The following is a 140,951-nucleotide window of genomic DNA, read 5'->3' on the forward strand; positions in this document are numbered from 1 at the left end:
AGTTAACTCACATTTTCCCTATTCTGACTGTTGAGAGACCTCAGTACAAGAGGGACGTGCATTTTCAGATCCCGTTTGATTCGATCCTGTGCCTACTCATCTTCAAAAGTATGGGCGCGTTGTTAGAGGCGCGGATGAACCAGACACGAATGAACCGCCGTAGAGCCTGAGAAGATGGTGGCAAGACTGCAAAAGGGTTTGAAAAGACTGATTTGGGAACACATGACTAAACCGCACCAGTTCCGAAGTCCAATTTCTTCCCTGATTTGACTCGGATCATCTCGGAAGATTGGGGAGATGGCCTAAAAGTTAAGGGTGGTGAGCGGGAAGTTACAAGCGCCGTTTGTCTCCCCTTAACTGACCACAAAACCACGGCCATAACACAGGATGCCGGCACGCTTGCACGTGTGATGCACGTTCATTGCGCCTTTCCTGGCGCCTTCGCTACGGGCGTGCCTGCTCATGATTGGCATTCCTCGGGCAGTATCTAGTCGGATCGCGCGGTCGGATTTGTTGGTTATACCCGATCGATCCGGCATCCGACCGGAAAGCAAAACTCAGCACCGGCTGCATCTTTCTTTTACACACGCTTTCTCAAAATACCAGTTTGGCAGTGGCTTTTCAGAGCGCTATACCGTTGTAAAGACATCGTTTCTGACTGTGGATAACGTTTTACCCGTCCGTTGTGAAAATTGACGTAGACTTTGAGACTCCATGAATTGATAAATACACCTCCTAGCGAGGAATCGCTATATCCGCAAGAGGTTTAAGTCCATCGAAACACAGGAGCGTCTGAATCGAACCGTTAATCTATCATATTATTCAAACACTCAACAGTACAAACCGTTTAGTTACAATGTTTTTTCCTCTCTGTCCGACAGTGTTATCGTTTCAAAACCAATAAATGCAAAATTCAAAAACTCGTGCGCTCGGGCATATGCACCTATCCCAGCGCGTCAGTTAAGATATTAATGCGTGTAACATCTGCACAGAAAATTGTGTGATCTCCTAAGTCAAAACGATTCCTCATGTGCTGAAAGCTGAAATACAAATTCACCACGTGAAAAAGGAGTTTGTGGGAGCTCTTTTGTTAAGAGCAGTAGCTGCTATCTGTGTGTGAACACAAGATCGGTACAAGCATATAATGGCCACCTCCTCGGACAGCCCGTGTAATAAAAGATATTAATTTGCCGACAAGCAACATTTCTCATTGCCATAAATCATTCGAAGAACTACTTCTAACGTTATGGATGTAGCCGACGCAGGGCAAAGTGCTCATCGGCTGAGTGCATCGCATTATGTCTCACCCGACTGGACCGAGCAGCCTCTGCCCAGCTGCCAAATTTGGTGAGAAACTACACCGGACGCAACTGCATATCAGTAAGATGATCCCTGAGAGCCCGGGATCAATACCGTCCTGCCTAGCTCCTCCTGTTCTTTGGTGTTTTCTTGATGCACGTCCCGCAGTTTTGTCTGGTCTTTTCCGAGAGCCTCTGCACATCAGCAGGTTTCCTTCTACAAATAACCCAACGGGCCCTCGCCCGCCTTTTTCCCCTTTTGATGTCCCCTCCTCACTGACAAACTCGGGCAGGAGACGGGCGCCGCTGGGTCTGTTCTGATGTGTCATCAGCTGGTCCTCTTTAGCCCCCCTCCCCCTCCCCTAGCCTCGGACTGCCCGAGCCGTCACCCGCAGGCGCGGAGGCGAGGCGCCGCCGCCACCGCGCCAGAATAGCCTCCGACACCGCCCTCTCCACGACGAAATTACCGACGTCGTCCCTGCGCCGCCTCGCTGAAATCTGTGCCCGCGCTGCCTCCGTTATTAATTTTATCGATTGTCTAATGGCGGATCACGCGGCGGCTGGGCCGCGTGCCTGCGTTTCTTTCCGCGGGTGCCGTCCTCGTCGTCGGCGGAGCGGCGCTGCGGCGGTATCGATTGAGATGGCAGGGCGTCGACGCAGTCGACGCGGCGTCAGTCGCCGAGCGCGCGTCGGGGACGACGGGACGGTGCCGGAGTCGGAACGGCCGCTCGGAGACGATCCGCGCCGCTGCGGCCGGCCGTCGGCGACGACGCACGAGCGGCGGTGAGTGGCGGTGAGCGGCGGTAACCGGCGGTGACGGGCAGGTGAGTGGCGGCGGCTGGAGGCGGCCGGGAGTGTCCGTGGCGACCCGGGCAGCCGGCGGGAGGCCGTCGAGCCGAGGGGTCTGCGCGACGGACGCGGCCGCTGCATGCCGTTGCCGCCGGTTCGCGGCGCGCGCCGCGGCTGCGGCCGTCGCGCCGGGCGCCGTTGAGTCGATGCAGCGCGGCTGAGCTCGCGCTAGCGATGCGGGCGTGGCGCTGCGTGCTGGCGGCGGCCGTGCTCGGCCTGACCGCCGGCATCGTGCTGGACGGTTCGAAGCACTCGTTCGCCCAGTACCCCAAGTGGCGGCCGGGGCTGAACGGCTCGCTGCAGTTCGAGTTCCGGACGACGCAGCCGAACGGCCTACTCGTGTTCACGGACGACGGCGGCCGCAACGACTTCTTCGAGGTCAAGCTGGTCGAGGGCTCGCTGCGGCTACGGTACAATCTCGGCGACGGCGCCCAGATGCTCGGTTTGGGCCGCGGACTCAACGACGGCCGCTGGCACCGCGTGACGGTGACGCGTCGCCACGCGCGCACCACCCTCACTGTCGACCACATCTCGGAGGACAAAGTGGCCGGGCCCGGCGGCGAGTACCGGTTCGGCACGCTCGACACCAACTCGCACGTGTTCGTGGGCGGCCTGCCGCACTCGTTCCGCGTCACCCAGGTGGCGCTGCCCGGTGTCGTGTTCGAGCCGCGCCTGGCCGGCGAGGTGCGCAACCTCGTCTACACCAGCGTCGACGGCGTGGAGCGCCGGCAGGACATGACTGCGTTCAAGGTAAGTCCCGCGGGCAGGGGAGGGGGGGACGCGGGGAGGGGGCTCGGTGGAGGACGGGGCGCTCAAAACGCGTCGGTTCGTATCAACGTGACGCCTGTCCAGGACACTCGCAGGATGTAGGGTTGTGTTTCTGCGTGCAGCGTCACGCCAGATGCTGCGCCGCACCGGAGCTGCGCTGAAGGTTGGCTCCCCCGGCTTTCGGCAAAAGCCATCCTGAGTCGTCAGGGCCGTACCTGCGTACGCCTTCAAGCGACCGACCACTGGCGGTATGGAAAGGTTATCTTGTATCAACATCCCAAGCCCTACTGAGCTGTGGCTGCGAATGATTGGAAATGATTAAACAAGCTTCGGACTCACCCTTATCAAAACAGATTAACCGGTAATTACCCTCCTGCGAAGGACAACAGATGTGACCAACCGCCCTATCAATGATGTTTCTTATTCGAGATGATTGCGCGACGACCCGCACCACCAACCCAGAACTTTTGGGAAAGTTTCGTTTCATGAAAAGATTTTTCCAACGTCGTTCAAACTTGTCTTTGACGCTTACCCCTCCAGAATGTTGATCATTGCCATTCAGGGTGGCATGATATTATCTAAAATCCCAATTTTATGGGCTGCGCGATTTATCGCCGTGGCGAATCGTCTATGGGTCGAAAGGTCATTACTCCGTGAGAAATGAATTCGGATCGCATTCGGTATGCCATTCCACATCTCGCATCCCAGGGCAGGGTATTGGATAGAACCTCATATCTGTTCTGCATGATCGATTGATGCCATGCTCGTGATTTATAGTTAAACTTTAACGCGCTATCAATGAGGGTGTTTTCGTACAAACCTTCAGTGCTACCTTCTAAAAACAGGCATGCAACAACAAACCAGCTGTACTCTGTTCACGTCGTCTGACTTTTGCTTCCGGTACAGTTCAGACTCACCTGCTCCCCTGTGGCTACCTCTGCCCTTTCGCCCACCATTCCATTGTGGCACGGCCCGGGTGGACACAGTTCAGCCCAACTTCGGCTCACACAAGTTGGCTCCAAAAGCCAACCCAACTCTCCGGCCGGCAGCGGCCGGTCGGTCGTCCGCGTTAGCGCGGCCGGGGCGCCGGCAAAGTTGGCACCGAGGCTCTGTGAACCCAGGCCGCTCGCACCAAAGGGACCTCCCGAATTAGCTCTGGCTGCGCTTGCGGACGCCGCGCGCATTGTGAGCCTGATTGCCGGGCCCGGCTCGCACGAGCGCATCGCGAGAGCTGTCTGACGCAGACGGCTGAGAGCGGAGTGCCGCGCTGTGGAGTCTGGGAGTGACGGCGGGCCAACGCCCGGTAACAGACTCCCTCTGTCGGCCGAGGCCGCGACCCCGCCCGCGTGTCCGCCGCTGCAGCGCGGCCAGGCTTCGCAGTGTTCGCCTCGCATAATGAGCCCTCAACCGACGGCACTTACGTGGCGCATGGAAGGCATATAAGCAGTCTGCTCCGGCCAGAATACGGCCCGTGCGTCGTTTGCCCTGAGGATGCATGCAAGCCTGCTGTTAATGGCCAGCCGGCGGGACAGCCGGCTTCCTTCATGAATGGCCCCCCTTCCGCCGCGTGGTCGCGTGCCTCGTGTCGGACAGGCAGCCCGTGCCGCCACCATTTAGCCGTACCCCTTTCAGCACAGCGACAATGCGGTGCAAATGAGCCCGACTGCCATCAACCACCTCGTCGATAAATTACCGACGATGTCGACTTACCAAGTATCAGCATCAATAGCGGCTTTGTTCCGCGAAGCTCTAGACGCCCGGGACATTTCGGCAAATAATTAGGGGATTTCTGGGCAGGGCTCTGCTTTGTCGTCGCTTTGCGAGCCGAATAATGCACTGCCAAGCGACTGTCACCGGTGCAGTGCCAGGCACCGCGCTGGTGAGGGCTCACGGTGGAGCTGCCTCGTGTCCCACTTCAGTTCGTGTGAGCACCTTGGCCTTGACGCGGTTGTATCTGCGTTGACAACGCAGATCAGGGGGAAGGGGGCGAGGGTCGGGCGACGAGGCTTAAGCGCTTAGAGCTTAGCGTTTAGCGTAAAATCCTGACGAAGGGTTGGGTAAGAAATGCTAGCTAAGGGTTTGGTAGCAACTGACTTTGCAATATGAGCTGTTGGTGGTGGTGGAATATGTCCGAGAAAATACTGCACACAGAAGACGTAAAGAAGAAATATGTCGAAGAAGATATTAACATGAAGAGGAGAGCATTTTTCCTCCGTCCTTAGAATGCTTTTGGCCGCCATTTCCAATGTATTTGCTACAGATCCATGAAATTGCGACTTCGCTTAAATATGCATTTTACGTGAGCCAAACTTTCGGAAAGACGGCACTTGTTTTCGAGCGACAGCCCTGCTGAAATTCGTCGCCGTGAACCTTGGTCGGGGCCACTGCGCGTCAGCTGACGTATTCTGGCGGCCCGCAACGATCCCAGGTTAGCCGGAACGGGGTTTCCAAACAATGCGAGAGGATGCGAAGGGCAGTAGTATATGCACTTGACGTTGGCAAGAAAGGCCTTCAGCTCTTAGGTTTTTCGTCATTGCGAGGTCAGAGATTTTATGCTGAGTTGGCCTGATCAACATTATTTAGGTTATATACTTTCAGAAATAGCTCTATGTTCTTTAATACAGACACCGATATCCGCCTTCGAATGCGTTTTTTATATCCTGATATAATCGTTCAAGATTAAAGCTTTCGACTTCGTCCTCTGTGTTTCGGGTAGCCCGTAGCAGTACCATGTATTGGATGTTAGGGCGTGAGAACCTGAATTCCCGAGGTGTTCGTAATATTTGTGCAATGGCCATGCGCCCGATGATTGCAGTAAGTCATTATCTTACCCAACACTTGTTATGGGTAATCGCGACTTCCGGTGCAGACGCCTGCGTTTCGTGCTCGCCTCATCGTAGAAGCATGTAACGGGTGTTGTGACGTTGGAACTCCGGTGGTTTATTATCCTTGGCATATTTTAGTGGCAGTGTTTGCACAGGCTCGGAACATTTTCTGGATTTAAGCGTCTTGATATTCAAGCGCATTTCTAGCTTAACGCTGCTCGGATCTTTTTTCATTCGTGATGATAAGCACAGCTTGAATTGTCGAGCGATGTCAACATAAGAAATAGTTGATCTCCAACATCGTTCAGCATGTACCGTTTGGTTTATTAAAGATCGACGAATCAGGATAGTAACTCTGAACACATGGTGACAGTAAATGCAGGCGTATGAAGGCTACACCAAGGTTCTTAAAACTTGCACGCAATTTTTTCTATGCAAATTTCGACACGTTGACCAGGTAATGTGCCGGAGGCGAGCTCAGTCATAACAAATGGAAGTGAGAGGCATACATTGGTCCCGAATGAAGGGTGGCGCCAGCAGGGAGGGAGGAGGCAAATGATCCCCCCCCCCCCTCTCCTCCGTACGGTTCGTCAATGGGAGTTAACATCGATTTTACTCCTTGAAATTTCTGGAGGCCCAATATGCTGACAGAAGACTCCAGATTACAGAGACAAAACTTTCGATACAAAATCGAAGAGAATACTCCAAAGGCACGAAGGAGATTTACCATGGGAGTCCTAGATGGCCAACACCAGACCCTGTTGGTCGGCAGAAGGCTCCAGACGACGCAGAGGAGGTCCACCAGATGCGTAGGAGGTCTCATCAAAAATACAGGAGCCCGCCAGTCAAAGTGGAAGCCCGATTAGAAAGACCGGAGACTCATCAGGCTCTTATCCAAGAGATCCTGCCGTAAAAGTGGGCAAAATTCGAGAGAAGAATTTAAGATGAGGAATGGGTTAGGTGACCTTAGATTTGCCACTCCCCCCCCCCCCACACTTTTTGAAGGCAAGTCAGGTATGCGTATGGGGTACGTGGAATTCGTAAGCGATAGTTTTGTCCGTCGTGCGGTTCTTGGTTGAGGTAGGAATGGATGTAAAACAGCTTAACTGCCTTGCGTGAAGGCAAAATTAGTTGCTTCTAACACTCTGAGTACTCCTCAGGTCCTTATTGTAATGCCCTGGGTACATCTCTGATGCCCACGCTTGAACAAATGACAGTAATTATGCTATGCACACTTCATTTTAGCAGTGAAAGAACATCCGGAAGTTATATGTTGTGATTGTGGCTGCCGGAAACGCGTGCCTGGATCCGTATTTTTCTTGATGAATAAACTTTGAATGATGCCAAAAGGTAACAACAGAATTAATCGTACTGCCAGTCAGCATAAGGTGGGCGGGACCATGCGGTTTATAAAAATGCGGTGGTGCAGGCCTCCACATTTGTCATGCTCGTACTCGCCCTTCTTTGTCCCTCTGACTTGGCTCATGTGGCAGCTTTTATGTAAGCGAGAGTTTCTTAAGCACATTTACTAGACGCAAATTATACACGCATGTAAATATGTATGGACCATCAGCCAAAAAGTTAAACAAATGCTCTTTTTAATAGACCGTTGCACAGCTTGGGTGTACCCATGATTTTTATGCTTTCAAATCGATCACAATGTACATAACAGGCGTGCAGCAGGAACAGCACAGATGAGCAGTAGCACCCATAGTAGGCGTGCATGCGTAGCTATCTACTGAACCACGTTAGTCGCATTAACAGCTGATTGAAAACACGCCATCAGTGACTGTCGAAATTCGCCTGGGGAGTTTCAAATGCGTTTTATTGCTTAAACCGATCGTTACTTTCCTGGAAAAAATTACGCCAGTGACTCCCGAGGTGTCATTACGCGCAGAATCTGTCGCCCACATTATACGTCACCGCACCGCACGACATCGATCGGGTAATTTATTGCTAAATTGCACGAACACAATGTAAAGCATGAAGCCTTCAAAGGGCTGAAGAGCTGAGAGGTCCGGCAGTCTGTACTGTCGTCAGGAATTCTGTTCGGAGCCGCACAGGGTCTACTGGCGTGCTCTGGCGGCCCGGGCCGGCCCGACCCGACCTCTCGCCGGCTCCTCGTACACCGTGGCTCGGGAGTGCGGGAGCACGCCCAGCGGTGGTGGTGGGGCGGGGTTGAAGCCAGTAAGGGGCCAGCAGAACAGACAAGCTGCTCACAAAATCCTTTGGACAACAGGCATTGTGAGTTTTGGCAAGACATCGCGATGCCGGGCTGCTCTTCGACCATGACTATTTTCAAAATGAAGTTATCATCCTACGTCATAGGAAAAATGGTGTCACGGGGTCACGAAAGCTAACCTTGTTAGCTTATTTAATTTGCTTAGCGCCTACCAAAGGGCGCTAGGCGCTAAGCTGCGGGCCCCGCCTAGACCGTCTTTCCGATGCAAGCGCGGCACATGGCGCGCGCGCAGGGCAGAGAGCCGCCCAGCGAGCAGCGCAACGGACCGTTGTCGCTGAGGCGCCGTCTCCTGGCCAGGGAGCCTGCGGTGGTCAGACCCGCCTACCGGACGGGGTCCCCTGGTCACAGCCGCCGACCGAACGGGGTCCTGTGGACCGAAACGCTGACCGGACGGGGTCCTCTGGTCAGAGCCGCCCGCCGGACGGGAGCCTCCGGTCAGAGCCGCCGGCCGGACGGGGTCCCCTAACCAGAGCCGCCGACCGGCGGGGTCTGTTTGGGCGACCTGTCGCCGTCGGCATAAGCTTCAGCTGCAGGTCACCGTTTGCGCTAATGAAAACAGCGGCATCGGCGCCGACGTGTGCGGGAGCGCCGCCTCACGTCCAGACAGGTTTACGCCGTCCGCTATTTATACCCGCCCCCGTGCGGTCGGCGGCTCGGACCAGGGGCTAAGGTCAAACGCGTGAGCTGTAAATCACGAGGAGGATCGTCTCATCTGATGCCGGGGTAGTGTGGTGAAAAGCCAAACACCAGCGCGCGTGAACTGGTGGTTTCTTGGTGCAGCGAGTTTAGGAAAAATGCTCTGGGTGTTCTCAGCGATTATCTTCATAGATAAGACGCTGTAAATATTACATTTAGCGCATCAGCTTCATAAGCAGCATTTTTGAAGCTCTAAGGTCGAAGAGAGGTCAGTACTCCTGGATAGGCATTTTCTCTTGGCATCGTGCGTTGTCTAAAAGGTTGTTTAAAGAGGATGTTTCAAATTTAAAGATACTGAAGCAAGGATCAGACGTGAGGAAATAAGCTCACTCATAGCTATTCATTATTTTAGGTCATCGTACATGGTATAACATTGATTAAGAGCCAATTGACAACCGTTATATCTGGAAATCGTGCTCACGAACGCCAGATTTGAACTACTCGACAATTACATTTGTCTTGTCTTTCATCTCCGCATGACTAATAGAGTGACAAGATTTGAATGACGATATTATGACGTTATGGATGGCTGCGTGACCTTGAAATAGTCTCCCCGAGAAAGTGCGTATTTTTGCAACCATATAGATCAGAAACTAGTGCGGCTTAGGTCTTTAGAAAGAAGTTAACCCCCTCTGAACAGATATCCTGTTATTTACAGCTCACTCTGTCATTTATTCCTCCAAAATTGAATATTCACAATAGAGAACGGTGTTTCCATGAATGATTCCTTTATTACTGAATTACTCGTATATTACATGACCGATTCGTGCAACTGATACGTGGTACGTCAACGTCCAACAAAATCTTGTGGGCCACTGCCACCAACGGACGAGTCATAACCATTAAATAGGAAAATGTCGCCGCCGACTGCCCTAACTTTCCATCGCCGCGAGGCGGCCGGATCTTTATCGTGTCGTGCAGACCCACGACAGGCCGTTGGAGCCGTCGGGGTCGGTTCTCGGTCGTTGGAGCCGTCGGGGTCGGTTGGCGCCGGGTCCGGCTCGGACGAGACTCCTCCCACCCGACAGCTTGGCCGTCCAGAGCGGCGACGCCTAACGCACCGGTCGGAAGACTGGAGGCTGGCGGGGTCAGGCCGCGGCGAGCCAGCTGGTTAACCTCCGTCGGCTTTCGTCGAACACGGTACATGTCTTTAAGCGGCAGTTCGATCCCCTCCGTCGATGAGGGAAGTCATTGACTGTCCGAAGGTAAGCCATTGACTGAAGGTGTTTGACAAGCGTTTGAACGCGTTGCCAATCGTTTGGGTTTATGCTTCATCGCATCGTTAAGGAAATTGGTTGGACAGCGTCTCTCGATAACTGTTCCGTCTGGTGTTCGGTATGCTCATTGGAAACAAAGATGTGCAGGTAAGAAATGATACCAAGCATTAAATCGCAATATGGCCCTCTTAATATTGGGATCTGTGGAGTCATTCGGCTGACATAGATCGCCAAATGTGAAAACTTTTGCACCGGCTATAATTACTCATCCAAACACATGCAATTTAAACTGTGTGGAGTCCATCACATATTTAGGAGGCACAGGTAATGATGTCGTAACTTAACTGTGGAAACATACTGTAGCATATGATATACTGTATTAGACAATCGTCGACGCTGAATATACAAATGCTCTACTGACTATGCTAAATGTGAGGAGTGCATTTGTTCAGGTGTTCCGTATGTCGGCCTTCGATGGGACCGGACGTGTAAGGTGCTCGACAGCAGTCCGGATATGCGATGGGTCACGTGACCGTCGGGTGAATGTTGTCTGCGATCGCCGCTACAGGGCTCACGGTGGCTCGAGGCTCGCTCGCTCGCTCGCTCGAGGCTCGCGCCGGACGCCTGATCGCGATAGCATAACGCATGACGACACACGCAACACCCCTACGCCCTGATATGTTCGTCAGCGCCCGCCCTGCTGCCCACCAGGTCTTACATGACGACACACGCAACACCCCTACGCCCTGATATGTTCGTCAGCGCCCGCCCTGCTGCCCACCAGGTCTTACATGACGACACACGCAACACCCCTACGCCCTGATATGTTCGTCAGCGCCCGCCCTGCTGCCCACCAGGTCTTACATGACGACACACGCAACACCCCTACGCCCTGATATGTTCGTCAGCGCCCGCCCTGCTGCCCACCAGGTCTTACACGACAGTCTCGTAACCTCGCACCAGGCGCCGTTCTGAACACCTCCACATGACGAGCACGCCGTGACGCCCAGCGATGTATCGCCGCTCTCACAGGCGGGCGCGGCGCCGTCTCGTGCCGGCCGGCGAGGGACTCACTCGAGCTCGGTGGTAATGCCTTGATCTGCCGCCGGTGCGTCGCATCTGTCGCATGGTCTCGGCCTCGGGACAGCTCCAGGGACCGCAGCCGGCCGGCCGACCCCTCCGTGTTGAATCGATGGTGGAATCAGAGCGTGAAGAACCCGTCAGACGGGCGCTAAAAACGCCGCTGCATAGGAACGTGGCTATGATGATTAAACTTCAGAACAAACAATTTGACAAGACAAAGACGGCGAACGGGGAGAGGTCGTCGCATTTTTTGCGCCTGATGAGGATGTATGTGTGCGCTGAGGCGTGTACGTATTTGGACTATTTATCACAATTACATTCCCGCCATTTGGGTAATGCTTGGGGAATTGGCACGCTCTTGGGTTTCAGCCAAGACACTGTTCTAACGATCAATAGCGCTCTGCACTTTTAATTTCTCTCGTTGGAGCAGCCTGAGCTGCATTTTTAAGATGTTTGAAGCTGTGAACAGCAAAACCTTGAAAATTTCTGGTGAAATGAAAGTTTTAAACTCCGTATGGTTCGCCCAATTTCCGGTGGTATGTTTGATTAAGCAGGAAAGACCTCGAGCTCCTGCTTTTGTCGAGGACTGGCGTGTCTGGTCCCGGATTAGCGTCCTGAGGACCGGCGCGAGGGGCAACTGATCGCCAATGGGCGGCGCCTCATCCCTCAGGACTTCCGATCATCTGTGTTGTCCAAAACCTGCCGCAGTCTGTGCGTTGGAAGGTTATAACCCTCTGCGGTTTGCCTGGTGCGGTTCACAAACTGAGGCTTTGAATGAAAGTCTGCACACAAATGTTTGCGTCTCAAAACCACGAACTGGTCGAAGCACACGTTGATTTCCTTCCTCACGGAGACACTGACTCACCATTTTATACGCCCAAAAATGTTTACTTTTTCTCTGCTGATCGTCCGATCGACATCTGTGTAATTACAACGGGTCACGTTTATATCCTGGATCAGTGATCGGCGAATGTCGTGGATCCCCCAACTATTCAGGCATGCACGCATTGTACGTGCAGGTGACTCAGTCGCACAAACGCGTGAACTGAAGATGGGGACGGTGCATCGGCCGACATCTACCAAACTTATCAATGGGTCTATTATGAAAAGGAACTAATCAAAATTATTACCCCCTCCCCCCCTCCCTCCCTCATCGCTTGAATACTTCCCTCGCTTATGATCTGTCTTGTCACGTTGGGCTGTTTCGCTCTGGCACGCATAGATCAAAGCGATCGTGTCATGTCACGTACGCCATTTCCCTTTTTACCTCACCTTTTTGCGCCGATCTGGCGACATGACGGAAAGCAGGCCAAGGATGGGTTTGGTTGCGTTTGAAGGGCATGGTACAATTTACCACTCTTTGTTGAATGCGTACGTGATGCCGTATGTTGTCGGCTTGCGCTGTTCCGAGCTTATATCTCGCACGCGGTCGGGTGAGCCGAGACACCGGCGTTTCTCGTGCGGCGTCTCGTTTATCCATTGCTTTGATCAAGCGCCGCCCGAGTCTCCTCCGCATCATGCAACCATCACGTAGTCACCGGACAGGCGGTCCCCGCGCTGCCGAACGGGACCGTCACGTTGTCACCGGACGGGCGGTCCCCGCGCTGCCGAACGGGACCGCCACGTTGTCACCGGACGGGCGGTCCTCGCGCCGCCGAACGGGACCGTCACGTTGTCACCGGACGGGCAGTCCTCGCGCCGCCGAACGGGACCGTCACGTTGTCACCGGACGGGCAGTCCTCGCGCCGCCGAACGGGACCGTCACGTTGTCACCGGACGGGCGGTCCTCGCGCTGCCGAATACTGTACTTCTCGAGAGCTGCAGTGCGCAATGTTGCGTGGGCTGAGACCAAGTGCACGAGTTGTGCTCGCGAGCAAAGCATTTCGTTTCGGAGAAGCACTGTGAGGTTACTGTCAGGTCAAAGAAGTGGAGTGCTGAACTGGCACGTACTTGCCGTTCCCTCCGCGGATGCGCTGTATGTTGGGCTGGGGATGTACGGTAGATCACGCTCTGAACTTTGCGTAGAACAGCGTCCTGATGTATCCCCTGGCAACATGGGATGGGCGAGATACTCTCCGGCCTGCATTGACCTTTGGCCTACCATTCAAACGTATCTCGTGGCCGATGACCCCTCTGTGACCCGTAACCTTTTTATACATGTTGTGCGCCGTAGCGTGTGCAAGCTTGCGTCTTGACCCCCCAGTAACTCGTGACCTTTCCATACAGGGTGTGCGCTGGAACGGGGTGGACGCGTGCGCCCAGCACGACCCGTGCCAGCACGGCGGTATATGCATCAGCACGGACACGGGCGCCGCGTGCGAGTGTCGCAACCTCGACTTCCGCGGCGCGTTCTGCGAGAAAGGTCAGTGCACGCGCCGCCTGCGACACCGGTCTGTCTTCTCCCGCGTGCCGTGTTGGGGTAGGGTAGCTCGGGCGGGTGGAGAGTGACTCAGAACATCTCCACCCCCTCGGTTTCGGGGTCCATCCCCCAGGGCCTTCCCTCGCCCCCGCCGCCGTCTCCGCTCTCTTTGATCCAGCTCCGCCGTGGGCCGGGGCGCCATGGAAGCAGAGTGTTACCGAGAAGGACCTGGTCGCCGTGCTTTCCAGTAACGTGCTCTCATTTGGTTAAGGGCCCGGGACCTTTGCTATAGATAAATGAACATCTAAATATGTCTTTAATATGAATGACGCATTGGCTCGGTCCTTTCACGTAGCCCAGAGTCGTTCTCCTTAGCGCTATTAGCAGTAATTCCTGCGCCGGTGGCGGGGCGAGAAGACTAGTTCATTAGATATGACACTTCTGTAAAAAAAGGATAAGCATCGTGTCCCCAGCTGACCGTCAAGCTTGCACTTCTGATGGCCTGTCCTGACCCTGCATCTTCTGCATTTTTCGCTTCGCAAACCGCAGCCTTTAAACAGGGCTATCGCGACAATGCAGGGCAGCAGGGCAAAGCCGGATGAGAAGCGGTTTTGACTGTGATGGTATGTGGAAATCTGTGCTCCAGTATCAATGGTTTCTCCAGCTCCGCCGAGGACACTCAGTGCTTATGTACCTAAAAATGTGTGAAATGGTGCAATCCTCTTCTGTGTCACATGTTGGCGTCAGCATGCACGCATAGTGCCGGCCTTTGGTTCAAATGACTGTCGAACAGCCAAGGCATGACTGCATTCCACTTCAAACAACACTTTCATTGTAATGTTTCAAAAATGGACCTTGCTTGTACTGACAGCGATAAAAACTAATGACGCCCTTGCCGTGAGGCATAAGGCGTGTGTACCCGGTGCAGAATATGCAATATTCACCGGAATAGCGCGTTGTTTTTGCCTGGAACGCCCACTTATGAAGCGCGAATGGATGCGTTGATTAAATCATACCCGGGATGTGCATGCCATATAAAAGATAGAGCAACGTGGAACTCAGAGTTGACAAACCGCACAGAGGCATGCGAGAACATGACACGCTAGCAGGCCTACACGTGTTAGGGCCCACATATTATGACAGCCTTCATTTAAATGCCATACTACAAACGTATTTGGTTCAAAGAGCAGTGAACCACGGGCTTTTGTGTAATGCTCGCAAGGGCATGTCAGTTAGCAACGGTTCAGCGATAACTCCAGCCCAGAGGTTTTCAGTTCAAGTCGCTGCATTATCATGTTCCGTCGTTTCCATTACCGCAAGCCTGCTGCCCACGAAACGTTAGTTCTGTTCCATCTCAAATCTGGAAAGAAGTTAACGATTCCGCCTATCCTAAAACCTTATTAGGATGAGCACATTTTCGGTAGGAGACCCCGGAGGGGCAAATGTGCCTGCTGCTGGCTTAATATCTCGCGTATTTCTCTCCCGAGCATGGCAGCTTGTCTCGCAAGTCAATGAAGAATGTGACTACGCCACTGGCGATGTCGGCTCCTACACATCAGCAACAGATTCGACACCGCGCACATGTTACACGGCCTCGTACGTCGGAGGACGCCAGAGATGACACTGACGTCTCTCGACGGGTGTCGGAGCGCCGTGTCCGCCAGCCACCGCGCCGGCTGTGCAGGCGGCAGCGGGACAGCCTGCTCCCCACCCCTGGGACCCCCTCATCGGCTGCTCGGCCTCCAGCCCAGACGGCGCCATTACCGGAGAGAATGCCAGCCGGCCGGGACGACGTCGACGGCGCCATTTCCTGACGTCGCTTGCGGGACGCATCTGCGCGCGAGCGAGATCATATCGCGCCGGCTAATGATGCGGATCCGTCAGCGGAGCCGAGACGTGACGCGTTGGTGACGCGCTGGTGACGTGTGGTGACTCGCTGGCGACGCACTGCTCGGCTGCGCAGATACTCGCCACAAGAGACGGTACTTGTAGTGACCTTGAGAGCAAAACGAGGTTTTGCCGACGTGAAATGCCTCTGCCCGCTGACCGGGATATCCTCACCTGTGATGCGACTCCTGGAGACCTGGAAGACCCGAAGCCCTCGGTTTTTTTGCATTTTGAGGCAGAGATTTTATTAAGATTATAACCGATGCTGTTTAATAGGAAGCATTGGTCGAACGACGTCATCGAGGAAGGACTGGATGCGTCGACAAAACCCGATGTATTAGGGTGTGCCCAAGGCCACGAGTGAAGAAGGTACAGCAAACAAGGACATAAAACATCAGGGCATGTGAATTTAGAAAGTGGCCCGAGTACGTGCAGACATTGCTACTAAAAAATATTTAAAAATGATAAAACATCCGAGCTCTCACATCCTGGCACTCGACACACGCTACTTTGCTAAGGGCTGCAGCATCAACAGCTTTGTTTGGCATGAACAGTTTTGTCAATATATCCAACGATTCCTCAATAACGTCGGCCAGTTAGTACCTCCTGTCTATTGAAGGCCACCTGAAGGCCATCTATCGCCCGAATGAGATCTCCCACCTGAGATCTCACCAATGAGATCTCTCCTACCAATAAGATATCACACTTAGTGGCAGGTGTGCGCCCGCAAGCCCACCGCGGCCGCACTATTGCCAGGAGCCCCGGCCGGCACGAGCTTCGGACTCGTGCCACGCTCTTTCAATATGCACGTGACTGTCTTACCTCCCGGTGTCCGCCAACTCCATCCCGTGTCGCCAGACGGTCGTAGCTCGTAATTGCTGAGCAAACCGTGAGCAAATTCGCAACCGCGTTGATTGGTCTGCACGCCGCCCGCACCGCCGCCAGCGCACCTGGGGTGAGCCTAAAGCCAGAGCCGGTCTGCCGTTCTCCACCATCGCCGGCTCAGGGGGGTGATCGCCCGCATTTGGTGAACGATCGACCGGATCACCGAAATTGGCCAAAGGCTACGCCGCGTGGCGGGGGCCCAGGCGATTAAATAAGACGATTGACTCCAGCGCGCGCTCCGCCTGACTGCAATCGCCGCAGGGCGGAGATTGCAGTGGGGTGATGGCCCGCCATGGAACGTCCCATATCCGCCCTCAGCCAATCAGCGCGCGTGAGCACCGCTAACGGTCAATTTTCGCGTGCAATCGCGCCGCGGGCGCCTCCGCCGCGACGGAACGTCGTGTGGCTCAACGTGCCGCACCGGAACGACCGCGCCTCGGCGGCCGGTGCGTCGGCGACGTTTGCGGCGTGCTCGCCGTCGGCGGCGTTCGCGGCGCGACGGAGCGTGGCCGGCCGTCGGCGCCCATCAGACCTGCGCGCCTCCGGCCGCCGGCAAACAAGCAGTGACGTCAGGCGACGGGGCCGCCGCAGCGGCTGCGGCTGCTGTCACCGGCCACAGCAACTTGGAGCGTCGTTCGGAATGGGCGGGGCTGACACGGGAGGGGGGGGGGGGGGAGTAGGGTGTAGGCCGGCGGTGCGTGACGGTCACACGGTAAGGGGAGCCGTCGTCGCCGACGGCTGCCGCGTGTGCTCGGCTGTTTGGCTGGTGGCTCGGGTTTCGCTGCGCCGTTTGGAGGCCTGCTGTGATGGTTTGTTTGCGCGGCCCGTGGGCGGCGCGGCAGGTCGTCGTGAGCGCGCTGGGGGTTGGCAGCAGGTGATTGCAGCTCGGGGTGGCGTGGTGGTGTGCGGCATCACCGCTGCAGCGCTGTTGCAGCACACTGGCTCGTGCTAATCCACAGGATGAGGAACTGCCTAAAGCCGAAACCATTGATGTATTTTTGAAATATTAAAAGGCGTGAAATCTTTATTGATCAAACCGCATGCGGGGAAGGCAAAATCTATTGAATATGGACGAAATGAGATTGTGTTATACATAAATGCAATAATTGACTAATGATGGACAGTGCATTATCGAAAGCTCAATAGCAAATAATAGTCGTCATCCTTGTCACAGGTTTAACTAATATATTTTCGATGAAATTGATGTTTTCCAATTCAAAAATACAAACTTGATCAGTGGCACAGAATTTTAGGAGGCAGGAGTGCAAATACCAAGGACATGTCTATATATGTTATATATATATGTATATATATATATATATATATATATATATAAATTCACTGATGCAATATCAAACATACTGAGATCATGATCCTGAGATCACACGAATTCAAAGACAAAGACACAGGTAGCTGCTAGAAACGAAATTATCCTTGCAATATCGGCAAGTTAGTCCACTGTTCAGTCCTCAATGGTACCCATTAATGATTAAGAAGTGGACATAAAAAAGTAAGCTGGATCTTCGAATCAGCTTCGGTCTTTTTTAAGATTGATAAGACGTTATCTTAAGACGTACTGGAAAAAACTGAAGTCATTTCTGGTCGATAGAAATGATGATGTGCCCATAGACCTTTACACCCGTTGCAGATTCCTGTTCACCATTCTTGTCTCTTTCACGTTTCATCGTCATGCTTTGTTGTGATGGTCGTTGATGACATCTTCATTGGTCGTCGGCGCGAGAGTTTTTTCTCAATCGCATTAAAATGTTGTTGTTCTTTATTTTGCGCAATAGGCAGAATAATACATATAGTTTGAGCATATAGTTTCCATTCATTATGGAAGCACTCAGCGCATATGGTGCATTTACGAAATCAAGGCCAGATCCTGCAAGGCGAACGGCAAGCTGTCACATGGCGCAAGCCATGATCTCAGTATCAGTTCATAGTCAATGTCTACAGCTGAATTAGCGGCTAATCTAGGGAGGTTTCCATCTGACGCGTCACGAGACAATGGTGATCCACAGTTTGAAATGTAGCTTCGGTTCCAAGCGTTTCAACTATGCCTATCAGGAGCGATGTTGTCCATACCTGGAAGAGAAGCCTCGTGTATGAGCCGATGATACCTCAAGTTGCACAAGAAGTAAAATGCATGGGGAACTTTATTAAACATAAAGTTTCAGTTTGCTTATACGCAAGTTTTTGTTTGTAAGCAATACGGTTGCTTAGATCAAACCATATATTTATGGTCTGTATGAAGGTGCGGCCTGATTTCCAAGTCTGAGGCTGGCTTAAATTGCAGTGTACATTTTTGTGTGATTAAAGCACGTGTATGCCACATGATGAGTGTGCTTTTCTGGCGATTCCTATTTAACTGTTGATTAAAATGTGCTAATGTATGATGAATTAGTTCATGCATGCGGTTGAAGATTCGGGAAAACGAAACTGAAACTTGCACGTGTGCATGGTTCAGGACATTTTGTGGAGGGGTGGTCTTTCGAATTTGGGCTGTGAGAGGCACAGCTTTTCAAACTGTCAAAAGGCAATAGCTCTGCTAGCAGGACATGAGGCAGCAACGCATTGCAGTCCGCACTTAGCTGTTAGAGTTGCCTAGACGGTAATCGTTCGTGACCTACATGCGATTTCGCTGCATCGGAATTCCCCTGAGATTTTCGGAAGGCCCTAGGGGATTCTCCCCTCCCCTCCGTTTGAGAAGACCTGTTTCAAGTGGATGGCTCCTGCCTCTGAAACCACCTCTGGAACACCAAACTTCCCCGCCATTTTCCGGAGAGAGCCTGCTGCTCCGTCGCGGCTTATGACGTCACGCACCCGGCGTGACGTCACTGGAGCTCGTCAGCGACAGCCGTCGCAGCTGACGCAGCGCCGCCGCCGCGCGTGGGCGGCTCGGCCCGCGGCTGGGTCGGCTCGCGCGCCGCCACACAATCTGGCGCGACTCTGATGGCGGCCTGCCTGTTTTGCCGACGCGCTGCGGGCGCGATTGGCACGCCTCGACTGGCGGCTGCGGGATCCGGCGCTCACCTAGCCGGCTTGTTTTCGCGGTCTTCCTCCTGATTGCCCGATAAAGTTTGCCGTCTGCCAGAGAACGCGAGCAGATTTGCTGTGCAAATAGCCTCGGACGGATGGGCGGTCGGCACGCACGCGCGCCCGGCCTGGGCATCGTTTCACGCACGGCAGGGGACGGAGGGACGAATCCATGCAAATGCACGCCAGGGGGCGCGGCTGGCGCGAGGAGCCAAGCGGAAGTACGGAGGAGCGCCTCGTCATCAGCTTCAGGAAATCGATGCGGAGCTGGGAGGGAGCTCGGCCGGACGGCGTTTGGCTTCCGTTGCACGCACCAGCGCGCAGAATGCCCCCATTTGCTTTCAAAATATTTGGCTGGATGGATGCGGTCAAACCCGTTCTGTTTGCAGTATGGTCTAGCGTGGGGAATGTACGTTTTCAACATAACGTGCTGAGTTAGTTCTAGAAGCAGGTAGATTAAGGTAGTAGAAGTCCAATAGCTGCAGCACGCTTCTGGAAATAGGCTCATCTGCGCGAAGTAATGGTTTTAAATCCGGGATGATATCACTGTGTCGTTTGTGGAATCAGCTGAAGCAAAACTGCCTAGCTCGAAGATGTCAGTACATATAGCTCATTCCATAGTATCTAACGTACACGAATACGAATGCTTTTACTATCGCATCAAATATGTATTCCGTTCCATTAGACCGTTTGGCATGTAAAATACACACGTTGCTCTCAAACTAATGGGGAAACCAAAGTGGTTTACATTGTAATCCTTCACAATGGCCTTGATTTTCCTCTCATTACGTTTGACAAGTACTAATGTTCTTCGACTAGCATAAGAAACTGTTCGTTTTCGTTTCGACACTAATGATTGCCAAATCAGCTGATTCCGTGAGCAGCGTAGCTCTAATGATGCTTTAGCTGACTTGCAGTTTAAATAAGTCCACAAGACGCCATTCTATTTCAGAAAGGAAAACCAGACAATTCCTTTAAGGATGTGGACAGCTTTAAGGCCCTGTGTTTTGTTTTGTTCGTTAGGCATGCTGTTAGCCGAGCAAATGTTGATGTCCCACGCGGCGTCTCCAGACGCTCACTTGCTGCGCTCTTAAGTTAGTGCTCGGCGCGTCGCAGTGCAGATGGGCAGATAATTACCCTAATGTGCATCGCATTTGCCAAAAAAGATGACCGCGGCAATGTCTTGCCGACGAGGCGTATGTGATGTCTCGCCTTCCCACTGGGATCAGCACGCATGTAAATACACTTCAATGTGTTCACACGATAAATTGAGTGGGATTCTACACCTCTCCGTATTGCGGCACCGATCTGGGATAGCACGTGGAGCCAGGCTTCGAGCTTTGGAACCAACTTATTTGTTCCAACCTCTTTCACTGGGATCCTGTGATGTGCAAGGAACAGATCGACTTCTTTTAAGGCAGACGGGCCCGTTTTTAGTGGAAAATGTAGAGATCTACAGACAAGCTGATGATCGAAAAATTAATCCAGCTAGAAGAGCAGCAGGTATAGCTCGACCGTATGGGTTTGCCTCCGACTTCCTTCTGGATCAGGTCAATTCGCACGTGAGGAAAATTCCTGCATTCAAAATATAATGTTACTGCACAGCACACCCATGTTACCACGTTGAAAACTCTTCTTCCATTTCTCTCCTTCACCTCCAATATTGGCTCAAAGGAAATGCTCCACAGTTGCAGATATTGAAGCAAGCATCAGAAATGATTGAATAAACCCACCTATAACTAGTGGTGTATTTTTAAGTGTGATGGGCTGCTTTAGATAACACAATTTTCCTGTTTAGTAAGCATGCTCCTCGATAAGTCATTGTTTTATTACGTAATTGCACCTTGCACAGCATGGATTGGGAGCCAACTGACGGCCGTTATATTTGGAAATTGTGTTCACGAACGCCACGCATGAAAGACCCGGCAATTATACTTTCCTTGGCCTTTATCGCCGCGTGGCCAGTAGAGTGGCAGGATTTGAATGACGTTATTATGGCGTCATGGAACGGGGTGACCTTGAAATAGTCTCTCCGACATATTTTGCACATCTTCGCTGGCGTGTTAGCTCAGAAATTAGAAGAGTTAGGTCGTAAGAAGCGTAGGGCTGTTAACTTGCACCAAATGATTTTCAATGTCATTATTTCAGTTCAAAATCCCTTACGAATATTGGGGCACTCCCTTACAAATATAAAAACAAACCTTTTCACTGGGATTAAGTTGAGGTCTTAGGGTCAGGCTAAGGCTCCGGAGTCAGACTGAGGTCCCGGGTTAGGTCCCGGGGTCAGGCTGAGGTCCCGGAGTCAGACTGAGGTCCCGGGTTAGGTCTCGGTGTCAGGCTGAGGTCCCGGAGTCGGACTGAGGTCCCGGGTTAGGTCACGGGGTTAGGTTCTGGGGTCAGGCTGAGGTCCCGGGGTACGTCCCGGGGTCAGGCTGAGGTCCCGGAGTCAGGCTGAGGTCCCGGGGTAGGTCCCGGGGTCAGGCTGAGGCCCCGGAGTCAGACTGAGGTCCCGGGGTAGGTCACGGGGTCAGGCTGAGGTCCCGGAGTCAGACTGAGGTCCCGGGTTAGGTCCCGGCGTCAGGCTGAGGTCCCGGAGTCAGACTGAGGTCCCGGGTTAGGTTCTGGGGTCAGGCTGAGGTCCCGGGGTACGTCCCGGGGTCAGGCTGAGGTCCCGGAGTCAGGCTGAGGTCCCGGGGTAGGTCCCGGGGTCAGGCTGAGGTCCCGGAGTCAGACTGAGACCACGGGTTAGGTCTCGGCGTCAGGCTGAGGTCCCGGGGTAGGTCCCGGCTTCAGGCTGCGGTTGCGGCCGCGGCGTCAGGTGAGGGTCAGGATCTCCCGGCCCGCCAGCGCCGGAGCAGGACCGCATCTGGGCGGCCGGCACCGCGCCACCGGCCACTCCATCTTTACCCGCGGCTAAATATACAGTCCGTGTCGCTGCCGGCCGCACGGGTCCGTCACGTGACATCCAGGGAGCTAATGGGGCGGGGCGGGGTGGAGCGGCACGGGGTCACGACCTCCGCGCCCGCGGCCCTCGAAGCGGTGCCCGAGGCGGCGGTCGGACCGCGCCCGGCTCGCGCTGGCGCCTCGGGCGCCGCGGCGGCGTGCGGGCAGCGCCGCTGCCAAGCCAGATCATTCATCCCCGGGGGACGTGCCAGTGTATCAGACGGCCGGCAGGAGTGATGGAGCGGATTCGCCCGTCACTCGTCGCCTGAAATGCGCAGCGGGTGTCACAATCAACTAGAGGTGGAGGGGGGGGGGGGGTTCGACCCATGCACGGGGGCATGGGCTTCTGATCGCGGGTGTGATCTTTGCTGGCTACGTTTTATTTATTAGGCAAACACCTCCGCGGTAGGTTTTTCTTCGCACTTAGGTTGAATGCTGAAAATGCCAATTCGCGATTATTAGGATTTTTGTGGTGCGTCTTGGTATGATGACGGAGCAGACGTGCATATCCGCGGAGTGCGCCTTATAAAGCAAAGTTACGACCCGGTGTGCCCACCATATGAGCTATCTCAAAGTCTGGAATAGCCTATATCCCTTTATGAAGCTCCAGCCATAGCGAGATATGCTGGCTGCGTGAGACATTAACATTCTGAAACCGCAGCAGCTGACGCGCGACGGTCGTATAATCTTCATAAGGCCCTGTCTAGCCGTCACTCTCTGGCGTGCATGATCTGTCGGCATTCGACAACCAGTCAGCCTCACCAACAGCGGCCATGACTCAGCGCGGGGTCGTCACACCACTGCATTCGTTCACCCCGTGTTTGGAAGCAAGCGGTCGCCCGGCCGCACAGCCTGCCCGCCGCCCAGGTGTCAGAAGCTCACGCCGTCGCGAGACGTCCACCCGCGCCAGCGGCAGCAGGGGTCATCACCCCGCTGGCGTCGCGCTCCCGAGGCGCGCTGGGACTGGCCGCGACGTTCGGGTCAGTTTGCGTCGCCGCGCGGGCAGCGGGGGACTGATGGTCTCGCGCCGCGCCTCATAAACCGAGCGACGGCCTGGACCGCGGCCCCGGGCTGACGGGGCTCGCAGCAAAAGGTCGGGGTCGCATACCGCCGTCGGCAGCCAGGTGTCACGCGCTGGGTGCCGGCGGGAGCGGCGCCGGCGGCGGAGGGATGAAAGGAACGAGGGGAGCAGAAGGATGGTGAAAATGCTGACGGTGGAAGAATGCGTCCCTGGTGGTTCTCTCCCAGAATATGTTGGCATGTAGCTGGCTTTATATGTTGGCGTCACCGACATTCCGTTGGTAAACGGAACCTTGAAAAAGTATGTGAGTGCGAAACTCCAAGCTCGATACGCTTGCCAAGAGCAGGGCTCTTTTGAAGGTCGACAAGCCGCTGATGCTTTCCTCGCTCATCATAAGGCCTCAGTCCGTTATAGCGATACCAGCTGTGATGTCTGTTTTGGCCCTCCGAGTTCCCCGTCGTCAGCAATTGGCTTCACTGTCAGTGGCAGGCCAGGCTGAATCAAACCTGATTGGGTTTCAAAGCCATTCGAGCTCTGCCAGAATGGAAGTCTAGATAGCAATGCTGGCAAGATTCCGTCGCCATTTTGAGCTCGTCGCCTGCCATATATTGGTTGAAATGTTCCATGGACACCCTCCTCAGAGAAGGAAAAGTATCACACGCTTTCGATGTCGTCGGCGACTCCGAAATCATTCTCGAACCTGACAAACTTGTCAGGTCTTAAAAACACGGCAAGCATCTATGCCAGTGTTTCCCTATCTGTTTAGGATCCACCCCCTGGGACGCATGTAATTGTTAGTCCCCTTATTATACAACAAAACTGCATTAAATACTTAAAAAATAAAATAATGAAAAACAGGATCGAATGTACAGATGATGTGTTGCATAGTGCTACGGTTATATATGTATATATATATATATATATATATATATATATATATATATATATATATATTCGTCTGCGAAGACAATCGTTGTGAATAATATTTCATTGGACCCACGAGGCAGATTGGACAATAATCAGTCTAGCAGGTCCAGCGAATTGTTTTGCGCAACGGTTCTTTTCGGGATTTTTTCGGGAACACAAAGCATCAGATAACTGCAAAATCAATAGCTCGATTGGGCTTGAATACCCTACTACCGTGGAAATGCTTTCTTTTTTGCTACCATAGCACATATTTTTGCCTCACTCCACGCGTCGCATGGCAGCGCATGCGGCAACACCACCTTCCAATCAGCGGATACCCGTTGGCGGTACCAAGGCGGCTGTCATTCTTGACTCGACACGATCTGGCTTCATCGTGATCCCCCCCCCCCCCCTAAACCCTTGCATTCCGCCCGCAAGAGAACTCCCCGTCCCTCTTCCTCGGTTGGGAATGCCTGATCTACGCGACCAAATACCTGAGTGCGCTGTACAGGGCATTGAGTGTTTGCAGAATCAGGTTCAAGATTGCTATCGGCTCTCAGGGTACTTCACTGAAAGGAAACCCTGCACGGGGCACGACCAGCCGGTCTGCGGTCAACGGACTGAAGTACTGACAAAACTTCTCGTTTCGTGATTTTCTTCATAGCAACATTCGCCTCGGGTCAAAGTGTTGAGTTTGACTGAATTGAAACGTGCGCATTTATATGGGCATTTGACCGACCCGATGCTGATTGCCTATCATGATCGGCCTGCGAGCAGTCAGTGCAGCAGTGACGCCACGTCCGTGTGGTCAGTGGCCGGGCAGAGAGGACATCGATCCCAGTGTCAACGCGCCACGCTGACGCCAAACGTCGCCTCACACGGTGTCTCGTACACCTGCCGCCGGAGATACTGCTGCGGTTTACAAAAATCTGGAACAGGTGAAACTTGTTCCCGTGAATCATCTACGGAGGAACGGTAAATCTCAGTTGCCACACCGAGGCGCGCGCGCGCGTCGGCTCGTTTTCCGCATTGAGGCACGGCGGCAGGTGTGTCATCGACTTCTGTCTGGTCTTTTTTCGAAGGAAGATGATGGTGAACTGAACCTTGTGCAAGAAGCCGGTAGAGAGCCTGTTCATCCGTTACGACTTATGAGAGATTGAAAGTTCTTTCAACCTTTAAACCCTCAACTAGCCGGTTATTCTCATGAACTAGAAAGTGAAGCAAGAGTATAAAAAGTGTAAGGTGGATTCAAAAAGTTGATGCAGAGGTGTGCGCAAGAAAACCGTCGTAATTCAACAACGAGGGTTGCAAGGAAATTCTTCCAAGAACACTTTGTCACATGCTCTGATCGAAATCTTATTGCGCTCAGACACCTTAACATAGCGAAATGCTTTACTGTATCGATCTGCCCGCAACGCTCTGGCGTTGAGACCTGGACAGCTTTATCCAAATTTCAACCTTGCAAATATTTGCTCAGACAGCTTGGACAGGTGTCGGCGTCCAGTGACCTTTCTCGTAGAAACTTCGGCAAAGTCTGCAGTAATGTATCACTTTTCGGAGGCATGTGTCGGAGGGTCCATGAGTTTTCTAAAGTTCAATCCATTCCCGGACACGTTGCGCCATGAAGAATAAAGTCGAGAGTTGGACTCGACTCTATCGATGAATATCTGACATCGAAAGTGTTAAATGCTATGTCCATTATGTGAGACAAGTTTGCATTACTTGAAAGCGCTTCAACTCAGGCACGCAAAGCCTACTCAGAAGGCTTTCCAGCCGACCTCCTTCCCTGTGTCATGCTCGGCAATGCGACCTGGAGCCGACTGCAGCAGAGCAGCCCCTGTCATCAGCGTATTTGGGCTCCCAAAACACGTGTCTAAAAGATTCGTAATGCACATGCGTGCATTGTGTGTACCTAACTGGATTTATGGGACAGTTTCATATGCATTGGTATGTCAAGGTAAAATACCTTGGACGTTGAGCGCCAGCAAACACTTAACACCTGAGCAATGTAAGGCTGTTGACCAACGCTTCAGTTTTCACAGTCCCACGCAATCCTTTGGTCTTCGCGCAAGCCGCAAACCTTTGATCTTTTCTAGTAGGATCGTTTAAACGTAACACGTAGCTGCCAACCATGGCTCCGTGCAACTGGCCCATCGCGCACAGACAGACGCCCTTGTTCCGGATGGGCCCTGTCGCCTCGACGCGAGGGCCTCCGGACTCGCGAGGTCCTCCGGACTCGCGCCGCTCGACCGCCGCGAGCGCCTCCGGACTCGCGCCGCTCGGACCGCGCTCGAGCCCGATCGCCTGGCGCGCCGGTGGGCTGGTCTCCGTCTCCGTTGTTTGCGGGCTCAGCCGGCCGACCAGCCGGAGGCCGCAGGCCGGCGGGAATACCGAGCCGCCAGCGTGCCACGGTCACTTCATTTAGCCCGACTTCCAAGGAGATGTTGAAGACTCTGCATGTTGGTGCGAGCAGCCGAAGGAGACTAATTGAGCTGTGGCCGCCGACGTCCCTTCTATGAATAAATAATGAATGGAGTGCTGATTGGCTGCCTATTGATGGGCTTCGAGAGAAAAATAAACTTTGCTCTGCATCATCCGCGGGAACTACACAAACTGCCGGTCGGCGCGACGCCCAGGCCGGGCCGGCAGGGGTAGCAGCTGGGCGTGATAAAGCCGCCGGGGCCGGAGAATAGAATAGTGGGCACAGCTGGTGCGAACGGTGTCAGCGATGTGCTATTCCCGTTTGGCGTTTCAGCCACCGGAGACCGAGAAATATACTGCACATCATCTGTCTCGGCTCAGCGCGTAAAACTCTGCCTCGCTTTATTGCGCCGTGAATATTCCGACCCAGCGTCCTTTCGAATAAAGCTGTGTGATATCCTGTGCATCGATCAGCGCCTCCTTAGATGTTTAACATTGGCGCTCGGGTGCTTTGCTTGTTGTTGTTTCGATCCCTTATTGCGTATTTGCCTTTATTCTAATTAACATCATTGTCTGCGTTTTTGTCATAATTATCGAAGAGCGAGGAATTCAACTCTCACCACCATTGTGCTTCCATCGGTTCCCATCGGTTCGCCATCGGGCTGATAACTCACGGTTAAACGTACATGTTGAGCTTAGTTGGTGGCAAACGGTTGATTACAAAATTCGCGTGTTGTCTAATGCATCCATAATGGTGTACTACACTTATCGTGCTGGTTGGCTCATTTTCTTTCAATTGAATCTGCTGAGCATCAGAGCTGTCCCATCAGGGCGCCTCGCGCGCCAGGCACATCCTCTATTATTAGACAAACCCGGCGCCAAAGTTTTCCATTTGAACACCTATTCCTCACCACAATCCATCGCTTCTCATGTTTGTGTGTTCCTCGCTCATACATCCATGATAAGTCCAGAGTCTATGCAATACGAATATATGATAGCCATGTATCTGTTTAACATGTTCAGACACGGAGATGTTTGTTGATTCTCTCCAGTACAGTCTATGAGATCGGCTCACCTTTGATTTGTGCACACTCGCCCCAGTTTTGTAGCAATCCAAGATGCTTCTCTCTTTATAGCATGACTAAATGCCACTAGAAAGACGTTTTGTCTCGTGGACTTTTGGCACACAAGAAAAGCTCGTTCATGCATGCTTCAACTTTGAAGTTGTATTCCTTCCTGTACCTGGTTCACCGCACTTTCCGTTTTGTGCCGAACCTATCAACGTATTCTGGCCGCTGAGCTACGCTACCTTATAGTTTCGGCCTGAGTTTACAGCTCAGTATAACACAACACAAGCGTGGCACATTTTCTCTAGCACAGCGCCTTCAAGCTCCCTGCTGCGTCCGCCAAGTGTTCGCGCCCGTGTACTCAGGACAGTCACTGGCGGCACCGCCCGCTCGCTGCCAAGGCCCGCGTGATCACTATCGCAGGGCCTGGCTCGGCGCGGCTCTGACCGGCTCATCTCCGGGTTACAGAGAAGCCGCCGTCGGAGGCGACGTTCCGCGGCAATGAGTACATGACGTACGACCTGACGAAGACGGGCGGCGAGGCCATCGCCAGCACCAGTGACAACCTCTCCATGTTCTTCAAGACCCGAGAGCCCAACGGCCTGCTCTTCTACACAGGTGCGGCGGCTTTGGAGCTGAGGGGGGCGTCCTGTTCAGTTTCGGCCTTGCACCTCCGGACCTTGACCTATTTCGACCTTTTCGACCCGTGCGCCTGTCAACGGCACGGGGCTTGTTTTCACTATGGTGGTCATATAGGTTTTGTTGTCAAATGTGTGAATGTTACCAGCATGAGTTTACACTTCTTGGCAATTTAGTCGTATATATATATATATATATATATATATATATATATATATATATATATATATATATACATGTGTGTGTGTGTGTGTGTGTGTGTGTGTGTGTGTGTGTGTGTGTGTGTGTGTGTGTGTGTGTGTGTGTGTGTGTGTGTGTGTGTGTGTGTGTGTGTGTGTGTGTGTGTGTGTGTGTGTGTGTGTCTTCAGCGAGGCGCCACATGTCTGCTGTAGACGTTTCCGTCGCAGTCTGCGGCTGTCTGTATGGGCCACGGGTCCTGAGATGCGTTGGACGCCTCTTGATATCAGTTTGTGATTAAATGCAATGTACTTTTGATATCTGCATAGCTGATATCCCTGCATCGGAACTGGCGCCCGATGTGCCAGATAGCCGATTGCCCGCGCGGAATAATGATATGCCCCGTCGCGCCGTCTACGGAATAGTAAACCCCCGGCTTCCTCACGAGAAGGCGCGGGCACGCGCTGCGCCTGCCGCGTTTTCCCGCGTCGTTTATTATGCAATTGCATTGCGGTCAAGAGTGAGTGCGGACGATCACGCGCCCTGACTTTCACGTCTCACTAACGCGCACAGCGCGTGCACTAATAGCCCACAACGGGTGCTAAAGCCGCCACACAACTGGCCGCGCCCCGCTTGTACAATGGTCTGTTGGCACGCGCCCCTGTCAGGCCCATGAGCCGAACGCCTGTTCGGGCGGTCGGGGGCATCCGGCCCATAATCCTGGCGCCCCGCCCCCGTCCCTCACACGGCTGGAGGGTACCGCCTACCGCGCGCACCTCCAGTTCCGGTGACGACGGAGCACGAATACTGGGAATCGATACATGCTTTGACCTATAGAGATGGTGACGCACGTGGTTTCATTTAGCGATAATCCATTAATTAGCTATGACCTATGCTTGTACAAAAATGAATATTTAACTAAGTGGGATTATGTGTGACGGCGCCATGACAGAACAAACGTAATTTATGGAGTCCGAATGCCTGAAGCTTCGATGCTATGAACGCTTACGTATCATATGATTTCATGAATTTTTAATAACAGAAATCCGGTTTCTTAATTCGGGCCAATATTACCTACATCTAGTTGTTCCGTCTCAAGATCCAATCAACTTGTCTAACCGACCCAAAGCAGCTCGAAAGCCCTGGCGGCGCCGAACAAGAGTAACACAGGTCACTCTCTTAAATTAAGTCAAGATCATCAACTCAACTCATCACTCATTGATTTGGAGATTCAGGACTGCGGCGGTGAATAAATCGCGGAAAATTGTATTTATTTGAGAGTAGCATAGTGTGTTACGCCAAGGGTGAATCGTTTGTATTTCAGGTGGTATGTGGCCGTTCGCGGGTTCAATCAAGGAGGACACTGACGGTAGGCCCTGCTATACCGGTCGGAATTAATTTCTCAGCCCGCGGGTCCCTGAAGCCGTTTTGGGGGGCTATATGGGGTCTAAGGTGATGCAGACGTTCTAGTTTAGATTCATGACATTCCGCAATTAATGCGAGAATAATTACGATGTCGAGGTAAAAGTGTGACACCACACATGGTGCTGGATTTTTTAAACGTTGCATCGATTATTAACTAGTATTTGTTATTGATAAACGATGAAGGAAACAAAAACAATGATAACTAAAACGTCTTGATATTCCCAACCGTACCGAGCTTGACACAGCTGGCGAAAGGATGTCGATTATCCCGCTAGGTGGCTCACCATCGCAGCCTCCCCGCCCACACGCCGCGTCGTTACATCACTGCGCACCCGGCGCGCGCCGCCGGCGGCTACGGGCACCGATAGTCCTCCCCGCGGGTCAGCGGTCCTCCCGTGGGTCACCGCCTCCCCGCGGGCCCGGCCGTGCCCCCGCCCGGGGGACGGGCTGCGGAGATGGTGCGCCGCGGCTGTCAGCGGCGGGGAGGAGCCCGCCCGACGTATTGATTCGGCCGTAATCGGGCAGCCGGGCCGGCGACCCGGCCGCCGGGCCCGCACCCGTGGGGGCCACCGGGGACAGCCGACTAGAGCAGGCGACGACCGACGCGTGAGGGTGAAGGAGTGTGAAGAGAGGGGTCATTTGCGCCTGACGGCAGTGGAACCTTTCTTCAGAGAGGCAAGCGAGCTCGGGCAGGAGCGGGCAGAAAAACGAATGCTGGAACAAACACTCGGATGTTACAGCACGTGCAATGGACGCTGATGAGCCGCGTCGACTCGATAGGCTGTACAGCTAGTGAGCCGACGGGAGGCTGCTTCTCAGGTGGTCCGGCAGGCCTGCAGCGGACCACCGGACCACGGGACCACGGGAGCGGCAGCAGCCGGCGCGCTCGCTCGTCCTCGCGCCGTCCCCTGACCCATACATACATCACCCGCGCCTGACACCCGCACGCACACAATCCTGCAGCGCGGCGGACTCTGGCGGGTGCCGCGGGGCTGGACGGACGGCGGTGGGCTCTGTCAGACCGCCTGTATGGGCGCTCTGATCGATATGGGAATGTCGTGTGCGGGCCCCTCAGGCCACCGGGCTACTCTGCGCTCGGAAAGCGGCGGATCCTGCGGCCGCTGCGGGCCGAGCTGGGCTTCAATGCCCCGCGGCATTTTCCTGGGAGGTGGTGGGCATTACCAGCGGATGCCATCGATGAAGCTGTGATGAATGCCCCCAGGATAGGCATCCTCGGCGTGTGTGAGTAGTTGCTGTGCGGGCAAAGAGATGAATAGGTGTACTGCTGGCAAGGAATATACCTAACCTAATCAGCAGTAAAAGAAGCAAGTTAATAACGTAGATAAAGGAAAGCGAAATCATTCCACGCAAATTATTAGAGGAGATAATCATCATGAGACAAGATGCAGCACGCGATAATCATCGGAAGGCTGTTCCATGAGTATAGTAACATCTTAGTCGGCGAGGTGGGGGTGTTGCCGAAAAAATCAAATGATTCGTTTTATGCATCGCCACAGGGTTATTGATAGACTTTCTCAGAGTGTGGGCGCCATAACACTCTTGGAGCGAAACACATTTACGGTCCCCATGAAACAGCCTGGAAAAAATTTCCAAACAAGCGGTTTGGAGAAAATCGTAGTGTGCGTACGTGTAGGTTGGGCATGGGGCGCACTTCCGAGACGGATTTTACCTGAAGTAAAGCAAGTGAGTGAAGTTGTCATGTGATTGTAGAGATTGTGTGTGTTCAGTTCAGTTTTAAAGCGCGTGCAGCACATCCAGTCGGGACAGGGGCTGATTCCTTGCACAGGCCATGTCCCATGGGCCGCTTGAAAAATGCTCCAAAGAATGCGTGAAGCGCATTTTTCAGTACGCCTGACCAAGTCGTGTCGGTTAGCAGATCAGCTCATGGCTGCAGTTGAGATCGTCGCCGATTTCTGAAGGTTGTAAACGAAACCCAAACCAAATCAGGCGGCCGCCAATGCGGCGAAAAACGTCCGCTGAAGGTTGAATCACGCAAAAATATCCAAAATACTAAAAATCTCTAAATCCAAGAAGAAATTCTGGAGGACGGCATCACAAGTTAGCCTACCAGCGACACAACTGTACTGCATGCTCATCTGTTTGGACTTGCATAAACGGTACCGTTTGCTGCGGTAGCCTTGTTGCTTGGGTTACAAAGTTTGCCCAGCATGCCAAAATAAGATATGATTGTGTTTAATTCACGTTGAGCGAATCCCCTTGCATGATCAACTCGACCTGCCGACATCTGACTCGTTCCCTGATCCCGCCCAGCGAATCAGCCGCGCGCTACAAAACACTTCCAGAGGGAGACATCCCTGGTAGAGCGCTCAATCAACGGCTTGTTTAATGATCTGTAACAACTTTTTAGAACAGGGTATATGCGTTTTGAACATGGAGTGAAATGTTTGTTGTCATACTACGAGCAGGTGTTCTCCTGCCACGAATCGGAGCAGTCGCTTAGCGTGAACACCACGTGCTATCAGCCCGTCGCCACGCCATGACAATCTGATGGTCGACACCCGTGCTGTTCTCAGGAGACGGAGACGACTACATGACGCTGGGCCTGAAGGACGGCTGGATCAGCCTGGCAGTCAGTCTGGGCAGCGGAGCTCTGCGCTCCCAGGTAGGTGAAGCGCCCTGGAGCTGACCCAGTCGGTGTAGGTGAAACGCCCTCGAGCTGACCCAGTCGGCGTAGGTGAAGCACTCTGAAGCTGACCCAGCCGGCGTAGGTGAAGCGTCCTGAAGCTGACCCAGCCGGCGTAGGTGAGGCACCTTCGAGCTGACCTAGCCGGCGTAGGTGAGGCACCCTCGAGCAGACCCAGCCGGCGTAGGTGAGGCACGATCGAGCTGACCCAGCCGGCGTAGGTGAGGCACCTCGAGCTGACCCAGCGGCGTAGGTGTGGCACCCTCGAGCTGACCCAGCCGGCGTAGGTGAGGCACCTTCGAGCTGACCCAGCGGCGTAGGTGAGGCACCCTCGAGCTGACCCAGCCGGCGTAGGTGAGGCACCCTCGAGCTGACCCAGCCGGCGTAGGTGAGGCACCCTCGAGCTGACCCAGCCGGCGTAGGTGAGGCACCCTCGAGCTGACCCAGCCGGCGTAGGTGAGGCACCCTCGAGCTGACCCAGTCGGCGTAGGTGAGGCACCTTCGAGCTGACCCAGCCGGCGTAGGTGAGGCACCTTCGAGCTGACCCAGCCGGCGTAGGTGAGGCACGATCGAGCTGACCCAGCCGGCGTAGGTGCGGCACCTTCGAGCTGACCCAGTCGGCGTAGGTGCGGCACCCTTGAGCTGACCCAGCCGGCGTAGGTGAGGCACCCTGGAGCTGACCCAGCCGGCGTAGGTGCGGCACCCTGGAGCTGACCCTCGGCGTAGGTGAGGCGCTCTCGAGCAGACCCAGTCGGCGTCGGTGAGGCACCCTGAGCTGACCCAGCCGGCGTAGGTGAGGCGCTCTCGAGCTGACCCCCGCGTAGGTGAGGCACCCTGGAGCTGACCCAGTCGGCGTAGGTGAGGCACCCTCGAGCTGACCCAGCGCGTAGGTGAGGCACCTTCGAGCTGACCCAGCCGGCGTAGGTGAGGTGCCCTCGAGCTGACCCAGTCGGCGTAGGTGAGGCACCCTCGAGCTGACCCACGCGTCGTGAGGCACCTTCGAGCTGACCCAGTCGGCGTAGGTGCGGCACCCTCGAGCTGACCCAGCCGGCCGTAGGTGAGGCACCCTCGGCTGACCCAGCCGGCGTCGGTGAGGCACCCTCGAGCTGACCCAGTCGGCGTCGGTGAAGCGTCCTGAAGCTGACCCAGCCGGCGTGGGTGAGGCACCCTCGAGCTGACCCAGCGGCGTGGGTGAGCACCCTCGAGCTGACCCAGCCGGCGTGGGTGAGGCACCCTCTAGCTGACCCAGCCGCGTAGGTGAGGCACCCTCGAGCTGACCAGCCGGCGTAGGTGAGGCACCCTCGAGCTGACCCGCCGGCGTAGGTGAGGTCACCTTCGAGCTGACCCGCCGGCGTAGGTGAGTGCCCTCGAGCTGACCCAGCCGGCGTAGGTAGGCACCCTCGAGCTGACCCAGCCGGCGTAGGTGCACCCCTCGAGCTGACCCAGCCGCGTAGTGAGGTGCCCTCGAGCTGACCCAGCGGCGTAGGTGAGGCACCCTCGAGCTGACCCAGCCGGCGTAGGTGAGGCACCCTCGAGCTGACCCAGCCGGCGTAGGTGAGGCACCCTCGAGCTGACCAGCGGCGTAGTGAGTGCCCTCGAGCTGACCCAAGTCGGCGTAGGTGAGGCACCCTCGAGCTGACCCAGCCGGCGTAGGTAGGTGCCCTCGAGCTGACCCAGCCGGCGTAGGTGAGGCCACCCTCGAGCTGACCCACGTCGGTAGTGCGGCACCTTCGAGCTGACCCAGCCGGCGTAGGTGCGGCACCCTGGAGCTGACCCAGCCGGCGTAGGTGAGGCACCCTCGAGCTGACCCAGCCGGCGTAGGTGAGGCACCCTCGAGCTGACCCAGCCGGCGTAGGTGAGGCACCCTCGAGCTGACCCAGCCGGCGTAGGTGAGGCACCTGAGGCACCTCGAGCTGACCCAGTCGCGTAGGTGAGGCACCCCGAGCTGACCCAGCCGGCGTCGGTGAGGCACCCTCGAGCTGACCCCAGCGGCGTAGGTGAGGCGCCCTCGAGCTGACCCAGCCGGCGTAGGTGAGGCACCCTCGAGCTGACCCAGCCGGCGTAGGTGAGGCACCCTCGAGCTGACCCAGCCGGCGTAGGTGAGGCACCCTCGAGCTGACCCAGCCGGCGCCCTCGCCTGACCGGTGACGCTCTTCAGCGCGAGCTGCATTTGTGAGATGTGGCGAAGGCTTGGTGTGTGAGGCCTGCTGTCTGGATTTGCGTTGGGTCATGCAAGCGTTGCCCCGCCAGCATGTGTGTGGGAGTGTGAGATAACGTGTTGCTGCTGGGACACTGCTCACACGCTGTTCCAACGCGACTCGTGGTGGTCTGCTGAGCCAGAGACTATCGAGCTCTGCTGAGCCAGAGACTACCGAACTCTGCTGAGCCAGAGACCACCGAACTCTGCTGAGCCAGAGACTACCGAGCTCTGCTGAGCCAGAGACCACCGAACTCTGCTGGGCCAGAGACTACCGAGCTCTGCTGAGCCAGAGACCACCGAGCTCTGCTGAGCCAGAGACCACCGAGCTCTGCTGAGCCAGACCACCGACTCTGCTGAGCCAGAGACTACCGAGCTCTGCTGAGCCAGAGACCACCGAGCTCTGCTGAGCCAGATACCACCGAGCTCTGCTGAGTCAGAGACCACCGAGCTCTGCTGAGCCAGAAACCACCGAGCTCTGCTGAGCCAGAGACTACCGAGCTCTGCTGAGCCAGAGACCACCGAACTCTGCTGAGCCAGAGACTACCGAGCTCTGCTGAGCCAGAGACCACCGAGCTCTGCTGAGCCAGAGACCACCGAACTCCGCTGAGCCAGAGACTACCGAGCTCTGCTGAGCCAGAGACTACCGAGCTCTGCTGAGCCAGAGACTACCGAGCTCTGCTGAATCAGAGACCACCGAGCTCTGCTTCGGTGTGACCGGTGGCAAAGACATATCCCTGCAGCTGCTGAAGGCGGAGCGTTGATGCAGCAGCATTGGCTCGTGGCGGTGGAGCTGCGAGAGACTGGTGCGAGCTCTGTGTAGCGGGTCATGCGGGAGGCCCGGTCCTGCTGGTGTCTCTCTGAACGCCCCGCCGTTCAGTATGGAGCACCGTCCGGGTCTCCTGCACAGCTAAAGTTTGTCGCGTGATGAACGGGCGGACAAGATCAGTGGTAGTCATCAGTTGCGTGCACCGCTAAGACAGGACCCAAGAGCCCTTCCCGGCGGTCGCCGCTGCTGATAAGGCCGTCTCCCATGGATAGCACGAACGCGGCTGGATCAGACCAGAAATAGAAGCAAATCGTGCCGCACGTCCCAGGAGCCTTCCTCCTCGGCCAAATCGATGGTCGTCTTGCCCGGCCGCTCCACAGGGCCGGCCGCGTCAGGCGGCGCGCGGCCCGTCGCGGCCCGTGCCGCGCCGGCGCTGGAGGACCGGTTCCCGATCCGGCCGGCGCGGTGACGCGCGCGCCACGCGTCTGCCGACGGACGGGGCTGATCCGCCGCGCCGAGCCCGGCTGTGACGGCCACTGGCAGCTCATCCCCGTTGACAGTCAGTGGCGAGATGCGTAGAGCGGCTCTCAAGGCCGGCTCGGCCGTCCGTCGCTGTCGGCTCCTCGCCGCTGGTGCTGCCGGCCTGCCAGAGTCAACACGCACGGGCGCGTCGCATGCTTTATGAGTGGTGGCAGGGCAGCACCCGCGCCCCTGGCGGCGCGCGTGATGTTGCGCTGAGCTTCGACAGCGCCTCTGCTGTGAAGATCCGCTTGGGCTGGTCTCGCCGACTGAAGTACGCGGCGTAGCTGCCTGCTTGAGTGGCCGTCTTTCAGATGCAATTTGCGTAGCAAAGGCGACATACCAGGTGTCACCGTTCGGAGATGTTGAGCTCGTGCACAGAAAGGTTGACCAAGGTCAATATCAAAGGGAGCGCAGGAAACTCCGAAAAACAGAATGAGTTACGTGCTGTATATCTTGATAGCGAGATTCTAGCGGCTGCCTGTATGTTTCAGGATGTCGAAACGTCACCATTCACTATGTCTGCTTGGACTGGAATCTTCCAGAAGGCTTAACATTCCGGATTTTTATGACATTGTGATCTGTCACCACTCTGATTAGGACCGCAAACATTTCAAGGAGCTTAAACGGCTTTCGACCTGATCTCGGTTCCGGGCACAGTGACATGGCATGTCTTACATCCAACGCGGGAAAAAATCCCCAGAGCCTCCGTCTTTCCTCCCCATTTTTTAGAATCCAACTTTATATGGAAAATGAATGTGGCACGTGGTGTCGGTGTCTTGCGCTAGGAAGAAATGGGACCCAGATCGAGTCCTTGGAAGCACGCTATTTCTGGCAAGGATGATTCGTTGGTCAATTAACGAGGAAGACACGTTTGTGGTTAACATGGGAAAAACTTTCTGCAAATACGCTGTATTTGGTACAAATTGACATGCTTATAACCGCCGATGCCAGGAATCCGACCAACGTAGTGAGTTGGTGCAGCAGCGTTTAACCTTGTCCAGTTACAAGTCAGAAAGTGGGCAGCTTTGGGGCTACCGATAGGGCACTATCCACTACCCATCCATACAGGAGTGATGGATGACTGGGCTTGGCATCCAGGACTGGGTACCAGAGGCTTGCCCATCGTACTCAATTAAAATGCATTGAAGTGGTGCGAATTGCTTCAGTCCACCGTCGACCTTTTAGCTTGATGTTTCCATGAAGCGTTGCTGGCCGGAAGATTGTTTAGCCATCCATAAGAAAACATATATGTTTTCTGACGGTTTCTTTAGGCCGAGCTGCCTCCCGTCAGGGAAGGGATCATTCCTCACTCCTTTGTCCATCACTTCACAGCCAAACAGGACCTGCCGGGCGCATTTCTGGACGACATGCGACGGGGCCGATGTCACCGCTCGATCGCATGCGGTCCGACTTGTTTTCGATTTGGACGGTTCGATTAGGCCAGACGTGGCGAGAAGTTGGCGGCCCGTTGCGTGTCACGGTGCGCCACGACCGCTGCCGAGCTTTTCTGATGCACCGTGTACACCGCCAAACCCCTTCAGATGCGCCAGTCCACCGCCCAAGCTCTCAGATGCGCCGCGTCCGCCGCCCAATCCCTCATGCGCCGCGTCTGCCGCCCAATCCCTCTAATGCGCCACGTCCGCCGCTTTCTCTTTCTGATGCGCCAGTCCGCCGCCCAATCTCTCCGATGCGCCACGTCCGCCGCCCAATCCCTCTGATGCGCCGCGTCTGCCGCCCAATCCCTCTGATGCGCCATGTCGGCCGCATTCTCTTTCTGATGCGCCAGTCCGCCGCCCAATCCCTCTGGTGCGCCACGTTCGCCGACGAGTCCCTCTGACCCGCTTCGTCTGCCGCAGGTTCGTCCGGGACGTGTCCGCTTCCACGACGACCAGTGGCACAAAGTGACCGTCAACAGGAGGGTCAAGGAGGTGAGGGATCTCGTGCCATGCTGGGAGCTTTGGTGGTGGAGAAAACGGTCGGATGCTTTATGCTGACTGGTCTGATGCCGGTAGCCGATGAAAGCTTTCTTGATGGCTTTTGAGTTCATCCCATCTGTTCAGTCCATTTGTTCAGTTCGACCCGTCTGCTCAGTCGGTCGTTCAGCACGCCTGTTCAGTCCGACTGTTCAGTCCATCTGCGAGACCCTTCCGTTCAGTTTATCCGTTCATTCCCTCTGTTCAGTCCGTCCGACTTAGCCTTCCATCCAGTCCTTCCGTCCAGTCCTCCCGTCCAGCCTTCCGTCTAGTTCGTCCAGTTCGTTCGTTCAGTTCATCCGTTCAGTCTGTCCGCGTATTACGCCGTAGTTGCGCCACGAGTGTCGCAGCTGCGCCGCGAGTGTCGTGGCGCTGCCGCCCCGCTGCGGACAGGCTAAACGCTCGCGTTTGGCTCTGACGGCCAAGCCCCTCATATATAATGCCTTGTCAAATAAACGAGCCCGCGCTGCTCATACCTCGTCACTAAATCACCGGCTAAAATATCGGCTCCATTCACTGGCCGTCACCACCTCGGAGCAGAGCGATCGCTTGCGGTGATGGCGGCCGCCGGCAAGAACGTGGGCTAGCTGTCATGCCGCCCGAGAATGGTCCGCCGCTGGTCAGGGGGGGGAGGGGAGGGGGTGCTGGGTTCGTTCGAGATAACGCTCTAGCTGTTAGCGGTTTGGTGACAGTAAGTGTGGGATGAAATTTGCATGCGTGGTGACGTGGACCCATCCTGGTCGCCGTTCGAGTCGTCAACGCTTTGCAGACCTTTCGTGGCAAACGTGACCCCGGTATGGTCATGTTTATGTCAGCTTCACCTGAGGGGCAGGACGGTTTGTGTGAATACTCCCATTTAACCATCACACTGCTGGGAGTTTTGGTTTAGTGCGTGTCTCGGCTGTGGGGCGTGCTACGCTTTGCTGTACATCGTGCACTTGCGTGTGGGCTGTCGTCTTGTGCCAAAGCCACGCAGCTTGGATTCGTCCAAACGGCATACACCTATCAGTGACGGTTGAATTTTGTAACCGGTAAGAATGTTTAGTAAATATGTTCCAGTCGCCAGTGTCTCACAAAACTGCATGCTTTCGGCGGCAGTTCCCTATTAACTCATCTGGTGATCCACCTTGAGTGGAGTGTCACTTTGTGACGAGGCTTAACTGTACATGCAGACATCCAGGTTAGGCATGCCCTCCCCGGGCCAGAAATGTTTCCTCAATACTGCCTTTAAGTATCTGGGCAAGTTAAGTAAAATTAAAATAAAGCAAAGTAAAGTTAAGTTAAATTATCGATGTTATCTGCAGAGCGATGTGTGTTGAAGGAATGCTTTCATCTAACTTCGTCCTCATCACTATAAAAAACGTTATTAACAAACTAGATTTCCTTTACCTTTAACCTTAATATAACTGAAAAAGCATTGAACTTCTTTTTTGTCCACTTCTGTTTTCGGGGTTTCTATGTGGCAGCAATCGGCCCTCATCACACCAGCAGGAATTGGTTAAACGACGTTTTCAAGCAAGCACTGGTTCCCTTGTCAAAACTCGCTGAATCACTCGTTTCAGGGGGCGTGTCAAGTCGTGCTCATGGACACGAGTGACCTTCGACCCGTGGCCGTGACCACAGTTGAAAACGTCGAGTTTTGACAAGATGACCAGTTTCTTTGGATATCGTCGGTCAACCAGGGCCTCCTGCGTATACTGAAAGTCGATCATTGTCAGCATACGAAGTACGCACCAACATTGGTTGTATTCCCCGTGGCCAATTTTTTGCGATAGACGATGTGGTCAAATTGCATTAACATTTAATCATCCTGCTATATGTAAACGTGAGCCTCAGTATTGTGATATTAATATGCTAATTTGTGAATTGCTCGCCAGCACAGGCTCAACATTTTCCACCAGCAAGCCAATTGAAACTGGCGGCCATAGTTATAATGAGGTAGCGCTGTTTGAAGCTTTGACAAACTTTGACGTTTAACTAGGTCGGAACAATTTACCTATGTTTGCGTCAGATGGAAACAGATGTACTTACCAGCGTCATTCACAGTGATTATTAGTCCTACGCGTTCATTGAGGAAGGTTTGTTGTGCTGTCCGAGAGCGGCACTCTTCTTTTAAAGCACTGGCAATACTTATTTGTCTGTTGACAGGACTCCGCCAAGATATGCAGCCTTGTTTGTGCAACCCCTATGATCATTAAGTGGCACATATGTGTCTGAAGGCAGCACCTACGGCTGGAATATGAGTGGTGTCGTCTGATAAAGTTAAATGCAGCATTAACGCACAGTCCCCGTGCGCTTGCGATTTAAGTTCTCACCGCATTTCACACTGAAATATGTCCCACAGATGTGTGCGTTTCTTTCATTTGGACTCGCTGCATGGACTTTGAATTGGTGTGGGCATTGGATGAACATTGTCGCCTCTGCCCACTGCGCCAGTTTGCTTCGCATTTTTCTGCGCGACCGCCAATTGGCACCCTTGCGCGTGCTTGTGTGCGCGTCGGTGCTTCGCAGCTGGTTGACATGTTGGCTTCTCCCGTGCCGCGGCAGCTGGTTGACTCTGGGCACAGCGTTTGCTATGTGAGTACGGCCCAACAGCCAGCCCCACCGCTTGAGCATGTGCTGTTCTGGCTGGGCGGTGCGGGGGCGGGGGGTGCGTCAGGCGACGCCCCGTTGAGGTCGCTATTGTCTTGTTTGTCATCAGCGTGTTCGTACGAGGACAGTGACATGAATGGGCGCTGCCCAGGGGTTAGTTTAGATTGGCCCCCGGCTGGTTGATGTGTTGATGTGGTGCGGTCCGCTGGCGTCGCCTCGTCAGGAATAGCACATGACTTGTGATTGGGTGTCGTTGGAGGGTGCGCCGCGGTTGTTCACCGATCTCCTAACGGGAAAAGGCATTTTCATCCAGGAAATCAAGTAGGGAACTCCACGGGATGAGTAAACCCATGGGTACTCATGCAAAGTGAGTAAGGGGCTGGATTGTGTGCAGATTTTGGCAAACTTTCGTGTATGGCTATCGGTATGAGTATGGATGCGACGTTTACAAAATGTCGGATAAATATTTCAGCAGATATTACACCAGGTCTTTTCCTGTGCCACTCTTAGTCCAAATTAGCTCCATTTGCATTACTTAAAGAGCACTCAGCCCAAAGAACAAGTTTGGGTGAAAACTTCGCAAAACCCTTCCAATAATTCAGAACTCGAGTTCTGGAAAAATGCAAACGCGTGGGTAACGGATGGGAAAAGCTTGTTAGGAATTGGTAGCGGATGGATAGGGGCATAGCCTTGTGGGTGGCGAATGGATTATGTAAAGGAAATCATACCTGTGAAGATCTCTTTCATCCATGGTGTTGAGGGCTTTCTTGTCCGGTGCCATCTTCAACTTGCAATGCTTGCAAACCTCAATGCCCGAAGATACGATACTCTTGTCTTCTCTAGAAGGAAATGTGAGGTATGCTTGAGCGTAACTAAAGCAATAAATTGGTTATTGCCTGATGACCACATAAATTGAAAGGCCTGAAAGGTACACGCATACACCCACGTATCTGGTCCCGGTACGTCCTCAGCAGGGTCTCTCTGTCCCACCAGTTCCCCGTGGCCGCACCCATTTTCGGAGGGCTCGCTGCCAAGCCCGAGTCTCGCGGGAATGGCTCTTCGCTGTCCCGTTGTTGGCGCGCCCTCAGGCCTCCCCCGCCGCGTACGTCCGCCCGCAGCGTGACGCCACGACGGGAGACAGCACCAGCGAAGGGACTGGTGGAATGGGATTGCAAGCCGAAGAGAATAGGCAAAAAGCAACGTGCATGAAAATTATTCCCAAGCGTACTCGCAGGTCTCAAGGGTTTTGGAGCTTATCGGCTTCAAATGATGATATCATCTTACTTTCGTTAATTAATATATAATCGTCACATTCATAAGGAAAAACGATTTCTTTACAGAGAAAATATGATCAGCTGTAGGTCCCCTGCATGTTGAAGCCCCATTATCCTCGGTGTTCTTGACCTATTGCAGCACTTGCCATTGACATTTCATACACACGGCAATATGTGTTCATTCAACACGGATTATAAGCAGCGTCGTCTGCCGACCGATAGCGTGAGCCTCGGATGTCCTTACTCGGACTCCGGCGCCATGTTTGTTTGGTCCTTGCAGGTGATTCACAAGCCGCGCCACATCTGTTCTATTGCACACGCTAATGACGTCCGAGCGGTCGCTGTGACCGATTCTTCTAAAGACGACTATTGCTACGATTGACTCCACCACACACGACATTCGCAACGACAGGCTCCACCACAGACGACAGTCGCTACGACAGACTCCACCACAGACGACAGTCGCTACGACAGACTTCACCACAGACGACAGTCGCTACGATTGACTCCACCACAGACGACAGTCGCTACGACAGACTCCACCACAGGCGACAGTCGCTACGACAGACTCCACCACAGACGACAGTCGCTACGACAGACTCCATCACAGACGACAGTCGCTACGACAGACTCCACCACAGGCGACAGTCGCTACGATTGACTCCACCACAGACGACAGTCGCTACGACAGACTCCACCACAGACGACATTCGCAGCGACAGACTCCACCACAGACGACAGTCGCTACGACAGACTCCACCACAGGCGACAGTCGCTACGATTGACTCCACCACAGACGACAGTCGCTACGACAGACTCCACCACAGACGACATTCGCAGCGACAGACTCCACCACAGACGACAGTCGCTACGACAGGCTCCACCACACACGACAGTCGTCGTGACCGACTCCACCACAGGCGAGTGCCCTCCGCCCGACCGCGTGACGCACGTCCGTCCGCATCCGCCGCCGGTCCCTCGGCAGACAGCGCGGTCTGCAGCCGGAGCGGGCGACCGCCGCCGCCACCGGCGTCGCCGCCGCGACCGATCACCGGCTAACGAGGCCGCGGCGACCCCGCTGACACGGCCCTGAGGGATGGCGGCGCTCGGGGCGGGCCGACGGCGCCCGATGACGCCGCGACACGGCTAAACGCGCCCGTGTCGACGCCAGCCGGCCGGCGACGAGCGATGGTCCAGTCAAGTGGCCGCGGAAGGACCGACGGCCGGCGGCCGACAGTGAGCGCTCGTCTGAGAGCGGCCCACTGGCAGGACCTGATGACCCGTGTGAGGGCGGCGTCCCCCGGCCCTGCCACGCGGTCGGACGTGGGGCACTGCAGCTAATTAGAGCGAAGCGCCTTGCATTTTGCTGTATTTTATTAGCTACATTTTATTTGACGACGTAGTTTGACTACATTGCACTTTAATTTCTTCACTGTTATATAGGCACCTTGCATTTTAATGACTTTCTTTTGTAACGTTGTCGAAGGTTTAATTGTATATTAACGTTGTTGAAGGATTGGAGCGAAATGGTGTTGAATTAATGGTGGTTAATATGAAGCCACACGACTTCACAGCGAAGGCGACCGTGCGTCACAGGAACCCTTAGCGAATGGTGTAACAATCTCGATATGGCCCGATGCCTTTCCAATGGCAAAAATGCCAATGCCTCATGCAAATGGAACCTTTCAGTTGGGCTTGGTCGTAGTAGTAAAAGTACCGGCTAAATCTCTCTAATCTCTTAATGTTGACCAGCCAGAACACCAGATGAGCCAAAACGCAATGCCGTGCCGGCTAGTAGTGACGGCGGAGCCGACTACGGCCAAAGCCAAACACGTAATATTCTAGCAGCGGCACGGCAAGACACGAAAGCGTGATTTGTGTCTTGAACTGTCTGCCACAGCTAGTTAGTTCCCTTGGAAACCACTTTTGTTATCTTCTTGACCATCGTCGTGGCCGAGAGCCTGGACCGAGCGCTTGTTTACCGCTGGCATCAGGCTCTGAGTCAAAGAGAGAGCGATTTGTTTGGCCGGACCATATACACAATGGTCAGGCCAAAGGGGGGGGGGTCAAACCGACTTAAGAGGGCCGCGCCACAGCATTGTTTGGCACGAAACAGATCCCTCAGTGGATCAGTTTGGCAAAAACAAGGGCGGAGGCGAATTTAGTCGTTGGATTGGGATAGATAACACTATCTGAATAGAGAGATCGGGGCATACAAGCAGGCAGCTCTGCTCGTCATGCACTCCGAGCTCAACTCTACGAATGCAAGAGCATTGAATGCTCAGCACTCTGAATAACTACCCAAGAAGTAAATGTTTCGTAAGCAGCACACAACGTGCATGATGTTCCAAACCTTTCAGAAATATTCATCAGCCTGACTGACTCATGCCACTGGTCTTTTTGGATGAGGTCGCCGCGAAATTGAGCACGAAATCGGCCCCACTTAAATTAAGCGGATGACTTAATATCGCGTAACCGAACAGAACTGAGACCGCCAGGTGCATTAGCTCCCAGATGCGATTTATGGGCATTGCTTCCACCTCAGAGAAGGTCAGTCATACATCAAATATATCGCCCGCTCAAGTCTGATCAGGGTCGATATGACCAATGTGCGGCGTTGGCCGGGATATCCAATAGAAAGATAGAGCACGTGGCGTGGCGTGGGGAACACGGCCCACTGCGCTCCCCTCCCTCGGGTGCATTCCTGTTTCTATGATGATGTCTGGCCACGCACTCACTGACCCTGTCTGGATGTTGGCATCAATACCCGCTCGGCAAAGCCATGCCCCATGGTGCTGTGAGCACGACATCCCCACCAGCTTTGCTTCCGTATGCATGGCCATTTAACTCATTAAAATTGATGAGGTCGAAAATTTCAGTGTCGGTTCTGGATGGCACGCATTAGGGCCCGAAATGAAACCCTCTGGCTGCAGTGCCAAATGGCGGCGTTTCTCGGCCATAATTCTGTCTTCGCCCGCTCGAGCCAATTCGAATCAGTCACTGGCGCCCGAGTGGCTGCCGCTTCAAAGGCGCGCCGACCGTGACAAAGCCGCCGCGAGATAGGCGTCGCGGGGTGTCGGCGGCGCCGGGCGCCGGGTTGGCGGAGCACGGCGCGGCGCTGGGAGCCGTTGCGTGCGAGGTGTGAATGGGAGCAGGAGCTTCATCCCGCGTCGGTAGTCGCGCCTTGTTCCGCTCTCGAGTGTGCCGCGTTCGTGTCGGCGATGGCGGGGAGGGCTTGCAGTATGGAGTCTGGTGATGATGTCGGATGTGGGACATCTGCCAGGGAATGGTAAAACGTGCTGATTTTTGCATTGAGCCGCCGGTATTGTCGCGGTGTCTCATCTTTGTTTTATTGCGCCTCGTTCGTCCCGTAATGATGTTGACTCCATTCCAACTCGTAGGACACACCCAACCCAGACGGTTTACCCCCCGCCCTGGATCGTTCTCTCCGTGAATGTTTCGTAAGAGATCCGGCCAAAACCCGTTGACCGTCCGTGACGCTCGTCTCTGCGACTGACACCCGACACTCGAAGCGCCCCAGGACCGGCGCGGTGTTCGCCGCCGCTCAGGCCGCCCCCGTCCCGGGCGCGGGGTCGGCGGCAGCTGACCCGCGTCTCCCCCAGGTGTCCATCAACGTGGACGGCGTGTACACGGAGCGGGGCACCACGTCCGGGCCCTTCACGCTGCTTACCTCGTCCCGGCTGTTCGTGGCCGGCAGCGACGACACCTCACAGCTACCCGGCAGTCAGACCAGCCACAACTTCGTCGGCTGCCTCAGGAAGGTGGGTCGTCGCCTCGCAGGTCGGCCACGTCCCCGCAGCTCGAAGGCGATCTGACCGGGCGCGAACTGTCCACATCGCTCTTCGGACCAATTCTCCCTCTATGGCTCAGGGCAGCCGTGCGTAACTTCGTCGGCGAGAGCTAAGCAAGTTGGGATGACGTCATGTTCGTTCCGCCCGTCCCCGTTGGGAAGTTAAACCCACCTCTTGGAGTGATTTGCCAGTAGCTCGTGCGTCACGTTCACACTCTCAATTACTGCCGGGCACCAACTTGACCTTTTTCTACGGAGGGTGAGGTATGGTGTTCCATAGGGCGTGGGTGTCAGGGCGTCAGCGGTCACACATATAGATGGATGGCAAAACTAATTGTCAGACCGGATGGTCTCCGCAGGGTGTGTCGTGCGCTCTTTGTGGAAGGACCATTTTCTTTACCGCAAAATAATCTGCTGACCATTATGTCCTTGCGTGGTGGCGTAATGCACCCACAGTCACGAACACGCGGACACACGGACCATTAGCTAATGAAATGAGCGGTGGCGAAAGGTAAAGATGCCCTTTCCATGAACCATCCGCGCGCGGGAAAAACACGCTGAATGTATATCCAAGCTTTAGAAACACAAGCTGCATTTCCAAAAAGATAACGAAAGAGTTTTCCGTTATTGGTCCGTCTTGCCGCTCGGACACAGTGCTGATGGCTGACTGGCAGGCACTGGGTTGAAAGTGCAATTATACCCTGCCAATCTTCCTAACGCTTTGCCTTTATGAGCCTGAAGATGCCGTAATCAAGTTTGCAAACTTATGTCAAAAGTTTGGCTGATGTGTTTCGTTGTTATTTTAACATACATTTATAATGTGCTCCGAGTTGGCCAATAGTGCAGTGATCAGGAGTCAACAAAAATATGTGTGCATTGCCCACGACACACATTCTTTCTTCACTTTCTCGTAACTGCTTATTCGACTCTACGTCTTTTTCTTTGTTCCTGAAAAGGTGTGCAGACATTTTGACGTGCGTTATGTGCAGACATTCCATGAATATACAGATGACGGCGTTTATTTCCAGAGTACTTCAACCTATCTTGCCGCATGTGCTGCTCTCATTCCACACACCTCCGACTGTCGCTCTTTCTGGTCCTCTTGAAAGGCGCTCACGTTCTCTCTGACCAACTGAGAGGAGTGCCAATGCCCCTTCTGATCCGCTGGGATTGGCCATGGCGTCCGTCCTGACCCGCTCGAGGAGGCCTGCTGCTTCCTCTGGCCCGCCAGGCGGTACCTCGGCCGTTCTGACCCGCTGGAATGCCGCCCATGTATATCCCGCCCCGCTAGAAGAGCCGCTGACACTCTGGCCCTCTCGAGAGGCTCTGAAGCTGTCCTGCGGCCTGGCAGGTGGAGTACACGGCTGACTCGCTGCACCTGGACCTGATCGAGCTGAGCCGGACCGGTAACAAGCTGATGGCCGTGCGGGGCAGGGTGCAGTACATGTGCCAGACGATCGAGGCCGCCGACCCCGTCTCCTTCGCCTCACGTGGCTCCTACCTGGTGAGTGGGGAGGCAGAGGTGGGCACGGTGCGGCAGAGCCACCCGAGCCTCATCGGTTGGAGCTCAGCGAGATCTGTCTTGCTAGAGGATGGGAGTGAGTACTAATCCTGGTCTTTTTAGCGGCTCCAGGACTTTTGTCGAGGATCGGTGTGGTTGTGGTTTTACTAGAGCGTGCCGTTGCATTTCCTGTGGAGTACCATTCGCCTGTTGGGACTGAGGTGTGACTACGACTAATTGTCGCACAGCAAGGACGTCCCTCACAGACGTTAAGTGTGAACTAACGGTGCCAGCCGGGCCACGAGCGATGTATGACAAGCCAACGAATGAACCACCAGTGAACGAAATAGTCGTCACCATCAATTCCTTGAACAATCCGCTGCAAGCGATCCATCCTGTGTGCACCTATCACGGTGTTGTGTTTGGAAGGTCCTGACTGTTATCGCTAACGGTTGCGATTTGTTCTGTGGTTACGGCAATTTTAGTGCAATGTATGCCAGTGATTTTCCTTGAGGACAGCAAACTTTCCCGTGTCTCCCTGAATTCCTCTAAATATGTGACTTAGCTTGGTGTCAAGCTGGGATACAGGAGGCACATGGTGGCTATAATGACGTCACGTTGTAAAATATCGCCCGCGTGGGAACTTTGACGCTTGATATATGTGACTCCTATGCCATTCATGCTTTAGGGGACTCCCGGGCTAGATTACACAGAACTTATTTCCGAGAATGGGCATGGCCTCACCCGGACAAGACAAGCCGGAAAATATTCGGTGGGAGCGTGTCAACTTGGTTTAGAGGGTGCTGCGGGGATGTGTTCCAGAGAAAGGCGACGGATCGCCGACGGCCCAGTTGTACCGGTACGCGAAACAACAGAATGACATGACGCGTACAGTGACGCATTTTAAACATCTACCGTGTGGCCTATAGCTCTGTCTCTCCGCTAATCTTCAATATGAGTGCCGTTGCCAAGCTGGGATTGGCCTACCTCCATTGTTGCATCCAGTTGCTGTTGTGATATATTTATGTTCATCGGTTTTTGCTCGTTTTGTTCCTTTCCAGAGGGAACGTGAGCGACATAGTTGATGATTCACCTACCGTCCACAGCTCAGGAGTTACTCTTTGTCACTTAAACACGCCTGAAACTCAATATTTGAATATTATTTCTGAAAATCTATGTAAACACACACACACACACACACACACACACACACACACACACACACACACACACACACACACACACACACACACACACACACACACACACACACACATTATATATATATATATATATATATGTATATATATATATATATATATATATATATATACAATTTACTTATCTTATTTGAAACTAATAACTTGAGGCGTGCAGTGGCAGGAATGTACTTCCCTCGTCAGTTGGAGGGGGAGGGAGGAACTGCAGCCCGCCCCGTCCCAATTTTGAAAAGAAAGTGAGCCGAATCCGGAAGAAACCTGTTTGCTTGTTTTGCGTGTAGTTTCCATTATGTTGTGCCCTAGGTTTTACGAAACTACACATATCTGCAGCAGTTTCCCAGCCGCGCTGATTTCATGGCAATCGGTTTGGCGCGAATATATACATACATGCATATATATATATATATATATATATATATATATATATATATATATAATAAACATCAGCCACAGCTCCGGCGCTAACCCCTTGTCGCCGGTGTGAACTGAGTCAGCCACCCGAGCGGAGTCGAGCCAACTTCCCACGCCCGATCGAGGTCCGGCAAGAAAGCCGGAATCAGCGCGTCGGCTGAGGGCGTCGGCGGCGCGGGGGCGCCGCCAGACGTGCCGGGGCCGGGGGCCAGCGGCGGCGGTGGACACGTCGCTATCGATCAGTCGTGCGGCGGCTCGGTTATGGTCCCTTTCAACAGCAGGGGTCTGCAACTCAGCCGATGCGTCACCGGAGACGGTCACTGCCGAGCCGCAGGGCAGGGTGGCCTTGACCGGCCGGGGCGGTCCGTCACCTCAGCGGGGCGGGGGGGGGGGACGCTGCACGCCTCGCTGCCCGCGGCTGGACGGGGAGGGACCAGGTCGGCTGTGGGCCCGCTGCTGATGGGGGCCAGCCACGGCACGGGTGCAAGGGTGCAGGCGGGGGCTGCGACTCGCGCTGGGCCAATGTCTCCAAGTCTGTTCACGCGCTGCCGTCCGGATGCACCTCGGAATTCGTTCGCTCCTCCACAGCTGGGGCGAGTCCGAGTGTGCTGGAGACCGATATGTTGCTTCTCCGGGTGGTCCGGCTGTGGGCGACGCAGGCCAGTCGCAGAGACCGAGGTGGGGTGGCGACTGCTGAAGAGCTAGGGCCGGAAGCAGTCCGGCATCACTTGCTCACCACTACTCACCAGCCTGGTCATCAGGAGGCCACGTCACCGCTAGCACGGTGCCCTGCTTGCTCCTCAAGATTCCGTGCCCGGTGGGTGCCGGATGTCCCCGATGCAGTATTAATCGTATCCAGGGCATTGTCCACAAGTGTGAGCGTTATTCCCAGCGCATCGCGATCTGGCGCTGATGAAACAAACTTGATGCGCGTATTTTTAGCGAATTTCGTGCTGTACTTATAAGTATATGAACCGAATGTGTCCGTCGTCTGCGAATTCCCTTAGTTTGCCCTTTGCTGCTTTCGTGCAGTGAGCGACCAAAGTCCGGCGAATGAATCAACAATGTGGGTGCTGTGATGGCAATTAGGTTTCCATACGTCACATTCCTCCCCCGTCAAACGGGCGGGCTGCATAATTGATGGCCCAAAAGCCCTTGGTTATAATTGGGTGCCAGTGGACATGCAGGGCTGTGCAGTGCTTGAATGTGGAGCGACCCAGTGTGTCCATTAAAAAGGCCTTGATGCGTCATGAACGGTGCGCAAAATCTGACAATAGGTGAGAACAGTATTGAGTTTTTAAGCAGTGGGCAGGTGCGATGACCACGCGTCATGGGTAGGCCATTAGCTGGCTCTTTTACTGGAGAGGCAAGTGCTGTTTTCGCTGCAGGAAACAGACCCGCATTACCGAATTTGCAGACGATGGCTTGACGCGCGCCGTTTATGATCACTTAAATATATTTTGGCTCAGTAGTTCCCGGAATGTCGGCAACCTTCCACTTCCCGGCGGGCGTTGCTGTGTTTACGTTTATCGGTAACGAGATCAACGGCCGGCTCGCCCTTTTGTAGGCGCAGTTAAGGTGTCAAAACAAGTGACAGCCATAATAAAATGTTATCACAGTGGACCGATTCACTCAAATATCCGCGTGTGTGAGACCACTGGGGTAGAAATGCGTCGCAGTACTTTAAAAATGGCAGACACAACATATAGCACAGTCTTTGCGGTCCCCGGGAGCCACATAATGGATAGAGCTAGAGTGAGTGTTTCTACCAAAAGATGTGGCATCTCCTCTGGTTTCATATGTGTCTTTCTTTTTGCCAGGGACTAGCAGTTCAAGTTCCAATACTTCTGCAAAATCCTCATTCTACATGAACCTTCTGGAAGGTGGCAACGCTGCCTCACTGGGCGTTCTTCAAAGACTAAATGTTGACATCGTTCCCTTCTTGAGGAAGGGTAGTGCGGCTGCTGTCATGTCCGCATTGCCACAGACTTCACAAATGCAAGCTTAAGTCGCGCAGTGGTCCAAGCACTACACAAGTTGGTAAGGCCAAATGGCTGCGTTCATGCCAACTGAACAAAAATGAAGATAGTAATATTTCCGTTGTTCGGTGTCGTTTGGGCTGACCAGCTTTTTTATGATCATCGTTGTCGCCAAGGTCTGAAAATCTTGTCAGGTTTTTGGGTGGAAGGGATTCGGTAGGGGTACATGGCAAATCCAGATTCCTGGACTGGAGTCAGCCGGAACACTGTCACAGGCCGGCTGTTCTGCTCTTCCAATTTGGAAAGCATATGGTTTCGGATTTACATGCATGCCGATCAGAGGCACAGCCAGCATTTTCTGGGGGGGGGGGGGGGTTAAAGCTGGGTGGGTGCGCACCACGTCGATTTTGACTTTCCGCTAGGAGCTGCCTATGGTGAAAAACGAAAAATCCGTGCCTAAGGGACGCTCTCATCTTGACTGCGCCCCTGATGCCGGTGCGCAAGAAGAGGCGCATATTATTTAATTCATCGCAAAATAGGAATCTTCTTCTCGTGGGAAGTAATCGTGCCAAATGGAAGGCATATTTAGGGGGTAAATATACGTGTCACTGCGAGTAGCTCTGTGGGTTGCTTAGCATATTTCACAACAGAGCCCTGGGAGTCCACCGGACAGCTGGACAGGGCTGCAGAAGCTGGGAATCCCCTTGAAGACCGCTGCAGGCCTGCGAAGGTCGTCACTACCGCGCCGTCTGTGCTAGGCCTGAGAGTCCTCGGAGACAATGTCGACAGATCTGGTGACCTCCTCCGACTGCTGGGCGGCCCGGTTCGCTGAGTACGATCGATCGGGCTCAAGTACGGCAGTGGGGTCTGCTGACCTCACCGATCCACCCCTCGTACTGCCGTCCGAGTTCCCTGAAGTCGCGTCCCGGCCGTCCCCCCTCCCCCCCCCCCCCCCGTTGAGGGTCGGCACCAGTGTCGACCTTCGGCGGGGCGCCGCCGGTGCCGATTGGACGATTGATCGTTGCCGCGGACGACTCTGCTGCCGGGCCGACCCGGAAGCGGGTCAGGTGCTTTACGGAAGGCTGGTGTCAAAGCTAGAGGAGACCTGTCTGGCTCCAGATATCAGATGTGATATGGGAATGAGTCAAGCTGCTGTGAAATCTAATATAAGAAGGCTTGCACAAGACCTAACCCGCAGCCGGCGGCCGTTATTCCGGCCATTATCAGGTGCGATTAAAGCGAAGTGGCAAATAAAGAAACAAATCACAAAGGAGCTCCGTGCAACTGTCATCATATACAAAAATCAAAGTTATCTTCGCAATCACTGCAGCCCAGCTGTTGTGGTGTAAAACTGAATTTAACGAACTCCTGCTAATCATCTCTAATTCTCGTGCAGACGGGCGTTCGGTTCATAGGCAGCGAAAGACGTAGGTCGGCGATACAGCTGTTCCAATGAGGTGGTCGCAGTAGCAGCTGACGTAAGTAACTTGCGAAGTGTTCGAGATGGAAGGTTGTTAAGGCTACATTACAGTTTGTTTTTTTTTTGCTGGATCCTCGTAATAGTTTTTGATAGCAACTGTTCGCATCGACCTGCGCGCTAATGTCGACCTCTCAAATCCGCGTGGATTTATCGGATCGATGTATTGACTCGTTCGCTTCATAGGCCGCGCGGTGAGACCGACAAGAGATGTCATTGGTGAGGCCTCATGTGATCGATCCCCCACTGTCAAAGTTTCTTTGAGTGCGATTCGTATAATTGACTGGATTATGATTTAGACGGGACGTAACAATTTGGTCTCAAGCAGCTACCAGATGCCAACTTGCGAACCGGAATTACGCCATGAAACCCTAGCCTGTCTATCGCCCGTCGCTAGAGACTGGAGCGGGCGGGAGGAGGGTGGGGGAGGCCGCTGGGGAGAGACACCTCCACCCCGCAGCGTCACGGCACCGGCCTGCACGCGGCCGCGGACATTAGTATGCGGAGCGGGCCCGCCGGCCGTCGGGGAGTGCGGGGTAAAGCCCACAGCGGACCCGTCACAAGTGGGCCGGGGTCGTAAGGATGGCATGGCGCGGTGCATGCTCGGAAGTATCCTCCGTGGGCGACCGTGTAAGCTCTTTAAACGCTGCGCCACCGAAGGCGAGGCACAGGGGCTGGGCGGATTTCCCGGTGGATATGTCCCTCCGATTACTAAACCCCGCTGTGACGGTTTGCCCAGGATGCGACTAGTGGCGCGGCAAACGACTCAGCAAAGGAAACGATCGAGCGTGACATCCCTCCGGGATGGCAGCTGGCAGAGTCACCCAGAAGGCCGCTGGGGGCCATGGACCATTGAGCCCAGTTCAGCCACACGCCATTCCCTGGTGACCCGACCTCAGCCCTGCACACCGTACAACCGCCGGTTAGCCGCGCCCTGCTCTGCCCAGGCCGGTGCGGTGGTCCACGCTCTCTCCCCGCCGCCGCCGGATCCGCGCCCGTGTTTGCGCCGCTCCCGGGGGAGTCCGGCGGAGGCGGCGCGCGCCAAGTGCCGACTCCCGCGCGCCGACGCCGGCGGCGGCACGCCAGGGCACTGACGAGACGTAAACCGAGCGTGGAAAATAGAGGCGCGCCCGGCGCGGTGCCCTGCCGTGCTGTCAGTCAGCGGCGAGTAAAGCGTATCGTTCTCTCACTCAGGAGGACAGTAAGTCGGTGCCAATCAGTCTGCTCACGTCCGAGGCGAACCTGGTAAGGAGGCGGCCAGGCGCCGCCTGCTCTCGGTGTCATCGCACCCTCCCTCTCTCTCTCTCTCTCTCTCTCTCTCTCTCTCTCTCTCTCTCTCTCTCTCTCTCTCTCTCTCTCTCTCCTCTCTCTCTCTCTCTCTCTCTCTCTCTCTCTCTCTCTCTCTCTCTCTCTCTCTCTCTCTCTCTCTCTCTCTCTCTCTCTTCTCTCTCTCTCTCTCTCTCTCTCTCTCTCTCTCTCTCTCTCTCTTCTCTCTCTCTCTCTCTCTCTCTCTCTTCTCTTCTCTCTCTCTCTCTCCTCCTCTCTCCTCCTCTCTCTCTCTCTCTACTCTCTCTCTCCTCTCTCTCTCTCTCTCTCTCTCTCTCTCTCTCTCTCTCTCTCCCTCTCTCTCTAAGTTCCCTGAACGCTCTTTTCAGTTCGCACAGATCGATGCGAGCACCTGTTTTTGCCGATGGATGTTGTTCGCTGCTGAGCTTCCGTTATTGGAGCTGTACAAAAAGGCGGCTGTGTTCGGTGTTCACCTGCAGTTCGACAAAGCCTGCCTGCCATCAACCTCAATAGAGGGCCTGCCTGGGCGTATGACCGCACCTTTGCTTCCATCAAAGGTGTGGCACCCTGCACCCGCATATGGCCGCACCCCACCAACGCGCGGGAAAAATAGCAAGGCTTGACAAACCTCAACAAAATGAACTGCTCGCCATGCTGCGAGCGCAGCTTACAGCCATTGCAAACGTGCGTGGATCATACCGGGCCTGATTTCTGGCGCTGTTAGCGGAACGTCTGGCTTCTGCATGGCCTCCTGCACAGCCCCGTCTTTGGCAGGCGCGACAGTCGTGCTGTCTTCTGACGCACTCGCCCGGGGGCCGGAATCGATTGCAGTCTTAAACTGTTGTCCCCAGCGGCAGTCCGTCTCTGGCTGTCCTCCACCCGCCCAGTTTTAAGCAGTGGGCATGGGCGTTGTAAGCCGCATTCCACCCGGACGGCCCGGCTCCAGCCGTCGAAGGTTACCGCCAGACATCATCTGCTGAGGGTCTGAAGACAGACGCGAGTTGGTGCCGAGGTGGGCACCCCAAGCCTTTCGTGGCCTTCTGGACCACCCGACCGTTTTCAGCTGTCCCTAGACGCCTGCAGAAACACCAGCCCTCCCCGTCTGCTCCAACGCTCCTGTCTACCCCCAGCCACCCCCAGCCGTCTCTAGCCGTCCCTAGCCCTCCCGTGGCGCCCCAGAGCGCCCCAGCCGTCGCCAGCCCTCCTCAGCAGTCACCAGCCACCTCCAACCGTCCCTAGCCCTCCCGTGGCGCACCAGAGCACCTCAGCCGTCCCTGGCCCTCCCGTGGCGCACCAGAGCGCCTCGGCCGTCACCAGCCCTCCCCACTTCTCCACCGTGTCGGTCCCGTCAGTCGCGAACCTCGTCGTCGCCCGGCCGCTGGGACGGCCTTAATGAAGTCTCCAATCGATGCCGCTCTACGGCGCACCACCGCCGCCCGGAAGTCGGCAGGAAGCCGCACCGGAAGCACCACCGTCTGCACGTGGACGGCCAACAGGCGGACGCAGCCGCCACCGCCGCCTTCGTCGTCGTTGGCGGCGGCGGCGACGGCCCGGAACATCGCCGATTTGTGACGACAGGCGAGCGTCGCGCGCCGGGCGCGGGGGCTCAGCGCCGAGCCGTCGGCGGAAATTGAACCGACGCGCTGCGAGATGGCGGGTCTGATCCGGCGCAGGCACGGCACCACGCGCGGGAGCTGGCCGGCTGGCCGGGCCGGCGCTGTTCGGAGCGGGGCCCGGTGTGCGTATCGCCTCGGGGGGGGGGGGGAGGTAGGTGCATGCGGACGCTGCCTGGCTTCGCCCTTGGCTCGTGGTGCGGGTTAGCCTGCTACGGACGCGCTGTTGTGAGTGCTCGGTGTGGTCTCGGCCTTTGGTGGAGTCTTGTCGCCCTTCTCCTGACGCACTGCACGCTGCCTTTGTTAGCCAGAGTCACTCCTGGTAGAGCGCTTGATCGTGCGCCACATCTCTGTCTAACACGGATAGTACCCGACGTAGACGAAGCGAAAAATGAATGCACATCTCAACCCGAAGTGGTGCTCTTCAAGCCCGCCGGGGCATGATCGCCAGAAACACATGCTTTCCGAACTGCGTGTCCTGTTCAGTAGCGCGAGTGCGCGGAACACATTCTGCAGTTTCTATTTCAGTGCGTGCCGCGCTCTGGGAAAGTGCCAGCTGCCGGATGCTACCGACCAGTGTAGCTAACAGCGCCAATGCTCCCGGCAGCAGCAGCCGCCGCCGTCTCTCGATCGATTCGAGTGTGCCGTCTCTTATGTCGTCTAATTGGTCGTTTCATCTTTAAGTATCATTTTTGATGGGCTCGAAATGTTGGAAAGAATGGTGGAAAGGTGCTGGAGAAAAAGGCGAATAAGAATGCGTGCGTGCGAGCTTGCGTTCCTGGGTGCGTGCGTTCCTGGGTGCATGCGTGCGTGGGTGGGTGCGTGTATGCGTGCGCGCGCGCTTGCATGAGGGAGTGAGTGAGTGAGTGAGTGAGTGAGTGAGTGAGTGATCGAATGGAGGGGGGGGGGGACGAGTGAGGAGTGAGTGAGTTAGAATACAAGGCACAGATAAACTGATACTGAGTAGGGAAACGGCAGATAACTGGGCAGAACGGACAGAGATGCGTGACTCCACGCGTACCGAGTCATGTTTACTCATTCGACGTCCGTTACCACCAGGTCCTCCCCTCCTGGGTGGCACCAAGAACAGGGTCCATCTCGTTCAAGATCCGCACCAACGAGGAAGATGGCCTGATCCTCTTCAACAAGGGCAGCCATGAAATGGTAAGCGGCGAGTGCTCTGGCACAGATGGGTGCGGAATAGTACGTGCATTGGGAGGGAGGACGCCGAACAGACAACGCGTTATATTTTACTCGCTGGACTGCCCACATACATAACTATTTGACGCGCGATGATTATAGTCGTGTCACAGCCTTGCTTGGCATCCTTCCCTGCCCCCCCCCCCCCCCTCCCCCTCCTCCTCCTTCTCTTTTGTCTCTCCCTTTGTCGTTTTTCTATTCCGCGTTCTTCCTTCCTGTCAGTATGTGTGTTCGTGCCCTACACGACGAAATAGTAATTAATTACGATTCTTTTAATTATGCAGCGGTGTGGTGACATCGCGCGCAGCGCTTCATCATTCATTGAATGGCCGACTACGGCCGAGCCCTGGCCAAGTGAGATTAAGGCCAAATTAACGACGTTGTAAAGTCACCGAACCTGGGTCCCATAGAGCGCCGCGGGGGGTTCGCCACTGAAGCACAATCGTGAATCGTTTAAACGCACTAGAAAGCATGAAGGGGGAAACACATCCGAGTGACCAAACCACACGGGGTCATTAAGGCTCAAAGTCGCTATGTTCACACCAGAGGTATAGGTCAAGATGTAAAACAGAGTTTGGATACCAAGTGTGGCACAATTATGCTGGTGCTTTGTATTCACGAAACAGGCGGACGAACGTGACTTGTGATCGGATAGCTGCCTTTGCACGCCCAGACGACGTTTGAGACCGTTAAGTCCGATATTAGCGCCAAAGCTCGGCTTTTTGTGCGTTTTTGCGGGGACTTTTTAATGAACTGAATTTTTTGGGCGCAGTCCAATGAAATCCAACAGTTTAAAAGTGATCCACCCACAAGCTCGTCTTTTTATGAATGATCGATCTGACCTGGTCGAATGCGTCTCAGCAAGCGTTTTTCAAAACGCTGTCCATATCATTCAATCACATCCGGTCGTGGCTTAATGTTCGTGATTGCGGCGTTAAGTTTGGCATTATCTGGCACATTTACCACTTGTCAAAAAGCAGTTATTTCCTCAATCCACTCAATCAGCTTGTGTGGGGTATGAAATCCAATCCAATCACACCCCTTGTTGCTAGTGACTTTTTATTCATTCCGGTCCAACCAATGGATGAATTATAAGGCCATGGATTTATGACATTTTTCAAGAGATCTTATCGACACCGACTGGATCAAAATTCCATGCGCAGCGATACCGGCGCGTGCTTGCTTGTGGCGCGGAGCAAAATTTCCCGCAGGGTGTAAACGATGTTGTCTACATGACTTTGACGGAGGATTGCCTGTCTAGAGACTATGGCGTTATGTGTCAATCGCTAAGATATTCGTTTTTTTCGGGGTGGGTCGGTAATCCAAAGCAAATTCCATTGTCGCGAGAATTGCCATGCATCAGCACGCCGACCGCCAGGGTGCACCGCAGCGCGCTGCTCCACGGCCAGTCAGCACATGGTTGCGCTGGCGCTGTCGGCTGATGACTGAAGCGTTGCGTGCCATCATGGGCGTTGTGTACCATCACGTGTTAACTGATGTTGTCGAACACGTCAGCCGATATTTCGTGGGTGCCTCACTTGTATATCCGTAGTGTTGCATTCGTTCCAGCAGTGCAGCCGATTGCGGTTGTGATAAGCTCATGAAAACCTAATCACCACGCGCTGGTTGGATGGATAACAGGCGCATTGTGATGCTCACTGCGATGTTTGGAGCCGTGCTTCACGCTCTCCCCGGGCGCTGTGCCGCACGCCACTGAGTCGAAACTGCTGCCGGGGCGACCGCGACTGCGGGATCATATTTCGCAGCATTGGAGCCATCATGAATCATGAGTCCACGTGAATAATCATCTGCCATCATGATTGCATTGTGGGCCGGGCACGGCCACCTTTCAGTGGATGTTAAATGGTTGTGGTTCAATGAACGGAGGACGTCTGAGGTTCAGAGGATCGCTTGCTGGTCTGGTTCAAAGGATGATCCAATGTCGCAATTTATTGGTCGGACAGTAATTGCGATTCAGTGGTTGGACGTTAGCCATATTCAGTGGTTGGAAAATAGCCGTGATTCAACGGCCGAACAGCAGCCGTGGTTCAATCGGTAGCCGCGTCTCTGCGGAAGTTCAGACGCGTCCACGGCTCAGTGGAGGGTCGGGCGGGGCGGCGGTGAAGTGCATAACCCTAGCCGTCGAGGCGTCCCTGCACCTCAACTCAGTGTGGCTGGTCGCGCGGCGCGCTGGCGCTTACGGCGGCGGCCGGCCTCGTTTGTCACCCTTTGTCCGGAGGCGGCGCGTGCTGGTCTTATTGAGCCCGCGGCTCTTGCCCGGCCGGTCAGCCGCGCCGCCATCTTTGAAAAGCCGCTCGGCTACCCGTCACGGCTTTGTGCGCCTGCGTGTTAATCTTCGCGCCGCGCTCAACTTCAAAGGCGTTGCCGCGAGCCATTTTGGTGGAAGCAAAACGCAGCTCTCGGGCCCAGGCCGCTTTATTTTTGCTGGACGTCGCATTGGACTGCGAAGCTGCTCTTTTTCTAGGTCGCTCCAGCGCGCAGGATAATGCTGTTGACTTGTTTTTCCTGGTCCGGCCAAACGCGCCGGACGGCGGCCGGCTTTTTCTCTCGATCCGGCGCCGCGCGGCTGGCTGTACTGGGACCATGCCGAGCCGACTATATGCTCGCCAGACTGGTCTCTGCTGAGCCCTGCGGCCTAGGCTAACATGCGTGGCCGGCCAAGCGCGCGGCGGTTATCGTACTGAAGCGGATTGGACTGCTCTCATTGGTCAGCTGAGCAACATGGGCGCAGCCTCCACTGGTGTCAGCGATGTCAGAACCCCAGTAAAAGCTCGGCAGACGCGACATTTTTCAGTTTTGGTCACATAAAATGTCACTGAAGCAAATAAGTCGGAGCAAATTTGGTTTCAGACCAGGGCGGCCATTGACAGGTAGTTACGACCCCGCCGGGCACCATGCATCAGAGCCAGGCGGTATCAACGTGCTCAGCCTACCGAACAGCGGGCTCGTCTGCTCGGAGTCCACGCGAGTAGTCGTGAACTACGTGTTTCCTGCACCAGATGTGAACCCAAACCCACGCCATTTGCCCGACGAATCAATCTAACCGCGCCCGTAATGAGCCGCCACATGCCGATCGGTGCGCGGGGCACATGCCGCATGCCAGGAGGATGGATGGCAACTGGCATTCAGCGCGCTCCACATGACAGTTACCTTTCAGCAGCCCGCGCGGCACGTGCCAGCGCCGTTCTGACGCCAGCCATGCCCCAGGATGACATGTTCGCGGTCGAGCTGCTGGCCGGGAATGTGTGGGTGCACGTGGACCTGGGCTCGGGCGCCGTGCGCGTGCGCGCCACCAACCGGCGTGTGGACGACGGCCTCTGGCACGACGTGGCCGTCATCCGCGACGGCAGGAAGGGCCGCGTCACCGTCGACGGCACCGCCTTCGACTTCGCCACGCCCGGTCAGTGCCGGGGGCCGGCCACCGCCGTCGGGACAGGCGGCTGTCGGCTGCCCGCCGTGGAGTGTGCCCACCGCACGGGCCATGTCGTTTGGATTGGTGCGCTGAGGGCCAGTGTGTAGCAACGTATTGCGGGTATAGCTGGCCTCGTTGCAGTGACGATTATTCAAGATGTTATTATTTGAAATTAAGAACCATATAATTCGTCGTGTGACTAATCAGACCTCGATTCTAGGGAAGCATGCACCCTGTCATACTGGCGAATAGCAAATGCATTGCAAAGACAAGGAGACAAAACTGACCTTCCATGCCTTTTGCCCTCCGTTCAATTTTGTATTCAGTGATTTCATGACTTCCCCTGTGCCCGCCAACTTAACGTGCCTCCACTGCCGTTCCCTGTCTCCTCCGCTGTCACCTGCTTACGTCCATATCTTCCCTGCCGTCCTTTCTTGCCTACCGTCCTCCATTCAAGCCCCCCTTTCGTCTCTTGCGTAGTTTGCTACCTCTCCTTTACTCTCCCTTGTCCAACGTTGCCGTCTCCTCCGCCGTCCTCTGCCCAACATCACCGTCTCCTCTGCTGTCCCCTGACCAACATTGCCGTCTACTCTGCCGTCCCCTGACCAACATCGCCGTCTCCTCTGCCGTCCCATGACCAACATCGCCGTCTCCTTTGCCGTCCCCTGCCCAACATTGCCGTCTCCTCTGCCGTCCCTCACCCAACATCGCCGTCTCCTCCGCCGTCCCCTGCCCAACATTGCCGTCTCCTCTGCCGTCCTCTGCCCAACATCGCCGTCTCCTCTGCCTTCCCCTGATCAACAACCGCCGTCTCCTCTGCCGTCCTCTGACGAACATCACCGTCTCCTCTGCCGTCCCTTACCCAACATCGCCATCTCGTTCGCTGTCCCCTGCCCAACATCTCTGTCTCTTCTGCTGTCCCCTGCCCCACATCGCTATCTCCTCTGCTGTCTCCTGACCAACATCGCCGTCTCCTCTGCCGTCCCCTGACCAACATTACCGACTCCTCTGCCGTCCTCTGCCCAACATCGCCGTCTCCTCAGCCGTCCCTGACCAACATTACCGTCTCCTCTGCCGTCCCCTGCCCAACATCGCCGTCTCCTCCGCCGTCCCCTGCCCAACATCGTCGTCCTCCGCCGTCCCGTGCCCAACATCTCTGTCTCTTCTGCCGTCCCCTACCCAACATCGCCGTCCCCTCTGCCGTCCCTCACCCAACATCGCCGTCCCCTCCGCCGTCCCCTGCCCAACATCGTCGTCCTCCGCCTGACGCCGCCCTCGGCCGCCGTCATCAGGCAGCCACAACCGGCTGGACCTGGAGGGCGCCCTGTACGTGGGCGGGCTGGGCGCGGACCACGACCGGGTGCGTGTGCCGGCCCAGGTGTGGTCCGGCACGCGCCGGCTCGGCTACGTCGGCTGCCTGCGCGACCTCGTCATCAACGGCAGCGTCATCGACGTGGCCAAGTACGCCCGCCGCCAAGACAGCGGTGAGTGCGGCGGCTGTGGAGGTGACGGTGGCGGGTCGAGGACAGAACAGCGGTGAGTGCGGCAGCTGGGGAGGCGACGGCGGCGGGTCGAGGGTAGGACGGCGGTGAGTGCGGTGGCTGGGGAGGCGACGGCGGCGGGTCGGGGGTAGGACAGCGGTGAGTGCGGCAGTTGGGGAGGCGACGGCGTCAGGCCGGGGCGGATTGAGTGCTGCGACTCTTGCGCCGGATTGGAGGGCGAGAACGGGCACTCCTGGAGGAGAGTGGGCGTGTGAGTGTCCAACGGTCCTGCAAGGATTGGGCCTGTGTCCGCCCTGCTTAAGGAGAGGAGAGCTGGTAGCGACTCCGAAAGCAGTAAGCGACAAGTGGCCGACACGACTCTGTGGTTAACACGGTGGTGAGCGTCCGCAATCTTGAACACGTCCTGTAGCATGCCACTGGAAAGTGCTGAGCTGCCCAGCATCCCAGAAGTGCTAAACAATACGCTCGGGAGGTCAATGACCAGAGTGGGCTTTTAGTCCGCATTAAATGATATTTTGGGCACGAAATCAGGAGAAGATATCGGCATGCGGGAGGCACTTCGCTTCTAAAAGCTCAGCAAGGTTGCCCGAAGGCAATGACTTAGGATGGTCTTTTATCCTTTGATGGGTCGGTTGTTGGTCACTTTGTGCACTTGGTACAATCTAGAAGACGATAATTTTTCCGCTTTAATAAAAAAGTTCCGTGCTGTGCCCAGAAAACCGTGGTTGACCTGATCCAGATGTCAAGCTAGAAATCTTTGGATTCCTCAGACACCAAGATATCCACAGTGGCTCTGATTCGATTTGGTGCTAGTGTCGAGAGATACGTGCCAACCCCACGGGCTAGCCAATGACGCAAGTCGAATAGCGCAATAGCTGCCGCCGGCGAGGGTGCAGCTATGACTCACTATCGTGTAAAAGTAGCGCTGGGATTCGTCACGAACACTGCAAAGAGTGATGCCACTGTTCTCTGCGGACTGTGCTGCTGTTCTCTGCAAAGACTGATGCCGCTGTTCTCTGCAGAGTGATGCCGCTGTTCTCTGCAGAGTGATGCCGCCGTTCTATGCAGGGATGCCGCTGTTCTATGCAGAGTGATGCCAGTGTTCTCTGCAGAGTGATGCCGCTGTTCTATGCAAAGTGATGCCACTGTTTTGATGTCAATGTTCTCTGCAGAGTGGTGCCGCTGTTCTCTGTAAAGAGTGATGCCGCTGTTCTCTCTCCACCCGGCATGAATAGGCCCGGTCTCTGCAGCAATCTTTTGAGGCCCAACAGCTGCGATTTCCTCTGCGGACGGCTTCAGAGACCTGTGTTTTAACGGTCGAGAAGCGTCACCAGCCTGTGTTTGACACTCCAGTGTCCTGAATCCCATTCATGGCAATTCACTCCAAATGGGATGCCTTGAACTTAGGGGTGTGTGTGAACAAATACTTGACCTTTTGGGGAGCTCAGCAGGTGTGACCTTTGATCTTATGCCCGGATGCCGGACTGGCGTTGGGATTTTCATGTCGTGTGCTAGACCCAGTGTGCACTGAGCGTGGCTCCGCCCCAAAAGCACGTTTTTTAATCGTTTGTCCGTGTAGGCCAGCAGTTAACTTCTTTAAGAACGAGTTTCAGCTCTGCTAGCGATAATCGATTAAGGAAGACGCACTTAACCGTGGCTTTCAGTGTGGCGTGGTGAACTCTAGGCGCACCAGAACAATAGCTCTTTAGTTCCTCCAGCTCCCTTTCATTGTTGAAGAACCAATATGTCATTTGCTTAACTAATGCGCCAGATGTTTCTGTTGGTGGGTTCCTTCTAAGTGCATTGATATAGACAAAGATGAAATGTGTTTAAGTCATTGTAGGATAGGATCGTTTCACCCGTTGGAAACGAAGCACGCATTCGGCTCGTGAATTCAACAAATACCGCCAGAATGCAGTTAGGATGCCTTTGAAGGTGGCGTCGAGTAGGAGCCAAATTGACTTGAATTTTAATTATAATAATATAACTGAACAAGAATGTGAATCACAGCATAATTTTTCTGACAGCCTTCGCGTCGCCCGCAGATGGAACACTCAGCGCACGCCCGTCTTCCGGCCATACTAAAATGCTAACTTGTATGTACGTGTACAGGCCATGACCTGCATACCTGAATATATTCTAATCATTGGCTTGCCAGCGGAATCCTTCGTGAAACAGGCCATGCTTGGTATTGCTGTATAGCTGAATTACATTCTTAACTCCTAGCATTGCTCTTAAATGTCGTTGTGTATTTAGACAGTTGGTCGTTCATGAACTTCTTCAGGGTTAAATGCATGCGTATCATCACCACTTCAAGAGCTCGCGAGTGAAACGTCAAAGCGGTACGATGAAACATCAGGCCTGACTTTTCCACCCCATCAGCTCGTAGCTTATGCTCCTAACCTCTTGATAACCTGTCACATGAGTGGATCAAGAAGGCATAAATTGCTGGCGTAAAATACTGCCGCGGACCGGACAGGCCGGGCCGTAACCACGTCAGGACGTCACATTTTTCACGCTGCTTGCTCCCGCGGCCAGCCGCTGCCGCAAACTGAGCGCGGTTCACCGACCTTTGACCGGAGCACTCGGTCCGAACCACACAACTCTCGGGGGTCGAGGGTCCGAGTGGCTGGCATCTCCCGGAGGGCACATCTCGGCGCTGTGGCCCCTGACCTCCAGCCTCTGACTCGGGTTGCTTTGCCTCGAGCACCTGGATTACTTGGAAGGCTTCCTTAGATTCTTGCGTTCATTCCTTCACTCGCCCGACGGTCTCCCTCGGGAAACTTCTGGCGACAATTCGTTGACCTCTGACTGCTCGCAGTTCGTTGGCCTCTGACTCCGACCTCGGACGGTTTGATGCCTTTCGGCGTCAGTTGAGGGTTTCGGCTTCTAAACTGGTAATGTCGTTGTGCACTGTGACCCCGACCCGGCGATTCGGGAGCTGATGTCACGAAGTGTTGCTCCAGCTCTGTCTGCACCGGACCTCTTACCTTCCAACCTCGCCGCATTGCAGCCGACATCGCCTCTCAAGTTCACCGCAGCGCCAGTTTCTGCTGCTCTTTGACCCGTCTGCGGGTCGCTCTCTGCTGATAATTGCCCCCGGGCGACCCCATCGTTTCCTCCAGCTGGATTTTGACCTCTGACCTTTTCGCGGGTGCCTCCGGCGTGTGTGTCAGCGCCAGTTCCGCCTGTGACCTGACCCGCGCTCTGTGGCTCCTCCGCAGGTGGCTCTGTGCTGACCGAGTGTCACTCGGGCCCGCCGCAGTGCGACTCGCAGCCCTGCATGAACGGCGGCCAGTGCTCTGACGGCTGGAACAGGTTCATCTGTGACTGCACTATGACCAGCTTTACCGGGGGCACGTGCACCGAAGGTCAGTCGTCTACCAAGGTCCTGTGCGACGTCGCCAAAGGACGAGATAATACTATGCAGCTGTTTCATTCGGATATCATGTTGTGCGGATCACCACCACCATCGTGTGGAAGGCGGCGGCCGCGAGGCGGTCTTTGCTCCCATCGCGCGTGTCCCCATCGGTCCGTGCTCCCATCGCGCGTAGCCCCATCGGTACGTGCTCCCATCACACGTGTCCCCATCGGTCCGTGCTCCCATCGCGCGTGTCCTCATCGGTCTGTGCTCCCATTGCGCGTATCCCCATCGGTCCGTGTTCCCATCGCACGTGTTCCCATCGGTCCATGCTGCCATCGCGCGTGTTGCCATCGGTACGAGCTCCGATCGCACGTATCCCCATCGGTCCGTGCTCCCATCGCACGTATTCCCATCGGTCCGTGCTCCCATCGCACGTGTCGTCACCGGTTCGTGCTCCCACCGGACGTGTCGCCATCGGTTCGCACTGCCACGGCACGGCCGTCACACCGTGCGCCCGGCCGCAGATGCCACCACCGTGAGCTTCGACGGCACGCAGCACATGATCGTGCCGCTGCACAGCGAGCAGTACACCGAGGCCGACGACATCACCCTGCGCTTCAGGACCAGCCGACCCTCAGGTACGGCGGTCGCAGCCTCGGGTCTGGACTCACGGCCGTATCAGACAGGTTGGAGATGGGTGTTCACGGAGGGAATCAAAGGCGTCCAGATTGGACGTGATTGGTTGTTTTTAGAGTTTCGTCGGCAAGGCTTCGTTTTTCACATGGCTGTTATGAAAACAGATGGTGATAGCACGGCCCGGGATAACGCTGGATCGTGCGTCAGTCTGGGGCAATACCCACGTACGTCTGATCGCCGTCTAGGTTTGTGTGACGGGGCCGTGGTGAATTACGTGCTTTTCCCCAACTTCGTCGAATTTCAATGTTCATTGTTATGGGAGGAAGTCCTTGTGAAATCTTGGGAGGAATTTGCACTGGCGGAATTTCTTAAGTTGCCGGCGAGGTTCGATATTTAAATGTGGTATTAATTTCATACGAAGCTAGACCAGGCGCTTTGTGTGAGGCGATTTCAACGCCTTTGAGCTCCGTCGGTTCAAAGCCTAGGTTCAGTCCTTTCAAAACCAGCGAACAATTTCACGTTTCCCAGGCTCAATACCCCTCACGAATAATGAACCCGTCCAATTGTGATTGCCGTCCACCTCATTACTGGCCGTCAATCCACGGGGCGTGCGGCTTCAGGCTACCAGCGCAGCGCACGCCACATTTGGGACCTGCGGGGCGCTGATTCGGCTGCCGGGAGTCCATTCCGGGCAGGGGCGGCCGGGCTCGTGATCCAGTCCAGATGTCTGCTGGTCGGACTGAAGCGTCCCCCAGATTGCGCGGCCTTTCAGTGAGGACCGGTAATTGGGAAAGTCGATTGGCTGCCGCGCCCGCCAGCGCGAGCTCGAAGGCTGAAATGAGGCCGTGGGCCATCCGCCACTTCGAAGTGTTGTTAGGGCAGAAGACGGGGTCACGTGGTATGGCCTAGCGTGAGCGTGACAGAAACTGGACAGGATGTCCGCTGCACGGATGGCATAATCATAGCTTGTCGGAGTCGGGGTAATGAGTTGTTGGCTGATGACGGAAAAAGCCGTCTGTGCGCGATGCCTTTTCAGACATGCTGCGATGACGCGGCGATATGCTTTGTCGGTGCCGCTTCGATCTGACCTTCTTTGTTTCTGAACCCCGAAACTACCCACGCCGTGACTTCGGCTGACCGGGTGAATGAACTAAACATTGTTCGACCGTGTGCTGTGCTGACCTGACGTGTTTTAGTCTTTTGTCATCCCCGAGTTGATCTCTTGTCGTGAACTGGCATTGCCCGTGCGTGACTTAACCTATTATGTTACTGATCTGATCCTGCACGCTCCCGACCGTCTTTTAATTTCCCATTCCGTGATGTTGCGCTAAACGCTTAACCCGACCCAGCCATGACTCAAGATTGTCTGTTCCCTGACGTTGTCTCGTCTACCCTGCTTCGGCCTCGTCCTTCTCTGACCTGGCCTCCTCTGACCTGACCTCGTATGCACCTGACCTGACCTTGTCTATCCCTGATCTGACTTATCCGGCCTGTTGCCCTGACTGATCTAACCTCGTCGGACCCCCGTCGTGACCCCGTCTGCCCCCTGACCTGGTGCCCAGCCCAGCCCAGGCCTGATCAGCCCCTCGCATGACCTCGTACCCTATCTCGCAGGTCTGCTGTTCGCCACCACCGCGGGCAACTCGGACCGTGTGGAGCTGGCCCTCAACGGCGGCCGGATCCGCCTTACAATGCGCATTGACGACACGTACAAGGTGAGGCTCGCCCGGCTGGTCCAGTTGGTGACATGGCGCAGGCTGGCGCGATCGCCCTGCCGCTGCATGACTTGGACGAATGGGAAAAGCTAACTTAAATTCGAAACACGGCTAAGCCATGGGAATGAACGTAATTTTTTATCATACAAAACAAATCACGATTACATGCATGTCTTGAACCCAATTCACCAAATTGTAAATGCCATCGCAGATTCCGTTACGACAAAATAACCTAAGTTCTGGCAGCTTGCCAGTTGCCACCTGTAGCCATTCCCCGACACTTCCCTAGCAACACGCAAATTTGGGTGCTAACGGCTGAGATTGATGAGTTTCCGATAACTCCCGAACTTTGTCCCAAATATGAAATGGAATGGCGCGCCTGAGTGGTTTGTCGTGTTCTGGCGTTACGCTTGGGTGTTGCATTTCAATCAGCATTGATTTGTACGTGCTGAGGCAATATGAGGAGTCCGTCCTAGTGATCAATGCCCTCTAGGTCACGCTACACGTAGCACTCGAGAAAGCTGCTTTAAGGATGCCTTTGATGGCATCTTAATTGCGTCTCCAACTACCTTAGAGTATTTGCAGTCCCAACTGCCCCTTGCATTTGGGGACAGCTGTATGCACGATAAGATATTTTGTCATGCTGACTCTTTAGACTCCTTCCCTTAATTCCACGCACTGGATTAAAACAGACAGCGTCTTCGTTACTTAATGCGCACGCAGCCACCTTGATGTCCAAATGATACCACGACGCCCTTTTTAAAGGGAGTGCTCCATATTTGAGGAGTTAAAGCAAACATCGGATGTGACGAAATAAACTCACTTAGAACTATAAGGATGTTTTTAAGGGGAAAATTTACATAGACAACACAATTTCGCTGTTAAGTAACTATGCTTCTCAGTAAGTTATTGTTTGATTACGTCCTCGTGGCTTGCACAGGATTGGTTGAGAGCCATCTGACGCGGCCATTATACCTGGAAATCGTGCCATCGAACGACGGTTATGAGCGACTCGACAATTACATTTTTATTGGTCTTAATCGCCGCATGACCAATGGAATGGCAGGATTCGAATAACGTTATTATGGCGGCATGGATGCTTGGGTGACCTTGACAAAGTCTCACCGAAAAGTCTGCAGATCTTCGGAGGCGTGGTGTTCCAGACACATGAGCGGATTTAGGTCTCAAGAAGGAAGGGCTGCTAACTGCACCGAATGATCTTGGACACCAATGTGGAACACTCTCGTTAATCTGCAGCGTCCTCATCCTACGCCGGGCTGGGGAGCGATTACGACAGATCCCCACGCCCCGCGGATCGCAGCAGCAGCATCCCCGTGGCTGTGGATACCATGGCTGTGATCGCTTCAGAACATTGGCTTTAACCATAGCGCTGCATCAAAAACGGGGTCTCAAAACATACTTTTTCTAATTTTTTCATAGCCGTCCGCTGATGACTAATGTTTACCTGTGCGGTAAATATAACAAGAGGCTTTGGCACTCTACGCTTGCGACCACCCGGCTTAGCTAGGGGCTGGTCCGGGCGTCGCTGAGCGACTGGGCACGACGTTGTGCATGGTAGCTTGTGGCGGATGCTCAAGATGATGTAACCAACCCAAACGATACTACCGCTGTAAGGCGACAGTGTATTGTCTTCCCTGTCGGAGAGTGAGCTGCCCCACCCCTTACCTCCCGTCCCACCTGTTTGGAGACCCTGAGTTATTACTTTTCTGGGGGGGGGGGGTAGCCCATCGAACTTTTTAGGCCACGGTTCTGAAACTCGGTCTCGGCTGACGAAACGGGCCTCCCAACGTATTACGCACATGGACTGAAGCCTCTCGGGAGGGATGCCTAGTTAGTTATTGAGACGCCTTTGGAAACAGGAGCCTGTTGAAAAGCTCTTTCATGTCTCACTGGGTCTGTTCTGCCCCTGAGTAAACGGTTGTTTAACCCATCGCGCCCTCCGTCCCTGGGCGTCCACGAGTCAGCGCCATATCCCCGAGAGAGCTGGGCCCTCTGATCACACGCCCCCCCCCCCCCCCACCCACTCTTCCCTGATCCACCGAGCCGGTAACCTCATCAGTACCCATTAGCGGGCCCGGGCCAGACCAGAGCCGGTCCCCTGCCGCCGCCTGGCCAGCGTCCGGCGGAGGCAGGCAGACGGCGCCGGAGTGGCCGCTGTCCGGAGTGGCCGCTGTCCGGAGTGCCCGCAGCTCTACTCTGTGCGGCCCGCGGCGGACACACGCCAGTGCCGTCCGCCGGACGGTGTGCTGCGTCGCGTCCGGGGCTTGATGCCGACCTCACGACCGTCATCGCGCTAATGCGGCTGTCGGGCACTGGCGATACACTCAGCTCGGTGGCGGATTAACGAGCTTCAGGGTGTGTGGGCTGCGGTGCACTTAGCTGTGAACTTTTTGGTGATCTTAACGATCCCCACTGGCTTTAAACCAGTCCCCTTTAAGTCGTATATGCATTGCAGATCACACCGGTCATTGCCTGTTCGCCTCTTTTCGAATCGATTCGGAGCAGTGAGGTGCCACCCACCCAAGTCAACTCACCCGCCTCTCCTCTCCAGCAAATCCACGCGGGCCAGACGCTCAACGACAACCAGTGGCACCGAGTGGCTGTCAAGCGGCGACACAGGGACATCGAAACCACCATCGACAACGAGCGCCCCCTGAACGGTGAGCTCCGTTGTCGTTACCCCCCCCCCCCCCCTCGGCGCACCAGCCATGCTCCCGCCACGCCCGAGCTGGCATGTCGGACAAGCTGGTAGCTATCGCTGAGGCTGGACTTCACAATCGGTGGCGAAAAGTACCGCCGGGTACCGTGCCTTGCGTTCACGGCTGTCGTGCCACTGATTTGCATGTGATGCGCTAAACTGGGCTGGGATGACTCATTAGGCCGCGCCGAAAGATTGCTCATAAACCCAGCCTGAGTGAGCCTGAATGAAGCATCCGGAGATGACGACATAAACGGTGGCATGGCCCGTAAAACGGCCAAAACGCTGGTGGCCGCGGGGGAAGTGGTCTGGTCCTTCTACTCGTCTGCACTCACCGTTTTCCTCTTACGATCTATACAGATTGAATAAATGACATGGTTTTATTATTAATTTATGGAATAGACTGGAGTGACTGCAAACATTTTCAAACGCCGATGATTAAGACAAGCATGGATTCAGAGTTGTCCCGCACGTAGATACATTGAATTGTATCGAAGGATCCATATTTTAAGGAAAATATATCATACCCATTCACCTACATTTATATTTTAGGTTCCACCGGGCTAATTAATCATGGATTGTCGCAAATTATATATATATATATATATATATATATATATATCGCATGGATTGTCGCAAATTACGATAAAAAGATGACTGGTAGGGATTGGACGGTATCTAATTTGGAGTTGCAGAAAAGGGAACTTGATGAACTGCTTAAATTTCGAACGGATTCGTCGATCGGATTCCAACGGACCGTATGAAGTTGATCTATAGAGGATTCAACCGCGTTCCCTCCTTCCTGATTTTCTCACCTCCGGTCATATGTAGGTCCTTTTTCTTCGCTTTTTGTCTTCTTTCTCTTCAGTTTTATCTTTCCTTTTTTTCTTTTCTTCCCCATGTTGTACCCTGCATGCATTTTATTTATGGCCATGTTCAATGCGTCTTTCTTCACCTCTGCTCTCCTTGTAACTACCTTCAAGTTAACAGCATATATACATGGACGCCTGCCGCTGCTTTCCCCGCCCAATGCGCGCCCCAGTTCCGCCGGAGGCTGAACGGTGGAGCACTTCCATCGCGTCGCGAGCCTCCAGCGGCGGCCATCTATCGCCGTTCGCGCCATCTCCCGCCCAGTGGTCGAGGCACGGCGTGAGCGGCGGCGCCCGGCTGGCCGGCACGTGCGCCTTCGACGGCAGGGCTTATCGCCTCGGTTTCGGCAAGTTTTCGGCGGCGTCCGGTAATCGGCCCCATGAATAAACCATGGCGGCCGGCCGGCGGTCCGCGTCGTCGTCTCCGGCGGCTTGCCGCCTTCCGCCGGCACGTATTCATCCGCCGCTCGCCCCCTCCCCCTCCCCCCACACATGCTCCTGGGGAGACGGCATTGTCGCGAAACCTCGGACACATTGTCAGCTAGCGGGCGTGCTGGATCGTAAATTACTTGGAGACGGCATGCCTCCCGGCGACGTTTCCGCTCGAGGTGTGCCGCGTTGTATGCTTGAGCTCCCTCACCGCGCCTGAACAATATGTCAGTCAGCGGGAACAAACGTCCGCTCGTGCGAGCCGACAGCCACGCGCGGCTTCCGCCTTTGTCAGCTGGCGCTGCAGCCCCGGTGACCTCAGGGCGGGACGGTCTGATCGGGGCGGCGTGCTCGGCGACACAACTTCTGCGGCGCCGCGAGACGTGGGCTTCGGCGAAGCTTCGGCAAAGCGCTGTGCTCGACCACACGGCCGCGCCAGAAGCACCCAGCTCGAACGCCGCGGTTTCCGCAAACGCCATGCAGACGTGCTCGCCGCCGCCGGGCGGGAATTAGCGCGGAAAGCGCCTTGTTCCGCGTGGTATGAGCGGTCGGCTCGCAGAAGCTGCTGTCGTCGGAATATGAGCCATACGAGAGCCATGATCGACGCAGGCACACGTGGCGACTTCGAACTCCGTGGTGACTTTGATGTGTGCCTCATAGTGTGCGTCAGCGGTGATCGAATCTCTAGCATGTTCGCATGTAGGTAGTAATTTTTATATTATATTATATGATATTATTTTATTATATTTTTATATTATATTAATGTTTCCACTGTCTTCCAAAGTGTGCCAGCCGACGCCGCCGCAGTCTTTCATCGATCAGGTGCCTGTTGGTTGTGTTCTCTTGGAGACCTATCCCCTCACGGGCTGGGGCATGAAAAAGAACTGAGCCCCCTGATTAACCTTTTCCCCTTCGAAAGAGTATCTGGAAGGTTGAATCCTGTGAAGTTAAGGTCTCCTCTCGCTTCCTCCCCCCCCCCCCCCCCCCCCCTCTTCCATGGACAGAGTGTCTGGAGGCGGGCGTTTCCTTCAGTTTCCGCTTCTCCTCAGTCTACAGGAGGGCGTCCTCGCCTCCCACCTCGCCTCCTACCGCGACCCTCACGCCCTCCGCCTCGTCACCTGCGATAGAGCGTCCGGATCCGCACGCTGAACCTCCGACCCTACTGAGTGGCAATTGCACTGACCTCTCCCCTCCCCGGCAGAGAACCTCGAGGCGGGCATCTCCACGTTGCGCACCAAGTTCCTCTACATCGGCGCCGTGTCGCCGTCGGCATCGGGCGCGTTCGGCGCCCCCAACCTAGTCGGCCAGCTGCAGCACTTCTACCTGAACGGGCAGCCGGTGCTGGAGCTGGTGCGCCAGGGCCGGCTCAACGACACGCAGGGCTCGGCGCGCTTCGGCCGGCGCCAGCTGACGCCGGTGCGGCCCGTCACCTTCCAGTCGCGCTACTCATTTGTGGCGCTGCGCCAGCTGCGCGCCTACGCGACGGTCAGCGTGCACTTCCAGTTCCGCACGCTGGAGCCCAGCGGCCTGCTGCTGTACAACGGCGGCAGCGGCCAGGACTTCCTCGCCGTCGAGCTGGTCGGCGGCCACCTGTTCTACGTGTTCAACCTGGGGGATGGCGCCGTCACGGTGCGCGACAACCGGCACAGCACGCTCAACGACAACAGCTGGCACTCGGTGACGATCGGCCGGCCCAACGCGCGCACGCACACGCTGATGGTGGACGAGCACACGGCCACCGTCAGCAGCATGGGCCTGAACGAGAACCTCGACCTGCAGGGTCCGCTCTACGTCGGTGAGGCCGGGCGCGCGCCGCGCCGGCACGCGGTGGGAGGCGGGCGAATGCCGATTGATTTCGAGGCGAGGGGATTAGGTTGTTTCATTTCGGTCGCGTCGCGTTCGGCGCGCGATCGATTGCATGGTCCGGACGCGACGGGTCGGGTAGACGACTGACCCGGGCGTGCTGAACATTCCGTATTTGATGAGGCGCGCGACGCTCCGCCTGCCGCAGCGCACGTGGGGCTCATCGCCACTAATAACGTTTGGCCGCGGCCTCGTCAACGGCCAGACGTCGGACGTTGGCATGTCGCCTCGAGTGTCGTGCGACGGCGACACTTGACTGGCCGCTGCCGGCGCCTCAGGCGGTGTTCCGGACGAGCTGTACGGCCGGCTGCCGGCCAAGATCCAGTCCCGGTTCGGCTACAAGGGCTGCCTGGCCAGCCTGCTGGTGGGCGGCGGCGAGACGCCCGACCTCGTGCGCTACCCGGTCATCCCCAGCAGCTCGGTGGTGGCCGGCTGCGTCGGTAAGTCCGCACTCCGGCGGTCCCTGAGCTCGGTGGTGGCCGGCTGCGTCGGTAAGTCCGGACTCTGGCAGTCCCTTGGCTTGGTGGTTGCGGGCTGCCACTGATTCGCAGTGAGGCCTTGACGTGGACCAATGGGGACGAAGCTTTAAGTGGATGACGCGGTTGATCTAACTACGTGGGGTGGAAAATTCCGTGCGTCCTTCCGCTCGCGCACTTCTCGGTGTAAAGATCTGTTATGCAACTTATCCGCGGATTTGCGAGATATGTCGGAAAGTCCGCTGCGGAGCGCCTGGTGGTCGGGAGTGCGGGGCAGAGGCGGCCTTCCGAGCACGGCACTGGAAGAACCTCGGATGGGCTCGTCATACGTTCCCCGGTTTCGCCTTCGCCTTCGCTATGCTGTGTTCCCCCGACAAGTGGCAATTCTGTAGGGGAGGAGGTAGTACTGAACACTCCAATTGCTGGTCCGCGCCTGAAGGAGGAGGTAGTACTGAACACTCCAATTGCCGGTCCGCGCCTGAAGGAGGAGGTAGTACTGAACACTCCAACTGCTGGTCCGCGCCTGAAGGAGGAGGTAGTACTGAACACTCCAATTGCTGGTCCGCGCCTGAAGGAGGAGGTAGTACTGAACACTCCAATTGCTGGTCCGCGCCTGAAGGAGGAGGTAGTACTGAACACTCCAATTGCCGGTCCGCGCCTGAAGGAGGAGGTAATACTGAATACTCCAATTACTGGTCTGCGCCTGAAAAAACAACTTGCTTGATTATGTTTGTGCGCTTGGTCGTTGCGGAGCCCTGTTTTCGGGCGTACTCACCTGTTCGGCACTCGAAAAGGCAATGGTCATTGCACCTAACAATTGCCTGTATCGACCAAACGTGACTGTTACCAGCGGATTACGCCTGCAGCTGTACCAGCGTTCTGGCACGCATACGTTTGTTTCATTGCGTGAAGGTCGCTTTATTACCATTGTATGTTGTCCTCAAAGAAAGCCGCTGCTAGAGGTATGTCCTTTGACATGCAACGACATGTCCAATGCAATCTGTGTTGTGTAAGCCTAGCATGAAACCTCGGTGCCGTCTCTTCCGTGCGAGTCCAAGTGACTTTAGACACCAAACCTGTGGGCTTTGATGGGTGTCCTGCGAGCTCGCGAAGACTAAGATCGGGACTTGTTTTGTCTTCTCGTCTAAAGTAGTGCACTTCTCCGATGCTCTCATTGTCAGCCCGCGACCTTTTACAACGTTCCAAATGTATTGATTCAGCAAGCTCGAGTTAAATCCATTCGGCACACGGCAAAAGTATTGTCCCGTTTGGTTTGGACAAAACGGGCGCAGAAGCGGTGGCAACACGCAGCAGTTAGTCTGGCGATGTGGGAGCTTAACTTGACTTGCTGATTTGTTGCTAGAATGTGTCAATGCCGGTGCTGGGGACGGGCGGGCTCTTGGGTTATCGGGCGCCACGGCTGGGTCACGGCGCGGATGTCTGAAGTCGGTATCCTAAATGGCTTGGAAATCATCATGTGCAGCCGCCACGTTTGTTTTTATGCATAGCTGCACTGAATAATGCGACGGAATGCAATGAGATAAGGCTTTACTCCCGCCTTTGAGAAGCTCCTTGTGAGCCCCGTACCACCGGCTGGGGCGGGTTTGTTCCATGGCTTCTGAGCAGCTGTACGCCGGCTGGGACTCCTGACGACTAGGACTCCTGTCTCCGCAGGGCCGGACTCGCGCTGTTCACCGGAATCGTGCAGGAACGGAGGCATCTGCAAGCAGGACTGGAACTCGTACACGTGCGACTGTACGCTCACGTCGTTCGTCGGGTCCCGCTGCACGGACGGTATGTCAGAGACTGGACCAGCGCGCGGCTTGACAGGGCGCACAGATCGACTGTAAGGTGCTGGAGCCCAGGCGACACTGGCTGCGGGATGGTGTGTCAAAGACTGTACGACTGGTAAAGCTGCGGCCGCCCGGGAAGCGTGCTACTCAACCAGGGGCATGCCAGTGGATGCACGGAGGCTTTGCCATTGCAGTAACAGTGATTAGATGTTGCCTGGCCCGTGGGAAAGTACATGAAGCGGGCTAAACGTAGTTCGACTACCCAACATTTTACATGGAATAACTTGACGGCCTGGGTGCACGTATGACAGAAAATTCAGCCTTTTGTGCCATTGTAACATCTTATCAAACGCTATGCGTCATCCAGCTCTCAGCTGGTGCCCCCGTGCGCGTTTGTTGTTCTCCGTCCCCACACTCGATGGGGCCAGACATTTCCCGTGCATTCTGGACGACCGATATCATCTAACCGTAATGCAACAGCTCAATCACTGCCTTCGTGGTAGCAGTGCGGCATGAACACCGCAGGCATATTCTCAAGCTGTTCGGTGCTCCGCGCTGGGCCAATCGCTACGGGGGGAGGGTGGGATCACCAGCTTGCTCCCACTTAAATCAGGTTTAAGTCTCGGATCTCTTCCTCCCCGCCATGCGGGCGAAGATCGTTGCCGTCTGTCTGGTGCGTCGGTGAGTTACGACTGTCGTTTCATGCAGCGCTTGGCCTATCTGGTTAGCGTTCCAAAGTTACGAGTGTCGTTACTCCAAGCGCGTGCCGTATCTGGTAGCGTTTTAAAACTACGAGGCCGATTCCTTCACTCACGCATCAACACCCCTCGTCGTTCCGAAACTTTGGCGACGATGGCGACGAACCCTTGCGGCGTGGCCAGAATGGTCGCCGTCTGTGCTTTGTAATGTGTGGACTTACGATAATGGCACGGGCTCATGTCCATTTTCGCGTTTGGCCGGGCCGTCGGGTGTGTACGCCCAGGCTGTTCATTGTCTTCGCTGCGCCTCGCGTTCGAAGAGGCGAGGTCAGTGAAAAGCTCCCCCTCCCCCTCCTCGCTCTCCATGTCTTGTGCGTTAAGGGAGCTTTTGTTTGCCCGAGCCGACTTTTTCGAGCAGTCGGTGGAGTTCAAATGTCATGTCCTTGGCATCCACTCCGGCGATTACCATACCCCACGCTTCCTCTCGCGGTTGGTATGCGGAAATACGCATGGGGAGTTTCACGCCAAGTGAGCTCGACCATCTGAATTTATCCGGTCCGTACGTTATTCGTCCCCCCTCCCCCCCCTCCCCCCCAGGTCCCCTTCACTCTCCTGCTGCAAAGGCACCGCTGTATGAAACTGAGTTCTGGGGAGGAGACAGAAAGTTTTGCATAGCAATTTTCTTGCGTTGTCAGTGCTTGTTAACGGATTTGTCTTGAGGCTCGACCCCCCGCCTGCTTGTTTTGGGCCGAGACAGACACGGAGATACCACGGAACTCCAAAACAACACGGACCTCCGAAACGACCCGGACCTCCAAAACGACACGGACCTCCACCCGTGCCTGCCCCGTCCGACAGAGTCGGTGAGCTACGAGTTCGGCTCGAGCGGCGGCCAGATCGAATACGAGTACGAGCGGGACCGGCGGCCGGACCGCCGCACCGACCTGGTCGCCGTCGGCTTCAGCACCTCCAAACCGGACGGCACCCTGCTCCGCATCGACTCCGAGACGCACGACGACTTCCTCGAGATCAAACTGGTCGGTCACGCTGCGCGCGCGGGCGCGGGGAGAGGGACGGGTCTGCCGCGCAGCAGCGTTACCTGGCAAGCTCTTGAGGAGTTTGTGTTTACTTGTGACGGGTCTGCGAAAAAGGAAGGAAAAATGGTGTCTTTGTAGCTCGGTGAAACGGTGTTACTGAAGAGAGCATCCGACCACGTAATTCCCATCTTTAAACTCGCTTTCCTGGTGAGCGACGCCTGATAAAGCGACGGCCAGAAACTAAAGAGAACAACCTCCTGCTGCCCTCCGACAGATCGAGAGCAACGTTTACATGGTATACGACGTGGGTTCGGACACCCTCTCGATATCCGACTTGGGGGTCCGCGTGGACGACGGACGATATCACGTGGTGCGTGTCACCCGCAACGGCCCCAACTCTACCCTGCAGCTCGACAGCCGTCCCGTACAGACGAAACACCCACGAGGTCAGTGCCGGAGCTGCTGGGCAATCTCCTTAGCGGAGGTGCTTCCGCCACGGAGCGGGTGAAACAGGGGGCCACGTGTTTGAGCCCTGCCGATTCCAGGCACGTTGTGCGCTCTAATTGGACGGCTGGGGAAAGGCTTTGGAGTAAGACCCACGCGGTGGGATTGTGTCTCCTCCGTTGAACTGGGGTCGGCGCCCGGGATATTTTTAACGCAATGAAGCACTTTTCACGCCAGCCTTGGGCAGGGGCGGCGTAGCAGGGGGCAGGGGGAGGGAGGGGCAGTACGCCATGGTAATTAGGGGGCCATACCTCCCGGTGGCGGGGCGAGAGTATATTTTTGCCCCCCCCAAAAAAAAATTGGAGGACCTTTTTCCCAAAATGAAACCATCGATTACCCGAAGGTTACAGAAATTCAGATCGACGAAACCCCATAAATGAGCTATAATAATAAATCGGGCTCAGCAGATCCTTTTCTACAGCAAGAGACCGTTCTCTTGACCATGAAGCTGGCTTTATGAATAATATAGCACATTTTCTAGATCAGGAGGCCCGTGTTGTGTTCAGGAGGTTCCTTCACTGGCTCGGGAGGCCACCGTTATAGAATAGGAGGCCTCGTTCTGGGTAAGAAGGTACTCCCTATATTCAGGAGACCCATTTCTGGAGGTGGGGTCCATTAAATGCGCCAGATGGCAGGATACCCTGTTTTGTCATAACGGGCTCCGTGGTAGGATTCGAAGGCCCCTTCGTGAATAGGAAGCACCTTATTCTGAACTAGGAGGCCCCTGCTTGCGTCAGGAGGCAAGCAGAGGCCGTTTTCAAGCTACTGAGGCCCGTTGCTTGATAATAAAAAGGCCGGATTCTGTTCTTTCAACATTTATTTAGCTGCGAATGACGCATATAATGGTTTGATGAAGGAGGACATCCCTCAGCACCCTGCCCTCTGGCATATGGCACTACTCAGGAGGCCACCCTGTGAGGAGGCCCCATTTCGTCCAGGAAGCCCCCCCCCCCCCGAAGATCCTGCCTCCCTCCCCCCCCCCCCGGACAACTCAAAGCCCATGGCGCCGCCCCTGGCCTTGGATGGTGCGGTCACAGCAGCCTGTGCGTTGTGGGTGCGTGCAACCTGAGTGTTGCAGATATTAGTGTTCGTCTCTGTCGGTAGTGCATGTAAGGAAGATCTAGACCAGGTGGTTAACGTGCTGTGTTTAAGAATGCTGATAGGTGTAAGAAAGCGGGGTAGGCCGGCACCGACAGGACCAGTGACGTCATGTCGGCCCAGGAATGCTACTGCGGTTAGCAGATCAGTGCGTGCTTTAGCCATGTGTTCTAGTGGTTTTTGGTGCTAGATCCTGATTCCCGAGCATTTCCCAACACGGGGTGAGCTCCTTCTCTTCCCCATGAGCTCACCAAAGCTTGTTACACGGGTTGAAATCCGGTCAACGCAGGGATATGATTATGCGTTGCATAAGGCTATCCCGCTTACAATCACAGCACGTTTGCTGACTAAATGGCAGAACATGGAGCACGCCGAGGCGCACGGTCGGCTCATAGGTAGCAGACTAAGCTGCAGGCTTTTTACACACGCTCAGGCGACGGTAAATTTGATCCCTCCTCCGAGGTGTTTTTTCGGAATTATTTCCGAACGGCGAGCATAGCTGTAGATAATTAAATAGCGGATCGTTTGACATCAAAACTTAAGATGTACCCGGTGAGGCTGCTGGCCTACGGCAGGTCAGAGTCAGGCCATAAATTCAACGAAGACAATTCCTAGGGAATCATTTGATCTGATGCAACAACGGAGTGTTCGACGAAACCATGCATCTCTGACATAGTTTCTCAGGCAATACAGCAACTGAATTAACAATTTCCATTGACCTAGAGTCAAGTACGAAAGTCAGACCAAGATCAAAACCAACCAGTTTTATTACTCAAAAGCTTGCTGTATAGGGTGGTTTCTGGTGCTCATTCTTAATTTGTTGACTACCGGAACTGCATAATACATCGTCCATAGAGTTCTTCAAGATCAGAATAGGTCACTGACCTAAAATGACCCGGGTCAAAACGTCATTTGAAGGGCATACCACCTAGCATAATCCGTTGACGCTTATTCAAAGACAGAAATCAAAGCGGTCTTGTAGCACTTGGATCCCATGACCTTCGAGAGGTAAAACAAGGTCACTGACCTTAAATGAGCACAAGTGACCTTTTGCTCAGAACAGGTATCTGGGTTCACGGTGGTTGCATGGGGCCAGGAAAGACTTAGCTTTGCTTTGGACGGGATAACGGCTGCTCGAGACATAGCTTTTCTTTTCATCTCAAAGGCAGATAAAGGCACCTTCATATGATCTGGGAGCACTTTGGACACCAACCTGGAGTTCAACCTTGTTTGACCTTATTTGACCCGAAGGTCATTCATTACCTTGGAACCTCAAATGCAAACACAAGTCAGTTCACTTGCAGGCCAACACACCCTGTGAATTTGATGCCTCTAGCTTTCTAAGTTTCTGAGATCTCTACGGGGCCAAATTGACCCCCATCCGCGCGAATGACATTCAACCGGCCACCCGCGCATGTCAGTAAAAGGGAGTATCCCACCTTTTTGTACTTTTTTTTTTGCTTATTTGTACATAGGACACGTGCCATTTGATCAGTAATACAAGTTTTCTCGAAATCGTTCCAAAAGCTTAGAATTTCAATCTGAAGTAGACAACCTTGCGGGAGAAACCACATTGACTCTGATCACCACTATGAAAGCGATACACTTCATTTGCACGGCTTTTTCCCAACGTCTGTGTTATGTAATGTTTGCAACACACTTTGTATCGAAATGTGGTGTAAAAAATTATACGAAGGCTTGAAAAACTTAGCTTCGACTGAAAGATATGCAGCATCAAGCCATTATCCCGCGAATTCAACGAAATGCCATACTACGGCTTTGATTTCTCTCCCATGACCTTTACCACAGTGGCTCTTGTGCGCTTTGTGCACAAGAGTGTCGGGTCTAACTGCGCTTGGGCCTTTGGAAATGAGAGTATCATATGATCCATGTGAACCACTACTGCAAACTTCAACTAATACGCTTCTCGGTAACAGATATTTGCTGGGCGGGTCAGTCACAAACGTTCTTTCATTCCCGGCAGAAGAGGCGCGGTCGCGACCGCTGGGAAAAAGCATAGTGCTGTTTCAAAGCGTTGACAACGTAATTTGGACTAGAAAACAATTGAAATTGAGATTGTTATTATGTCTTGCCGGTGCCGCAGTGGCACTACCCGTTGCAATTTTTAGAGATAACTGGTCCTCATGTTTTACTAAGGCATGTTTTTTTTTTAAGTATGTTACCAAGGTGGGACACTCTTTTAATGCGGGGCAGTCGGATTCCACCCGAAATGAACCAAAATTGCGTGGAGCCAGCTGTGGAATCGGCTCCTTTCGACTTTTTTACGGGTCAGATTCGGTGTTAATCAGCCAAGTCCTCAGTAAATCGACTCGAACAGGTATCAAGTTGGGGTAACTTGGTGTTTGGCTCGTAGTGCGCCTAAATAGGCCGTATGAAGGGTATGTGGCTGTTTCCTGATAGAAATGCGTGTCTTTTTAGGTTTGATGATACTCAAACGATGTAATATTTCCATGAGTTGGAATGGGAGCTGATTCGAGTTGTTTTGTGCCATTCGGAGTTCAGAAGTGGAAGAGATCCTATGCGCTGGCAGCCGGAGTCGGTGTCGATTCCACTACAGAGGAATCGCCACAAGTCTGGTCTAAAGGGAGCGAGTAGCTTCCAGAATGCAGCTCACTATCCGGCAGTTCCCACCCCGCTGGCTGTCCACCGCCACCGCTGTATGGTCGGTGGCCCGCGAGCCGTGAGCTGCGGGTGCAGACTGTGAATGGTGACCCGACGCTTTCAGAGTTGCTGTCCCAGCGCCGGAGGCGTCGTCGCTCAGGTGGTGAGACGTCACCTGACTTCTGCCGCAGGGCCTCGCGCACCAGCACCACTTTCTCCCCCCTGTCGCCCTCTTTCTCTCTCTCTCTATCTCCCTCTCTCTCCCCTCTCTCTCTCTCTCTCTCTCTCTCTCTCTCTCTCTCTCTCTCTCTCTCTCTCTCTCTCTCTCTCTCTCTCTCTCTCTCTCTCTCTCTCTCTCTCTCTCTCTTCTCTCTCTCTCTCTCTCTCTCTCTTCTCTCTCTCTCTCTCTCTCTCTCTCTCTCTCTCTCTCTCTCTCTCTCTCTCTCTCTCTCTCTCTCTCTCTCTCTCTCTCCCTCCCTCCCTCCCTCCCTCCCTCCCTCCCTCCCTCCCTCCCTCCCTCCCTCCCTCCCCTCCCTCCCTACCCCTCCCTCGCACAGCACTCGCGCACCTCGAGCTACTGCTGCACCGCCGCCACTGCACTCTCATCACGTCCAACGCGCAGTGTCGCAGCTGTTTGAATCGATGCACCTCACGCCGTTTTGGCCCTCGCACCTTCGGACGTCCCGAGATGCTGTCGTTGGAGCGGACTGAGTGCGGGCTGGGGTGCGGGTTTCTCGAATCCGCCGTCATCGTCGACGATTAATGTGTTTACTCGAAGTGTTCTGGATCAGGTCACTGAAAGTGGCCGAAATATGTTGCTGAAATGACTTGTTCAAGCGCAGCGGGTTGTGAAACCAGAGCGCAATTGTTCTGATAACCACCGGGCACTTCGTCGTTGCGTAATTCAGTTGAACCATCCTAAGAAATATGATTACTTGAACATATGCATGTTGTACGCTAGAAATGTGTTCGGCAGTTGCTTTTAGGCACTGGTGTCTAGTCGTAGTGCAGTGTGCATGCACACCTACTGTTGTTCTGCGTACTATTGCCTTGAACTTATCAGATCGCGCAGTCTTCAATCATACAGATCACATACCAGGTTTGAGCGGTGGCGGGTTCATGCGACTTAATATGTCAGCTTTGATTGCAATGCAAAATAATGCAGTTACATCCAAACACAGTTTTCAAAAAATTGAGTTCTGGACAACTTCCTTGACTAATTTACCCACCCGTTTGTTGTGTATCCCGCGATTGCTTCGTTTCCTTACCCGCTTCCCAGGAGTTTCGAGCTCGGAGAGAGCATCACGACCTTTGATAGCGGTGTCGCTAACAGCTCTCACGGTTTACACAGAGAGCAGCACTCTATCGCCGTGACCGCCCGTCGGCTAGCGCTCTCGTCCACACCCGCAGGCTCCGGCTCAACAACTCCCCCCCCCCCCCTCCACCCCCGCCCTCCCGCGTCCGGAGGTGATTCGAGCGCCGAACCCTGACCCCGGCCCCACCTCAGGTCATCAGCACGACGTTTTCCACGCGCCGTCGCTGGTGACGGTGGGCGGCGGCCGCGGCGGTCGCGGCGGCGGCGCGCGCCGCTTCGAGGGCTTCATCTCCGGCGTGGTCGTCAACGGCCACCGCGTGCTCGACTTGGCCGCCGACAACGACGAAGACGTGCGCATGGGCGGCGAGCTGAGCATCCGGGCGCTGCCCTCCAGGCTCAAGAAGGAGTACTTCCGGCGCAGCGGCGTGCAGGCGGTGAGTGGGCGGCCTCGCACCCGGCCAACGCGCGCCCGAACGGGAGCGTGGTGGTGCCGGGCGCGTTGAATGTGGCATGCGATTGGCGTCATTGGCCATCCTTCCCCATTTTGGCTCACGGACGAGGCAGGGGAGGAAGGGATGACCGAGGGGCGTGTGCAAGTTTGATGAGAGCCGCGGGTCTGGACGGACGGTCCTGTTAATTACTCAGCTGCTTTAGACGTTGTGACGCTGACGTTTTGCGAGCCTCCAGTCACGCGATAGGGATGGGCGGTTTGGATCAGAGCGCTGTCGGCCAGTCGTGGCCATTTCAGGACTATGGGATGACGGAGAATGGATAAGGGTGCGGTTGGATTGCATACACCTGGGGACCCATCCGCCGGGGTTTGCCCGTACAGAAGCTCCTCTGCGGGGTGTGCACTCGGCACTCGGACCAGGTGGCACTTCGGCCCACTCATGGCTGGCGCACGCAGCCTGCCCCACGGGGCGTCGCGAGGAGACGGGATGCAGGAAGAAAGAGGGTGGGAAGAAGGATGGGCACGTGATATCCTCCAAGGCGTCTCAGGCCCGTCACTAGACTGTGCTGTCCTGAGTCTACGTTCCCTCCCTTCCAGTCGCAGTATTAGTACTATTGGAATCAGCGAGATGTTAACACTGTGCTGGGCGGAGAGGAGCATTTAGCTACCCAGCATGTTCTCATTTAGAAGCCATGTGTCATGTGTGTGTGTGTGTGATTACTGTCTCTTGTAATTTCGTAAGATGTTTCTTCCACCATGTATCCGGGCAATCGGTTGGGTCCTAGCGACCGGAATATGCAGCTGGAGTTCTTCTGTCTGTCACCAGGCGGCAGGCATACCAGGACCGTCTCCGGGCATTAACGACGACCTGATTTACTCCGGCGCCGGGTCCGGCTGCGGCGAGACCGACGACCAGGAGCAGTGCTTCCCCGTCTTCAACTCGGACACAAGTCAGTCGACACCCATCGCGGCCAGGCGACAGCTGGCGGCGGTCCCACCGCGGCCAAGCAGCAGCTGACCGCTGCCAAAAGTTCGGCCCGTTGTACGGTCGCAACTTCTCACTCTGTTTGCAAGACGGGCCAGTCAGAGCGGAACTGGGGTGGGACAGGGCGGGGCTGGTGCGCTTTGTTTCGGTAGGTCGCTTTGCCTGGCCGTCCACAGACCGTCCAAAATCTGAACTCGTTCTCAGTATTCCAGGCACAACGCAATGTTCATTCCGCCACTGGCCGTGTGACTCACGTCGTAAACTGAGCCTGAACAGGCTGTCATTGCGGTGGTTGGCTAGCTTCCGAGCTCTAGTCACCTACACAGCTGTTAAATTCTCACGGACCTGCGTATAAATGGCCACGCGTCCGAACCGTCCTCTTCAGCTCGGATCCGCTGCGACTCAGATCGCCGCCTGCTGACGGACACACACCGACCGGCAGACGCCTGCTGACGGACACAAACACCGGACCGGCAGGACGCCTATGCCCTGAGGACACCACCGACCGGCAGCCGCCTGCTGACGGACACACACCGACCGGCAAGGACGCCTGCTGACGGACACACACCGACGGCAGCGACGCCTGCTCGCGCGGACACACACTGGCAGGACCGTTCGCGCGCGGACACCACACCGACCGGCAGACGCCTGCTGACGGACACACACCGACCGGCAGACGCCTGCTGACGGACACACCACCGACCGGCAGGACGCCTGCTGACGGACACACACCGACCGGCAGGACGCCTGCTGACGGACACACACCGACCGGCAGACGTCTGCTGACGGACCACACACCGGACCGGCAGACGCCTGCTGACGGACACACACGACCGGCAGGACGCCTGCTGACGGACACACACCGACCGGCAGACGCCTGCTGACGGACACACACCGACCGGCAGACGCCTGCTGACGGACACACACCGACCGGCAGACGCCTGCTGACGGACACACACCGACCGGCAGACGCCTGCTGACGGACAAACCCCGACCGGCAGACGCCTGCTGACGGGAACACACACCGACCGGCAGACGCCTGCTGATGACGGACACACACCGACCGGCAGACGCCTGATGACGGACACACACCGACCGGCAGACGCCTGCTCGCGGACACACACTGACCGGCAGACGCCTGCTGACGGACACACACCGACCGGCAGACGCCTGCTGACGGACACACACCGACCGGCAGACGCCTGCTCGCGGACACACACTGACCGGCAGACGCCTGCTGACGGACACACACCGACCGGCAGACGCCTGCTGACGGACACACACCGACCGGCAGACGCCTGCTGACGGACACACACCGACCGGCAGACGCCTGCTGACGGACACACACCGACCGGCAGACGCCTGCTGACGGACACACACTGACCGGCAGACGCCTGCCCGCGGGCACACACAGACCGGCAGACGCCTGCTGACGGACACTTACCGACCGGCAGACGCCTGCCCGCGGGCACACACCGACCGGCAGACGCCTGCTGACGGACACACACCGACCGGCAGACGCCTGCTCGCGGACACGCACCGACCGGCAGACGCCTGCTCGCGGGCACACACCGACCGGCAGACGCCTGCTGACGGACACACACCGACCGGCAGACGCCTGCTGACGGACACACACCGACCGGCAGACGCCTGCTGACGGACACACACCGACCGGCAGACGCCTGCTGACGGACACACACCGACCGGCAGACGCCTGCTCGCGGACACACACCGACCGGCAGACGCCTGCTCGCGGGCACACACCGACCGGCAGACGCCTGCTGACGGACACACACCGACCGGCAGACGCCTGCTGACGGACACACACCGACCGGCAGACGCCTGCTGACGGACACACACCGACCGGCAGACGCCTGCTGACGGACACACACCGACCGGCAGACGCCTGCCCGCGGACACACACCGACCGGCAGACGCCTGCTCGCGGGCACACACCGACCGGCAGACGTCTGCTGACGGACACACACCGACCGGCAGACGCCTGCTCGCGGACACACACCGACCGGCAGACGTCTGCTGACGGACACACACCGACCGGCAGACGCCTGCTGACGGGCACACACCGACCGGCAGACGCCTGCTCGCGGGCACACACTGGCAGACGTCCGCGCGCGGACACACTGACCGGCAGAAGCCTGCTCGCGGACACACACTGGCAGACGTCCGCGCGCGGACACACCGACCGGCAGACGCCTGCTCGCGGGCACACACTGGCAGACGTCCGCGTGCGGACACACCGACCGGCAGACGCCTGCTCGCGGGCACACACTGGCAGACGTCCGCGCGCGGACACACCGACCGGCAGACGCCTGCTCGCGGACACACACCAGCGGACGCCTGCTCGCGGACACACACCGACCGGCAGACGCCTGCTCGCGGGCACACACTGGCAGACGTCCGCGCGCGGACACACTGACCGGCAGAAACCTGCTCGCGGACACACACCAGCGGACGCCTGCTCGCGGACACACACCGACCGGCAAACGCCTGCTCGCGGGCACACACTGGCAGACGTCCGCGCGCGGACACACCGACCGGCAGACGCCTGCTCGCGGGCACACACTGGCAGACGTCCACGCGCGGACACACCGACCGGCAGACGCCTGCTCGCGGGCACACACTGGCAGACGTGCCGCGCGCGGGACCCCCCCAACCACCGTGCAGACGCCTGCTCGCGGACACACACCGACCGGCGGACGCCTGCTCGCGGACACACACCGACCGGCAGACGCCTGCTCGCGGGCACACACTGGCAGACGTCCGCGCGCGGACACACCGACCGGCAGACGCCTGCTCGCGGACACACACCAGCGGACGCCTGCTTGCGGACACACACCGACCGGCAGACGTCTGCTCGCGGACACACACCGACCGGCAGACGCCTGCTCGCGGACACACACCGACCGGCAGACGCCTGCTCGCGGGCACACACTGGCAGACGTCCGCGCGCGGACACACTGACCGGCAGAAGCCTGCTCGCGGACACACACCAGCGGACGCCTGCTTGCGGACACACACCGACCGGCAGACGTCTGCTCGCGGACACACACGGACCGGCAGACACCGACTGCGGACACACACCAGCGGACGCCTGCTCGCGGACACACACCGACCGGCAAACGCCTGCTCGCGGGCACACACTGGCAGACGCCCGCGCGCGGACACACACCAGCGGACGCCTGCTCGCGGACACACACCGAACGGCAGACGCCTGGCCTTGATCTCACTCATCACCCGAGGGCGCACGAGCGGCGGGCAGCGCGAGCGATGCACAGTGAGGCCTCGTTCGATCGCGACGGTTGTGACCGTCCGGCCGGCCCGGGCGGTCAGAATGACCGGGAGCGAGCCGGCCTGGTGTCGAGCGTCCGCGGGTCCGATCTAATATACGGGAAGTCATTAGGGGCATGTCGGTCGACGCAGGCCACGAACCCGCTCCAGTTATTAGGAGGGGCGGCGCTCGGGAAGACCAGCCACTTCATGGCCGCTGGGTTATTGGCGGCTGTCCACCTCTGGTCCGGCTCCGTGTTTCCAATTTACGTGAGAGGGCCGAGCCCGAGGCTGATGCGACAAATTGAGTCACGCTGCACGCAATTACCGGCTTTTGAAATGCACTTGATGTCCAAATGAAGTCATCGTCCACAGACTTCCGGGACCGTAGACAATGCCACCGTCGAAGTACTTGTCCAGCACCAACCTCACGTTTGACAACAGCTGAATGCAACGCCCAAAACGAACACGCTACAGCCCTGGTTGGCTGATGCTCCCGTCATTTATGCTTTGGCCCTGACCTCCCCCGCCCCGTGACCTCAGATGATGACCTGGTGACCCCGGTGTTCATTCGACCGACCAACCCGCCCCGGCCGCGGCGGCCCGGCCACGGCAAGCCGTGTGACGACGAGGACTGTCTGCCCGGGTCGGGTCACGCTCCGGACGACGATCTCTCGCGACACCGAGGTCAGCCCACGGCGGCCGGTGTGTGACCCGGCTCCCAGGCCGGCTGCAACGGCTGACTGGCCGTGAAAGGGATGAGTGTGTGTGTGTGTGTGTGTGTGTGTGTGTGTGTGTGTGTGTGTGTGTGTGTGTGTGTGTGTGTGTGTGTGTGTGTGTGTGTGTGTGTGTGTGTGTGTGTGTGTGATGTGCGCGCGCGCGCGCGTGTGTGTGTGTGTGTGTGTGTGTGTGTGCGCGTGTGTGTATGTGTGTGTGTGCGTGCGTGCGTGCGTGCGTGCGTGCGTGCGTGCGTGCGTGCGTGCGTGCGTGCGTGCGTGCGTGCGTGCGTGCGTGCGTGCGTGCGCGCGTGCGTGTGAGCGCGCGTGTGTGCGGCATGCTTTCTTGGGCCATGTGCAGAGTGTATTTTTTAACGTGTCTTGGCTTCTAACTTTGACACCAGAATTTTCAGAACGCGTTTGTATTGGAACGTTTTACTTTCCAACCCAACAACTTGCAGTGGACGTTGTTATCTGACGCTGTCTGCGTTCTCGGGGATCGCGTAAGAAGATGCAGTGAACAGGCTTATATTATCGGTCACGTCGTTTTGACCGTCGCTGCCGGCGAGTGCTCTAACCGACCCCCCTTGCAGGCCCGGATCGCCCCTCGCCGCGCACCACCACGACCACAACCACCACGACCACGACCACCACGCGGCGCACCACCCCGCGCGCCACGTGGCGGGCGGCGCCGACGGCGCGGCGGCGGCCGGACCAGCGGCGCACCACGGCGCGCAGCACGCCTCCGTGGCGGGTGCTGACCACGCCCATGATGCCGCGCTGGTCGGGCGACCGTCGGCTGCCGCCGGCGCCGGCGCCGCGCCCGTCGGCCGGCCCTCCGCTGCCGACGCCCAACCGCTCGGCCGAGGACCCGGGCGAGTACGTGGCCATGATCATCGGCATCATCGCCGGCGCGCTCATCGTCATCATCGTCTGTATCCTGATCGTGTTGAAGGTGCAGGGGCGCGCCGAGCGCCGCTACAAGATGGACGAGAGTAAGGCGTACCTGGGCGCGCGTGGCAGCTCGCCGACGCCGCCGCTGCTGGCCGGCGGGCCGACCGAACTGAGCGGCGCACCGCCGCCCTTCGCGCCGCGGCCGCCCAAGCCCAAGAAAAACAGAGACGTGAAGGAGTGGTACGTGTAAGCCGCGCCGTCGGCCGTTAGTGATATTCCTCGTTGTTCTGCGCGCGGCGGCGGACGGCGCGCGCCCTGATAGAGCAGTCTCCGGTCTTGGTGTACCCGAATACCGTTCAGTGTTATCGTGTCTCGCTTTTATAAGATGATTTCATACGTGACGTTTTGATTTCGCGGCGCGGCCGGCGGGCGGCCGCCCGCCGCAAACCAATCAAACCGTTTCTCATTGGGCGCCCGTCCCCGCGGCGCCGGCGCTCGGTCTGCGTGAGAGGTTTGTGTGGGTGTGTCTGTCAGCCCCAGTGTTGCGGCCCGGTCGTTGGCGGCGATGGCCGGTCCCGCGTTCCGTTCCGGTCGCGGGCCACGCGGCGAAACTGTTCGCTCCAAGTCTATATAGTATTCCTGTGCTTGCGGTATATCATCTCCGAGTTTGCTCACGCTTACTCGGCGCGGTACGATAATAAACACTCCATATCGGCGAGGCCACGTTTTGTTGATCGCCGCCAGCTCGGTTGCGTCGAGTGCCGGGATTCTGTGCTGCGCGGATAGCAAGTATCGCACGCAGTGAGAGCCGGCCGAGGAGTATCGGCAACAGCAGTAACGAAGACCAAGTTGGTCCACCCAAGACTTAGGCCGACTTCAGCGAAGAGCAATCCCAGCCGAAGAATTGCCAGGACACTCATATAGGCGTTATTTTGAGCCCGCTAACGCGATAAGTCTAGTTTTAACGTCATAGAGATAAACACGCTATTTTGCAGAAATGACGGCTTGGGCGGAAAAGAGGCTTTCAGGCATTGAGAAAGTCTTGATGGAGTAGTTGTACCCCCATTGTTCGTCGTGCGGCATCTTGATATGTCAGCCAAGCCCACGAACACGCGGTATCTAGACCCCACTGCATACTGGGCAGCGACGCCACCAGCTACGCTGAGCGCAAACCTTGGTGGCCTCGAGTGCAGCACACCGTGTATCTCCGGCAGTCCGGCACCGTCTGCCTGCCGTCACCAGCACTCGGCGACGGACCTTCGCGCTCCGCCGGCCGCGGCCTACTCGTGACCGGCCGCCTCCGCGGCGTCGTCGTCGCCGGCGGCGGCGGCCAGACCGCAGAGCCGCTCGCTCTCCTCCCAGAGGCGGCGGCCCAGCAGCAGGGCTGTAGCCGAGCCGGTGCGGTGTCGTCTCGGCGCAGTCCCTGGAACAGCGGCGCAGGCATCAGCGCTGTCCCGATGACAAAGCAGAGGGAGGGAGGACGGAGACGATGTGCCGCGTCTGTGGCGGAGGGCGGCGGAGGGACAGGACAGAGAAGGGCGGCGGAGGGACAGGACAGAGGAGGGCGGCGGAGGGACAGGACAGAGAAGGGCGGCGGAGGGACAGGACAGAGGAGGGCGGCAAAGGAAGAGGATAGAGGAGGGCGGCGGAGGGACAGGACAGAGGAGGGCGGCGGAGGGACAGGACAGAGGAGCACGGCGAAGGAAGAGGATAGAGGAGGGCGGCGGAGGGGCAGGACAGAGGAGGGCGGCGGAGGGGCAGGACAGAGGAGGGCGGTGGACGGACACGACAGAGGAGGACGGCGGAGGGACAAGACAGAGTTTGCAGCAGGGGTAGGTAATGCGAGATTAACATCACGGCGGAGTACGCCGCTCAGGACCGGACGAAATTGGTGAGAACTTGTTAGTTACATCTGGGTGTATGCCACCTGCGTGCGAGTAGTTTAACTAACGAGGGCTTAATTAATCTCCTGATTACCAACTGATATATGTAAGTCAGCTCGCAAAATAAAGGGAGGAAATATTCCTGTCTATGACAGGACGTGGCATTGTCACACTACTGCTCATATTACCACTAGAAGTAGTAGCAAATGTTCACATCAAAAGACGAAGACACTGAACCTTGGGATCGCCGGCGTGACCAATTCTGCGCGATTTGACACTTCCGCTTCCCCTGCCCTGCCCTCTCCCGCCGGCTCTCACGCGTAGTATCGGCCCGAGACGTGGGCGAAGGCGGGGTCGGCGGCCAGCATGACGCTGGTTTGGGCGCCCTGCTCGGCCGTCTTGTGCGTACTCCACAGGTACAGCCACTTGAGCCGCCGCAGCACGACGCCGGTGGCCACGTGCGCTATCAGCTCCGTCTTCACGCAGCCCGGGTGCAGACTGTGCGCCGTCACCCGCGTGTCTGTGGGGGCCAGTGGCGGGAGCGGTGATAGAGCTACGACACGTCAACTCATCGGCGTACTTTTTATAGGGGGAGGATGTACGCCCAAGTTCAAATGTTGGTGAGGACGGTCCGGATGGGCCGCGTTTCTTATCCCGCCACTCAGAAGCGTCGCTGTGGGCTGTATGGTGCTGCGTGAAACCCAGCTCCGGCCTAAGCCGTTCAACAATTATTTAATGCGAGAGAGAGAGAGAGAGAGAGAGAGAGAGAGAGGAGAGAGATGAGAGAGAGAGAGAGAGAGAGAGAGAGAGAGAGAGGAGAGAGAGAGAGAGAGAGAGAGAGAGAGAGAGAGAGAGAGAGAGAGGGATGCATATATATATATATATATATATATATATATATATATATATATATATATATATATATATATATATACATAGGATTTACGTGGCCAGAATAGCTGGTTAGAAAACTCCGCCAAGATCTGTCTGTCGACATGAATTTCCCTAGAAAGTCCTGAGAGACCGTTTGCGGTCGTAAAACCGCTCACGTATTCCTCTCCTCCCGTCGTTGAGCGCCCCTCCCCATCCGGTCACGTCCTCCGAGGACTGCGGGCCGGTTCATGGCGAGTCAACTCACGCGCCAGGCGTCTGCTGAGCTCAGAGGCGAAGGCGATGTTCATCAGCTTGGTGTTGCTGTACTGAGACGAGCTGTTGAACGTTTCCTCTCCGTTTAGGTTGGCGAAGTTGATGCCGTTCGCTGCGGCAGGAGACCGGGTCAGCTGACGCCGGGTGTGTGGCCCCATGCGCTGCGTAGTATCCGTCAAGGAACCACATGATCATAGGACATGTGTAGCGCCCTCGCATTGTGTTCACTCGCGTGGACACACTCATAAGGAGTGTACACATAAATGCTGACGAAGTGGTAGCTGGAGCACGTGATTTTCTTGAGATGTATGCGTTGTTTGAAATAGTTCTTTTCACTGAACTTAAGAGTGGACTTCACCTAATGTATCAAATGTCTGCAGGGTAATCTTTTGTGTAACAAAAACAATATACGTGACATGTCGTGATATGGAACGCAATATGTGAAAGGCAGCAGAGCCGATTACTGAAGTAGTTGGCCATGGAAGAAACGTTGATGATTCGTCCCTGAGGTGCAGCCTTCAGCTTGTCCAGAAGAAGAATGGTGAGCAGGAATGGCGCCAGGTGATTGACCTGGAACGCCAGCTCAAACCCATCCTCAGTCTTCTCAAATGGCCTCCACATTACACCTGTAGAAAAGAGCAGATTGAAGTTGGTGAATCGGGGCAGTGCCGTAGGGCTTCGAAGGAAATGTGAAACATGAAATAAGGTTGGGGATAGGCACAAGCTTTAGGCTGCACGGTGCAACGTGTGTTCTTGCGGGCATCAAGGTGCAAAAGACGTTGCGGCCATCGCGCAATGTAGTGCTGCACCTCACATACGGCCAACACGAGCGCGGGCGTAACCAATGTAACTACGGTCGGTGGGACCTCGCCCCCAGTGGCCCTGGGACGGATTGGACTGTCTCTAGGCGTTCGCAATAGATAGTAGCACCAAAACAGCAATAGACATATCCAGTAGCATCCACGGCCTGGTCGCATCCATGAGCACGCACACACATGTCCGAGTAACTTGAGAAATCGTTCTCGGTACTCAGCACCACGAAAAGCCGCCTAGGAGATACTGGATGCTGGCGTTCCTTGTTTACCAGCATTGTTGATGAGCACGTCAAGACTCTGCTCTGTGTGGTTGAAGTCCTTGACGAATTCCCGTACGGAGTTCAGCGACGTCAGATCCAGACGCTTCACACTGAGGCTCCCACCGGTAGGTGGCAGACCTAGCCTGATCCCATTCGCAGCCACACGGCCCTGCGGAAGCAGACCTGGCATCACAACCGACGAAAGCACGGCAGCCACAGGCATTTACCGGCACCACGACCTTTCCGCCCCCCCCCCCCCGTGCACCACTCGGCGTGACGTCACCGATTTCTGCCCTCGCCTGACCTTGCTGACGTCGCGGCAGGCCAGGACGACCCTGGCGCCGCGGCGGTACAGCTGGCGCGCCGTCTCCTGGCCGATGCCGCCGCTGGCGCCCGTCACCAGCACCGTGCGGCCGTCCAGTCGCGCCTCCGAGAAGTAGCGGCCGCCGGCGAGGTAGCGGCGCAGGACGAGCAGAGCCGTGCCGAGCAGCACGGCCGGGACCGGCGGCCAGGAGAACAGCAGTAGCATCACCACTGCCGACACGCGGCAGAGAAGGGTGGGGACGGGAACATAACGGCGTCGCACGTCGGAAACATAGCGTCACGTGTTCCGATTTGCGACTAGAACCGTTCTTTATGCTAACACCGTTCCGCAACATTACACGACACGCTAATGCGTAAAACTGTCGATGTCCCCTTTCGTTCAACGCACGCAGCCTTCTCTGATGCAGACAGCAGATGCCCCTGCCCCGGAAATCACTACACTCCCCGGAAACGGGAAAGAGGGTCAAGTTTCGTTGGTGGCGGGGGGTGGGGGCAGCAGACGGGAAATTATGATGCATCTGTGCTGCACCGAGGGTTGAGCTCGACACCTTGGTGCACGCCGCGTCAATGACCCTGTGGGTAAAGGCCCGCGTGTTCGCCGGTCGTCGCGGCGCCTCTGACCTGGTTAAGCGTACCAGCGACTTTACCTAACCGAAGCACCGTCTGACCGGGGGGTCGCCGTGGCGTGAGCTTTCTTACTCCCGCCACGCAAACCACGAACGCTTGCTGAGCTCGCGAGAGCCGCGGCCAACACCGAGCATGCCGCTGGGAGACCACCGGCGAGGCGCACTCACCGAGGCAATAAACCGCGGCAATCTTGGTCAGGTCCTGCTCGACGAACTTGCCCATGTCTTCCGCCCACGAGCCGAGCTGCGGCTCGGCGACCCAGCCTGGCGTGCGCTCGTGAGGCATGGTGATGCGAGGCGTGCGTCCGGTCGTCTGCCGCGCCGCCGGGGGCCGCCGGCCCCAGCCCGCCCTATCGGACATCGTGCCGCGCTGCCGCCCCTGGCCGATCCGGCCACGATAGACCGCGAGCCGCAGCGCTGGCGTGGTGCGAACGCGCAGGTGCCAGGAGCCGACTTCCGCTCACAAGAAGGGATGCGCCGACTCTTGTACAAATCTATATTTCGACAAACAGTGCATAAAACACAACACAAACGCCGCTGCGCCGGCTGACTGAGGGCGAGTCGGATCACATAGCGCCCGGCGGCGGCGACGGCGGGCGACGGAGACTGCCGCCGCCGCGCGCCGCCGGACCGACCGACCCGCTTCCCCGCCTCCGTCGGGGGCGTCCACACGAGCTGAGCTGCAGAAATGCCCCGGCCGAGCGGGCGCCGGCGCCGCCAACGCACGCCCCCGACGCGATGGCATGACGTGGCCGGCGGCGCCCCGCCCCTCGCGACGGGCCACTGTGTCCAGACGCGGCACCCCACCTCCTCGCGCGCGCGGCGATCACCCGAGAACAAACACGCCGTCTGGACGCGCGCGCGCGCCGGCACTATTGCCGAATTCCTCCGATCACTGTCGCCGTCACTGTCACGATCACTGTCGCTGTCACTGTCACGATCTCTGTCGCCGTTACTGTCACGACCTCTGTCGCCTCGAGTCTTCGACGCACACACACACACACTGAGTAAAGCCGCGGGCGCGCCTGCGCGTCGCCTCGCAATAAAACAGTCACCGCGCGCACGGCGCCGACGGTCGCTCCAAGCAGCCGGACGAGCCGCCGCCGGCTCGTAGCGCCGGCCGGGAAGCCCCGAGCCAGCCGACAAACGCACGCGCTGGGGAGCGAGTAACACGAGGCGGGGACAAAGAGAACAAACCCGCACAGAGCAGCTGCCAATCACCGATGCGAATTATTGCGCCGCGAGCACCAAGTAGGAGCTGAGCTGGGCGAACGACCATCTGGAGGCGACCTCATCCCGTGACATCACTGGGTAAAACTGCGCCTCGGAGGACCGGCACCGTGCGGCCCCGCCGTCGCAGCACGGGCCGGCGAGCCGTAAGAGATGGCGCCACGCTTCGTCTAGGTGTGGCCCGGGCCGCCGGCGCCGTTGGCTCCATCCGACAGGCTCAGGTGGTCCAGCTCAGAGGCCATCTGGCCGGACGGGCCGCGACAGGCCTCGCCACCGCTCGGCCGGGCCGGAGCCTCTTCCGCGGGCACGGCCGAGTCGCCAGTCAACTCCTGCCCCGTCACCGGGGGCGGGGCGCACCCCGGCGGGACAGGCGGGCCGCAATCTCCGGCCGGGGCCGGGGCCGGGGCCGGGGCCGGGGGCGCCGCCTCAGTCGGGCGCTCGGGCGAGGGCGGCGCGCAGCGTGGGTGCTGCGGCGGCCGCGGCGCCGGCGACACCAGACCCTCGCGGGGCCGCTTAGTGCCGCCGGCCGCCGGCTCCACCGTCCCGCGGCCGCCGCCGTTCCGCTCCGCCGCGGCGCGCCGGCGCATCTCGGCGTTCAGTCGGTCGACGAGGCGCTGTTTGCGCGCGCGGCGCGCCTGCTGCTCCTCCTGAAGGCGGCGCAGCCGGGCGGCAGCGGCCGCCGCGCCGCCCGGCCGGGCCAGAGGCGGCCCTGCCCGCCCCGCTATGGGCGGCGCAGTGAGCATCGCGCGCAGCAAAGGAGTGTTGGGCTGCGAGCCGGCGCGCGGGTTGGGCGGACCGCCCGACGGCTTGACGTGAAGAGCGTCGCTCGGAACACTGCGCGAAGAACCAGAGGTAACGCTGCGCGCACGGTCGCCACGTGCGCCCGACAGCACAACATCAGACGTAGAGCCAGCCGACGTGCCGGGCTGGCCGTCGGACCGAGCGGGCGACGGAGCGTCGCTCTGCGCGGGGGACATGTGGCGGCGCCGCGAGGGAGACTTGTGGCAGCGGCGGCCCTTCGGCCTGCAGGTCGGCGCCGGGGCGGGCGCCGCCGGACCGCCGCCTCCCTCCCCCGACATGCTGAGCAGCGCCGCCACGGCCACATCTTCCGAGGAGCCCGGCGGCCCGGGCCGCGACGTCGGCAGCGGGTCGCGGTACGCGCAGGGGCTCAACTTGCCCATGTCGGTGGGGGGTCGGAGCATGGGCCGCCGGAACGGGCCCTCCATGACGGGCACCTCGGGCTCCGGCGAAGACAGCTCGTCGCCGCTAAGCAGGGGCTCGTCCCAGCCGTCGGAGTCGCGGTCGCTGTCGCTGCCGCCGCTGACGTTCAGAGCTCCGGGGCTCAGCGACTGCGGCGGCGAGAGGTCGGGGCACGACTCCTCTCCATCAGGCGACGACGACGGCTCGTCCGGCGCGCCGGCGCCCAGCACGACCGCCTCTCGCAAGAGCCGCCACAGTCGCCGCGGCCGGATCCGACGCTGTCCGCCGTCTGTGTCCGGGTCCGAGTCAGAGTCGGAGTCCGAACCCGATGGCGAATCCAGCTCCGCGGCGCACCCCGGTCCCGTTCCTCGCCGCGACGCCGGCCTCGGCTCATCCTCCGACCGTGGCTCCCGCTCTGGCTTCGGCTCATCCCCTCGCCGCCGCGGCTCCTCCGCTCTCCGCGTCTCCCGCTCTGCCTCCGGCTCCCGGCCGTTCTGCGTCCCCGGCTCCGGCTCCCAGGCGCTTCGCGTCTCCGGCTCCGGCTCCGGCGGCAGCGACACGTCGACGGTCAGCGGCCGCAGCTGGCCGGCGCCCACCTCGAGCTCGGCGCCCAGCTCCAGCTCCAGCTCCAGCTCGGTGCCCGCCTCGCCCGGCAGCCGCAGCGCCTCGCCGTCACCGGCGGCCGGCGCGCAGTCGCAGACGGGATCGTCGGCGAGCACGCCGCACTCGCGACAGTGGTGAGGCGGCGAGCGGCAGCCGGCCAGCAGCAGCGACACGTCGGCGCCGGGCTGCAGCGTCTAGCCGTCCTGCTTGAGCCGGCTGAGGGCCTCCCGATACCGCTGGGCCAGCTGCTCCGTGCCCTGTGGCGCAGAGGCGGCGCCGTCGCGTCAGAGCGCGCCGCGGGCAGCGCGCCGGCCGAACGGCAACTCCTCACGTCAGTTCAAGAGCACTCTGCTGGCGAGACGGCGCGAGCAGCGCGACATGGGGCTGCAGCACCGCGGCGCGCTGGGCTTGAGGGGGGGGGGGGGGGCGACGCGCCGGGTTGGAGCTCACTGAGAGGGGATTAGTCCCAAAGGTGTTGGTACAAAGTGCTTCGGCGGAAAGTGAGACAAGGTAATTCTCGAGTCTGACGGTGCCTGAAACGGCGACGGAAAGTCGCCACTTTGATGGCCAGCCAGGAAGGACTGATCTCAGAGGCAACTGACATGGCAACAGCACACATACGGCGAGGAAGTACCGCATCATCTGCACTGCGGTGGGACCCGGCGCCGGTTCCGCAACGGCGTACCGTACCCGTGCCGATAACCACCGCCTCCGTACCTGCACTTTGATGGGGACCATCGGCCGCTCACGCTCGGCGACTGGCTCTATCAACTGTGTTATGATTGTCTGGAGCGCATGCTGGCGACCATCTGAAGCACGCCGACAGCCGCGTCATCAACGGCGGGGGCCGACACTGACGGACGTCTCCAGCGGGGTGCGGCCCGGCGCACCGGGCCGCACCCCGTGTGACGGGACCGTGCGTGCTCGCGTCACTCACCGCTGCACGTGACACGGTTACAACAGAAAATACGCACGGCGTGCGCACATAGACAACACCATTAACATAGACGCCACATTCGAATAACCAACGAGGCGTCAAACGGACGCAGCAAACACGGATTGGAATTCTAGACAGCTGAAAACAAGTGCCAGATAATACGGCGGGGCACGATACGAGGCATCCCTCGCCACCAGTCAACGGAGCAGCCAGCCTCGGGGTCACCCACCGTCCAGCGTTTGCTCCAGCAGATTGCACCACTTGTTCCGGACGTCTTCGGCGGCAACCCGGTCCTGCTCCCTCTCCGACTTCGCTAGGTCGACCAGGGCCGGGACGGTGCCCTCCTGCGTCAGCTGAGTAGCTTCCGCCGGATTACCGGACAGGAACATCTCCACCGTGTGCTTGTTCAGCCCCTGCGGCACGCCCCGGTGACCTAAGCATGACGTCACAACGGCGTCCGGCTCATGACGTCACGACGGCGTCCGGGTCACGGCCGGAGTTGTGGCGAGTGTTTCACAGTAAGCTATCGTAGCTGACTCGGGATCAGAGTAAGGTCCAAAACCTTGAGCACAACACCAGCTGGGCGGGTTTTGTAGCGCACTTCCGGTGATGGATCGTGGGTCCTAGAGAACACATCGTATGGACCAGTGATGCCCAACGTGATTGCCTTTGGTGTGTGTCGATGATACTTAACGTCATCGAGTACCACAAACATGAAAGGAAACATGTGCTGGCACCCGCCTATAAATGGGTAAGGGCTAGACACCCGGTGCAAGCAAAAACCAACCGTCCACGGTGCAGTACCAGAAACAAACGGCGCACACAGCAACGCACACACACCAGACACATTACTCCTTGCCAGTGCCGTCCCACCAGACAACAACCCTGGCAAGTCATAACCAGCCCTACACGCCCAGTGCGGCGTGCTGAGCGGCCCGCACCCCAGCCGTCCGTGTTCGCCCTCCCGCCCGGCGGGGAGCCGGGCCAGGGCGGCGCCTCGCTCGCGACACGGCCGTACCCGGACGGCCTGTCGCCGGAAGTTGGCCAGCTGGTCCGGGTCCAGGCCCAGGTCCGTGCGTCCGTCGGCCTGCTCCGCTATCAGCTTGTCGTTCTTGGTGCACGCCTGCATCAGGTACAGCAGCGACTCTGTGTACCTGCCGGGGCCGCGATGCGCGGTGTCAGATGAAGGCTGTGTAAGGCAAGGCAGTCGAACAACGAATGTGAGGTATGAACGCAGTCGCAGAACGTCGCGGTCGGCTACGCAGTGGCCGCAGTGACCGAGTGGTAGATATGTGACGGATTCGTACCAGGACAGGACGCATAGAGGACGAATGTACCACGTGTGGGCACAAGCAAGCCTCCATACTGGGGCCCCAGGGCCTCAGAAACTTCCTAAAAACGCTGCGGAACCAGCGCCATGAGCCAGCGCTATGCTTCACAGACGCCACCATCACTTCATTCAGTTTCCCAGACGTCAGCATCGTTCACAATCACACTCAGCCAGCGTCCGCCATCTAACTGCTGCCGGGAGCAGCGCCGTCTACGCCCGCGGCATTGCTCCGGGACCAAACCCCACCGTCCCAGCGCAGCGCCACCTGCAGCCGCGCCCGAGCGGCGGGCGGCCGGGCGGACCTGCGGTCGGCACGCACCTCCCCTTGGCCAGGTGACCGAGGCCAAGCACGGTCGACCAGGCGACCCAGCGGAACTCGCTGTAGTGCACATGCCAGCTGCGGAAGCGGAGCCGCTCCTCCTCCGAGCGCTGCTCCACCAGCCGGGCCAGCTCCAGACTGGCCGCCTGGTACAGATCGCGCAAGCTGCCGGCCACGGACAGGGGCGGCGTCAGGGCGACGGACAGGGGCGGCGTCGGTGACGGTGAGCAGGGGCGGAATCAGGGGGACAGACAGGGGCGGCGTCAGGGCACAGCCAATGAGCACCATCAAGAGCCAGTTCGGAGCATGGCCAGGGCAGGTCAGGAGCATGGCATGGCCAGAGCAGGTCCGGGGACAAACGGGAAGGCGGCCATGGGTGGTCAGTGACACGCTCAGGGCACCACGCGGAAGCACATTCACAATGACACGAGTAGCTGCACGAGCCGAGAATAGGTGGGACGCGTGGGGGGGGGGGCGGTGTGGGTGCGCCTGTGGTGGGCCCGCATGCCGGTGTGGACAGTTGACGACCAGGTGCTCTCCCTTCATGCTACCCTGCCTGTAAGCACAGCATTAAGAACAAACTAGCTACAGCCCAGTGCGTGGCACTCGGCGCCACCGCAAGGCGGGTCGTGATCAGCTCAGATACAACGCGCGTGAGCTGAGGAGTCGGCCGGACGCACCGGTTGGGGGGGGGGGGAGGGAGGGGGAGGAGCGCGGTCAAGGTGACAGCCCCGAGCAATGTCAGACGCCCGCTGGTACATCCCTTACGCAGCGACAGACATGCCCCACCACAATGCTGCACATGCGTACTGTGACGGTACGCTCACGGTGACAGCATGGCAGTGGTCGCCGCAGGAGTATGCAGACCGGAACAAAAGTCAAACAGAACGGAACAAACAAGAACGGAACGGACCAGAGGACACGACCTGGAGATAGTGCTTTGGGGCAACGGAACACAGCACAATGCCCTCCTGCGCGTGGCAAACAGATGGCAGCACTTTTTTAAATATTCCTTCTAAACCTCCTCAAATGGGTGGCTTTCTAGGATCCGAGCTCACGCTGAGTAGTGCTTGTTCTGTGCCCCTTACCCCTACCACCCGATTGTGCGACTTCATACCAACGGCAGAATTAAGTGGCGAAAATTCAACATGCCGTAATGCTCAGCACGGTCCGTCCTGCCCTCCGAAATCAGCCGACTTTTAGCGTGGCCGCTGCTACCCGTTGCGGGCCGTGACTGTCGGGGAAAATAGCGAGCGCCTAAACAGACTCGAACTCACCCGCCGTGAGTGGGTGGATCGGAAGGCAGGCGCTCTAACCAAATGAGCTACGGGGAACATTGAAGGGACCAGCAACGAACTGAAACAGACTAGCTAGGAAAGCGAGACTGGAGACGACGAGGGAGGCCGGCCGGGCGAGCGCAGTCACCTCAGCAGCCCTAACCGGGCGCGACACTTACACCAGCACAGCTGACACGGTGGGAAACCCGCGGGGAGCAGCCCTGGCCGGGAGAGAGCTCACGCCGTCGCAGCCCTGGCCGCAAGCAGCGTTCCCTCACGCCAACACGGCCACGACCGGCGGACAAACCGACGCCACCGCGACGGTGGCCGGCCGCCAGCAGCTGACTCACGCGGGCACAACGCGGACGGTGGGGTGTGTGAAGTGCTCGAGCAGCAGCCACCGCACGTCTGGCACGTCACGCGCGCCGTTGCGGACCAGGTAGACGGGCATGCTGTCCATACGGTAGTCGCAGTTCGGGTCGGCGTCCATCGCGCCGCACCGTTCCCGGGCCTGCGCCTGCGCCTTGCCCAGCGCCTGTGGGTACGGCATGCGTGGTCAGACGCGCCGCCCGGCCGTGCCGCTCACCAGCAGGACATGGGAACGATTGGAACTTTACGTCTCAGGGTACATTAGAGTCATCTACAGACGACTCACCAACACAGGCTGTCCAGTCGTGGAAAGGGCGCCAGAGCGCATCAAAACGCACGCGTTCCATATCGCTGTGACCACTCCCTTCACATCACTACATGGGCCTGTACGTGGCGTTCTCCCAGGTTACATGTACCCGCGCCGTGACCCAGCGTCTTGGCTATGAAGCGCTCCAGCCCAACACCCACCCTGCCCACCATCCCACACCGCCACGTGCGCCGGCGGGCCCACCTCCCCACCTCGCAGATCCAGTGGCGGGCGCTGGAGCCGGGCGCGTCGGCCACCGTGGCCTTGAGCAGCTCGAGCGTGGCCGGCAGGCTGACTGCCGCGTGGCGCGCGCTCAGCTCCTCCCACTGGGTGCGCTCGGCCGGGTCAGGCATCGCTTGATCGCCCGAACTGCCGCCGCCGAACTGCGTGGCGGCGGAGGGGAGCCGGCGTCAGCGGGCGGCGAGAACGGCAAGTCAGAGGGCGACGCCCGCCAGCCGGCTTGCGCCAGCTGGCGAGAGCGGCACGAAACATCAGAGAATCGGCACGCAGTGAGGCAGACGCCGCCACCATTCAGCCGCACGAGACGAACGGCTCTGTGCACGCTTCGTCTCAACAATGCACGCAGAACACCTGGCGATCACGGCTGCCACCGGACTTCTCACCGAACAAGTGCATGAGTGGGCCTCTCTCAGACCCCTCATCGGTACCCCTCACATCAGCCCAGCCCGGCACCTGAGTGGGTGCGCCACTCTTCAGCCCCTGATCGGCGCCCCTCACACCAGGCCGGTCCGGCTCCGCTGCCGGCCCGCCCGCACCGGCCGCAGCCAGCGCCGCCAGCCGGTCCGTACCGCGTCGGCGCTGTCCATGCTCTGGGTGTTGTCGTCAGACGGCTGCGGCTCTGAGTTCCAGGTCTCCAGCTCCGTCTGGAAGGCCCGGTTGTGCTCGTCCACGTACTGCTGCAGGGGCAGCGGCAGCCGCTGCGCCTCGTCCTCCGCGTCCACCATGCCCGACTCCTTGTCCACCTGGGTGCGATCTGCGCGCGCGCGCGCGAGCGGCGCGTCAGCGGCAGCGGGCACCGACCCCGAGAGGCCGACCGGCCGGGCGGGGTGGGGTTCGACGGCACGTAGGCGGGCCGTGCACATGGCGTGTGGTTAATGTGTGCAGAACACGTTCACAACGTTCGCGTGGTAGGCTCCATTGGAGACAGGGGTTGGCAAGTGGTGATGGCGAAGATAGTCCCGGCTTAAGCACGCACTGATAGACGCAAAGGCGTGCCGATACGTGCATGTTTTCACGTGCAAACTGACAGTCAGCATCACCGGCAAATGATTGCAACACTTGCTTCTTTCCCCATGCCATCCCCCCATCCTGTATTGACGACCAACACCATAGTTCTTTGACTGATGTTGGACAAGTGCCACGCTATGCACTGCCGACGCCCCGTTCGACCATTCGTCCATGCTTTGACCATGCCCTCCCCCCCCCCCCCCCTTCCCTTACCTTATCCTAACAGCACGTCTGACCCCTGCCAACGACTGTATCTCCCACGTATCAAACTCACTTCCTTTCCGTCCGTCTGCGGGTGACCGGGGGATGGGAGGGGGGGGGGGGGGCACCTCACGCAGACCCACCGTCCATCAGTTCGTGCCGGTTGACGTCAATGTAGACCAGACAGTAGGCGGACGTGTTGTGGTGGCCACCGACGCTCTCCAGGCACAGGTCGTCCCACGTCGCCGCCGTCACCGTGTTGTCGTTGAACTGCGGCCGGGCCGGCACGACGGTCAGAGCACGCGGCGACCGCGGCAGCGGCGGCACTCCGCCGCCCGGGACGCTCCGGCGCCGCTCGCTCGCTCGCTGATGCTGAGGTCGCGCGGGGTCACAAGGCGCCGCTCGGCGCGGCGAGCGGTCCGGCCGCTGACGCAGCCGAGAGCCCGCAGCGCCGCCGAGCCGCCGAGCCGGCCCGCCACGCCGGAGACACGGAGACAAAACAACCGACGGGAGACAAGCCCAGAGTGGCGCTACTAACGACACAGACGTCCCCGCACCGCCAGTGGAGCCGCCCGTCTGGCAGCTCAACTCAGTGACAGGGGGGGGGGGGCTTACCTTGAGCCAGATCTTCCGCTGCGGATGGAACACGTAGGCCCAGTAGTGCCCGGACACGGCCTGGCCCTCGTGCACCAGCACCGAGTGTAGCCGGTAAGGCACCTGAAACACGCGCGGATCTTCACGCACGGCACGGCGGTGGACGGGCACGGTGCCGGTGCTGGCGCCGTGCCAGGAAAGCGCGCGGCCGTCCCGGAGAACGGAGAGGACGCGGGCGGCGCCAGCAGCCAGCTGGCCGAGCTCCGGAGTAGTCGGGTCGGATCAGCCCCGCGGCAGGGCGGAGGGGACCGCCACCAGCGCCGCGACACGCCGCGTCGCCCGCAGCGCCGCCACCGAAACACTGTGAGTCAGGCTCACGGCGGCCTCATCGTCGGGAGCTCGAGAGCAGCCGCGCTGGCTCGCGAGCTCCTGTGACACGCTCCGTCCACAGCGAACCCCGAGACGAGCTGCAGAGACCCGCCGCAGACCGGCCGGACGCGGCCAAGGCACCAAGTGCGGCGCGCCTCCTAACCAGCGAGGGCGTGGCGATGCGCCCACTGACGTCTGAGCGACTCATTATACTGCGTTAGACCAACTCGACGCCATCCCGTTCACCCTCATTCAGCGCCAGCAGGTCCCGTGGGCAGTTTGGCACACTCTCCCCGTTACCCCCGGATCTCCAGCCTCCGTGTCACTGAACGCGCCCCCTCACCTCCTTCCCACACACAACTCCCAGCTGGGGTATCCGCGCAACGTTGCGCAAATCCACCACGCACGACGAGGTGACGCACCTGCCGCAGGCCTGGCTCGTCAAACATGGTGTCGATCTTGGCATCGATCTCGCGAATTTGTCGCTTCAGCTCTCGCACCTCCCTGTCCACCTCCTGGGTCCAGCGCTCCAGGCAACGCTGTGGGTTGTGGCGCGCGTTAGGGGTCACACCGGTCAGGTCAACAGGCCAGCTCACGTAAAGGTCACCACATGAGGCGGGTGCTCGAAGTCCCGCAGTGCCAACACAATGCATGGAGAGGGAAGAGCGTTCTGATCCCTCATCTGTCGTGCACATCAAGTCAGGGCAGCGTAACGGCTGCTGCTGCCATAGCCACCAGCTGCCAAGTGCGCCACTACAACGACGCAGCAGAACACATCGTCGGTAGATGGCGTCCGAGGAACAACAGTGGTGATGGCTGCCTACGCCTCCCGCAACAGAACTCAGCACAACGCTGCACCAGTCATCTCCTCAGCGGAGGTGTGGGTCGGACCCCACCTGTGCTGCTGACCCACCTGCACCACAGTCATCTCCTCGGAGGAGGTTTGAGTCAGACCCCAGATGTACCGCGGACCCACCTGCACCACAGTCATCTCCTCGGCGGAAGTGTGAGTCAGACCCCAGATGTACTGCTGACCCACCTACACCACAGCCATCTCTTCGGCGGAGCTGTGAGTCGGACCCTAGCTGTACTGCGGACCCACCTGCACCACAGCCATCTCCTCGGCGGAGGTGTGAGTCGGACCCCTGCTGTGCTGCTGACCCACCTACACCACAGTCATCTCCTCGGCGGAGCTGTGAGTCGGACCCCTGCTGTACTGCTGACCCACCTGCACCACAGTCATCTCCTCGGCGGAGGTGTGGGTCAGACCCCTGCTGTGCTGCTGACCCACCTGCACCACAGTCATCTCCTCGGCGGAGGTGTGGGTCAGACCCCTGCTGTACTGCTGACCCACCTGCACCACAGTCATCTCCTCGGCGGAGGTGTGGGTCAGACCCCTGCTGTGCGGCTGACCCACCTGCACCACAGCCATCTCCTCGGCGGAGGTGTGGGTCAGACCCCTGCTGTACTGCTGACCCACCTGCACTACAGCCATCTCCTCGGCGGAGGTGTGGGTCGGACCCCTGCTGTGCTGCTGACCCACCTGCACCACAGCCATCTCCTCGGCGGAGGTGTCAGTCGGACCCCTGCTGTACTGCTGACCCACCTGCACCACAGCCATCTCCTCGGCGGAGGTGTGGGTCGGACCCCTGCTGTACTGCTGACCTACCTGCACCACAGCCATCTCCTCAGCGGAGGTGTGCGTCGGACCCAGCGCCGACTCGGAGCTACGCGGCCCGTCCTGTTCGGAGGCCGCCAGTCTCGTCGGCACCGCATCGGCCACAGCCGGCGAACACTGCAGCACAGGTCGGCAGTACGCGTCAGCGCGTATACCACGCTGGACACCAGCTTTCTGTTCTCCTTGTTTGATATTTGGGGGGAAGGTTGCGTCATTTTTCACTGTTCAGCCATGCCAACTGATTCCGCGAAACTACGCCCCAGCTGCCGACTGTTAACTAGAGCGACGCCGTTTGGGGGTCTGAGGGGGGACATAACCCTTTCCCAGCTTTAACACAATGGGCTTTTGCCGCCCTTGCAAATATATCTCCAGCATGAACGCCTTAACGCACCTTCCCTGCTAATACACCACCTGGCATCAAACTGTTTCCTCCCTTCCCGCCCCAGACATCCTGGCCTGTCTTCAACCCTCCCCACGCCGAGAGCAGTTCGTCCAACCCATCTCCAAAACGTAACCACAAGACCCTCTCCCAGCGGCCGCCCGGCCCCAGCCGGCGGTAGTCCGCTGGTTGTGGGTGCCCCGGCGTCCTGGACTGGCTGCGCTTACCGTTGAGGGCATGCTGGGCTGGCTGGCGGCCCTCCGCGCCGGCCGCGGACTGCTGCTCGGAGAGTCGACCAGCATGCTGGCGGCACCACAGACGTGTCAGTCACCGCCAACCAGACGGTTGTGTCAGTCACCGTCAACCAGACGGCAGTGTCAGTCACCGTCAACCAGACGGCAGTGTCAGTCACCGCCAACCAGACGCCCGACGCTCCACTCTCCGTGTCCGGTACACGGAGACGTGCACCGTTTCAAAGCTCACAAAGTTCCAAGTGGCATGTGAAGCTCCACGTTTATGCTAACATAAGGAGGCACTGAGGGGCCCGCTCTGACCTGGTGACCGACGAGGAGGTGGCCGTCTCCATCTCCACGTCCTGCACGTCCAGCAGCGGCTCGCTCACAGAGCCGCGCGCGTACTGCAGCGCGTGGCGCAGCAGGCGGGACAGAGGCAGACGGGGCGCTGAGGCGCCGAACGACAGGTACCTGAGGTCAGGTCAGGTCACGCAGGTTAGGTCCTTGTCAGGCCAGGTGAGGTGGGGTCATCAGAAGGGACGGGGGAAATGCGTCGGGTTGGATTGGCTAATGCAGCCAAGGCGACGCCGTGTTCAGCTGCAGGTACGTCATGCCATGTCAGGTCAAAGGTCGCTCTGGATAGCATGTCACACTCACTGAAGCAACATTGGACTACTGAAACTAATCGTTTCATGACATCACCACACTGTCTAGGCCTGCGAGATTCCCAGGAAATACCAAGCAATTACAAGCTATCCCATTCTCTACTGGCGGTCCCGCACGAGGCCCGCCGCGGTCAGGGCTCACGCACTGGTCCAGGCGCCGCTGCAGCTGGTGGCGCGTTTGCCGCAGCTGGGCGATCTCGGCGCGCTTCACGGTCACGATGTTCTTGTTGATCTCCAGGTACCGGTCCATGTACATCTCCATCGGGAAGGTCAGCCGGTCGTGGATCTTCTCCGTCCGGCCAAGCGCTTGGTCAAACTGTCGGGACGCGAGGCGGGCTATGGTACGTAAACACACACTGAGGCATGGTCAGTGTCGTGGATAGATTGGAGGGGATGGGCATTTGACTCCGCTCTGTCAGCGGCAGTTCTGGGCCCTCTCAAAATCCTCACAACCAACTGAACTATGTGGACCCACGTTCACTCGCGTTACTTCGAACACGTAATCAATACACCCGTGATATGCTTCATAGCGTTGCACTCCGTCTACAACTCCAGCGAAACAGATGCACGCCACATCACCTCTAAACAACCCCAGCGATAGACCACCGCCTATCTGTCGCGCCGCGATAGATCACGACACCGAAACACGCCCATCCCCCCCCCCCCCCCCCCAACTCGCCACGTCACACTCCCCTCCCCTCCCCTCCCCCCGCCGCGCCTCACGTGGAACCTGCTGAGCTCGAGTAGCAGCACGGGCGGCAGCACGGTGAACCACTGGTGCGGTCCGGGCGCCGCGGCGTCGCTGGCGGCCGCGTCCGGCCCGGCCGCCACCGACGCCTCCAGCGCCTGGTGCAGGTCCTGGCCGGGCACCACGGCCAGCGGGAACTGGCCGAACGTCTCCGTCTGAGTGTACGGCAGACCTGGCGGGCGGCGGCGGCGGCGGCCGTTAGCGAGACGCACCGCCGCTCGGGAGAGGCGCAAAGGCCGGGTCCAGACAACGGTGTCATTTCCCTTCCACTCGCCTCCGAAAACGAGGTCAGCTTCCATCATTCGGCAAACGATGTTTGTCAAAAGAACTCCGTCCCACACAACGTCACAATCAGCGAGTCCCAAAATTGACCCGCGTCTCTGCGGTAACTACAGCACGGAGAAACATGAGCCGGCAAGGGGCGGCGGGCTACGCCGTCCCGTCGGGCCCGCAGCCGCCGCCGCTCAACAACGTACGGCAGTCGCGGCACTCCGACCAGCACATCGCTTCACACGCACACCCGGCCCGGCACGCGGGGGCGGCCACCACACCGCCAGCACAGCCCGCCTGCCACAGCCGGGCGCCGCCGCCGCCGGCGCCGGCCGTGCCTCGCGAGCCTGCATCCCCCGCCGGCGACCCACCGTCCCGGACGCCCTCCGTCTTGTGCTGGCCGTAGAACAGGCTGATCATGGGGTTGCGGGACCTGCGGTCGCCCCGGCCGCTCTCCGCGTCCGTGTCGGCGTACTTGAAGGCCTCCTCGAGCCACTCCAGCAGCTGGCGACCGCGGCACAGAACCGGGTAAGCTCGCCACGTCGCCAGGCATGTCCCTCCGACATTGACATTACGTGTGCTAAGGGTGCGTTACTACTGTCGCTAACTCCTCCCTTGCATTCAACTGTCTGTTTCTCAGTCAGGAGATGTCACTTCTGTAGGACAGCTTGCCCGCATGCGTCATCATTCGACTGCCCTTTGAAGAGGCGCTCGGTTACCCGTCTCGTCGGCCAGGAGCGTGGACCCAACTCCCCTCTCAAGGGTGCGTGGACCCAAAGCCCCCTCTTCAGAGCACGTACATCCAACCCCCTCGTCCGCACTGGGTGCCAAATCTCCGACGGAATTCTCCACTTAAGTGCGAACGGTGCTGATATCTCTTGGATGCTTTCGAGAACTACAAAAAATGATTTGCAAATGTTGAAATAACATCCGCTCGGTGTATTCGCCAGCTGTTGTTTGGCACACATCGTATTAAAAGTTGGTTTCTGAACAGGTCTGTAGGCTCTTGTTTGAATTTGATGCTTAACAAGTGTTATATCTATTTACATTAGCTTTTATTATCATAATCGTATCACTATTATAATCATATATCTGTCTATCTATTTATCTATCTGTCTGTATATATATATATATATATATATATATATATATATATATATATATATATGGTACATCACATCCATCTACCTATCTATCTATCTATATTTATATAAATATATGGTATATCATATCATATAAGGCATAAAAATGCTGCAATTGCAGCATTGCAGAGACCGTAAGAGAAATTCGGAGCCCACAATATTATTCATTCGTCGATAACCAGACTTCAATCTGAACATTGTACATCGGCAATATAAGTGGTAAACGTGATATTGCGAGTTCTTCGGGTCACATTTCTGAAGTATTGTTCATATGTAACAGCATTACGTTACATGACTTCATTTGGTGACTGCGCAGTCATTATGCCCGGCCAGTGTTTGGTCGAGATCAGGTAGTTGTCCGGATTTTTTCAACTCTGCATACCTTCAGTTGGCTAGCAACGCACCCTTAGCATGTCAATGCATAGCTCATTGCAAATGCAACGTCTTCCAAGCGATTCATGCGGCGGCATGCGCACAGATTTACCAGCAGATTGCACAGATGACGTAGCTCCAATTATCATTCATGTTGTGCACTTAAATACCTAGTTATTCCTACGACACCAACAAGATAATCAGCAAAACCTAACCAAAGCCATTGTCCCGAACACGACTGCTCATGCGGCTACCTTGTGCGTAAACTCTGAGATGTCCTGCTGAGAGTCGGTCGCACCGCCGTCCAGCACCTTCTTCAGCAGATCCACGGCGGCCCTCGGGTCGACGTGGCGTTTCTCAGAGGCCACCAGCAGCGCGAACAGCCGCCGCAGCTCCAGCATGAACTGGGCTGTGCGCTGCTCCTGCGTCGGCGCAGCACGCCAGAGCCGCCGCATTATCCAGCTGCGGACGACTGGACGCCACGCAAGCGCGAAAGCTCGGCCACGACAATAAGCAACGGCAAAGCCTGGCGAGACGCACACGACCACTTCGGCAATACGCCACCCCACACAGCAAAGAACACGACAGGGGATCAAGGTCGATTCTGGCGCAGGCGGCACAGGCTGCCGGGGTTCGATGCGGGACCAAATCCACTATGACGACTGCCACAGTCATGTTAATAACGTACTCCACACAGGCAGGGCCCCGTGCGGCAGCCGAGGCGGGGGTGGCGCCTGGCGCCACCGGCGGCCGCCGCGGGGACTGACCTCCGGCGAAGTCCGCTCTCGCTCCACCGGCCGGTAGCGCAGCACCAGGCCGCGGAAGGCCGGCAGGTGGAACAGCGACTGCACGACGGCGCTGAACCAGCACGTGTTGCCCACGTTCTTGAGCCCCACCGGCCAGTTGCCCTCTCTGGAGCGGCCGACGGGGCGGCGGTCAGAGCGAGCGGCGACCGACCGGCGGACGCGGCGACCCGGCGTCAGCTGCACAGACGCCCGACCAGCTGCCGCCCATACACTCCTCACGGCCAGCGACAGATGAACTCCAGCGAACACGCTGGTAAGTGACGACATGTACAAGTCGCTCAGGCGTGTGGGCTAAAACGGTACGATCGGGAACGATCTCTCTGCGCGAGCAAAAAGAGCAGCCTGTCTTGAGGCAACACCAGCCTCACCGACGGCAATGCGTCACTCTCTCGCAGCGTCCAAGCACTCACCTCCTCCAGTCATGGGGGTTGATCGAGTCCACCCAGGGGGCGCCCCGCTTCCGTTTCGAGCCGGCGTTCTGGTCGGCTATACTGGCCTCCAGGACCCTGCCGGCCATGCGCGCCGTCAGTACAGCACATGAGAGGGCGATCACCTGCGTTTGCCCGTTGCTGGGCAAACGAACATTCTGTCACCACATTCCGACACATTCTGTCAGCCTTGGAAAGCGCAATTATCTGGAATCAAGTCGGTGTTAATTTCTCACTATATCTACAACGGTCTACTGTCAGGTCGCCACAATTTTCGCATCTGGATAAAGCAAAAGAACCCCATCAATTTGAGCAGCATCCTAAATAGAACACGAACCTTGTATTTTAATAACGTAAATGAATACAAAAAAAACATGACACCATCATTACGTAAAAAGTTATCGTGTTCGTAGCTAATTTGGCGACGGCACTGAAAAGCATAGCTTTGTGCCATCTCCGTCACAAAAATTGACATGGTTCCCCACTAGCGTAGTCCAAAACGGGACATAAGGGAGCGCCACATCCTCTCCCGTAAGCAGGAGCCTCCTGTCTGCTACCCCTTCAGTAGCCAAGAGTGAACGCTCACCAACCCAACGTGCCAAACGGTCACCAAACATCCCCACCGTGTCGTGGCGTGGCGCTGGCTGGTCAGCCACCTCCCTCGTAACTGCACGCGCACACACAAGAGGGACGCCACTGCCACCCTTCCCGCCATCCCAGCGGGGTCCCTTGGGTCCCGGGGTCCCCGCGAGCTCGGCTTACTTGGCGATCTCCTGCTCCTCGCGCGAGATGCCGCTAGCCGCCACGCTGCCGGACGCCTGCCGCTCCATCAGGCTGAGCTCGATCGCGCGCCGCAGGTCCGTGTCGCCGGCGTCGGAGGAGCGGAACCGCACCTTCCGCTCGACGGGACGCTGCGGCAGCGGCCGAACGGCCGGCGACACCATCAGGGAGACGCAGCCACGGAGATAACAAGAGACGCGGTCACGACGGTCAGGGAGACGCAGCCACGGAGATCACAAGAGACGTGGTCACAACAACGGCATCCACCACAAGGAACAGGGGACACGTTCGCTTCAACAGAGAATGGGGCAGCACAGAGCGACGCGGTCACGTGGCTCCTCGACGTCGTCTCGGCGGCACACAGCTGCAGGGAGGCATTAGATTATACTATGATGCATCTCCTCCCCTCTGAACCATAGCATACGCCCTCCCCCGTCCCTCCCCTCGCCAGCCTCACCTCGGCAACGTCGGGCACCTGCGCCGGCGCGGCCGGCTCGGGCTGCTCGGCCGGCTGCCCGTTCTCCACCAGCAGCGTGGCGGCGCGCGCCACGTCGTACTGGCCGGTGGCAGCGACGCGGCTGGCGTCGAGCGCCTGCGACAACACCGCCTCGTCCTGCACGCCGGTGATCTCGCGCAGCTGGTCCAGCATCTGGGATGCCCTGTGCGGTTCCTGCCAGGGCAAGAGAGTCACACCAGGTGTGTGTGGGGGGGTGGGGGCAAGTGCTGCCACAATACTGCACAAACAGGTAACTGACTGTATTATCAGGGGGCAAGTGAGGCAATTGAGCACTGCAAATGTGGCAGGAATGTGCACACAATTCACAGATATGCCATGGAGAAACAAATAATAAGACATGACTGAGCCTGCTATACTTAATGAACTCTAGACAAGAGGTGAACTGGTTTGCAATTGAAAACACATCCAGCAGACCTACTCACACCTTGCACCATCAAGATTAACTTTTTCTAAACAGCTATTACAGGAAGAACTTACTGATGATTGGTAGTAAGTGAAGGAGGACTGGTTGACAGTCATTGTGAATGGAGTCTGTGCAGTCTCCCTTCACAATGCTTGTTGTGTTGATCACACAATGCCAAATATCTTGTGATTCACCAGTCCCATGCAACTGAGGATCTTTTCTGACGAGTCTGGAAAATAAAAAATACATGTGAGAGGAATTACTGCAGGGCTGATAAGTTGGGCCAGTTGCTGAAATTAGAGACAGTGGATCAAAGTCATATCAAACATGAATTTCACATATTCAGCAGTGAAATATATCTGACCAAGGACTACCAAAAACATACGACTGCATAACACTCAGAGGCATGCAACTGTTATAGTGGTGCACACTGCAATAGTTTAAGATCACATGTCAACATTATGGACCCAATGAATCAGCATCAGAAACCTACTCTTAAAACATGGCTAGGAAATAGCCCATGGCCGGTCAAACTGATTATTCTGATGCGAATAGTCAAATTTGATTGAGAACACTGAGACACAATTGTGTGGCTACTGCTGACATAATGTTATGGACTATTATGAAAAAGGGAAGTGTCTCAACAGGGCATAGCTTAAATTATGTGATGTATATCCCTGGTTTCACATAATATTCATACCCAAAATAAGACATAAAGTAAGAAATATTATAAGCATTAAACAAAAATTTCTGCAGGCTATATTGTCATGCATTTTAAAGCTTTAAGGCAAGCACTTAAACAACCTGTGCTTGGCCAAAATCCTCTTACCCTGCCACATTATACAGCAAACTTGCTAGTCATCACCAGCTGCACTACAAGTTAGAGTAGCGGTCATACACCCACAGGTGTCAGACAGTTACCTTTTGATATGTTCATTTCAGACCTTGTGGATACTATTGGCATTACCATTCAGACACTGAATCAAACCTACAATTCCCCTGCTACTAGAAGGCCAGAAAATTTGATAACTGGAGACAAGAGCCAATATCCACCATCAAACAACACCAATTTTCTTTACACGTGCCATTTAGAATGCCACGCCCACTTACATGTTTTAGTGCTGGGCTCTCTTCCTTACACTAAAGTGAGCTGTTCCATGCTGCATAAATGCCTCAAAATATTCGTATAATTTCACAGCAAAATGTGATAACCTCGCAAGGGACCTATCACCACATCTCAGCAAACTGCAATGAAGATGAGGAAGTTGTTCCAATACTTGGAACAGCTCCCACACTTCTTACAATGCCACAACACAAACCCATCATCCAAGAAAGAACAGATTAACCGCGACACGGAATAATATCACATTTCCGTCGTCGAACGGTAGTACTCATGCAAGTGTCGATGTGATGATAGCACATTTTAGCAACACACAGAGAGCGGAAAGCAGGACTACGCATGAAGCTTACCATGCAGTTTCTACCTATCCACCAAGTGTATGAATGACAACCGAAGAGGTCACAACGGTCAATTACGCGCTACGGTATCCAAGTCCCTAATCGATTAAAATCACTACCACCGAGCCTCCTCTCCCAACTGTCACACGACGGCTCCTCAGCCGGAAATGAACAATCTACGTTCACAACGCGGCTGCGACGAATCATTGCGTAGAAAATCTTGCAATGTGACTGAATTGCAATATGGAAGCTCTGACGCAAAAAACACACCCAGATGCAGGGGTAGTTTATATTTTTTAAACTAAACTTGATACCAGCCTGCTGTCATTAGGCAGCCTTAGTACTCGTGTTTACGTGTTATCTTAAAACCTAACTTTCAAACATTTTCATCCAGACGCTGAACTGCATATAATGGTGTTTTTTAATAAAAAAGGTTCATAGCAATTTAAGGTTGTCGGAGGCACTGCACTCTCTTAGAGTATACTGGAAGGCAGCCATGAAATCACCCCCTTTGCGTCACGACGTTTATGTTGCCAAAAGTCTACACGGTAGTAATGGGGCGTTTGCAATCGTTCAGGGGCTTGCAAGGGGAATGGCAGGAAAGCTCGCAAGGCTGTCACACGGTTCTTCGAAGTATTATAGAACCGTGGGGAAATCCTACGAGTAGCTCATAAGGAATTGCTGAGAGGAAATCACCTGTCACCGCACGAGGTCTCTCCAAGAACCGCATAAAACTGATGATTGATTGCATGTGGCTCATGCATCGTATTACTGGCTATAGAGGCATCTAAAGGTGCTTATGCCCGTCTATCGCCAACACTATCGCAACTGATGGCATTTATGGTTGACTGGTAGTCTATCCATTATGTTCACTGCCAGTATAACATACACAGAGTATGAAATGAGAGTGATGCTTCAACAGAACTTAAAATTATCTTAATGAGTGTGAGTGTGCATGTCTTTGGCATGCACACAATATTTTTGGTATCCAATACACTGTGCAGTGGTTTTTCTAGGCATGGTTTCAAGCAACTTGTGTAGGCAATTACCAGGAAAAATTAAAAATGGCAGGTCCTTATCTCTTCAGCACCCATGAGCTGCTGCATGCAGGGAATATCTTGCAATTCCGTATATTGCGGCTGATCATTAGAGGTCTCCCACAGATGCACCTGGCAGTGCATGCTAGTATTAGGTTCCAGCTGAGAAGTTGATACTGCTTGGCTTCATTGTTTACACTAATCCTTGGTCAAAGGCAGTTGTTGATCTGCCTTTAAACCCACACTACATGCCATAGGTTTATATATATCTACTTATATATTTATGTATATATAAATATATATATATATATATATATATATATATATTCATATCTATAGCTCAATTACTTGTTGGTACTTAAGTGTTGATGCTTCAATAGCTATGAACATGACATTGTCTGCAGAAATCAATGCATAATGGTTCTTTGTATTACCATGATTCATAGATGAGAGGCATGCATTAAGAGGGACCCATTCCAAAAGCTTAGTCAAACAGAAACCCATTGTCTGTTCATGGTTTGGCAGAACCTATCATGTGATTAGATGTAAATTATGTGAAACAACTTGGTGACCACACCCAGATCACCTCATAAAACAACTAAGCATGGCGTGGAAACTCAAATCATATTTTCATAGGGTTGTTTTGTATTCAGCTTCTCCAGCTTTGATGAGCCAGAATTGCCTGACCTTTTTGTCAGCTGGATAGGGCAAAAACAAACTAATAAAGAAGGGCACACTTCAAGATAATTAAGCCAAATCTGGTGATTTCTGTTTTCTGGGAAGTGTGTTGGACTTCATCAACTTCATCACCCTCTCAGACTTTTTATGCCCTTGTATGCAAGACTCCAATTAGCTTGTTCACACACAGATTGCTCAATGTTCTTCAAGTGTTTCTCACATCTTGTGCATTTGTTGGTGGTGCGGCCTCACCAGCATCGTGGGGCCCATTGTCTAAGCCCATCCCCATCCCTGAAATTGTGTTTGCACCTCCAGAAAATCTGATCTGCTGCTGCTGGGCTGGATACTTATCTGATTCGGGACATCAAGTAGCTGCCCAGGATTCAAAACCACAGGGTGTTTTGGCCCCCATCAGCATATGGAGACAGTAAGTCACAGTCAGCAGCAGTCAGTGCAAAATGGACCATTCAAAACAACACAAAACGCGACGCAGCAAGAGAAAGCGACCACCTCGTCAAGAGACGGCCAGCCGCGTAACCACCGCCACCCCATTCATAGAGATCCCATTCTCCCACATCCTGCACTCGCGCCAGTCCCGCCACCACTTCCCTCCGTCGCACCCTCTGCACGCGGGCGGCCAGGCGAACTGCGCGCGCATCAAGCTACTGCTGCGCCAGGTGCTGGAGACCAGCGTCGACGTGCGCGGCGCGGTGTCGGAGCCGCCGTCGCTGGCTAGCCAGCGGCGCCTGTCCCTGCTGCTGGCCGAGCTGGTGGCGCGCCGGCGCCGCTGCCGACCGGCGGCGCTGCTGCGGCGGCGCTGCGGCGCCGGCGCCGAGCCCGTGCCGCCCGGCCGGCTGGCGGCGGCGCTCTCGTCGCTGCTGCGCCGCCTCGTGCCAGCCGACCTGCTCGGCCCGCGCCGGCTTGACGCCGCCATCGGCCACCTGCTCTCGCTGGGCCGGCATGACGTGCTGTGCGTGGGCGACGTGACGCGCGGACTGCGCGTGCGCGGGCGCGCCTGGCTGCGGAGCGAGCCGGCGGACACGGCCGTGAGCTTTCTGGCGCGCGCCGCCGTCTGGACGCTGCGCTGTCTCGTGTTGGACGCACTGCGCGCCTACTTCTACGTGACCGAGCTGCTGCGGCCGCGCCTGCAGCTGGGTTTCTTCCCGAAGGCGGCGTGGCAGCGCGCCGCCGAGGCGGAGCTGGCGCGGCTGGTCGCCGGCGGTGCGCTGCGGCCGGTGCCGGCGCACGAGGCGGCGGCGGCGGCGGCGTCCCCCGCCGGCCGCCTGCGCTTCCTGCCGAAGCCGTCGGGCGCGCTGCGGCCAATCGTGCGGCTGCCGGCGACAGCCGCCGCGCTCGACCGCTGGGCGCAGCTGCGCGCCGTGCTGCGCCATCCGGCGCTGCAGCCGCCGGAGTCGGTGGCCGACCGCCGCCTGCTGCACGAGCGCTGGAGCGCGTTCGCTGCCTCCCGCCGCCGCATGCCGTCGCCGCTCTGGTTCGTGCGCGTGGATGTGCGCGACGCGTACGGCTCTGTGCAGCACCAACTGCTGCTGCGCGTGGTGCGCGAACGGCTGGCCGAGCTGCCGGCTACTGTGGTGCTGTGCCGCCGGCCGCGCGGCGGCTACGCCCTCTGGGGCGCGAGCGCGGCCGGGCCTCGCACGCCGGTGAGAACCGCAGACGTGGCGGCCGCGCTCGACCGGCTGGTCACCGGTCAGGTCGTGCTGTACGGGCGGCGGGCTTTCCTCTTCACGTGTGGCATCCCGCAAGGCGGGCCGCTGTCGTCGGCGCTCTGCGATCTGTACTACGGCGCCATGCTGCGTCGCGCCGCGAACTGGTGCTTTCCGCCGGAGCCGCAGGCGGCGCTGCTGCTGCTGCGTTCCGTGGATGACATCCTGCTGCTGACCGAGCGGCGCCGTGCGGCTCTGTGCTTCCACCAGATGGCGCAGGCCGGCGTGGAGCAGTTCAGCTGCCGCATGAACCCAGACAAGATGCGCACTAACCTGTTCACCGACCCGGGCCCCGAGGTGGCATTCGTCGGCAGCGTGTTCCACACGGGCACACTCGAGGTCAGTCCGGACACGGCAGCCTACGACGGCGTGGACATGCGCTTCACCTTCCGCACGGTGCGCCTGCGCCGGCCGGGCGAGTACCTGCGCGCTCGCCTCATCTACTTGGCCACCGTGCGCATGACGCCTCTGCACTGGGACCCACGCGTCAACTCGTCGGAGCGTCTGTGGCGCTCCCTGCGCGCCCACTTCGTCGTCACGGCGCGCCGCTACGTGGCGCTGCTGTCGCGGCTGCGGCTGGACCGCGACGAGCGGAACGCGGCGTTCTTGGCGCGCGCGGCGGCGCTCTGCTGGAGCCGCGTGGGCGGCCCTGCTGGCGCGCTACGCCCGGGAGGGTGGCTACGCCGCCTGGGCGGGCGCGCCGGCCGTGCGCCGCGCTGCTGTGGCCGCCTTCCTGCGGGTGCTGCCGCCGGAGCTGGAGGTGCTGAGGGCGGCGCTTAGGCGCGTTGGTCGATGCAGGAAGCGGGCGGGTCCGACGGCCGAGATGAGGCTGACGGTGCGGACGGATCGGCTGGGCGAGGGTTCAGCTGCGCCAGAGGGGGAGACGCAGTGACGCGTGACGTCATGTCGCCCCGGGAATAGGTGGGCAAGTAGACGCCTCTTCGACGTCTGACTGGAATAGCCCGGGAGCTGCTTGGACTACCGTGCCCATGCAGCTGACGCAACCACAGCTGTGTTTTGACCTGGTTGGGGTATCTGCATTGCCTTTCATTGAAAGGGGAAGATTGCTCTCTGGGAGGCATGCCATCGTGTGACTATTTCTGTGAGTGGCAGGACGCCTTCTCTCAGTACGGAGCTAGTATCATGCAACTTCGCAGAGCACCTTCAGAGTTCTGTGTAGCAGCACTGCTCGAATGTCTTTGTGGTGGGGATCTAAAAATACATACCGAGTCTCCGGCAACCTCTGATTCTGGCAACGCTGGTTGGAATATTTGATTTCCCCACAGCGACGTACATCGCCGAGCACTGTCGCCTGGTGCTGGTGCCAGCCCAGCCTCCGAGAACTTGAGCACACAGTCCAGCTCGGGTATTAAGCGGCATGTATTTAGGAACAAATGACAGTAGCGATGAGTCCAGTTCACAAAGATGAGGAGTACATTACAACGTTGTGTGGGTGTGCGCTCGCGTGGGCGCAACTCCAACACCGACACGTCACAACTATAAAACCGCGCCTAGCGGCCGCGCGCGCCAATGGAGATGAGGCGTCACCTGGCGGGCCAAACGCGCACAAAGTCGGCAACTCTGGAAACGCTTCCGCAATCTCAACAGCACTGCTATCGGTAAAGCTTGCCGGTGCCGGCCCTGGCGCCGGCCGCCGCCCACAGCTGGCGACGCCGGTCCGCGTGGCGGATAAAGCCACCTCTCCGAGCCTGGATAGACCGATCTCAAGTAATTAACACGGGCGCCGTGCAGAGAAGCGCCGCGCGCCAAAACCAGCGTCCTCGCGGCCGACCCGGCCCCCGCCGCACCCATATATCACATTCATGTACACGCGCAGGCGGCGCAGCGAGCGCGTATATCAACAGAACTGAAGACAGAGCTTCCAAAGAGCGTCACAATATCCCCTGAGCCCTCGAGACATTGGGATCCCTTTGGATAACGAACACAGCGCACGCGTGCCTTCTAAGAGTAGTGACAGCGGCGGTGGCCGGGCGGCGGCGGGCGCATGCGCAGAACAACAAACGCTGCGCTCTTCACCGCATATACGTTCTCTATTCATATATCGCATTGTTCATACGTAGAATGTGTGTGCGCTGCACGCCCTCGGCTTGCGAGTTCGCAGCGGCTCGGCCGCGGTGGGCGCCGTGTGTGTGTGTGTGTGTCTGTGTGTGTGTCTGTGTGTCGTGACTGTGGTCGCGCGTGACGCGTGCGTGAGTGTGGCGTGACTACGGGTGCGTGGAGGGGCCGTGCTTGCCGCCGCACGCGTGACACCGCCGGCAGCAGCGGTAACAGCCGGCCAGCGGCGGATAGCAGCACAGACAGGGCAGCAGCGCGGCCAGCAGCGTCAGGCCCAGCCAGCGGCGCAGGCAGCGCTCTTCGCGTGGCGCGCACGCGCACGGCCGACTGCCGAAGTCGCCCTCGGCGTCGGCGCAGCAGTGGTACAGCATGCACTGCGCGGCCGGCATACACGTCACCGCGTCCAGACACGTCCGCACGGCGTCCGGCGCGTACTCGCACTGGCCTCGGCCGTTACTCGCCTCGTCGTACGGCTCCTGGCAGTGGCGGCAGCGGCGCGGCAGCGGCCGGTGCGGCTCCACGCGCCGCTTGCCGCCCTTGCTAGGCAGCGGCGGCTGCGTCAGGTGCAGCACCTCGCCCGCGCCGCGCTTCAGCGCCTCCTTCTGCTTGACTAGGTCCTCCATGGCCGGGTAGCTGTACTCGTGCTTGGAGGGCCTGTCGCGCGCGAACTGCACGTACGGGTACTCAGAGGCGGCGCTCTCGTCCGAGTGGGGCCCGGCCGAGCCGCCGCCGCCACCGCCGGCCGCCGGCGCCGCTGTCGCCGGCGGGGGGCCGAACGACATGCGGTGCAGCAGCGCCGACTGCGGCGAAGCGGCCGTCTGGCGCGACACGGACGAGTCCGAAGACGAGCGGCTGTCGTACCGGTCCACAGGCAGCTCCAGCGTCTGCAACAGCCGGCGGCGGGCGCGCGTCAGACCGCGGCCAGGCGGCGCCACCAGCGCTACTCGCGGCGCTGCAGGCGCGCTCTGAGCAGCCGAGGCCGCGCCTCCAGCTGGGTCAGCTAGATCACGGCGGGCATAGCAAACAGCCGTTTGTTTAGCGCAACGATTAGGAAGAACTGGCCGCTTCAGCGTGCACCACGATATCACGCACAAAATATTACCTGGTGAGTAGCTGGAGAACAACTGGCGTCCGCTCTTGCCGCTAACCTAGCGATACCCTCCAAAACTGCATTTCAGATAACCATTTATTCAAAATGCTAACACACCCTCTCAATCAGAGGCGATGGAGCTTTTGGCCGCATCTTCTGAGATCACTGAATGCCAGGGGACTACCCCGACTGCTGCTGCGTCGCGGCCGTTGAAATCCAAGACGCTAACATCCAGCCTGTCCCGTCGAATGGTCGAAACGACCTCACTTCCACATCACCAGCCGGCTTTTCTTGCCATGTTCTCCTTCGAACTGCTCAGTGAAGCCCATCCTGCCCGCGACTCACCATGAACACGTCATTGTCTCCAATATCTGCGGGGTGCGGCAGCGGCAGCGGTAGCGGCGGCGGCGGCGGCGGCGGCGAAGGCAGCGCCGGGTCGTGCGGCGGCGGCCGCGGCGGTGGCCGGCCCGGCGGCGGAGGTGGCGTCGGCGGAGTCGGCGATTCGTACAGCGGTGACGATTCCGAGTCGGAGAGGCCTGGGGCAGTGACGACAGCTCAGCTGCGCGCGTCAGCCGAAGCCAGGGCAGCCCAGACACGAGAAGACAACAGACACACAGCAGGACCAGCCAGCGCCAGCGCTGCATCGTCGGAGGCGGTCAGCAGTGTCCCACGCCAAGGCAGACGGACCGAAGGTGATCGCGGCCACGGACGGATTCCACCCCAGGAGGGAGGGGTCATGTGATCTACTCCTGCGGTCCCATGCTCCACTCCGTGGTTCATATGTTCCAAAACGAGACCGCACGCGTCTCACAGCAGTCGTGTGTACGCTCCTACCCAGCTGTTCCAGCCCACGAGCGATGTTCAGTTCGATTCCCGAAGGCGTGGCCACGTTCGACCCCGGTCGGCCGTCCGGGGCGGGGCGGGGCGGGGCGGGCCGGGCCGTCTCCTGCGTGACACCGTGCCCGTGTCCGTGCTGCTCACGGGCGGCGCGCGTGCGGGACGAGTGGCGTGTGGGCGCCGGCTGGCCGGCCCGCGGCCGAAGCCTCCCCGACGGGCGGCCCAGCCGCCGGCGGTCACGAATTCGGCTATATCCGCTCGAGCTGCAGAGCCTGCGCGGGGGCGGCCCGGGTCGATCGCGCGGCCACCGCCCCGCCCCCCCGACCCCCGCTCGGCTCTCGGTGGCAGTGGGCGGCCGGCGGCGCGCCCCGCGGTCCGCCGTGCCGGCCGGCGCGCCTCCAAGTGACGCGCCGGCGCCGCTCTGTAGCTATTTGCCGGCCTGGCGTGAGTTGTGCTCTGAACGGAAAGGTGCACGTGACGTCGATACGCCCACCGCTTCGGGCAAATGCGCCCACAAGGGGAAACTTTCGACTGCAGCCGGCGTGCTTGATCGCGATGCGCAATACGCGACGCGGCAGCGTCTCCGAACTTAACCAACTGGGTGTTCTGGTCTGGTGCATGCGCAGGAATGCTTCCGCGGTCGCCTGGGATGCGTCGACGCGTCGGGATGCTGTGGCAATCCGCCAATCTCGCGCTCGTCAGTCACCGCACCCTGCGCCGCGACAATGTCCACGAAATACCGACACCCGAAAAGGCGATACACGGAAGAACAAGAGCTAGAGGACCCGGGCACGAGTGATCCACCCACGACTCACAGCAGGTCCCTTCTTGCTCGGGTAACCCCACTTGGCGGTCAGGTAACGCAAGGCGGACCGACGCCGCGTATGCCTTCACATCTCACGGAGACCGCGCGTTGGCAATTGTTTAATGTACAACAGAGTGCAATTGCAAAGATTTTTCGCCTCCCCTCTTCAGCGTCTCCCGCTGAACGCTATAGGATGGTGTCGCAACCTTAGTGCTACGGAAAAACTATGGACAGGATTGCTATGAGATTAGTTTTACGCGACATTACTTCTGGTGAAAAAACCTCTAGGGACTACTTGTACGCGACGCGCCTTCTATTGCAACGATTTCTACATCACATGAGTGACAGACACTTCACTACACATGACTTTTATACGGGTTGGTGCAGGACTACAGAACTGATATTTAAAAGGATACACCCGTCGTTGAGATTCTGCTAACAAATCTGGCCTTTACTTAAACGTCAATCAAGGCGAAGAATAAATAATGTTTCGTATTGGCACCATATACTTACAGTATTACGCTGGGGTTCCCTGCCAGCCTTTCTTCCTCTCTGCTCGGCGTCCATGCACATTGTACTCCGCGGCTAAGCATTGGCAGTAGAAGCAACGTGATGTAACACCACGATCATAACTTTCTGCGGTAGAAGTAATGACGGGCATACCTTTTTCCAGGCAAAAGTTGTGTCGTGTAGTACTAACATAGCATAAAAGCCTCCGTAGTAGAAATAATGTGTGTTTAAGCAATGACTATAAGTTTATGCAGTGTGAATAATATCGGGCGTAAGTTTGAAGGTAAAAGTTTTATCGCGAAACGCTAATATCGTACATAAGTATTGGCAGCGGAAGGAATGTCGTGACAATGACTTCGGTAAGAGCTTTGCTGAAACACCAATGTCATGGAACCCCATAGGAATGCACCTGGTGCGCCCCAAACACCTCGACGCCACAACGTCACAGACGGTTCTGCACGACCTCTGCTTTTTGCACGTTTGATGTAGTCGCTACGTTGGGGTCGAAGCCACGGGACACCAGCTCGCTGTCACGCTCGGGCGTCAAGGCGACGGTCCGAGGCTGTCCCCACACACCCTCTCCGCAGCGGCCACGTCCTGCTGCCACCGCGCGGGGCACGGGGTATGGTATGGTATGGGGCACGGCAACACCTATCAGGGCCGACGGAAAACACTGTCGGGAGAGGAGGGGGGGGGGGGGGGGAGCAACGTCGTCGGCCGCATTTGGGACTGATCCCGTGGCGTGGAGAGGAATGAGGCGAGGTGCCGAACCCCGTCAGTCCCAGGCTTTCCACGGGAGTCCACCAACGCCGTCTCACCCCACCCCCAGTGTAGTGGCATTGAAACGACAAACACGACGGCCAACAAACGCTCGGGGCATGTGGCGTACCGAGCGCAAGCAGTCGCAATGGCAACCACGGGCGGATCAAATACGCCGCCCGCGCCGGCCGAAGGTCATAAACCTGTCCCCATTTTTAAGCATTGGATTTCGCTCCCTTTGCTTCAAGGGGCGTTCTAAAACAAAAGCGCCATCGCATTTCGTTTCTTCTTACTTCAAGGGATGCCTTAAAACATAATTCCCTCGCACAAGTTGCTACTCAGGCTTTTCCGAAGTTCAGAAATGACACCCACTTTGGTCACCTTGGGGACCACGGCGCGGATGTCCCCCCCCCCCCCCCCTCCCGGATTTACCTTTCGTGACAACATACCAGGGACCTCTGGATCGGAATGATGGAACGTCACACAAGCACGCCATTCCTTAATTCAACGTGCTTGCCGCCGGCAATCATACTAGGAAACTAACTGCGCAGAAAATAACAGTCATTCCTTTCCAGTGCCCTTTTCACGACAATGAGAAACTGGGAAAAAGTACCGACGCTCAATACTGCCGTTTCTGGCAAGACCTCACGCTCTGTCGCCTGAAGTCAGCAGACTCGTCGAATCGACACAGCTCGAACACACCTCAGACAGCAAAGCATGTGAAAGATAAAAGAGAGCAAGCGAAGACATCCCACCACACCGCATAGCCGGGACAGGGAACGCAAGACAAAAGGCCCGGCTGACGACGGTCTGACCACACTTATAAAAGAGCAACTTACCCGAATGTGATTGTTCAGGAGGATGCGAGAGGAGAAAGAGCAGAGAAACCGGGCGTTACCAATGTCGTTGAACAGCATATTAACGACAGTCGACAGCGTCACGAGCGGGAACGCCACACATCACGGGGACAAGACAACGCAGATATCGCACACTTGCAGCAACTCAGCACTTGAAAGCTATCTCGTTATCGACGCAAGCCTTCATATTCCATTTGCCTGTGTACCCTAATACACGAAAACATTGGCAAAGCAACACCAATGGTTGCTAAGTTGAAAAAAATATGTCGACAACGATAATCCGAACAGAACGCTTAAAATGACCCCCCCCCCCCTTCCCGGTACCAGACCCGATGGTGGCCCTCACTCCTGTGACTTCTGCGCTCACCTCTGCACCCGGCCGCCGCGCTCCCTGTAACCCCCTCTGTGCTCACCTCTGCACCCAGACGCCCCGCTCCCTGAGACTCCTCTGCGCTCGCCTCTGCACCCAGCCGCCCCGCTCCCTTTGACCTCCTCTGCGCTCACCCCTGCACCCAGCCACCCCGCTCCCTGTAACCCCCTCTGCGCTCACCTCTGCACCCAGCCGCCCCGCTCCCTGTGACCGCCTCTACGCCTAACTCCGGCTCCCTGTGACCGCCCCTACGCCCGCCCGCGCGCTGCGTGACTCACAGGTGGCTGGCCGGTCGGCAGATGTCAGTCGCGGAGTCATAGTCACAGGTGCGCTCGCTACACGTGTGCCGCGCCGCAGCCGGTCATAGGTCCGGCTCCCGGACGTCCCTCCCATCCCTGCGGCGGCCAGTGCAGGGATGGGAGGGACGTCCGGACGGGAGAGACACCTCCCGCTCATCCCTCGAGAGACGCACGATCCCGTTCATCCCTCTCCTCACCCCCAGCTGTTTACCACATCTGCCCCGCGGTCAGCCGGCTCTAACCGGCCGCCTTTCCCGCCGATCGCGTGTTCAAGAACGACTCCGGAGGCCTAGGAAATCCCCGGAGGTCCCCACACCGCACGACCCCGACTGTCTGAGAGTAGGTGTGGCGGCAGCGGACGGGCGCCGGTCCGCTCCAGACCACCTCACGCGCGAACGGCGACGCGTAGCGGCTTTGTAACGGCCGACATGGCGCCGGGCGGGCGCGCGCCCGCCGCCAGGACGGGCGGCGCGCGTCACACCACAGTACGATCGCCCCTGCGGCCCGGAAGTACGGGGTCGAGCCGGCCACGTGCCCGCGGCGCCCCCGGGAGCGGGCCGCCGCGTGGGCTTGTGTGCCCGGCGGCGCCCGAGCGCGGGGGAGGCGGTCACCGGGTGGAGAGGCCCCACGGACGCGTCGGCCGCGGCCTGGGCGCGAGGACACGGTGCGCGGGGAAGCCACCCGGTCTCGGCGGTTGTGTAACTACGTGAGGCACCGCGCAGGTGCCCACTCCCGTCCAGTCGACCGGGGATGGGGCGGCCCGCCGCGTGAAATCATCACACTCGTCTCCGCACCGCATGTGACCCGATGACCCGCTCGTCACAGTGGCGTGCACCGCCGGAGGTTACGCCCGGCGACTTGCGCCCCCCTCCTCCCCCACCTGTTCCGCGTGGGCTCAGCGCCACCTCCAACACTGCCGCGTGCGACGCCTCGCTCTGAGCGACCCGAGCCCCCCGCGCGGCGTCTCCCGCACACCGCATGGGACGCCGACATCTCACATTTCCGCTTCCCGCTTCTTCCATACGCCGATCTTCCTCTTCCTGTACTGCAATGTCTCCGCCCCCTGTTTCCGCCTGGCGCGCGCACAGCGTGTTCCCGATCCCCCCCCCCCCCCCCATTACTTCCGCCTCCTGTGCCGTACCGACTCCCCTGCCCCGGCTCTCGAACTCACGGCACGCCCCGGGCGCTCGTCCCTTTCGTGCGGCGGGAGCCAGTGGAGACGGCGGCCGCCCGCCGCGTCACATGGCGCGCGGGCAGATCCAGATCCGGATCCAGATCCACGTACCGTCCAGCAGATCCTGCACAGCCAAGCGCACTCCTCGGTCGAAGGCGCGCGCGTCGGCCGCCGTCTGGAAGGTGAGCCCGAACTTCTTGTCGCCCGTCTTCCAGTGGTGGAACGTCGGCATCACCTTGTGGTACACAAAATCCTTCTTGATTGTGCAGCTCAGTACCGACTGGAAGCCCAAGGAGACGAGGCGTCAGCGACAGCAGCCAAGCGGAGCCAAGACGATGGTGGGGCGCCATAGATCACCTTCATTTTGCTTCTGTGTAGGGGGGGGGGGGGCGTCGAAGTCCAGATGACCACACGTGCCCAAAACACCTGCCGTCCGTAGCGGTGCCGAAGGGTACACGCCAAAAATATGACCATTCGAACGTCGGTACGAGTTCCGTTTAATTACACGACGGGTCCGTTACCGTTTACGACCGAAAGAGCAAAAGAATCAGTCTCTAAAGCAACCGATAAACCGGTGAGCCCGGATCGTCACCTCGCTTCGCGATTAAGATTCATGAATGGCTATACCCACGGTCGGTCTTAGTCGCCACCACCGAATTGCTACACCCCGCGTTCTGCGAAGTTCAGGTATCTATACTCGGCTCGGAACCTGAAAGTTCGCGTAAATAACGGGCAGCACGGACAAAAATAGATTTAACGACCGGCTTTCATTTATCGCGGTCGGCTCTTATTGGCGAGGTTTCCGAAACAACTAAATCTGTGGAAGTGGTCACGGATATAGCCTCCCACGGAGGTGAAGCCAATCCATATTTAGAAACAGCCTGGCCGAATAGAACGGCGGATCGACGCCCATTCATAGCCATGTTCGAAACGACGAGAACTCTGGGCGGACCACAACCGTGTCCGCACATACTCTGAAGTATACATGTATGGTGTCGTCGAAGCACCTTAAACACGTTCGAGCTTGTTTTGGAACTATTTCTTAGACCAAAACGCTTCAAACAAGCCTCGACACAGTCTGCAACGCGTGCGCTGGGACAAGACGTCACCAGCATTGACGTGAGCGTGGACATGGCCTCACCAGCGTCGGCGTGAGCTCGGGCATGGCGTAACCAGCGTTGGCGTGAGCTCGGGCATGGCGTAACCAGCGTCGGCGTGAGCTTGGACATGGCGTAACTAGCGTCAACGTGAGCCCGGGCATGGCGTGCCCCACCATCGGCTAGGGGAGCAGCCCCTGCAGAATAACCTGGCCCTGCTATCCCACCGCCGGCCATTCAGTGCAGCTCCCGGCGGCCGGCAGGCGTGCGGCGCTCGGCAGCCATTGCCGGCCGCCGCGTCGGGTCAGCGGGCACGCCGGTGCGTCGCCGCCGCCGCCGGTCCGAGCGCAGCGCCAATGGCGGCGTGCCTGACGGGCGCCCCTCCCCCGGGCGCGGCACGCCGCCGCCCCCGCTGCCGCCGCCGACGTCACGGCACGCCGGAAGGGGCGCGGGGGGAGGCCGGCTGGCCGCCTGCCATCAGCGGCCGCCGCCGCCGACGACGGCCGGCCGCAGGGGAGCCCACCCGTCCGTCACGCCAGCCGGGCCGCGTCGGCGCCGTCGACGGTGGCCGGACAGCCAGCGCGGCACGGCGCCGGGCCCGGGCGCCCGCTGCTCAACATACACCGCGAACGTTCTGTCGCGACGCGCCCGGCCCATCTAGGCCCGCCGGCGACGGCGCGTCGCGCGCCGACAGACGGCCGCGGCGGCGAGCGAAGCGACGCGGACCGGCCGGCCACCGGCGCGCACATATGGCCGCCGCGCGTGGATACGGCCGGCTGGCTGTCGCCGCGCTCAATTCTCAATCGTGCCGCCCGCGCCCGCAAAACCGCACCTGGCGGCCGGAGCCGGGCCGTGCCGGGCCGCTGGGTCGGCCGACGTGCTCGGTCGGCCGACCGGCCGCCGCCGGTCGGCCCGCTCCCTCAGCTTTGTCCGGGTGCTCCACGACGTCCGCGAGCGACAGACGGAGCGGCGCATCGATTTTCGTCGGGTGTGTCGACGGCGGGGCGGCCGCGGCGCGCGCCGCCTGGCGGCCGCCCCGCCGCGCAGGGGGCGCCACGTGCGCGGTCGTGCACTGCGCCGACGCGGCCGCCCTTCTCTCTCGACGCTCCAGCGGCGCCCGTCGCCGATCAGCTCTCAGCCAGGGAAGCAAGCAGGCACACCTAACGCAACACGGACATGTTGCGGTGCGCTTCCAGACATATCCCATGTGGAGCCATTTGCGTAAACAAGAGGTAATCAACGAATTATTGTTTTGAATGCAAACGAACAAAAAAGCCATGAAAGCGGCAAGTTTAAGTTAGCTCCCGCTTTGAAATACGTATACTTAACACCAGCCTATCTCTCGATGCCTGTAACTCGTGTCAATAATTATTAGCGGACGTAAGAACACGTCAAAGTTCCACTAGGCACTCATCTCAAAACTGCTCTCTTCAAAGATGCGAGTTGAACTGAATTACTCAAAACACACAACCCATAGATACCCCAGCATAACAAACATTCCTGAACACGTGTAGCAAATATCCCTGAATACGTACGGCATTTTCATTTTGAGACATCTTAAATTCCAGGCGTGTTGTGCGTAGTTATTGCATTGATAACGTCGTTTTTAACTTTTATCATTCGCATCGACTTAAAATACTTCCACATCCCAGTAAATCAGTAAAACGTTCCAATAGTAATTATAATCACTGTCATGTGGACCACGGCACCTTAAAATGATCCGCTTTACCAGCTCGACCTCATCCCTGCAATTTCATTCAAAAGCAAACGCAAGACAGCACAAAACTTTCCATACAATCAGAATGTCTTGGCACGCTGTGATGACAATCGAGCATTGTCATGTGTGTTTTGGTACCGCACACACTTTATTGTGTGTGGTACCAGCAAGAAAGGCCCCGAGCTCCCGGCGCTCGTGACCATAACCACCGCCTTGAAAGGTAGAATTCCAGTATGTTCCAATGATTGCCAGTATGATAACCATTGCTACCTAGAAGATCGGTGATCGGTCATTTTTGGCTTGACAACCCTGTTGTACGGTCAGGCGGAACTGGATCAGTGATGGGATTCAGTCACACGGGACTAGTTTTACAACCCACCTGCAGAATCCAGACCTTTCTTCTCTTATCCAGATCTAAAGATCATGCTCCACAGGGTAGGTACAACACTGGCAAGCATGTCATGCTATCTCCTACACAAAACACGCATGACACGGACTGTTTCGAATCAACAATGATTCAAATAAGCCAAATAGGCCGAGCAGGAACCAAGCAGGACCACTTGCCATCTCTTCGACGACATGATGGGTTTTGCTGAATACGAATGCGGCTAAAATCGACCGCTCGTGCCACATTTCGTCATACACGAAGGAAAACGATGTTTCAACCCTGTTCCTGCCGGCTATTACGTCTATCAGCCGTCGGAATGTGGTAGGTGTTAAACAATTTAACGGCTGACGTCACGCGTGACATCACGGCTGTCATGATGACGTCGTCGGAATTCCCGGGCACTGAACATCTGAACACGAAGGCAGAGGGCACAGACACTGTGCTGGTAAGAGCTGGCCGCTCCTGAGGCTTCGTCCGCTTCGCCGGTTGCGTCGCTCGACGCGGTGGGGAGGACACAAATCCTGCCAATGCCACCACCAAAGAGTCAACGCCAAAAAAAATTAAGACCCCGAGGCACCGTAGAGACCCCTTGAGCGTCAAACACATGGAAAGCTGCGGGCCTGTCCTGATGGACGCAGCATCCGTCCCTTCTCAGGCGATGGCTCTTTACGCTGCGTCAATTCTGTAGGGTGTCGTGCTTTGACCTGGGTCCTACGAGAAGCGGGATACTACAGACGAGCTGCGAACTATGACAAAAAAGGCAATCACCCTGCAGTGGGGCATCTTTTGGGGCTGCTGAAAGGTACTCTTTGGAGCCACCACTTCCATGCCATGCTGAACAAAACATGTCTGAAAATGCTCTGGTAGGGTGGTACGAGATTGACGTACGGGGCAGCGAAAAGGTATGTGATCTACTACGTGTACTGCGATAATTTACGATACCTGTGGCGACCGTCTCGACAGCTCGACAACATACGTGGGCCAGAGCACGTTTTGCCCCTTTGCGACACTTTTCGTGTGCTGAAGAGAAGGCTGGTTCAGGTGAACACTTTTCCCACTGGTCGTATGGGGTCACCTGAGGTTACCTCGTGACCTAACAAGACACGGTTCGTCAATGACCTTGCATTTGCAATGCTCCTTGACGATTGTCCCTGGACCGTGAGCACTTGCAAGTATTACTTTGGGCCTTTTCAAGACTTCTTATGCCACTTTGACCCTGAACTATGGCATGCCACCTTGACCCTGAGCTATGTCGTGCCGCCTTGACCCTGAACTGTCATCACACTGCCCTAGGCATAGGCCACCAATTTCAGGTCAGGACGGCAAGGTCGCGCGGGCTAATTCGACATCGACTGCAATGTCTTACTTAATGCACCCCCAACTATGACCACTCTTGACAAAGGTCACGGGCAACGATTATCTTTAAGACCACTAGCACGATACAGCGCAAACATCGCCAAGGACGCTTCGCAGAACGCCGATTTCACCCCTTTCCGATAAAAAGACCGTCGGCAACGAGGTCGCGTCTCAGCGACCCGACAGGGAACAAAATTAAAACTTTCAGGTCCGGGGCAAAAGGTTTCAAACCCAACCGGGCGGAATCTCACTATGAGCCGCGGACAGGCTCAACACATTTAACATCGTCGCAACGCCTGTTATTCGTGCTGCGATGCCTAAAACGGGACACGGTTAGACAATAGCATCACCGGTTCACGCTGACAAAGAAACCCGTTCCTACATATATTTAAGCTAAATATATCCACCGGCGGCCCGAATTAACTGACCGGACGTCACGCTTCCAACTCAAAAATAGCCGCGCGGCGACTTGCATAGTTTTAATAGCAGTTCTATGACGGAATTGGAACGGTATTCACGCCGCTTCGGCGAACCGGCATGCCTTACAAACAGGCAATGGATGATGGTCTATGGTGGTGTCAGTCGCACCGGGGAGCGATGGAAATAGATCGCGTCGACCAAGGCCTACAGTGGCACGGTCTTGACACGCGCGGCCGACCCTTTAACACGAGACTCGTGTCTCAATCTTACAAAGTCCGTAGATACTGCATTAGCAATATCATGACGCCGCTCTGATAGCGTGGGACCTACCATCGGACTTTTGAAACTGCACGAAATCTACGTTCTGCGTGCGTGAGTAGCCTCTTCACTTGACCAAATCACTTTAAATGGACAGTGACGGAAAATACGTCAGGCACTACAAGGCAGAACGAAACGCACGGCGCCAGGGGCGAAGTCATCAGTGGTTTTAGTGAGTGTCGAAGAAAAGCGACACTCCGATACCCCGACTGACAAGTATCGCCGGCCGCAGGGGCATAACCACAGCTGGGTATGCCCACAAACCCACAAACGTGCGCAGCTGGGACACGGCCCACATCCACTGGCGGGGACGGTCGCTGCTGGCGGCGGCCCGTACGTCGCCCTCACCGACGGACAAGGACGGCTGCTGCGGGCCTGCCCGCGGTCAGGCCGGGGCCGCCCCATTGTCGCCTCGGCCGGGCCGGGCCGGGCACGCGGCCAGACCGGCCCGACGCCAGCAGCCACCGGTGCCCGCCACCGCCTCGTCGAGGCGCACCGCCGCACACACACCGCCGGCGGCGGCCCGCTGTCCCGCTGCGAGCTCTGTCATGTGAAACTGATCGCGGCTGCGGAACCGCATCGATTGTAATCAGGGTCACGTTGTTCATGGCAATGCCGCGGGGCGTGAATAACACTTGCTGGCACCTCCTCGTGGTTGGGACTACGCAAGAAATAGGGCGTTGCAGAGACTTTCCGTCCGATTATTTGTGTAGCGTGCGATTCACACGGCTCCGCAGACAACGTATTGTCCAGGATTCAGACAGGGCCAGTCACACTGTTGAAGCGAGCCTGGTGGCAGTTGGTCTACGCTTAAAGCTGCTACATCAACCCTTGAAGCCCATTCCTCCTGGCAGATCGGGCAAATATTATTACATCACTTGTTGCTAATGAAGGCGAGCTTTTAAGAGCTATCTGATATCGTGTAGTACCGCGGTAATTTCCAAACGGAGTGCAACATAGGTGAATTAATTTTGACAGTTGCCCGATCATTCGGACGCTGGACACACATCATTAAACGCCTTGGGCCGGTCTGATCCAAGACGAAGCACCGTCGGCTCAAGCATCAGTGCCCGGCCTGTACCCTCGTGAATTCCGTATGTAACTTTGGAGCATGACATCATCACCGGCATACAAACACCCGCCTCGCTTCGCGCGGCGTCCCAGTCAACTGACAGCAAGTGCTGCAAGGAATTAATTGGTCGTGAGCGTGATGCAGCTTAGGTCAGCCACAGCCAGCGGACTGGCGCGCCGCCCATCGGCCGAAGTGGCCTGCGTCCAACACAGCCAGTCAGGCGTCCCAGTCCGCTCCGCATCCGCGCATTCGGGCATGCGTGTTTTCCAGTCACTCTAGCGACACCGTGCGTGTTGAGTCCTCGCTTCAGGAGCGCAGCTGCAGTGTTTGATGCAGTTCATCTCCCAACCCGGCAGCTCAGGGGACTGGTCATGAGCACTGCACAAACACCTACATAGTTCACCACTGACCTTAAGGACATCGCAGGGAAGGGCGGCCTACTCCGACCCTTTGCCTTGTTGCGAACTATTTTCTTCATCACGCGAATCGTCTTCTCTGGACAATACTACCCAAAAATTTAAACAATTTGAATTAAGCGTTGTACAATGTCCACGACTGAATACTGCGGTGACCCCCTCCGAAGCGCACGTTGTTCTGATTATAGCGGTGTTCTAGTCACCCTTCTAACACAATCTCCGAATGCAGCTATCCGTCACGTCAGACCCAAACCGCATAATGTAGGGCTCATTCACTCACAATGCTGTCGCAACCCTCCACATCCTGCTCACGCGCATACGGCTGCACTGCCGTGACAAGGAGCGCGGCGGCGCCGACTTCAAAGCCGGCGGCCGGTTCCGCTCCCAGGAAATGCCGGGCCGCTGACTGAGGCGGGGCCCGGCCGTCTGCGGTCGGCGGGGCCGACTATTTTCGGGGAGGGGTGCCGCGCAGTTCCGCGTGCTCTCCCTCCGGATATCGCCCTCGTACCGGGCCTTCCGTGAAAGGTGACGCCAGCCGCTTCTCGACTTCTCGCGCGCATGTGACAGCTGCGTGAAACATGGCGAGTGAAGCGCATATCGACAACCCTTCAGCCAGGGATGGTGGCATCTCCGGATGAAAGCTTCGCTTCTACTAGCCGGGTGTTACCGGTTGAGGCGGTTGATAAAAACCAATGGCGGCAAATATTGTCAAAGCTTGCCGTAAGTCAACCGAGTGTACCTGAGCACCATGGTACCAGTTTAGATAACGCGTTGACCACCGTTGCCAAGTTTGAGAATTGCCAGCTTCCGTTCTGGCTCTGCCTCCAGCCAATATGTCACCAGGCATGAACCAGGCACGGCAGGATGCAAGGCAGGCGCCGCATCGCACAGAAAATTTGTGTTGCATAGGCTACGTAAATTTTCCGATACCGCTATGCCAACTCACAAAAAATGAGCATTTTCCAGTTGATTAAGGACAGGTCATCAAGTTGGACAAATACTAAGGATAGTCGTGAAAACAACTTTTGATTTGGTTTGGAATGCAAAGTGCTGCAATGGTTGTCCCCCACTTGGTGCTTGCGTTCTTATCAGCGACGTAAGTGGTGAGTGCCTAATTACAGTACCAGACAAAATTTAAAAAAGACAAATGAGACCACACCACAAATTTAGGAACAGAAACTACCCTATCTCTCAGAATTGCCCTTCAAACCCTGGACAATGCCTTCCCAAGTGTTTGGGTGTTCCAAACGTAAGTTTAAAAATTGTGGTGCTATCTCTTCTTTTATAACAGATGGAATTACTAGGGGCTCCAGGCCTCTCCGAAGCTATATGAAGTGACAGCACTGTCTCGATGATGATTGGGATTTAAGGGTGCGTCGGCTACTTAGGTCATTTTGCGCCAAATAAGCTTCCAAACACCAAGTGTGTGGAGCGCCCTGAATGAAATGTTTCCTACTCCCAGCACTCAAACAACAGTAACGGGGTCACACACCTGCCGTCGTGCATCACTAATCAAGGTGTGAATCGCCACAACTTGTCCGCCGACCTACACCCGTTCGGCTCACGTCAAGGCTAAAAAACACCAGACGTGCCTGCCGCGGCTGCATATATAGCATGATCATGGCCGACATATCACTGCTTACCGCACCTCCTGCATTCCGCCGCCGAAAAACGACGCACTGCGGTTTGCCGTGGAAAATGTTAGCCGAACAGCTTTCTGGTGGATGATCTACGAGCCATGGTATAGGTTATTAGTGCGCCACTAGCGACGAGAGATGGTCAGCTTGACAGAGACCTAGTCGTGGGCAAGTGCTGGGAGAAACGGAGCAGTAGGCGTGCTAACAGACGTGCACAGGCGGCTACTGCACGCCACCGAGGTGGGGTCGGAGGCAGCTTACTGCAACCAAACAGCACCAATCTGGCCATACGACGATCTGATCGACCTGATCTTTCTGACCGACGCATCAAATAGGTAATTTGAAAGACCACCAGTTTTAGGAGACAGATGACAACCATATCACTAGTTTGTTATGTATAAGATGTTTTGAAAGGCAAAAAAGACGTTTATCCCTAGTGTAGAGATCGCGCAAGCGAAGTAACTTTATTGTTCATGCAAATGATTTCCCAACCTCCGACGAATCACTTTCCCTACCTCTAGCGCGGCCTTAGGAAAGCCTTACCGAGGGAAAGGCACGCTGAGTAGGCCAATGGTTCTTCCTTGAGTTTGCGGCACATTTTGCAGAGCATGTTGTAAGGGGAGTCTCGATGCTCAAGCCTCCATTTGTACGAACAATGAATTTGGTATATGATTAAGAATGATGGGCTATGATGACTGGTAGAGCATGTAATCAATACATTTCCATATTATAAGAAGCTATTGGTTACGCTACGCTCAACACTGATAACGTCTTTAATTTTCAATGCAATGCGGGTTGGTATCTCAAGTAGCAAGTGTTTGTTGCCACACATAATAATCATCGACCTGTTCCTCGCAGGAAATTTCGCTTCGAGCCGGCAAACTCGGACACATGCCATGTAGTTTCTTCAGATGCTCTTGAGCACGGCCTCGCAGTCGGTGCGCCCTGCCCATGATCAGACAAGGCACCGCGGCTGCCCGCAGGCCCCACAAATCGCATTTCGAGTGTTCTGCATTACCGGTGATAGTCTGGTGCTCACACTGAGAATGTTATGACAAGGGACCGGACTCGATCGCGCGCGTGGGGCCTCATGACACTATCCCGTACACAACGCGATGGTGATGGATGATGGGAGTCATTTTTAGATAAAAGGCCCAAAGTTGTGGAAAAACAAGGTGTTTCACTAGTAGTAGTTTCCCTCCATAAGTTGGATTCACAGAACTTCCCAGAGGACATATGGTGCCAGAGAAACAGAATGCATTTTTTAATATTCCCATTGTTTCTAGCTAGCTACAGCAAAGACAAGGGTGATCTTTCTGTACATAATGCAGATCAATTGATGACGTACGGAGCACTAACGGCAACGCGGGCGGATCAATGCGTGGTTTTCGCCATAACCCAATCAATGATGAGAATTATCAAAAAGATAAGGTCTGGCTTAGGTCGGGTATACTAACGGTGCGTGCAATGCGAAAACGTAGCTCTGGAGGAGCTACAACAGATCAGAGAACATGGTAAGGTCTAGAACGCACCAGCAAACAAGAGGCCCAAAACCCACTAGCAGTTCCAAAAATCGGACCGATTAAGAGGCAGTAGGCTTCCTGGTGCAATCTGGTGCCTTGGACGTCCGGTACGTCAACAGCGTGCCTCGACCTCAAAGACAAAAGTAAGCCTCGTGACCAAAGATGGTCAAGAAGTGTCCACGTGGTTCACGACGATGAGGGATCGTACCACGTCTATTTACCACGGCCTTACTCAGAAGCAAAATGTTACGAACAAAATATATGTTAACATTGAGGTGACACGGAGCAGTGGCGCAATGAGTCGGCGATACCTTCCAGCGGTGCCAGGAGCCAACGGCACATCCGGCGCATACCACGTAATGGCAGTCGCTACTGAGTAAGCCACTCCACCGGACTGGCGCGACGTGAGCCTCTCATGCCGTCGCTTCCTCGCATGCCGTCCGGCTTCCATTAACCGGGTCTCTGCCGTTCGCTCATCGGGTGAGAACAACAGCTACCACAAGCATCGGGAGATCCACATCCATTGACACGTGACTTATGCTCGCCGAGCGCTTCTGGCAAACTGCACGTCTCAAGAAACGCGAAGCGCTACGGGTTTCGAAGCAACTAGGTGGATTCCGCCCGGCAATACGTTGAGCGAGGTACGCGGTTGCATCGGCAACATCCGGGGAATACGGCACAATCTGCAAACACATCTAAAATGCAGCAGCAGTACACTCTAGAGGAGCATGTGGAAACATCCGGAAGCATCTTGTCAACCGGTATCGGTGGAAGGTATTTTTAAGCCGTCTTCAATGGGACATGGACTTCTGTTGGAAAATGATGCGCACTTTGAATGAGTTTTGATGCGCAGAACAGCGATAATGACAGGAGGCATCAATGCGCCGTTCCTATCTTCCCGTGGGAACAGCGCACATTAATTAAATGCGACACAACACAATTATTTACATATGATTACTGAGATGGTGATGATGATTTGGGCTTCGGGTCGCGCCAACTTCAATGGCTATATCGTGTCCGTGTGACAACTGGCATGAGGAAACCAAAGAATCTTATGGGTCATTCATGAACAGCTCAAACGGAACGTGCACTGCTTTTCGCACTCATCTGATTGGATACATGCATCCTGAGTGTTAAAAATACGGGACCCACGCGTTTCAACACGCTGACATTTTCACCTAGTTGGATGCATTCATCCTTATCTGAACGACAAGGGACCCGCCACTTCAGCACGTTGAAACAAATTTATGTCACTCACCGTTTTTTAGTCAATCACAACTGGTATGAACAGCTGACGAAAACTCAAGGCCTAACTGAATCTCGCTTTATATCAATCATAACTGGAGCCGCCGGCGAGCAGCCGGCCTGTCAAAGCTAGGTTCCCCCCCCCCCCCCCCGCTACGCGGTCGGAGAGTGCTTCGCTTCTCGGCCCGCGCCGACTAGCTTCACACTGCACTTGCCGCTTGCTGCGCAGTTAAGATTCACCTCGCGCGGCACACTGTCTTACTGCTGGCCGCTGGGATACTGCCTGCACTGTTCGCTGTTGGTCTCGCCCAGTGCGTGAAAAGTCGCTGCTAGTGCTATGACACACTAAATCTTCGGAATTCTACTGCCGACGACATCGAAGTGTGCACTGCTGGCGCTGGGCGACATAAAGGACGCAGCCGCCTGTTGTTCTGTTGTCTTTTATGCACATCCGGTCTGTCTTGCGCTGTACCCGTCCCTTACAAACGTTAGCCGTTCGGCATATAGAACGGCCTGTCAAGCTACACGTGCCGCCACATCAGAAGGCTCCCTGCAACCTGCCTCCGGTATTTCAACACTGGCAATGCTAAATAATGCCTCATTGATCTTATCATGCTGCTTCGTTCCCAAAATTGGCAGATGATATGCCCCGCCCGACTTCAGTCGTTGTCCGTCTCTGCCGGCTTTCGGCACCCACAGTTTCTGCCGGCCGATTTCAACCGGTAGAAAGAAGATGGCAGGAACTGTCACAGCTGGTTGCTGCCAGCCCTGCTCAGAGCATGATTGGGGGAGCTGATGCTCCACGCAGATCGCATTCCAGTGAGCCTTGTTTTAAGTTAGACGAGCAAATGGTAGCGGGACAGGCTGAGGGTGGGGAGTACCATCAGCTATTACCTTCCCGTCCCTGTGCTTTGATTGTCTTCAACAGGTGCTACAACATCTGTCAACAAATTGTTTATATAACAGCCTTCCTCACCCAAATTTCCACACGTGCCGTTCAGCTGCGAGCATCGTGAGCACTTCACAGCAGGCGAGCTGTGGCCCTGGGCGTTCAACGTGCTCTGCTGACGCCAAAGCAGGCGCCTGTGAGCCCGGCAGGTGCGCGCCACGCCCACCGCCACATCCCGAAGAGCACCAGCCAGCAGACGGCGGGTACTCACCACTCCGTCGTTGATGCGCTTGCCGAAGATCATGTACTCCGTTTTCGGGTGTTCTGCGTTGACGTGTTCGTAGCGCGGGTGCCGCTTGCGCACCGAGACCTTGGAGAGGCCCCAGCCGCCCATCGGCAGCCAGCCGCCCATGTTGTCGTCCCGCATCATCACTTGGGCCTGCACTAGTACCAGACTGCCTCCGCTGCAACAGAGAGAGGTGCGCGGCGCGTCAGCGGTCGCCAGCTCCCGACCCAGGTCGGGCCGCCGCAGCGGCGGCGGCGGCGGCGGCGGCGGCGGCGGCGGCGGCGGCGGCGGCGGCGGCGGCGGCGGCGGCGGCGGCGGCGGCGGCGCGACACAGCGGCAGGGACGCCGGCGCGCGCTGACGGGACTTAGGTGGCCGGCACACGGCACGACGCGCCACCTCGCGAGGATGTGGAGCGCGCGCCACCCGTGACGACGCCGACCTGGGGCTTCCAGGAGCTTCTCCACGCAGTGCGTCACACGGCGTCCGTGAGCAAAAGCTGCCCGGATGGCCGCCGACTGTGGATGGAACTGCATACCCGGCCGACCGACGACGGGGAGACCGCGCCCAACATACCGGAAGAGTTGCGACAGATACAGAGCGCCACGCGTTCACGCAATCGCGGCACAGATTCTCTGCCACGTCCTACGTGCGTCGTCGTACGGTCACGGCATACTCTGTGAGAACGACAAGCACGGCACACCGTCACGGCCAAAGGACAGCGCCAGAAACTGTGCGCGTCCAACAACCGGCAGACTGGGGAAAAGTTATCAGGGAAGCTATTTCTGTCACGCTGAGTCCGCCGAGCCTGATGTGTGATGTCTTGCCACAGTCATTTAGTGCCAAGTAGCGACGGTGTGCGCGCTGTCTGTTCTACGAAGTTAGTAGCCGGGTGTATACTGTCTGAATAGGGAGCTCCAATACACGATCAAGGATACAGCTGGCAGGACAAAAATACACTTGTACCTGCTACAGCACGAGGCCACAATACTGAACACTTCTATGGTTACAAATGTCAGTAAGCACAGACTACAGCATAGCTAGAAAAAGGCAGAGCATATGGCTCAATGTCATCACAAAATTGCGTCCGATGAATATACCACAGCTCAGGTACGACACCGAATGAAAAAGATCCGCGTTGGCAGGGCTTAATTTACCACAGGCTTGACATGACGCGTCCGCGGAGCATGCCGCAAACATCAAGATCAGTCGTTGAAGGACGATCCCGCATTCCTGGACCCCCGATAACACGGCCAGGCAGGCAGATTGCAGGAACAGACTATGCGCGCGGACTCAGCCAAATGGGGGCGGGCATGTCTCCCTTCGTCACGAGCCTAGACGTTTCGCTTGTGGGCGTTGCCTTGGACGAGGTCCATTAATGACGTCGGCCAGCCCTGCTATTGACACGGCACGGGTCGTCCGGGTGCGGCGGCGATTGTAGCTGCAGCAGTGTGGCTACTCTGCACGGGGTGGTAAGCACACCTCGATTCCCGTGGCCAGAGTGACCCCCACGGCCGAGCCTCCAGCCCCGAGGGCACGGCGTCAGAGTCCGACACGGTACCCGGATTGACGGCAGTCGCCATCACGGCCCCGAACATAAGACGACGCGCGGCTCGCAGCAGCCCACGCGCTCGTGGCGTGGGCTGCCGCACACAAACGCAGCGCTGAAGATATATCACTTGGATCGCTTGCCATCCGTAGCAATAATGTATAAGGCCGGCGCGCACTCGGTCAGATTTCCCGTCATTAGCGGGTATCAGCTGCTTAGTGGGCGGCCCGCGCCTTGACGCGTAGGTGGCCGCCCCGCCAGCCGCCGTGTTGGCCAATAAGCCGCGCTGTCCGCCACGTGCGCATATCAAGTGTGACGCAGCGGTGAGTCAGACGGACAGACCCTCCCGGCATTTGGCGCGTGCAATGTTATCAACCGTGACAGCGCTATCGCCGGGGGGTAGCGGGCCGCCAGTGACGCCGTGCCTGCCGACTCCGACGCCGTTCAACGACGGTGGGCCCGCCGGACGGCCCGTCACCGACGCGGCGCGGTGGTGACGTCGCCGCGCAGCCCTTGCTCGGCTCACTTGGCCCGGGCTGCGCGACTTCAGCATCGGGTCAAACAGCCCCGCCAAACCCGTCATCAACGCGCCGCCGGAGCAGCTGGCAGCGAGCACCAGTGCGCCCGGTGGCGGCGCGTCCCCAAGCCCGCCGTCACCGCCTGACCCCGGCCCCAGGCCAACCAGTCGCCGCCGGCGCTGGCGGCGCGCTCGCGCGGAGCCAGCCGGCCGCCGCGGTTCGGTCAGGCCGGGTCGTGACCTCGGGCCGCCGCCGCCGGCTGACGGGACGCCTCCCCTATTAGCCGCCGGCCAAATGAGCGGCGCCGCCGGACGGCACACTCAGCCGCCGCCCGCCTATTGAAATAGCCCGGCCAATTTCCGAATTACGAAGGCTTATGAAGCCGGCCAACGGTCGACGGATATACCGAAATAGTGGGAACGTTGCGCCTTACGCCCGCTGGTCTTGGCACCGCGGTCGGCCTGTGTCATGGCAACTGCTGCTTCGCGGACGGCGCCGCCCAGGCACTCTCGGCGGGGGTAGCGCCACACGGGGACGTGGGGGACGACGGCGCTTCATTACCTGGAAATACAACGTAACGCCTGCGGAGTTGAATGAAAAGAATGGGTCCAAAATGCCTCCCCTAACGGTGCCAAAACAATGGCCGGCGACGGCGACCTCGCAGGGAAGGACGCCGGCGCGTGCCCATTTCTGGGGAAAATCCCCCCGCGCCACACCAGAAGTGTGCCAATGGCCCACGACGCT

General features: G+C 57.2%; 6 protein-coding genes and 1 long non-coding RNA gene across 8 annotated transcripts in view; 2 read left to right on the top strand and 5 right to left on the bottom strand.

The window, feature by feature from the left end:
* Positions 1-2,297: 2,297 nt before the first annotated feature.
* Nrx-1 (Neurexin 1) lies at positions 2,298-88,895 on the top strand. The gene is made up of 27 exons (XM_037223343.1): positions 2,298-2,897; positions 13,205-13,340; positions 27,975-28,124; positions 32,303-32,391; positions 37,757-37,828; positions 40,421-40,450; positions 45,363-45,521; positions 46,902-47,054; positions 53,333-53,383; positions 56,098-56,202; positions 59,467-59,659; positions 60,964-61,155; positions 64,398-64,544; positions 65,062-65,175; positions 66,788-66,888; positions 69,461-69,569; positions 72,107-72,700; positions 73,047-73,208; positions 74,919-75,038; positions 76,594-76,772; positions 77,047-77,218; positions 82,504-82,745; positions 83,589-83,712; positions 87,579-87,722; positions 88,345-88,379; positions 88,620-88,796; positions 88,857-88,895. The coding sequence occupies exons 1-27, from the start codon at positions 2,322-2,324 to the stop codon at positions 88,893-88,895; spliced, it is 4,365 nt and encodes a 1,454-aa protein (XP_037079238.1). The 5' UTR covers positions 2,298-2,321.
* A 1,947-nt stretch (positions 88,896-90,842) lies between these two features.
* On the bottom strand, positions 90,843-93,985 carry LOC119100241 (retinol dehydrogenase 14-like). The gene is made up of 6 exons (XM_037223351.1): positions 93,868-93,985; positions 93,150-93,283; positions 92,759-92,918; positions 92,139-92,300; positions 91,667-91,786; positions 90,843-91,048 (listed from the first exon to the last, which is right to left on the bottom strand). The coding sequence occupies exons 1-6, from the start codon at positions 93,983-93,985 to the stop codon at positions 90,843-90,845; spliced, it is 900 nt and encodes a 299-aa protein (XP_037079246.1).
* Positions 93,986-96,790: 2,805 nt separating this feature from the next.
* LOC119100252 (ubiquitin carboxyl-terminal hydrolase 25-like) lies at positions 96,791-109,394 on the bottom strand. Its single transcript, XM_037223363.1, has 18 exons — positions 109,386-109,394; positions 108,028-108,160; positions 107,362-107,558; positions 106,785-106,954; positions 106,295-106,444; positions 105,968-106,043; positions 105,353-105,478; positions 104,106-104,222; positions 103,336-103,437; positions 102,864-102,990; positions 102,081-102,265; positions 101,484-101,654; positions 100,946-101,130; positions 99,319-99,483; positions 98,688-98,823; positions 97,899-98,082; positions 97,450-97,541; positions 96,791-96,989 (listed from the first exon to the last, which is right to left on the bottom strand). The coding sequence occupies exons 1-18, from the start codon at positions 109,392-109,394 to the stop codon at positions 96,927-96,929; spliced, it is 2,388 nt and encodes a 795-aa protein (XP_037079258.1). The 3' UTR covers positions 96,791-96,926.
* On the bottom strand, positions 109,318-111,699 carry LOC119109709 (ubiquitin carboxyl-terminal hydrolase 25). Its single transcript, XM_037233450.1, has 5 exons — positions 111,642-111,699; positions 111,167-111,315; positions 110,387-110,482; positions 109,938-110,082; positions 109,318-109,592 (listed from the first exon to the last, which is right to left on the bottom strand). The coding sequence occupies exons 2-5, from the start codon at positions 111,232-111,234 to the stop codon at positions 109,413-109,415; spliced, it is 489 nt and encodes a 162-aa protein (XP_037089345.1). The 5' UTR covers positions 111,235-111,315; positions 111,642-111,699; the 3' UTR covers positions 109,318-109,412.
* Positions 111,700-111,734: 35 nt separating this feature from the next.
* On the bottom strand, positions 111,735-113,715 carry LOC119109717 (uncharacterized). Its single transcript, XR_005095450.1, has 3 exons — positions 113,575-113,715; positions 112,179-112,333; positions 111,735-111,854 (listed from the first exon to the last, which is right to left on the bottom strand). It is a non-coding gene; the product is annotated as an uncharacterized LOC119109717 (long non-coding RNA).
* Positions 113,716-115,735: 2,020 nt separating this feature from the next.
* Positions 115,736-117,893, top strand: LOC119100263 (telomerase reverse transcriptase). Its single transcript, XM_037223374.1, has 4 exons — positions 115,736-115,982; positions 116,175-116,278; positions 116,720-117,553; positions 117,675-117,893. The coding sequence occupies exons 1-4, from the start codon at positions 115,736-115,738 to the stop codon at positions 117,891-117,893; spliced, it is 1,404 nt and encodes a 467-aa protein (XP_037079269.1).
* Positions 117,894-118,363: 470 nt separating this feature from the next.
* The window catches only part of LOC119103136 (sprouty-related, EVH1 domain-containing protein 1-like), a 42,287-nt gene continuing 19,699 nt past the window's right edge, over positions 118,364-140,951 (bottom strand). For both annotated transcript variants that reach the window (XM_037226598.1, XM_037226590.1), the window contains exons 2-5: positions 138,128-138,320; positions 125,890-126,058; positions 120,513-120,538; positions 118,364-119,961 (exon numbers count right to left, since the gene is read on the bottom strand). In XM_037226598.1, coding sequence (XP_037082493.1) covers positions 119,227-119,961; positions 120,513-120,538; positions 125,890-126,058; positions 138,128-138,320 — 1,123 coding nt within the window. In that variant the 3' untranslated portion in view covers positions 118,364-119,226. The remainder of the gene's footprint in view (positions 119,962-120,512; positions 120,539-125,889; positions 126,059-138,127; positions 138,321-140,951) is intronic.

Source organism: Pollicipes pollicipes, unplaced genomic scaffold (assembly GCF_011947565.3).
Source record: "Pollicipes pollicipes isolate AB1234 unplaced genomic scaffold, Ppol_2.1 Scaffold_2555;HRSCAF=2994_pilon_pilon_pilon, whole genome shotgun sequence".
NCBI lineage: Eukaryota > Metazoa > Arthropoda > Thecostraca > Pollicipedomorpha > Pollicipedidae > Pollicipes > Pollicipes pollicipes.

Coding starts and splice junctions, on each gene's coding strand:
- Nrx-1 (XM_037223343.1), top strand. CDS start 2,322: ATGCGGGCGTGGCGCTGCGTGCTGGCGGCGGCCGTGCTCGGCCTGACC. Junction 64,545..65,061: donor CGGGGGCACGTGCACCGAAG/GTCAGTCGTCTA, acceptor GCCCGGCCGCAG/ATGCCACCACCGTGAGCTTC. Junction 72,701..73,046: donor GCAGGGTCCGCTCTACGTCG/GTGAGGCCGGGC, acceptor CCGGCGCCTCAG/GCGGTGTTCCGGACGAGCTG.
- LOC119100241 (XM_037223351.1), bottom strand. CDS start 93,985: ATGCCTCACGAGCGCACGCCAGGCTGGGTCGCCGAGCCGCAGCTCGGC. Junction 91,787..92,138: donor TTCCATGGCCAACTACTTCA/GTAATCGGCTCT, acceptor CTCCTGCCGCAG/CGAACGGCATCAACTTCGCC. Junction 91,049..91,666: donor GCTCAGCAGACGCCTGGCGC/GTGAGTTGACTC, acceptor TGGCCCCCACAG/ACACGCGGGTGACGGCGCAC.
- LOC119100252 (XM_037223363.1), bottom strand. Junction 106,445..106,784: donor CTGCAGCGGCGCCTGGACCA/GTGCGTGAGCCC, acceptor ACCTGACCTCAG/GTACCTGTCGTTCGGCGCCT. Junction 106,044..106,294: donor ACCTCCTCGTCGGTCACCAG/GTCAGAGCGGGC, acceptor TGGTGCCGCCAG/CATGCTGGTCGACTCTCCGA.
- LOC119109709 (XM_037233450.1), bottom strand. CDS start 111,234: ATGGAGCGGCAGGCGTCCGGCAGCGTGGCGGCTAGCGGCATCTCGCGC. Junction 110,083..110,386: donor AACCCCCATGACTGGAGGAG/GTGAGTGCTTGG, acceptor CGGCCGCTCCAG/AGAGGGCAACTGGCCGGTGG. Junction 109,593..109,937: donor GAGAGCGGACTTCGCCGGAG/GTCAGTCCCCGC, acceptor GCGCCGACGCAG/GAGCAGCGCACAGCCCAGTT.
- LOC119100263 (XM_037223374.1), top strand. CDS start 115,736: ATGGACCATTCAAAACAACACAAAACGCGACGCAGCAAGAGAAAGCGA. Junction 115,983..116,174: donor GACCAGCGTCGACGTGCGCG/GCGCGGTGTCGG, acceptor GCCTCGTGCCAG/CCGACCTGCTCGGCCCGCGC. Junction 116,279..116,719: donor ACGTGACGCGCGGACTGCGC/GTGCGCGGGCGC, acceptor CTGCTGCACGAG/CGCTGGAGCGCGTTCGCTGC.